Source organism: Plecotus auritus, assembly GCF_963455305.1.
Source record: "Plecotus auritus genome assembly, chromosome: 7".
NCBI classification, from domain to species: domain Eukaryota; kingdom Metazoa; phylum Chordata; class Mammalia; order Chiroptera; family Vespertilionidae; genus Plecotus; species Plecotus auritus.
The window spans coordinates 150,541,467-150,685,645 of record NC_137774.1 but is presented as its reverse complement, the minus strand read 5'-3'; the positions used below and the strand labels follow the sequence as shown (position 1 = coordinate 150,685,645).

Here is a 144,179-nt window from a genome sequence, read left to right as displayed (position 1 = left end):
AATAAGAAGAAGGAGAAGGAGGAGGAAGAAGAGGCTTGTCACAGGACACAGGAGCCACTGGAAGGAGCTCCCTACTAGCCAGATATGGTACAATTTTCATTCCAATATAATTAGGGATGATAATGAATTATTGCAAAAAAAATTCCCAGGTCCATGTCAATAATAAATAGATACATGAAATGAATGGGGTGGGGAGCTCTTGCTTGCAGCAGAATGCCAGGTAGGGTGAGCAAATATAGAGGGTGTGCTGGGGAAATGAGTAACTGTGGAGTGGAAGTTTTGGACCACATCATGATGGGGAAACCAGAATCTGCCTCAGCAATGATGGCAGACCAACACCCTGTGCTCTGTATGATGTTAAATAATGTGTAATGTGTAATATACCTCACACAGTGGATAGACTAAATCTAGCTGAGCAAACACATGCTAAGAACATGTTCCATTGAAACAGGAAGGATGGGATTTCAGGTGAAACAAATGTGATAACTGAATGCAAGAAATGATCCCAGACTGCACCCTTTACTGGAGGGGAAATGCTACAAGGGACATTATTGGGTCAATTGTCAAAATTGGACAATAGATAGTGAACTAGATAAAAGGATTTTATCACTATTAAATTCACTGCAGTGGGTAACTGTACTATGATTATGTAAACGCATATTTGTTTTGGGGAGTAAGGAGGCGTGAAGTATTCAAGCTGTTCTTAAATGGTTCACAGAATTATATATATATATATATATATGTGTATATAATTTGAGAGAAAATAAATGAGAAAGCAGATGGATAAAAAGGTAGCAATAGTTGATTCTGAGTAAAGGGTATACAGGTGTTCTTGTTCTATTTTAAAATTTTTTCTCCATTTTTGAAATTTTATCCAAATAAAATGTTAATAACATTGTAAAAGTGGTGCAATCCATCCCCAAAAGGGAAATCCAGACCCACATGGGTAGCAGGTCCCTCAGACCCACCCGGGTAGGGAGGGCAGGCTCAGTTTCAGGTTTTGTTATTTGAATTCAGTATTGGCACCACAGGCTGGGCTGCTCACTCTTCTGCCTTGCCTTAGGTGACTTTTTCCTTTCCAGGATGTTTGTTTCAATTAACCTCCAGGGAGCAGAGGCTGAAAAATACCCAGCTGTGTACCAACAATAAAGCTTGGCTCTTGAGCTGCAGCCTTAGGAAAAACTGTAAATAAACAAAATGCAGGGAATTACATTTGATCTGGAAAAAGGTTCATTAAATATTCCAGGGTGTTGGAAACAAAAAAATATTTGAAGTTCCACAGGGTCCCAAGAGTGATTTAGAGGATGCAATACTGCCCAATATTAGCTGACATCCATTGGAAGAAAACCACAGGTAAAAACTAAAGCCCCCAATGTAGGAGGGAGACATAAAAAAAAAACACAAAAAAAACAACTCAGTGTCTTAGACCCCAAGACTTCAGTGACCCTCATTTCTAAGTGAACAATAACAGGATCAACATATATCTGAAAGTCCTCAAGCTCCTGAAGACTCATTGGCACTGCTGATGCCTGCATTCCTTTAATCACTGCAACATCTAGAGCTCAGAGGGCTATGCAATTGCCACACGGCCAAGCTAAAGGAACACCATCAATGGTTCTCAGAGTAGGGAGGCCAATCATCAAGCATCAGCGTCACCTGGGAATTGAGCAATGCAGATGATCAGGCCCTGCCCAGACCTGCCAAATCAGAACTCTGAGTGTGTTTTCGCAGGCCCTTGGCTGATCCTGACATCCACTACAGTGTGAGAGCCAGGGTTTCATCTCATTTCTCAGTTTTTATTTTCATTGGAATGTCAATTGTTTGAGGAGGAAGGTTTTAATCCAGCTCTATCACTCCGAATAACTTTGAGTGGATCAAGTCAAATTGTTGGGCCTTATTGTAAATTCAGGAAATTTGATCACAAGACTTATTTTTTTTATTTCTCCTTTTTTGTTAGTTTGTTTATTCAAAATTACATCAAGCTGGATTTATCTAATTTAAAGGGGTTCTCAGCCTTGCTTCCAAATGACATGTCAGAATTTATTTCTTTATTGGTCTCTCAGTGCACAAGGACTCATGGAGCGTGTTGGATTGTTTGTGGAAGGACACGTGGGAAGAGGCTGACACAAAGGGAACCCCTAGGTCCCCTTCCCGCCCAGGGTCTGGTGGGGCCTGTGCTTGGAGAGAGCGGGGGGGGGGGGGGGGTCTCTGGCTAGGAGCAACGCTTGTATTTCATGGCCTGGTGTGCAGTGATACTCAGTAAATACACTCTGATGAGTGAATCAGTGCACTAATGATAAAGGGCCGTTATCCTGCTTCCATGGGAAAAGCAACATTTATGCTAAAACTTAAACTATAAACCGGAAATATCGCCATAGGCATTTTTTAGAGCTCCTCGTCTTTCTATAAATACTCTGCTTTCTCCCCAAGGTCACAGCCAACAGGGAATGACATAAGGACAGTGAAGCATGGTGAAGTGGGACAGGTGGATGCAATCTTCAGAAGCTCACATGCCAGTTGCTCAGTTCCCTGCCATGTCCAACATCAGGCATTCATTTCTACAGAACTTGGATGCAGACATCAAGGAAAAGGCTTTGGAAGATCTAAGTAGCAAGGACCAAAATTAAGTTTGGAAACCCCCAGTATCAACCAGCTCACATTTATTGAGTTTTTTGACAAATCTTATTCTTTGAGTTCAAATTCATATATGGTAAGTGGATCCCCTCTTGAGGGTGGCCTTTTAATTGCCAGGGATCCCAGAATCTGATGTATCCATGACAAGCATGATGAGAACAAAGGGACTGAACAGGAGTTAAGACTCTGCCTTCACTGCTAACATCCTGCACTGACCTGTGTTAACATCTCAGATCCTGGACACCCAGTCCTGCCTCTGCCTTCATTTTCCAGGTGACCATCCCTAACACAGACATTTATCCTAATCCTTCTGGGCAGATGAAAAGAAATTAAGATTTATGGGACTGCACTTTCTGTACCCAGCCAGCTCTGTTTGCTAAATGTGTCTGGTGTCCTGGTGATGCTTTTATCTCCTGCACAGAAGAAAAGTGCTTTTAGCAACAGAGAAACAGATGTCCAAGAGGGGGAGGGGCAACCTGGGCCACTGGTTGCCTCTATTCCCCATAAAATTATCATATGTTCAAAGTTCACTGAGGCCAACATGAGCTGACAACACATCTCACATTACTTCAGCTTAGATTAGAAAACGCATTTCACCACTTCTTAGTTATTGCAGCTATGTTTTCTGAATCTGCTCAAATAGGTACTCCTGTATTTAGCCAAAGCTATGAAGCTATTTACTTAAAGAAGTTGTGTTTTAAACATCTAAACGTAGAGATTATGTTTTGTAGAGACTTCATGCAAAGATTTTGGGTGGGGTGTGCTGGTTGTCAGGAAGTTCTTTATTCCTTGGTCATTTTCCATCACATATGACAGCTGGTCTTAAGCCAAATTCGTAAAAGTCCACAATAGTCACACACATGGGGAACGAGCCCACTGCAAAGCCACTTGTTTCACTTCCCTTTATAGTCTTCAGAAGGCAAGGCAGCCCACTTTCAAGGCAGGATTCAGTGGGTAAAAATATGGGAAACTAAGAGATTTAAAGTTCTTACTGCATTTATATCAGTCAAGTATAAAATACCAAAGCACAGCAAAGCAGTCTTTATTGTTTCTGTTGCCATAGACTGCACATGTGTGATTAAAACTTTCCCACACCACATTGCCTGCCCCTCTGTCGCTCATCTGCAACCATCTCTCTCCTCTAAGGCAGTTCTCAGCCCTCCCATAGCCCCTGGCTGATATACTCCCCAGCCTTCTGTTGATTTGAGGGTGTGATTGCTACCACTACAAACCCCAACCCCTCTCTCTCCCTCAATTAAAGAACCTTGGGGCAGGAGGATCAGGTCATCCCTGGGATGGGGCCCTTCCCTGTCTTTCCTTTGCACCCTCTTCCCTTTGCTTTGCTTTCTCCATCTACCTCTTTATGACTCATATTTCCACTGAACAGGCCCCACATCAAGCCCAGACATGTCTTTAGAGGCATGAACTTCTGCCTTCATCCCCTCCATCCAAACACACTTGTCTCATTTCTTTAGGACCTGCTCTTCCCAACATGTCTACTAACTGAATTTACTGTAAGATTAGAACATAGTGACTGATGGGGGCAGATTCATATTTTGTGGGGTCAAAAGCTTTATAACTTGAGGGACCCTCTGTAAAAAAATAATATAAATAAGGTATGAAAGTGATACCTATTTAGAAAGAAAGAAAGAAAGCCAAACAAACTACTGAGAACCTTGGTGGTTCATGTCACTTTCTTCTAATAACAGGTTAAGGGATTTACCAGAAATGCTTCCTGGAACCGCTCCCCAACTACATCCTGGCTTCCCCAACCCACCCAGAGCAGTCCAGGATTACGGGGATGTGGAGTAAATGGAGAGCAAAGCTTTAGTAACTTCACTAAAAATATTCCTCTGATGGCAAACAGAGGGTTGGCTCAGTTGACCAGATATACCTGGTTTTGAATTCTGGCTCCATCTTCTGCTCAATAACTAGAATGCCTTGAAAAATATTTTTTCATCTGTAAATTGGGGACAATAGGCCCTACTCCTAAGTTTTTGGTGAGATCATGTATGTAATTACTTGGTGACACTTGGTACTAAGCACCTAGTAAATGGTTAACTGTTAGTAACATGTTTGATTTATGAATACTTAGACAGATGTCTCCTGGCAGAAAACTTGGCATTTTCAAAGTTTATCTCTGGAGTATCCCAAAGAATTGATTTTACGTAAAAATGATAGAAACCAAGCAACAATAGAAACAACAGCAATAACATCTTTCAGAGCAGAATCCACCAATTTGTCTCAAAAATATTTTAAGTAAGTATATTTTTAAGTAAGTAATAATATTAAGTAAGTAATATTTTTAAGTATTAAGTAAGCCACAGCATAACAGAGCATCTTTTTCTGCATAAACATTTATGTCACAAATAGTGTGTAACAGTGATGTGTCTGGAGATGGCACTGCACACAAATGATGTGACCCTGTCCTGGGGCAGCTGAAATAAGAGCTCCCCATGCCACTGCCTTGGAAGGTCTGTTTTTCCCCCAACCTCTCTGCCTTCCTCAGTGATTTCCATTACTTAGAATAAGACTAAAATTAAATTCAGGAGAAACAAGTGGTGTGTAAGGTGTGAGAGGAGATGATTGCCTTTGGGTTTTATTTCAGGTTTTGGTTTGGGGGTTTGGTTCTTGAGGATCACAGGGGGACTGCTAGTTACCCCATGCTTGGCTGAGGTCTCAGCCAGGAAGGGCACAAGGGCCTCACAAACACCAGGAGAAATCCATGTTGGAATTTTTGCTGCCTTAGCAAATCCCAGACAATGGAGAACTAGATCCATGCACCTAAACGAGGGAGGTGGGAGAAGAATGGAGGTGAAATGAGAGAATCGGCTCTAACCAGCCCTCCAGAGTGGCCTCATGGCCTTAGCATTCTTTAAATTATAACTTACAACTGAAACTTCACTTTACCCTGTCAAGAACAGAACCATTTCCACCAATGAATTCTGTGTGTAGAAAAGAGTATTGTTAAGAAAATCCTATGATGCTATAGACTGAATGTTTTTGTCTCCCAGTCCCATTCTTGTGCTCAACCCCTAACCCCAATGTGATGATATTAGGAGGTAGTGCCTTTGGAAGCTGTGTAGATCATGAGGGTGGAGCCACAATGCTGAGATAACTGTCCTAAAGAAAGAGTCCTCAAAGAGCTCCCTAGCACCTCTTGAGGACACAGTGAGAGGGAAGGTGTCTGAATAGGAAGCAGGCCCTTACCAGGCACTGAATCTGCTGGCACCTTGATCTTGGACTTCCAGCCCCCAGAATAGTGAGAAATAAATTTCTGTTGTTTATAAGCCACACAGTTTAAGACTTCATGTGAGCAGAATATTTGTCATGTTTATCTTCTGGAAATATAGGTATTCACAGGGAAAAAATGCATTTGTGTGAGGAAAGGGGAGAGTCCATCTGGTAAAGTAATGTGACAAAGTTTCCTCCTACCAATTAATTCCTCTCTCTGGTACAGCAGTGAACACACTGGCTGTTAGTCCAAGGACATTAGCCCAGGCAGTGTCTAATTATAGCAGTGACTTAACTGCTATAACTGACCTAATGAGTCAAATCAAAGTTTTTTCCCCAAAGGCTGCCCAAAACATTAAAAAACCTGAAATATTTATTTCATAGCATGTCCTTCATTCTTTTCACTTTGAAATATCAGAGAATGTGGATGTTTCATCCGGATGTGACTTGAAAGGAATTATTGCATTAGTCAGGATAATAAAAATATGCTTTATTGTCTGGATATCTTGATTCTACAAGCCTGTGTCTGTCTTTTCAGGAACATGGTGCCTCCTTGGATCCTTCAGCTGCAGGGGCTGCCTGGGGCTGCCCAATGCAGATAAGATTGTGTCCACATGTCTATTTCTTTCATGATCTGCAACAGGATAAGCCCTCGGTTAATGCCTTATTGGTGATACTGTGCTTTATGTTTTGTATTTGGGGCTGGCTTATTTTCCTGTTAAGTATGGGAATAGTCCAAGTCCAAAAGTGAGTGTCTCTTTCATGATCATAGGCTGCTTACATTTTAAAGAATTTCAATGAGTAGAGTTCACTCTAGTTTCTTAAAAATGCCATCCTCTTTGTCCTCTATAATATTTATGGCCTCCAGCTAGGGATAAGGCCGAACGCTTTCTTTGGTAGGTATGCCTAAGAGGTGACAAACTTAAGGCAACAGCAATCACATCTTTCTGAAGGTAAATGTCTCCAGTCTGTGGGCTGGACACACAGACAGCTGAAAGAGTTAAATATTAAATATTATAAGTTTTTTCTTGGACTGTTGAAACACACATACATATACAAAAACATACACAAGTATATTCACAACTATGATCTCTACTTCATTGTTGAAAAGTTGAGTTTTTATTTTTACAAATATACATCTAATTTAGGGGCTTTAAAATATTTACAATGTCTAAGTAAGGAATGACATGTTCTCCAGAGTTTGGTAACACTGCACTTTCATTTATCATTACAAGAATGATTGTAGAATTTGGTGAAATGATTTTCACAGAAAAGTAAAATATAATATTCAGCCTCCAATTTCTCATAGTTGAGTAATTTAAACCTCTGTGACCTTAACTTCCAAATATTTTGGCCATATTAAACAAAATTGATTTATTAATAATATCAAGTTTTGTGGATATAGTTACCCATCCACCCATTCACTCACCCATCGTTCAATCATGCATTTATTTTGAAATTTAGTGAGTAGACTTCTCTCTTCACTGTGGAAAATAATGCAGGGAATTATGTAGCATGAACCTTACTCATTCATGTCAACTGCATTCCTTCTGTTAGGTCAAAGTTAATTCACTTTGAAGAGTTTGGAAGAAATATAGAATTAGAAAAATGGTGGGAGTCTTGGGGGTTGCCTGAGTCACCACTGGGCCTGGAGTTGGAGCCTTTAGGAATGGTAAAAAATCACACCACATATTCATATTCCTCCAAATTCATATATTGAAGTTCTGCTCCCAGTGTGATGGTATTTGGAGGTGGGGCTTTGGAGGTGATTAGGGCTAAATGATGTCAAGTGGGTGGGGCCCCATGATATGACCGGTGCCTTATCAGAAAAGAGCAAGCTAGTTCTGTCTGTGCCATGTCTGGACCCAGTGAGAAGAAAGCTATCTGTAAACCAGGAAGTGGGCCCTCACTGGAACCTAACCATGCTGGCACCCTGAACTCAGATTTCCAGCCTCCAGAACTGTGAGAAATTAATGTTTTTCCTTAGTCCCCTGGTCTATGGTAATTTATAGCAGCTTGAGTATCTGAGAAAGTTGTCCAAATAGTGCTTTTTGGCAGTTTGACTCTTGGAGTCAGAACACAATCTGGAAAGAAGGTGCATGGCTGGCCAGAACCACTGGCAGTGTGTCACTCCACCCAGGTTGTTGAGAACTATCTCACAGTCTCTGGGGCCTATGGTGGGGCTGTGGGAACAACTAGTGCAACTGTTGTGGCCTGCATTGGACTTGGGGAAACCAGTTCTTATCGACAGCCAGGGCATCTGAGAAAGTTATATGTACCAAATACTGTTGGTGATGGTAACAGTCAGAATGGAGATCAATAGTATAACAAATGGACTGATTGGCAAAAATAATGCCACTGACATTAAAACCAACCATAGCAATCAGATGAAGCAACTTATTTTCTCAAGTGAAAAGAACAAATCTGTGTTTGGGCTAAGTCTGATGTCAATGCACACTTTAATCCTACAGGGAATAGTAGTGGTTAATGATAGGTTACAGTTCCTTTTAATAATCAAAGATCTAAAATTAAAGGCCTCACATATTTCCGTGCTTCATGACACAAGTATTTCTCTTGGGTAATATAAGATTAAAAGTAATTTTTAAATAGCTGAGTCCATAATTTTTTAAATAAAGAAATATCAGAAACACGCACAATCATAAGACCTTTTAACAATCAGTGGCATTTCACCCTCCTGTGATTGATGAGAAGCATTTGGGGCACTGATGTGTCACCCCATAGGGGGGCAACCATGCCTGACTGTGTTTATTTATTGAACACTTAAAAGAAGCACAAGACCATTGGGATGGTCAGGATTTTACAAAGGATAAGATCAAATGGGAGTGGGGCTTTAGCACACTGTCCAAAACTAATGTTTAGAATAGGATAAAGGAAATCCAAAAGTGCAACAAAATACCGGTCCCTTGGCTTTTTCATTAAGATGTTTATACCAGGTGGGACCATATTAAGATGTTTATCTGGGGTGGGATTGCATTTCTTTTGAAAGTAAAACCTTGTTGGCACTGGAGGAGGCCATCTCTTATTTGGTCTGAAGCAATCAACCCTTTTTCTTTATTTAAGATGTTACTTGGTCTCTAGGGGGAGCCTGTGGGTCTGAACCACTCCTCTCCACCTCCACAGCCTGAGTGGCCTGTAGGAAGGCCACTCTTTCGCCAGTCTTGGAGACTGGGACTGGCAGTGTATAGCTGGAGTCATGTTTAGCCCCACAGTGAGGTGGCTATAAGACGTGCATGCAGCGCTGTGGAAAGCTTGGAATTGTTGCCCAAAGGTGGAAGAGACTGCCTCAGGCTGACGACATTTCTCTCCTCCGCAAAGGGGAGCCAAAGGCTGGGGGTCAGTCAGGCAGCTTTCAGGTGTCAGTTCTGCCTTTAGGGCTTGGGCGATGCAGGGCAAACACTCACACATTCTCTGCTTTGGGTGCCTGTCCATCATAGAGGGAGAGGATTGATAGCTCACCCACTTAGTCACAGGATGGTTTTGAAGATTAAATGGGGATATTCACGTAAACATTTTCCAAGGCTGTATATCTGTAACATGTAATATGAAAAATAAAAGTGATTTTATCAAATGATGTTGGAACCATTAGACATTTATTTGCTAAAAAGGGAACCTCACATCTTATACAAATAAATATCTCAGAGTGAATCACAGGCCTAAAGAGAAAACCTACTTCTATAAAACTTCTAAAAGATAGAAGGGGCCCTAGCCAGTTTGGCTTGGTGGATAGAGCGTCAGCCTGTGGACTGAAGGGTCACAGGTTCAATTCAGGTCAAGGGTACATGCCTAGGTTGCGGGCTTGATCCCCAGTGGGGGGTGTGCAGGAGGCAACCAATCAATGATTCTCTCTCCTCATTGATGTTTCTATCTCCCTCTTTCTTCCTCTCTGAAATATATTTTAAAAAAAGACAGAAGGGAAAGTATCTGTGATCTTTTTTAAAAATTTCTTTATTAATTACGGTATTATATATGTGTCCTTATTCCCCCATTACTCACCCTATTCTCCCCCCTCATGCCTTCACCCCCCTGTTGTCTGTGTCCATTGGTTAGGTTTTTATGCATGCATACAAGTCCTTTGGTTGATTTCCCCCCTTACTCCCACCCTCCCCTACCTTCCCTCTGAGGTTTAATGGTCTGATCGATGTTTCTCTGTCTCTGGATCTATTTTTGTTCATCAGTTTATGTTGTTCATTATATTCCATAAATTAGTGAGATCCTGTGATATTTATCTTTCTCTGCCTGGCTTATTTCACTTAGCATAATGCTCTCCAGTTCCATCCATGCTGTTGCAAATGGTAAGAACTCTTTTTTCACTGCAGCATAGTATTCCATTGTGTAGATGTACCACAGTTTTTTAATCCACTCATCTGCTGATGGGCACTTAGGCTGTTTCCCAATCTTAGCTATGGTGAATTGTGCTGCAATGAACATAGGGGTGCATATGTCCTTTCTAATTGGTGTTTCTAGTTTCTTGGGATATATTCCTAGAAGTGGGATCACTGGGTCAAATGGGAGTTCCATTTTTAATTTTTTGAGGAAACTCCATACTGTTCTCCACAGTGGCTGCACCAGTCTGCATTCCCACCAGCAGTGCACGAGGGTTCCTTTTTCTCTGCATCCTCGCCAGCACTTGTCGTTTGTTGATTTGTTGATGGTAGCCATTCTGACAGGTGTGAGATGGTACCTCATTGTCGTTTTGATTTGCAACTCTTGGATGATTAGTGACTTTGAACATGTTTTCATATGCCTCTTGGCCTTCCTTCTGTCTTCTTTAGAAAAGTATCTATTTAGGTCCGTTGCTCATTTTTTGATTGGGTTGTTTATCTTCCTTTTGTTAAGTTGTATGAGTTCCCTGTAGATGTTGGAGATTAAGCTCTTATCGGTGATAACATTGGCAAATATGTTCTCCCATGCAGTGGGCAGTGGGCTTTCTTGTTGTTTTGTTGATGGATTCTTTTGCTGTACAAAAGCTTTTTATTTTGATGTAGTCCCATTTGTTTATTTTCTCTTTAGTTTCCATTGCCCTAGGAGCAGTATCAGTGAAGAAGTTGCTTCGGCATATCTCAACATAATAAAGCCATATATGACAAACCCACAGCCAACATCATACTCAATGGGCAAAAACTAAAACCATTTCCCCTAAGAACAGGAACAAGACAAGGATGCCCACTCTTACCACTCCTGTTCAACATAGTACTAAGAGTACTAGCCATTGCGATCAGATAAGAAGAAGAAATAAAAGGCATCCAAATTGGAAAAGAAGAAGGTAAAACTGTCCTTATTCACAGATGATATGATAATGTACATAGAAAACCCTAAAGACTCCATCAAAAAATTATTAGACTTAATAAATGAATTTAGCAATGTAGCAGGATACAAAATTAATGCCAAGAAATCTATGGCATTTCTATACACCAATAATTAACTTACAGAAAGAGAGACTAAAAAAGCAATCCCATTTACCATCGCACCAAAAAAATTAAGATACCTAGGAATAAACTTAACTAAGGAGGTAAAAGACCTATATGTGGAAAACTATAGGACTCTGATAAAAGAGATAGAGGAAGACATAAACAGATGGAAGAACATACCGTATTCATGGATTGGTAGAATCAACATCATTAAAATGTCCATACTACCCAAAGAAATCTATAGATTCAATGCACTCCCCATTAAAATACTAACAGCATATTTTGCAGACCTAGAACCAACTTTCCAAAAATTCATTTGGAATAAAAAAAAAAAAGACCCCGAATAGCTGCAGCAATCCTGAGAAAGAAGAACAAAGTAGGTGAGATCTCAATACCAGATATCAAACTGTATTACAAAGCCACTGTTCTCAAAACAGCCTGGTACTGGCACAAGAACAGACATATAGATCAATGGAATAGAATAGAGAACCCAGAAATCAACCCAAGCCACTATGCTCAATTAATATTCGACAAAGGAGGCATGAACATACAATGGAGTCAAGACAGTCTCTTCAATAAATGGTGTTGGGAAAATTGGACAGATACATGCAAAAAAATAAAACTAGACCACCAACTTACACTGTACACAAAAATAAACTCAAAATGGATCAAGGACTTAAACATAAGACGGGAAACCATAAAAATACTAGAGGAATCCATAGGCAGCAAAATCTCAGACATATGCCGAAGCAATTTTTTCACTGTGATCTTGAATTAGATACCTCTCACACCAAGGCACAATTCATAAAATAAAAAATTGATTAATTAGACTTTATCAAAATTAGAAGGTTTTGCTCTGTAAATGACACTGTTGAGAGAATTAATAGAGAGGCCAGAGATAGGGAGAAAATAGTTGCAAAACCCATGTCTGGTAAAGGATTCCTTTACCAAAAAAAAATCAAAACTTAGAAATAAGAAAACAAGCAATGCAGTATAAATGGGCCAAAGATGTGAAAACATGCTTTGCCAAAGAAGATATGCGAAGGGCAAATAAGCTCACAGAAAAGAACACAATATCATCAGTTACCAGGGAACCAACAATCAAAACCATGATTAGATACCAGTACATTTCTATTAGGATGGCTCAGACAAAATATCCTCAGGCCTTGACACTTGGGACTGGCCCAGAGGCAGAATGAGGCAGTGGGAACCAGTGAAGAGGGTGCAGGTGGAGCAAAGTCACGGAAGAAGAGGATGTGGGGTGCCTTTGGAGGTGAGATTATCAATGTCAGAGAGCCTGAACCCTAGCATAACTAAATACATGCCTCAAAAAGATATCCGTAAGAGAACTCTGAGTTACAGTTAACTAGTCAACTCAAGTTTTCTCTGTCATCAGCAGTATGATCGACATTTAAAGGACTTCAGTTCAGCTATGAAGAAATAAACCACATATTTTTATTGAGATATAATTGACATATGACATTATATTAGTTTCAGGTGTACAACATAATGATTTGACATATGTATATATAGTGAAATGATCACCATAATACATTTAGTTGACATCCATCACCACATATAGTTATATTTTTTTTTGTGCTGAGAAATGTTAAAATCTATTGTCTTAGCAAAAAGCCACAACTATTTTTTAAGATCTGAGTTGTATTGCGTAAATTCCACAGCCACTGCATACTCACCCCCATGCTTTATCAGCACATTTGAGATTCTGAAATTCAAAACGAATACACTTTCTGCAAAATTGAGTTACTAGAAAGCTAGGAAGTCTCTTTCTCTCATGCTGTCAAATGCTTGACCTTGAGAATCAGCTCACGAATGAGTGGAAGTGGGTTGGGCTGGACAGTGGTAGGTACACCATGAAGGTATCACCAGAAAGTGAAATTCTATCCTTTACAGAAAAAAGCGTACAGCATTTTTTAATGACTCTGCTGCAGTGAGTTAAAAAAAAAGGTGTTTAAAGCACTGGAATCCTTTTTTCCAGGCATAAGCATACACAGAACCCCAATAGATGGACCAGATAGATGGGTTAGGATGAAGCCAGCAGGTCCTCATCCCTCCTCAGATACTTCTGGGCAAGGGGACACTTCTCTGAAGCCACTGGGAGATCCTATAAGTCCAATAGCAATTCGGTGAATTTATTTTAGAGTGAAGTGGGAGTCTTAACGTCCACAAGATTGCAATCACAAACTTCTTTTTAAAAGGCTGGAAGGAGATACACAAGAAGTTTACTAATAAGATTACTTCTAGCTGGTAAGGCCAGTGACCTTTTTAACCCCAGTTCTTTCCAAATTCACCTATTGTGAGCATGTGGTAATTTCATAAGTAGGAAAATGATGAAGTGGACTGCATTATTTGGCTAGCTGTCCTTGTGGGCACCAGAGGGAGCGGCTCGGCTATACCAGGAAGACGCTCCTGGAGAGAGAGGCCTCCCTGTGTGACTGTGGCTTTTCATGATGGTTTAGTTTTACTCCCAACAAATGGGAATTTTGTCTTAAGGATTCTCCAAGAAGCCATTCTCCTAATTGGTAACCAATGAACATTTCTTCAAGGAAAGAAGACAGAAAGTTAGCCTTTGTTCCTCTATTGGGTAAATTGTGGGTTCTGCAGCCATGCTTATTCATGTTCACATCTCAGTAACACACTTAAGATGTTTTGATAACAATTATTACTTAGGTATATTTTGTTTTTATATTTATTGAAGTAGTTGTGGAGAAATAAGAGCAGGAGCAGAGAAAACAGAGGACTTGGCTCATTGGGCTTTGAGGATTAATTGGTGGGCGGGACATGCTGAAGGTCCAGAGCACAGGAGTATCAGTGTCTAAAAGGGGGTTTACAGACTCAGAAAATCAGGAGAGGTCCAGTGAGGACAAAGGGCAGCTGCCGGGAGAATAAGACAAAGCATAGAGGGAAAGTCTGATACTTTTAGAAGCACCAGGCTCTATTTCTGAGGCCTTTTAGACAATGTTAAAATTTACAGAAAAATTTAAAATATCACTAATGAATTTTGAAGTGATAGTTGCTTTCCACTTAATTCTATAAGATCTCCTTCATCAGGACTCCCATTAGAGCAGTGGTTCTCAACCTTCCTAATGCCTCGACCCTTTAATACAGTTCCTCGTGTTGTGGTGAACCCCAACCATAAAATTATTTTCGTTGCTACTTCATAACTGTAATTTTGCTACTGTTAATGAATCGTAATGTAAATATCTGTGTTTTCCAATGGTCTTAGGTTCTACAGCAGCGACTCTCAGGTTGAGAACTGCTAGCAGGGTCGCCTAAGACCATCGGAAAACACAGATATTTGTTGTCAGTAGGTGCCATCCCCTGGGGAATACTGCAGAGTGAGCCCTCCTGTGTCTATCTGCCCGAGGACATGATAGCCAGGGGAACAGGAGCTCACCCTGCAGGTGAGAGATCTCTGTGGTCAGGTGTGAGATGAGTCATTGAATGTCCTCTGGGCAGTAGAGAAGATTGGTGACCAAAGAATTCCACTGCCCCAGCGGCCCCCACCCCAGTCTCCAGGAAGGTCTCGCCAGCCTGGCATCAGCAGAATGTTGAAGAGGTCAGACAAGCACACTGTTTACATTACTCTCAGCAGGATGAAAGAGACCTAAGACATTTATAGCCCAGACAGAGATATTTAGTGCTGATTTATAAATATCATGTCAGCCTGGCAAATCCATTTATCACTCATCTTGACAATTGCCATAGCTTGTCGCTAGGATCTTAGAACCAAGTGCCTGAGAAAGGTTACAAGATCAGGAAATTGAATCATGAGTGCAAATAGAAAAGAAAAAAAGAAAGAAAGAAGAGGAAAAAAAAATCAACAAACCCGACCATGCAGACAATTGTGGGCTGCTCCAGCACAGTGACTTCTGGAAATTAGAAAGGCCACTTGTGAAATAAAACTTGGGAAAAATGAACCATTCCTCTGAGATGTCAGGAAACCTCAAAGTGTCTCTCTCATGGATGCAATAGAGTCTGGTAGCATTCATTCTCTACATCCTAGCTCCCCTCATTTCTTACCCTCGCTCCCAAACTCTAGAGTCCACCCAATCAATGTAGGTGCCCTATAGCTCCAGGAAAGACCTTGAGTAAAGTATTATCCACTTTCCCTCTTTCAAATAGCTACTTTTAAAGGAACTGTCATATAATTTTTTCCCTTCTAAATGTCTCTCAATACATTTTCTCCAGTTTACCTTTCAGAGGGTTGAAGCTGCCTATAAACCCACTGAGAGCTGACCATGGAGCACAGGTGAGTCTCTGTGGATAAGGACCATCAAGACAGATGCCCTGGAGGTGTCTGAAGGGAAGGCTCCTTGCACTATCAGTCTGTGCTTTAGTTTATCTTATCATATGAGCTCTTCTCTGTGAGGTCAAGAGAGCTCAGGTGTCCATGTGCTACTAACAACAAAGAAATGGGGTCCCTAAAATTTTACATGAGGACAGGCAGAGCAGCTGGTAAGAAAGACATGGGTTGCTTTCTGGAACAAGGGACAGAGATCCAGGACTGTAGGGAGTCCAACCTGCTTTGTCATTGGATCTTGGGGCATCACTTACACTCCTGGGCTTTCAGTTATGTGATCATTAGAATAAATAGTGGAGGAGGGATGGTTTCCATTCACTCCGCTTTGTAGGGTTATTTCACAGAACACTGGCTCTTCCCAGACACAATGTTTCTATTTTAAATTTTAATAAAATACGTTGCTTTTTACAAAGTCAACCAACTTATACCAAGCCATCACAATTCTCATGGCCTCATTTTCTCAATATATTATCTGTCTGTGTGTGGGAGGGAGGCATGTATTCATTTAGTTATCATCGCAGTCCCAAGGGCAGCTACCACACAGCTGGATTTTAATTTACACATGTGGACACCTACGTGTTGCTTGAGTTGTCCCAAAAACGATTGGCTAAGTTGCAGCTGGGAGAAGAAAACGTTGCATGTACCCAGATTATTGCCTGTCAACTGACAGACAATCAATTTAGTCGTAAGGACCGCCAAGCCTCTAGGAATAGATGGAAGAGGCTTAGGGCTTTGAAGAGGGTGGTGGAAGCCAGAGTTTGTATTATCAACCTTTTAGCTGGCATCCAAGAGTTGCTGTTTAAGTTCCAACAGTGCAGGAAGAAATTGTTTGACAATTAAGAAATGTAGATGAAAATTTTGTATTCCAAGTTGTCCCGCTGCCACACTGCTTTGAGCTGGTTGGTTCTGCCTTTTATCTCTGTTCAGTCACTGAAGGGAGCCCAAGCCCATCCTGCCAGCTATGTGGGCCCAAACCTTGGGGTCATCCTTGGCCCCTCTCTCTGCTCAAACCCACATCCCATCCATCAGCAAGTTTTCTGTCTCATCCCCAGAACACATATTATTAGCAATTTATATGCCTCTGATAACTTATGTGCCCAGGCTGAGCCTCTCTCTCATAACCTCTACCACCCCCATCTAGATGGCATAGGTCGCCTCTCAACGATCTCTCCACTTCTGTCTTTTCTGTGTCCTCACCTCTTCCATTCAGAGCAGCAGAATGGCCTTCCCAATGGCAGTCCTCCTTACCCACCACCATGCTCCTGACCTCCACTCCCACTTGCTCAGATACACATCATCAAGTTTTTCATGATTTTGGCCTCCTTTCAAACCTTTTTAATATTATATTTTATATATATCATATTTTATTTATTCACGTATATATTTAAATTGACTCAATTGAAAAAGTTGTTATGTACCACTAGAGGATCTCCAGGATGCATGCTCATCTTTAAGAAGTCCTGAAAAATTAACAGTATTTTGTTTTCTAAAGTAAAAAACTATTTAGGTAGGCTTACTTAGATCAACAAAGACTTTGAAGAACTTAATAAAATTAAATACACGATAACAAAAATGACAGCAGCCAAGGGCATTTGGGAAAAAGAACAATGAGCGTAGGAAAGCAGTGAAACCAGGACGATAAAGTGCATAGTCTGTGGTGGTCTGCTGGACACAGGCCCCAATTTTACTTTAGGATGAAATTAGGATAGAAACAAGAATGGTTATTAGTTATATCACCCACAAAATAAAAAAGTAAATGAGATCGTCAGAAAGAATATGAATGTTCCAGTAATTGAGATGAGAAGAAATTTCTCCCCTGAGTCCCCATTGAGAGGACATGGTATAATGCTGGGTTCCACAGCAGCCTGGGGTAAATGCGTAGGTCCTCACCTGTCTCCTGTAGCACACCTGGGCATGGCCAGAGCACACTCTCTGGAAAGGTGGAGGAAGCCTGCTTACTCCATGCGGGGGCACAGCTTTGCTCTCTTCTCCCCAGAACTGCTGAACCAATGCAAGAACAAGGGCACCAAGAAGACCAAGGATTGCGCTAATGAAGGCAAATCTCCATAAACATGACTTCTGTCATCTTACGTAAACTCTTTACATTTAATCTTACTTTGATATAAATTAAAACACTAATACTATTTTATATATTTCAAATTCCCGTTAACTTTTAAATAAAACATTTTGTCTGTCTCATAGTTAGAGGTCTGTTATGAACACATATTATTAGCAATTTATATGCCTCTGATAACTTATGTGCCCTAAATATGAAGTCAAAATAAAGCCTATTGTCTAAACTAGAGAAGGGTACTTGTATGAAAAATTATGTTAGTTCTCTATTTCCCAAAGGAACTAGGAACATTTTTTCTTCAGACACTTTGGGAACTTTTGTCATTTTGTACTCAAATTCTGAGTAGACCTCACAATTACTACGGACCTTGTACAAAGCTCAACTATACATTTTAACTTTTAAATTATTTGATTGATTTAGGTCACAATTTGGGTCAAATGTGGAGAACCTAAACATACACTAGTGTCCAGGAGGTGGTGGATCATTTGTATTATCTTAAACCTAATAAGCACAGTGTGAGAGTCTAGGCAGGAAGAAACATCTGATAGACAGTGTGCAGCTGCTGGAGGATCAATGATATTAAATAAGCAATTGGAAACATGCAGCGATTGCAAATGAACATTCGTTATAACTATAATTTCTGAGCCTATGGCTGAACCTATTTGAGATGTTGCTACCACTGTGATATGTGTGTTTAAAATCAGTTTCTTCTCTTTCCTATCAAATTTAGTTGGTAAAATGTATAGGGAGGATCAATGGGTGAAATGCAAAGTGTGATTGAATGCCAGGGTTTGGCTTTAACTGCTAACTCTCCCAAGTTTGGCAACAGTGAGCCAAACCAAACACCCTCCAGGAATCACTATTTATTAATAAGAAATTCCAGCCTCCAGGGACAGATATGATAAAAATCTGTGTCAATGTGGGGCTTTAAGAATGTTGCCTTAAATGTTTAAGAACAATGCTTGGGTTTTTCCAGGGCTGGATGTGTGGGTTGAATGGCTTTTTATTTTATTTTTTATTAATTTCCTGAATATGTAGGCAACAGTTGTGAGCCCTGAAGGCCTGGGGTGGGGGGTCGATCTGCAGTCATGTAGCAGCCTACTCAGAGAATTATAGAATGAAGAGGAGGGAAGGATTCAAGAGGGTTACTCTGTGGAACTGAGCTGGATTCCATGCCTGGGAGAGAGGGAAGGATGGGTCACTTTCAGCTGAGGGTCTAGCACAGTAGACATGTTATGGTCAGGTGGCTGGAAAGTGCTGTCTGTCTTCAGCCAGGGCTAGACCTTCACTGGAAGGCCTCTTGTTCTGTAGGAATGACAAAAACAGAGTTTTCAGATTTGTGCAGCCCATACTGGGAAGGAAGGACCTTGAGGGGCAGAAGCATGACATGGGATGATTTAAGGAGGACCTGAAGAAGATTGATTAGTCCTTTTAAGTGATTTTAAGTTTATCATGGAACATGCAGCATAAAATGACCGACCTTCATCTGCTGTGACCTTGAGAAGCATGCACGGATGTCACAGCCCAGGCACACACTGGAAAAGCCAGTCATCAGGGTCATGCTGCAGTGGATGCAGCAGCAGGTGGTGCTTCTGGAGAGGGGAAGGAGGAAGCCCAGCTACAGAGGAATGATTGGAGGAAGACTGGCATCATCAAAAGGCTGGGAGACTCCATCCTCATCAGCTGATAACATTCCTCAACTAAATCACACACATAAATGAAAACCCTAAGGACATGAGTAGTAGGTGAGGAAGGGACACTGGAAGAGAGATCAGGAGTCTACCTAAAATTTACAATGAATCTCTTTCCATCTAGCCCTAAGTATTGATGTTTCTATTATGTCAGGCATTACTCTTTTAGGATTACTTAGAAAATAATAAAATGAACTGACTCATTTTTTTTTCTGGAATACTTCCCTCTTTTTCTTGTCTTGCTTGAAAAGCATAGATCATCACTAGAGTCATCAAAAGCAAAAAAGAATTAAATTCTTGGAAGAAAATATAGACACAAATCCTTATGACCTTAGGTATCAGTTCCTTAGCCATGACACCAAAATCACAAACAACAAAAGAAAAAATAAATAAATTAGACTTTATCAAAATTAACTTTTGTTCTTCCAAGGACACTATCAATAAAAAAACAAGTAGCCCAATTAAAGTACAAATTGGCAGTTATAGAAGCAGTCATGGGAATGTAAAGTGTAGCATAGGGATTACAGTCAATAATATAGTAATAACAATGCATGGTATCAGGCTTATCGGAGGATCATTTTGTAAGTTAAATATTAAACATATAGTTACTACCTTTAGGTATAAATCTAAGATAAATAAAAACACTTGTGTACAATTATTCATTCTGCATAGTAACCAAAAGGTGCAAATGACCCAAATATCAATCAACTGGTGAGTGGATAAACAAAATGTGGTACTTTCGTTATCTATATCTATATCTATATCTATATCTATATCTATATCTATATCTCTCTCTATATATAGATCTCTCTCTCTCTCTCTCCATATATATATATATATATATATATATATATATATATATATATGCCTAAGCAACTGGAATTACAGGAACGACTGGTTGCTATGATGTGCACTGACCACCAGGGGGGCAGATACTCAACACAAGGATTGCCTGATCAGGGACCAGGAACTGGGGGTGGGTGGCGGTGGACACGGCCCCTTTCCCAGGGCTGCCAAGGGCCAACTCCCTCCTTGGGGCCAGCAGCCAACCTCCTGTGCTTTGTCCCTCCCCCTGGCCGGCAGGCCCTGATGAACCTGGTGGCAGCGCAGTTGCAAGGGAAGGAGGGGGGCAGGGCCCTGATTGACCTGGTGGCAGCAAGGGAAGGAGGGGGCGGGGTGGGAAACTACATGGTGGCGGGGCATTGATGATGGCGGTGTCAGCGTCCAGCATCCATTCCTTTTGCACCTGGCCCAGTGACTATTGCCTCCCCTCCGGCCCGGCCCTGATCAGGCTGGCCCTTATTGGCCCTGATTGCTGGCCAGGCCTAGGGACTCCACCCGTGCATGAATTTCGTGCACCGGGACTCTAGTCTGCAATAAAAAGTAATGAGGGAGTGATGCATGCTACAAGGATGAACCTTGAAAACAGTATGTGAAGTGAAAGAAGCCAGTCACATAGCTACATATTGTATGATTTCTTTTACAGGAAATATCCAGAGTTATCAAAGTCATAAAGATAGGAAGTAAATTAGTGGTTGTCAGGGGCTAAAGACCTGACTGTTAACGCTATGAAGTTTTTTGGGGGATGATGAAAATGTTCTGGATTTAAATAATGTTGATAGTTGCACAGCTTTGTGAATATACCCTAAAATAGTGGTCACCAAACTTTTGGACCTCACAGACCACCGTGGTCTGCGGACCACCGGTTGGCGACTGCTGCCCCAAAACACTGAAATTTACACTTTAAAAGGGTGAATTTTATCACATGTGAATTATGTCTTAGTTACAAAAACAAAGAGGAAGACAACATAGTGCATGCATAAGCCATTTGTAAATAAGGTGGTGGGAGTCTTATTTAAAGACCAAAGCTTGGCTCACCAAATATTTCAGTGTGTGTGTGTGTGTGTGAGAGAGAGAGAGAGAGAGAGAGAGAGAGAGAGAGAGAGAGAGAGAGAGAGAGAGAGAATGTGTACAAACATTTTGGAAGGAGTGTTATGGGTGATGGGTTGATGCATTTGGTTCAGCTGAACCATTGCAGCATCCACCAGTGGCTTCCTGGACGAGTCATTCTGTGAGGCAGGGGGCACAGAGTAAGGATGGGCCTGGCCCCGCTGTCCTGGGAGAGCCCAAGCTCCAGGGACTGTTACTCAGCTCCAAGTTTCAGATCCAGCCTGGGGTGGGGTGGGGGTAGGTCTTGGACCTACTGCTCAGTCACAGCCTTTGAGCAATCAAATAGCAAACAGGGGAGCCTCAAGCAGGAGCAGACACTCCCCTCTTCTCCCAGCACCCTCCCCCAGTACTGCTCACATACCTTAGCAGGGCTGTGTTACTGTGGTTGACTCCTCTAGTTTAATGCATATATTGTGGGTGAGTGTCTGAATGATTCTACCATCCTTTCACTGCAAAAACTTAAGAGTCACAGCATGGCTTTGTGGTCCATTAACTCATAATGTTACTCTGACATGTCAAACTCAATTTCCAGTTCTGCAGAATGTCCAACATTCCTTAAAATCAACTCACCAGTCAGTTTGAACGGCTAATGCATTGATAAAGGATGGAGTGCCCTGTGTTTGTGAGTGCCTTGCTGGAACTCTTCTGGGCACTTGTGTCTATAGAAATTCCACACACACTCTAGGAAACCCCACGCAGAGGGAAGAGGTGCAATGCCATACAGGTCCATCTGCTATCAATTTTTTCAGATACTTGAGGATAAGTCCATCAGAATCCATTAAGAGAAAAGGAGAGGCAGGGGTGATCTGCTAGCTGGCTGGGGATGTGTGGGAGTCCCATGCCGTGTGAAAGCTGAGTAATTGTGAGATGAGTCATGCTAAGAGGAAACAAATGTATGGAGGCTTCCTCAATCTCGGGGAGGCCTGGCCAGAGCCCGTGGGACAGAATGTGGTGGGAGGTCTGGGAAAAGTGTGCTAATGTTTAGGATCAGCTTTCATGGTTTTCCCTCCTCACACATTACAACCCCCTCGAAGTGTCGCATCACAGTACATTTTGCCTAAGTAGATTGGTAGATCAATACCTTTCCTCAGTTATTTATCCTGAAGATCCTGCCCCAAATCCCTGACCTCCTAGCCAAGGATTTGACTCCCTGGAGACCCACGCATTTTTCTTCTGGCCTCAAATCCTTCCAGGGGAGAAGGAAGTCCCACGATGAAGCTGCCAAATTTAATCAATTTTACTGCAAATTGTATTAATGGAAATCAAAGAGGCAAAATGAACATTGCTTCATACATTTGGACTGTTTAGAGACTTAATGTGGACAAAGGCAGTAATTAAACAACAATAAAAGGCTGTGCCTTAGAAATGGTTTAATACCTTTGAGAAGAAAAGAATTCTAAACTCAATTCTGGGAAGTGGCTTACCAAAATATCCCAGGACAAATGAAAGGAAAAGTTGGACCAGTTTATTTCAGGTCTTGGGTTTGCCTCATCAAGGAGGAAACATGGGTGCACCACCCCACCCCTCTTTCCCTGGGCTGGGTAAGAGCTTGTCCTGCTACAGAGATCTATGCCAGTGGGAACCATGGCTTTCAGGAACCCAGAGAGGTGGAGGGAGAGTGGCTGTTCAGAACTCAGCTAGGCACCAGCTTATGGGGGCAGCCTCAGACAGTATGATGGCTTTTGTAATTCCAAAGCCATCTCCCAGAACCTAGTATTTTGGCAGCCCTCCAGTCTGGGTATGGCTATTAGGAACAATGATGCAACGACCATTGGTGTATGTGTTTTTGTGTAAACAAGTTTTCAATTCTCTTGGGTTTATACCTAGAAGTGGAGATGCTGGATTGAACTCCCAACTGTTTTTCACAGTGGCTGTAACACTTGAAATTCCCACTGGCAAGGCCTAAGGGTTCTAAGTTCTCCGTATCCTCATTTGTAATTTTGAGGTATTTTTTATCACAGCTATCCTAGTGAGTGTGAAGTACTAGCACATTGTGGTTTTGATTTTCATTTCCCTAATGACTACTGATGATTAACATTTTTTTTGTGTGTGTGCTTATTGGCCACTTGTATACTTTCTTTGGAGTCTATTCAAATCCTTTGCCAATTTTTAAGTTGGGTTATCTGTCTTTTTATTGTTAAGTAGTTGAGATGTTAAGAGTTCTTTAACTCCTTATTAAGAGGTCTTTATCCTTAATATTAGACCTTTACCAATATATAGATTAAAATATTTCTCTCATTCTTTGGGCTATCTTTTCACATTCTTGATAGTATTTTCAATGAACAAATGTTTATAAATTTAATGATGTCTAATTTATCTATTTTTTTCCCTTTGGTTGCTTGTGGTTTTGTGTCATATTTAAGAAACTATTGCTAAATTCAAGATCTTGCTGATTTATATCTTTTAGTAGTTGTATAGTTTTAGCTCTTACATTTAGGTGTTTGATGCATTTTGAGTTAATTGTTGCATATGGTGTGAGGTAGTGGTCCAACTTAATTCTTTCACATGGGGATATCCACTTGTCCCAGAACCATTTGTTAGAAAGATTATTCTTTCTCCATTGAATTGTCTTGGTTGAAGTTTTATAATAAATAGAAAACCTGAAATATTATCTAACTTACTTTTCCCCCTAATTTCAGAGTTCCATTAGAGTTATTTTGGGGTGGTTTTCACTGGAAAATATCTTTTAACCTTTTTGTTAATTTTAACTGTCATGTTCAAAAGGATTTGAAAATTGACACAAATGCTGTGTGTTTAAAAAATTCTCATGTGCCCTCTGTAAGGAAACATATTTTACAACAACCCTGTGTCACCCCTAAAATGCACTGGCCTCTTATTTACCATGTAAGACTTAATTCCAGTCTCTGCTCTGAGGATAGAGCCATCCTACACCTTCTCTGGACATCCTTCGGGCTTCTGAACTCCATATTTTACATGCTTCCACTACTGACGTGTAATTACTTATTTATTTTACAGTCCTCCTTTCCTTTTTTCCTCTGAACAGATGAAAATTAAGCCATTTAAACTGGACATCTGGGCTTGGGCCAGACTTATGTTAGCAACACACACATGTTCCTTTAGCAGAACAAAGCCTCATCCCCCAGGAGCATTGGGAGTGTATGGTGTGTTCTTGTTACTCATGACTGATGGAAGGCATAGTGACATTCTGTTTGGGATAAGCAGCACACAGCACTAACCACCCCACAAGGGCAGAATCATCATTCATGGTGCAGAATTATCTTATTCCCAGTGCAGGCACCAACTTAGACAGACCCTGACTCCCAAAGGAAAACACATTATCAGCTTAAAGAGAAACCTTGGACATTTCATTTAATACTTTGTGAGAAACCATAAGTCGTATAATAAGTTCAGGGGAATTAGGATTCCAGAAGAATGATGGTCAGATTATGGTCAGCCCAGTGCAGCCCTGGGTCCTCTATGATCATGAGTGGTTCCTCAATTTCCCAGGGGCTCAGGAAGTTGGAGGTTCATGTGGCCCCTTTTATGTTCTCCACTTTTGGTAATTTACTCCTTAGTTCTCTTACTGATGACCCATTCCCACCTCAGTCTTTCACCACATCATTGAGCCTGGACTCATTGTTTTACCCTTGCTGTCCTTGCCAAGTCACATGACTCAACTTCTTGACTGGTCTGGCCTTTGCTCAATGACTGACAAGGTCTAGGGTTTTCTTTTGGAGTCAGTTCCAGCCCAGCCTCCATTCACACAGTACCTGTGCCCATCCTATCTAGCCCCTCCCCTGCCCCATGCCTGCTGTGTACAGAGATGGTGTGCATGTGTCACACGGTTATGCACACTTTTGAAATGTTGTTTCTTTTGCCATGTTGTTGCATCAGCCTGGAGACCCTTTACCCTTTCCTCCAGATTCCAGCATGTTCCACTGGACCTTATAAGTGCCTCTTCTTCTTGTCTTTCCTCCAAACCCAATGCCTACACCACAGTTATAACCTCAGCATGTTCATTTCAATGTTTATTTATATCTGCTATTACATTAGATGTTCATTGCTTCAATTTGTCAAACTCATGTCCATGATAAAATTAGCAGCTCAGGACAGGAGTGAATCTTATATTTAACCTATATCTTCAAAGGATAATACCATGTCATCCATACACACAGTAGGTGCTCACATGAGTTACAGATGAACTGGATTGAATAAATTTATCTCAATGCTTATTAAACCTCTGAAATTTTTAGACTTGGTGGTCACATGATGTTATTGGACATTTCAAAACTTGAATGTCTCACATGACATAGGGTGGATAGAATTGGGTGAAAGGGAGTTTGTTAAGAGAAAGAGAAATCAGAGGGAATTCCTGGAATGAACATTCCTTGGGCTTTGTGATCCTATAAACCACAAACTATGTGGTTCTGGTGTGAAGGGTTGACAGCTGAGCCGCTGGGGAATGTGTGCACATCCCCCTGATGGCCATGATCTGAGAACATCCACAAAGAATGCCCCATGCAATCCAAACCAAAGCACAACCTGCAGGCTGAGAGCCTTGGCACAGAGCGACTGAAGCAAACAGGCTTTCCTTTCCCTGGAAATCCTCTTTGTGGTAAGAGAGAATGCTTACTCGGTGTCTTCTGTCAGACCTACTGCCCGGGGAGATGGTTAGTAAGATGCCACGATTGAGGAGGAGAGAAGAAAGGGGTCTTCAATGACTAGCTGTGTTTTCCTTTGTCAGAAGATAGCAACTGGGGCGTGATTTAAGGAGATCTGAGATGTGCGCATTGAGATTACTTTCTAAAGTGGTCATTATTCATGCCTGAGTCATGAGGACACTATCATAACAGTATCTTACATTTTATAGGGTTTCAACTTTTCAAAGCCTTTTTATGACTTTCATGTATTTACTTTTTAGGAGGAAGCCAGCTCCAGCATACCAGCTAGATGTGTGTGTGGTGGGGGTGGCGGGGAGGGGCTATCTCTGGTGTCTCTTCCTTTTCTATTAAGGACACCAGTCCCATGCAGTTAGGGTCCCACTATATGACCCCATTTAATCTTAATTTCCTCCTTACAGGCCTTGTCTACAAATACAGTCACATTGGGGGTAAGGGCTTTAACATATGAATTTGGGAGTACGCAATTCAGTCCATAGCATGTAGTGTTCTGGAGGAGGGGGGTTTAGGGTATCTAAGGTTCTGGGAGTAATCTTGAAGGGTACAGAAGTGTGACAAAGTAAGACAGATTCTAGAACAGTCCACTCACTCAAACATAAGGGGAGAGAGTTAAAGCTGAACAAATATTTGGTCCATTTCCCCTCAGGGGCAGGCCCGTGTCAGGATGGGGTATTTCGGTGTGGCCCAGCTACAGAAGACAAAGGGACCAGCTGGAACTAATCTGCATTTGTAGGAGCCCTCTTCAGGGGGAGGACAGCTTTGTGAGCCCCCATGGGAAGGCATGATTTTCCACTTGAAGGAGATGTGGGAGCTAATGGCTCTCTACAGTGCAGAGTGCTGTCAGAAAAGCGTGGAGACAAATGTAGCACACACATCTATCTTGATGGTTTGGGCCTTATTTCTCCGGGAGGCTGGTCTGCTCTCCTCAGCTCCTGAAAAGATGGCAACTACCAGATGAGCAAGCAAAGCAGGCAGAAATGAGTTTCCCTGCCCCCCACCCCCGCCCAGCTCCGGGCTGTCCATGGGGCCTGGGCTCCAGCCAGGGCACAAAGCTCTCTTGCCTCTTGGTTCCAGGGCACACGGGTGTGGCTGAGTCTCTGTCCAGACTTCAGATTAAAGCTCTTATGACTTGTAATCCCACCACAGACCCTCTGGGGTGCCAGCTGCCTGGGCCAGCCATCAAAACCCCTGAGGTCAGAAGAAGAAATGCCTGTCACTGTGAGTCACGGGCTGGATGCTGACACAGTGGGAGTCCCAGGCGGCTCTGCTGGGGCCCTGACCAGGGAAGGGAGCCAAGGAACTGTGAGGGCGAGTCTGCAGGCACCTGGGCCTGGGCACAGCTCCTGTCAGAGACTCCTGGACAGCCTGGCCTGGAATCTACCCACCTGGCCTCTTGGAAAATTATAGGCGGGTTCTGCTCTGCCACCACCTGGAGTCTGTGAGTATATGAGTGTAGGTGTAAGGATTTCAATAGGCCAAAGTCATCCCTAAAACCTCAGAGCCCTCTTTGTCTGGCTTCTAATGCAGATCAGGAGCACATTCCATTCCCCACCTAGCTAGATCCATTCTCAGGGTTGATTCATGACTTCCAGGAAAGTATTAGTTTAATAGTAGCAAGTCAAGTGAAAAAGTAGCATCTTAGAATTTTGGTGAAGCTTGAAAGACCTAATTACCTCATAGATGATAAATCCAAAAATCAGAGAGGTAAAGTGACTTGCCCAAGGTCACACAGGTAAATGGTATAGACAGTTAGACCACAGGGGAGGGACCTTGTTTAGTTTGAAACAGAAGCAAGCACAGTGCCTGGCACATGGTAGGCATGGTGGATGGTGTTGCTGTTCTGGATGGTTCATTCCCTTCCCGGTTAAGTGCCATATACACCCCACTGCTGCCGTCTGTCATATGGGGCCTCCCTGTGGAAGCAGGGAAACTAAGTGGTAAAGACAACTACACCCTGGCCTTTCTGGTTTCGCTGAACCAGCCATGAGTCTTTCTGTGCCCCCTTCCTTCCCCCCCATATGGAGCCAGATGGAAAGAGATTGCCCACTGGCCAGATATTTCTGGAGCACTGGGAGTGGGCAGAGCAGGGCTCTGGACTTGGGAGCAGGCAACTCCAGGCATTGCCTGGGCCACATGCCTGTGAGCCGCTCCCAGAGCTCCAGGGCAGCGAGCAGCTGGAGAAGGTGACCTCACCCAGCCCATGGTCAGTGCACAGACTGCCACCTGCCTTACAGATATGGGACATGTCAGCCCCCTTGATCATGTGAGTCAATTCCTTAAACTTAATCCCTTGTGAAGAATCATGAGCAGTCAGAATCACACTGTACAATATAAAATTTATTATAAAACTTCAGCAAATATAAATATCCAGATGTCCATTCCGAACAGAGCTGCGTGCAGGAAGGGAGAATGACAGCAGCACCAGTGCTGACGGATGATGCTGGGGCCTGAGGGACAGCTTCCCACTGGGAAATCAGTGCCTTCTCTCTGAATGGGCCTCACAAACACAGCCAACATTCATGGAAAAACAGTTTAAAAACCCACAACACACAAAAATGAAACCCGATTTCTAAGGTTATCGTGTTGGCATATCCATTGGATAAGAACCACCCACACCCCTTCCTAGGACTGTGGGGTTGTGGTGCAGGCGACAATTTGCTAATCATGGTATTACCTGTAATTCTGTCATCTAAAAAAGAAAAGCGCTAAGAAACAGTTTAAATAGAGACACTCACTTGTAAATAACTGTGAAAGATAAAACCTAAGATATAAAATCCTCTCCCTCAGCACACGAGTCTGTAAGAGATAGAGCACCTTAGCAGGAATTTTATTTTTCCTGTTTCCAGAGGCGAACTCTGCAAGCAGGACTGAGTCCCAACCTTCGGAGCAGGCAGGTGCCCCTTAGAGACAATACCAGCTCTTGTCACAGCACCAAGTCCTTGCAAAGAGAAACTCTGTTGCTGGGGCATGAAGTGGGGGCCCTGGGAACACAGCCAGGATCTGTCCAGGCCTCCTGCTTGTCTTGGTCAGAAGCTGGTTACTCCTAACCTCTGGAGGGGACCCCGAGGTGGGAGGAAGGCCAGCACACTTAGCAGCAGATAATTTGTACTTGCTCCTAATTTTGTGTCCTTTCTTCTTTTTACAAAGCACCAAACACTTATTAGCATTTAGCAAGTTCAGCTCCACTGTCTTGCAGACTTGATTTAGCTGAAATACACACGTGGAAAGCACTGCTCTGTTTCTGAAGAGCGAGCCCTGCTGCCTCCTCCTGGTGTCAACCCAGCATGACTCTATATGCTTGTATGTGCACAGGTGACCCCACACACACCCACACATGCATGCTTGTGCACAAAATTGCCTAACAGCTAACGGTTTTTCTTCTTCCAGTTTTCCATCTTCTTTGGACGCATTCCCATGTGAACTGGACAGTTCATTGGTGCTGAAAACAGGCATTTCTCCGGCCCTGGGAGGCGGCCCCATGCTCACAGGTTGGATTTGGAGCAAGTCTCGCAGCACTGCTGGCCATAGAACTGGTGGCCGCACATCCCGTGCTGGGGCACCAGGGAGCACCAGCGCAGGTTGTCTCTGCAGACAGCATCTAGAAACGAGCAAACACCCCTTAGTCTGTGTCCCCACACCATGTCCAGTGCTAAAAGCTAGTAACTCCGCTGGCAAATCAAGGTGAATTTGTCATTGTCTTGAAGTTGCTGAGGGACAGCAGTTCTTCAGGTCAAATGGGGCCATGTGTAACCTGCTGTTTTTATAAGGCCCTTCTTAGAAGGTCCCAGCAAAACTGAACTTTCTTCTTTGTGTGCTAATCCCACCCACTCAACCACTCGTCCACCCGAGACAACAGGTACTCTGTGGATGGAGTTCGACCATTAATTTTCTAATCGAGCTGACTCACTTGCTCACCCTGCTCCATCTCCTCTCTGAAAAGTCTCCAGAGACAGACTGTTGATCTCTGCAAAGGCATTGGAGGCTCTGTGCACAGAGATGGAGTTTAAGATGAATAAGGTGGCCTTTGTGTAGCTTGTCCCTAAAGAATAAGGTCGATAGCACTGACATAGGAAAAGACATCATGCTTTCTTAAAGCTAGACTTCAAATTCACCACCATAGATGTCATGTCTAGGGAGGTGTGAGAAATGAGGACTGTTTCATGGGAAAACTGGAGAGTGGATGAAAAGAGAAAAGGTGTAGCAGAAACAAGAACTGAACTAGGGCTCTCTCACCAGCGGGCTCCCCAACTTCCTCAGGCTCTCTAAGGAATGGCTCCAGAAACTTGACAGCCCCCTCCAACAAGTCAAGGTCAAGCCTAGGGACTCCCAGCACTCACTTTTCTTCTTTGTGATGGGGCAGAAGTGAGTGTTGCAGGCCAGGGAGGCTTCAGGCTTCTGGTGAATGAAGCAGCCCACGGCCGGCCGGCCCCCTGCTAGGCACTGCACGGATCTGGTCTGCACGCCACCTCCACAGCTGGCTGTGCACTGTGAGAAACACATGCATGACAATCATCCAGGACTGCTCAGTTCTCAGGGTGCTCCCCTCTTCTAAGCATCCCCCTCCACACAGACTCCTCAAGGTGTCTCACTCTCTGATGGTGGGTGGCTGACCAGATTCAGGATTAATCCAAGGTATGGACAGAGAGGAGAAGTGCCCAGAAGTTTGTAATGTTCTTAAGTCATCCATGGGCTGATGGACACAGGAACTGGCACACTGGGGATATAGCATCTTCCCCTGGACCTGTCCAGGCGGTGGGTCGGGCATGAAGGAATCAGTGCCCTTCATGGATGCCATCACAAAGCCATCTTTCTGGTACTCTTGACAAGCCAACTCCTACAGAGGCTTGATAACACTAAGCCCCTTCTCCACCCCAAGTTCACAGACTCTGGATGGCTGGAAGTGGCAACACCAGCTTCATGGGTTCATTTTGTGATGGCATTTACATCCTCCCGAGGGCAATGTTCTTTGACACCAAGGCCCTGTTCCCTAAGGTTCACGGGCACAGCTGAGCTAGAGAATGCAATGGCATGGCTAGAGCATCTTCCACTAGCTGGCTGGATGCACACACACACAGAATATATGACTGGGTCATTTGAGATCTACTGCAGGCAAGAAATCTGGAGAAGGATGCTCAGAAAGACAGAGGAACCCCAAACTGTGGCAATCCATCTGTCCAAAAGAAAGCAACTCAAACTCTAAACTGTATCACAACTGAGCTGTTTGCACTGAATAGAGTTTCCTTCTTCTCTGCACTCCAAATTGCAGATTCCTGTGGGTGTTGAATGGATGCCAATAGTCACCAGTTGACACTGCATATCTAACCAAGATGCTGCAGGTGCTCTAGGTCCAGCCACTGCTCTAGATGACAGAATTGCATCAGCAAATATCCACTTCTCTTTTCCGAAATTTAAGAACAGTGGTGCAGAGAGTCCATATTTGTCACGACTACAGATGTTTTATTTGAACAACTCATCCTGTCAAAGGCCTGAAACATTTTGTGTGTGGCCTTGGCAGTCACTGTTGTCCTTCAGTCAGACAGATAGTCCAACAGGTGTTCCCACTGAAGCCATTCCCAGACCCAATTAGAATGTGAACCACTCTAAGCCCAAATGACCATATAATTTAAATCAGTCCTACCAGGTGACAAGCCATTAAATAAATGAAAAGCAAAGCCATTTAAATAAACAGAAATTAACAGAACCACAATCTTTATACTGTTACAAGAATAAACCTGTCTGGGGGCAAACCTGTCTGGCCACACATCACAGCCTGACAATTTCCCACAGTCTGAGTCCCAGAGTCCTGGCTACAAGTGCTTATGGCAAACACAGCCGTAAGAGTTATCACTCCCCAGAAGTTAAAGTCTCAGAAGATAACAGATGAATCACATTGGATAAATATTAGGCAAGATATGATAAAAGTGACTTATTAGACAAACAGGCTGAGTATTTCAGACTGGTAAAAGCTATTACAGACATGTTTTAAGCTTTTTGTTTTGGTTTAAATTAAATACTGATAAATGTTGCTTCCCTCTTTGTAAATTTGCCTATAAGTCTCCAAATTGAGCAGAGTGGCCTGCCAGGTAAAGGGTGGAGAACTGGTTTCAGGATCTAGTTTCCCTACTAACAGAGAGATAACAATCTTGGGGAAACATCTCTATTTGTCTCCCACCCACAATTCTCTAGGGACAGAGTAAGCATACACCTGCCCAAGAAACAATTCAAGACATATGTAAAACTTTAGACAATAAATAAAAAATTAAAAAAAAAGAAACAACTCAACTCCACTCCTTAGCCCATCCACCGCTTCATCTTGTTGGGCAGACTGCACTCAGAAGAAAATTAAAGGGAAATGTTTGTAGCTATTGATACTTTTTTTGTGGTTTTAAAGCAGGGAATGCTTAAAAATAATACAGTTCAAATGTCCCTTGCCCCAATAATTTACATTAAACTATTTCTAAATTGAATGTCTTTTGGAGAGAAGTTCATATATTTCTAAACGAAAAAGCTATCAAGTTTGGAGACAACGAGAACCACAGTGGAGCTAGAACATAAGCCAAGGTCAGTATGAAAGGTCTGTGGAAGGTACACTTCTTCCTCCCCAAGGACTGAGGGAATGGTTGCTTCTGCAGAACTCAGAGCCTGGGACCAGGAGTTATGGCTGAGGAACCAGAGGAGGGGCAGTGGCCAGGATGGGATATTATGATTTTGTAAGAAGCTGACTGATAAATAGCCAAATCTGGGCTCACAGAGACACAACCAGAGCTCTGACACAATGGCTGGGAGGGGGACATCATTTAGAGGGGGTTTTGAACTGATTTTATTCTAGTAAAAATTTAGATAATATTAAAATAGATTCCATGATAGATTAAATTGTTTCTGAAAAATATTTCCTTTGGACTTAAAGACAATAATTACTAGTATGTGTGATTTTTGCTCTGTCACATTTGTTCATTTGAGTTTCCCACTCAGATCAATAGCAGGAATTCTCAATCCTTAACAAAATTTTTACACAAATCAAACTTAGTTACTGGTTTCTAAGGATTTCTGGGGATGGGGACACAGCAGCCTGACCTGGAAGCAAACCATAGATAATTCTTAATGAACTTGTCTGGCCACATTCCTTCCCTACGTACACACACACACACACACATACACACACACACACACGCCTGTCATACACCAGCCACATGAGATGGGTGTTTGTCTTAAGTTTAGTCATAGAAGCAAGGGGAAATGGATGGTTGGCAAGCGAGCATTGTCTTTGGATTTTAAAGATTATACCCCTACACATAGGTCTGTCAATAGAGCACACAATGTCAATGGACAATGTAAACAAAAACCCTGAGAAAAGTGTGTGGTTTGACTGCGCTGGGAGAGAAAGATCTTTAAATAAGGATGAGAAGTGGCTGCCCTGACTCACTCATTGAATTTGTTTTTTCTTTAAAATTCTTACATTCACCAAACATTCCCCCTGAATACTTAGTATGGGCTAGGTGCCTGGTATGTATATATATGTATATATGTGGAGAGAGAGCGCTTCTATACACGCAAACATACATATAATGTAGGAATGTATATACACACATACAATTGTATAAAATGCACATGTAAAACACTTAGTATAACATCTGTCACAAAGCTATCTCTGGGCAAACATCAGTCTTAATGGTTGTTTTGTGACCATATCTGTTTTCTAGCAGCTCATGTTCAAGTGGGCAGCCTTGATCTCTGCTGGTCACTGGGCTGGAGGGTGGATAGAGCATGATTCAGCACAAGAGGGGTCTCCACTCCAAAGTCTACTTTCTCTCCATGCTTCCTTCCAGTACAGGACCCCAGAGCTTTCCCCTCCGTGAACTTGGGGAGTAGGGTACATTACCTGGGGGTTACCCCTACTCATAGTGGGATGGGTGAGTTATGCTGAGAGCTCAGAGCTATCCCCATCCAGTGTCCAGTGCAGGCTCCCAGGGAGAGTTTGGCATGATGAGTGAGTGAGGGGGCAAATGGGCAGATATGACAAGTAGACACTGTTCGGGCAAGAACAAACAAGAACATCTGTGGCGACAGGGAAAGCTGTGATAACGCTGCCAGCTGGGTCGTTTCTATGGCACCAGGCATTGAGTTGATATTCTAAGCAATATTTTTGGAGAAAGACAAAGACCTGTGAAAGTTCCTTTGGAAGTTACAAAAGACAGACATCAGCCTAGTGCTATTTGGGATCAGCTGCTAGAATTATCGAAGGCCCAGCTTGGGTCCTGAGTGCACACATGTGTTGTGACAACTTGGTTATGTAACACTCCTGTGTTTTGGTAAATTTAGGATTTGAACTTGGATGTGTTGGAGGAAATGTTACCTGATAGGGTTCTAACATCCTGGTCAAGGACCAAGGTGATTATAAGGTGGAAAACCAGAAATTTGTGGTCATGCATGACATCATTTTAATTTGCCTTTTAAAAGCCAACATTCCGCCATGTGCCCATGATGACCATGGGCTCTGACCAGGTCTGTGTTCTGCTGCCCAGAGTGGAGGTGAGATAGAGTAGGGTGTTCCCGGGACCAAACTGAGCAGTCAGGACCATGGAGAGGTACCTGGTGACTGTGAGCTGAAATTGACACCAGAATCTCTGTGCCTCAATTTCTTCATCTGTAAAATGGGGGTGATAGTGTTACCTCCCTCATGGTGCCATTGGGAGGGACAAATGAGTTAAGAATCCCACAATGCCTAGCACAGTGCTAGCAGAGGAGGGGCATGGCTCCCAGCAGGTATTAGTCCTTGCTACTGACTTTATTGCTGCCCATGGCAGTGAGGCTCCCAGCAGAGAATCCAAGAATGCCTCCCAGGATGTGAGAGTATGATTTGGAGGGCCCTCTACAAGATGGGTCTGGCAGAGAGGCACACACAGGCTGGTCACCACTGCACACTACATCACTCTTTCGCCACCTTCATCTCTTCGGAAAGGACAAATTCAGAGATGGGGCCTCCACTCTGCAAAGAAGGCTGGCCCACTGGTCAACAGGGTAGAAAGCCAAAAAAATGTTCCCTTCCCCTCCCTGCAGTGACTGAAAAAAAATGAAAAGCGCCCCCTTTGGGGCAGAAGCAAGTAGTGCAGGTGCTCCAGGTTTGGCCAGCTGGGATGGGTTAGGCAGGGTCAGCCTCTGGAACCCCACTGGTGAGGGTCAACTCCACAGAGCTGAGACAGAAATAGCAGCAGGAGCCAGATGAGTAAGGGCGTGGCTCTGGGACATGGAGGAATCCAAAACTAAGGGCAGAGGAGCAGAACTACAGGCAGAAAAGGGACAGAGCTCAAAAGTGTGTGTTGCCAGGAGCCCTAGGCAGAAAACCGGGTGAGGAAGGAGGATGAGTTAACAAGAATAATAGCAGAATTCTCCTTAGAGGTGAAGAAGTGTGGTAGGGTCAGGGAGCTTGGCACACCAAAGGCCCCAAGAGCAATCCTATGGACCTCTCTGGGTCTAGGCTGCCCGAGTCTGAAGTCCCAGGCAAGACACAACATTTCAGGCTTTCTTGACCCCTATTCTCACTTAATTTGTAATAAACCTAGTATAATCTCACAACCACCTACTCATTCCCAATTTCTTCCTCATTCACTCACCTCTGGGAATTCTGCCTAGCGTTCACCCAAAACATTACACTTTCCAGTGCTTCACTGGGTGACTGTTAAGAACAAAGCACACGTGCCCTAAAAGATTCTGCAGCTTTTCTAGAGCACCCTCTTCAGAAAGCCACAGTCACCAAGTAACACAGGCACCTGCACATACCATGGAGAGAAGGTCAGGAACTGCTTAGTGGGCTTTGAATACCCTCCCAGAATCTCCCTGCCTGTGCCAGATGCCAAGGTGGGAAGCAGGGCCCCTACCTGAGACCAGGGCGAGGTAAACCAGCTGGCCCGTGGCGGGCCTGTGACAGCAAACAAGGGGTGCTTGGGGCAGGGGAACTGGGCACAGGCACGTTCCAGCTCCAGGTCAGGCTGTGGCAAATGCAAGCACTTCTTTGAGGTCAGCTCCCGGTACTTCCCAGAAATGTACTTTTCAGCACATTTTAAGAATCGTTTCTGTGTTCCCCTTTCACATGTAACAGAGCACTAAAAACAAAAGTAAACAAAAGATGTGAGTGAAAAATATTTCTTCTCTAGTCTGCAGAGGCAAGATTTTTTAAAGGAAAGAAAAGGGGGAAAAATAGATACAGAAGCAAAGAAGCATTGAACAGACTGTCAAACTACAGTGGGAAGGCAGAGGAGGTTTTGAGCAGGGGGCTGTAAGAGATCAACCGAAGGACTTGTACGCATGCATATAAGCATAACCAATGGATAAAAGACACTGGGGGGGGGGGAGGCAGGTAAAGGCATGTACTGGGGGGAAGGGGAGGGTGGGGGAGGTCAATGGGGGGAAAAAAGAGACATATGTACTACTATTTTTAATACTTCAATTAAAAAAATGTAAAAAATAAAAAATAAAAAATATATATATAAAAAAAAGAAAAATATTTCTTCTGTGGTGGCTGTCTCTTATAAAATAATTGAGTTAAACTATCTCCTGATTATATCAGTTTGAAGTTTTACAGGAGTGTAAACATTCAATGAACTTTATTGGCATTTCAAAGGCATTACAGATTCTATCATTACAAAAGGAGGGCTCTGGCCAGTGTGGCTCAGTTGGTTGGGCATTGACTTGAGCACCGAAAGGTCGTTGGTTCGATTCCCAGTCAGGGCGCATGCCTACGTTGTAGGCTTGATAACCAGTAGGGGGTGAGCAGGAGGAAATCAATTGATATATCTCTCTCACATTGATATTTCTCTCTTCTTTTTTGCTCTCTCTCTAAAAATCAAGAAACTATTATTTTTTTCCTAAGGAATATCTTCAGACTATAGTGGCCTAGAGTTTGGGGGCATAAGTAGGAGGAAGACAATTAAAACTATGGAAGGAGTAAATTGGAAGTAATGATTTCACTGGGAAGTCAAAATGTTGGGCTATAACTGATATTAGAGTGCACTGAAATTTAATATACAGGACATGAGGTGAACTACAGAGATCCATGGGTTAACACTGACTTCAGTGTGACGCTGGACCCTAAAGCAGGGGCAGGCAAAAGAAACCCAGGGCTCAAAAACTTTCCTTACAAATCCCAGTGCTCCCCATGAAGACAGCAAGTGCATAGGAGCAAGTTCACTTGTTCCCCTTGGAGGGGTGCTCCAAGCCTGAGCTGTCACTGCTGTAGGATACCTGGCACATGCAGAATGGGCCCTGGGCGAACCAGTGGGCTAGGCAGAGGTGGCATCTGAGGGTTGGGCAGGTAGGACAAAAAAGCCCAAGGCACACTGTTGTTTGTACCAGAGGGCTGGCCAGGCTCAGAGGATCTCAGGAGAGCGGTCCTAGAGTCTGAAGTTGCTGTGCTGTGCTGGAGGAATGGGTGACACTGAGGCCTTGGGTGATTCCATCTACTCTGCAGGGTCTGCAGGTTGCATATGAGGAGCCTGGTTGGCCATACCTGTCTAGGTTCTGGCTTCACACTCTTTGAGCTCAGGTGTGGCTTACAGATGTGCTTTGTGGGTATCCTGATGCCAATATGGAGGCAGAGCTTAGAGACTATTCAGTTGCCTCCTGTGTCTATGCTGAAGAGAGGCACTGGGCACCTCTCTCTCTCTCTCTCTCTCTCTCTCTCTCTCTCTCTCTCTCTCTCTCTCTCTCTCTTTCTCTGTATGTGTTAAATGTTCAGGGTGAGGACTACCCACCTGGACGCCCACAGATTATACAGCCCCAGTCACATCCTTCCTATGGACTCAGCCTCCTAAGGAGTGTGGTTCAGTCCTAGGATATGCTGACATTCCTGTGTCCCAGGTGAGAGAACCTGGAGTTCTCCCTTAGCCATGGCACTTGCTTCAGTGAACAACAGTGTTTTTACTTTTCAGTAGCAAACTGAAACAGTGTCTGAATGGGATTAAAAGCCCTGGTTGGCACAGCCACCCTTTTATTGATTCATGCCCCACCCTGATGAAGGCATCAGTCCAGGTGTGAGCTGGGATGAGACTGTCCCAGAGGCACTTGGGGTCAGGATCTAGGGGCTTTCCTTTCACAGGTGCTGTGGAAACACAGATAGATAGGTCTGGGATTACGGAGGAGGTCTCTCAATGCCTATTTCCTCGGTGGGGTTCTACTGTCATTCTGCGCCATGTTAGCTTCCTGGTGTCCTTCTGGGGTTTACTGACACCACCCACCACCTCTGAGTTGACACACACCACAGCATAATTAAGGAGTACTGGCATGCCCCTCAGGCAGCCCCCACACCTGTTCTGATGCCCTCTCCCCAGTGTGGGAGGCTGTGCTGGGCAGTGGCGGCAGCTCTGTCTGCACCCTCACAGGCTGTCCCAGCCCTCAATTGGGCCAAAGCTAGTCATAAAGCCTTCAGCACTCCAAACTTCTGTTAGTCCCAGCATAGGAGGGCCAGGGCAGTCTCCAAATAATGCAAATAAGGGGGCTTCTGGACTTCAGCAGCACAAGGCTTTGATTCCAGCAAACCCAGTTGAGCAGTGTCTTCTCTAATATAAGAACTGCCCATGGACACTGGTCTCTGAAAACAGCCCGGTCCTCTGACTTTCCCATGGTAACACACTCTCCTCCAGCTCTGTGTTGTGTAAGCCTTTCCTGGGAAATGGCTGCAGCTGTTCTTGAGTTAGGTGGGTCCCCATGACTCCACTGTGAGCATGATGAATATCCCCTACTCTCTCACTTGTACCCCATTCACCCACTCATCCTCATCTTAGCAACCAACTGTGTGATGACCTTGTGGATGCTCTGCTCAAGGACACTGTTAAATATTCAGGATAAGGACTGCCCACCTGGATACCCACAAATTATACTCAGTTGGTCTGTATGTGTTTCCACAGTATCCACAGAAACTAAAGGACATGTCTAGGTGTGGAGTGCCTTAATGTTGGCTGAAGTCCAGATTGTGGCCTGAATGGGGGTGCAGAGTTGGAGCAAAAAGAGGAGGAGGAGGAGCGGGGCAAGGGTGGGGGGAGGAGAGGGAAGCAGTGAAACCAGGTGAAGAGATGCGGTCCCAAGGGGAGAGCTGGTCAACCTTCTTCTGTCTGGACCAGGTGCATCTCTCTGAGAACCAGGCGCACCTACCTGGGACCAGGCAGACACAAGCCACTGCAGCTTCTTGTACTTGTAGCAGCGCTTAAGTGGACAGGCTTCGTGAGTCCTGGGCTTGGGCTCCGAGCTACAGAGGGCGTCAGGCAGCAGCTGCGCCCTGGCTGAGGGGTTGGTGCTCTTACAGGCCACAGATCTCTTCCTCCATCCCTTCCCGCAGGTTCGCGAGCACTGCATAGGGAGAGTAAGCCTCAGCTCCCAGCAAGGAATGCTCAGACCTTGCTGGGTGTACTTAGGCCACAGGCCCTGCAAGGCCTGGTGAAAACTCAGCTCTGTGTTGCATAAGAGGAGCCCTGCTGCCACCCCCCGCCCAAATCAACCCACCCAAGGTACCTCTGCCCAGGGCCCAGCACTCCAAGTGGGTGGGCAGCTCTGGGGGCAGCAGGCCTGTTGGCTGGCAGGGACAGGCTGTGGGCACAGGCTGGCTGAGACCCGCTCTGCTCTGTAATGGGCTCGCTGTGTGCACTGGACCACTCGGCTCTGTGTCCCTCCACCACACGTCCTGCTGCAGGTACTCCAGTTCCCCACGGACCAACTGGGAGGGGACAGAGAGACCTAGAGTGAGGGACGGTGCCACCTCTCCCGGAGGGGAGGGCATGTCTGTCCAGGAAGCCGCTGACATTATTGCTCACCTACAATCTACATGTGCAGAGTTATTTTTAGAGGTCACCCTGATCGTAGATGCTTCTCACTTTCTGATTAGCTTTCCTGATTGTCATTCTTCTCCCTGCCCTGGCTTTCAGGGTCACCTGTACTGGGAAATAACTTTCTTTAACACAGTTTTTCTGATTTGCCTCTAGGTCCTTTTTTAAAAATGGAAAACTTTACACATATACAAAAGTAAAGGCCCTCTGTGTCCCATCCACCCAACTTCAACAATTATCAACTTATGCTTTACCCCCTATAGCATTTTGAAGCAAATTCCAACCTGTAAATACTTCAATATGCATCTCTAAAAGATACGGATTCTTTGTTTTTTAATATAACCACAAAACTATTATAACATCTAAAAAACTGACAATGATCTTATATCACTATATATTTAGAGTTCCAATCCTGATTGTGTCATAAATGTCACAGTTTAATTTAATCTGCGTGTTTGAATCGGACTCCAAATGAAGCCTCCATTTTGCAGTTCTTCAGCATTTATGAGTAAGAATTAATATAACAGTGATTTTCTCCTGAGTCTTGAGGTAAATGGAGGATTTGTGACGATGTCCCCATTCATCCTTGGGCTTCATGACCTTGCATCCTTTCCCCCCACTTAGAACCCAATAGTTACACTTGGGCTGAGGATCCAAAGCAGCAGCTGGAACACTTGGTAGAGACACTCATACCATTGGGAGACGTTTTGTAAGGACTGAAGTGTGGGAACCCGAGTTAAACAGAGAAAGCCATCAAGAGAAAGACAGAAACCATTGCACTTAGTCCCACACATTCACTTCCAGTGCATTCTCTCTCTCTCTCTCTCTCTCTCTCTCTCTCTCTCTCTCTCTCTGCCTTGTAACATGATTGAGGACAGACAGTATATACAACATTTACATTGAGCGTTTTGACAATTCAATGTCTAGAACAAGCATTTTTCCTATACTACAAAGCTTTTGTAAACATTTTTAGAGTCTCTAATTTCACGTATGGACCGAGGTATATGATATCTAAAAAAGGAATCAGGCAGAAGGATTGGGGTCCATGTTACAGGAGCGCCCTGACCACCAAGGCTGTGCCAGCTCCACGTGTGCTGTCTGCCAAGAGTAGAATGGCGGGGCCATTCCTCAAGTTCTCAGATGAGCCCCATTTTCAGAGCCAGTTTTTTGACTCTTGTGAAAGTTCTCAGACAAGTCAGTGGTGGATGGAGAGGAAAGATGGTGACCCTGCCTGCATGGGAAGCAGAAGTGACCATCCCCCCAGCTATGCGGTAGCCCTGCCGGGTCACTTGCACCTTTAGGCTGAGTTGTGCCATGACATTTTTACTTACTTTCATTTGTAGAAGTCTTGAACTATTTTATACCAAGGTTGCTCCTGAAGAAATTCTATTATGTGTCTAAGACAATTACAAAAAAATCCCTATAATACAAAGTTTTATTCTCATAAAAAACAAACAATGTTGGGCTTATAGGCATTGTTCCATTTCAACTGTGGAAATGCTCCCATTTTTTAGGATCAATCAAATGACTTTTATTTCATGTTAAATCACGTAAATTATGCCTCCTTCCTTGCTATGAAACTTAGGTTTTCAGCCTCTTGGCTGTGATGCTTCTGCCTTTGGAGCTTCTCAGTTGCTTCCTGTTGCTTTTATATTTTCTCCCATTTCTTGTGTTTGCTCTCTCAGCCCTGCAGACCTGTAAATTCTAATGGCTGTGTCCACACAGGGGCTGCAAAGCCGTCTTGGCTGCACTCAGGCTTTTCTCACCACCCCCTCGTTAAGTCCTCTGTCTCCACCACCTTAAGCTGTTCCAACTAGGTCGATCCATTCTCTGCCCTTCTGTTAACTGCCCGTCATTAAGAACTTCTGAACCAAGATCGTTTGCAGAGCACATGGAAATGCCAAGTGTCTGTTTCCTTTCACAGGCAGAGCTCTGGGGAAAGGTCTTAATTTCAGCTCATGGTAGAGTCAACATCCACACAAACTCCCATGCTCTCCGAGGGTTCCGAGAGCAGATGCCAGGTGTGTTCAGTAGCGAACCAGAGGCTGCACTTACCCCACTTTATTCTGTTCTTCCTGTCTGCCTGCCAGCTAGAACAAAGCAGGCAGCTGGAATTACCCAGATCAAGAAGACTCAGCCACCCAGCCACCGTCTGTGCTCCTCCGGCCCAGGATGGCCCTTGTTGGGCATACTTTTAGAGAGGGCTGCTGGGAGGGGTGATGGACTTGACCACTGTCACTCTCAACATTTTGGGCAGGGTTTCCTGGCACCACTAGTTCAAGATTCAATATCACTATTTGTCACAGGCATTAGTCGTTGCTAAATAAAATGACTTTCCCCTCTACATTACAATAATACTAACATTTTGGTTTTGGTTTTGGTTATTTAAAGTTTCCTTTGAAAAATGCAAATTTCCAACCAGAGTGTTTGGCTTTAGTAAGATACCTTGTTATGAAGCACCACCCAGACAGCCACATGCTGTAACTACCCTCCGATTCAGAGGCCACCCCTCTTGGCATGGACCAGTGCCTGCTCTGCCACCAGCTGAGCCAGTCAGGGGTGGCACAGACTCACATCAGTGAGTCACTCAGAGAGCAAGTAACTGCTAATTTCATTGTAGAATTCAGTTTCAGTTGTTTTCTTTTTCTGCTTATTCTCTTTGAATTTTCAAGACAGCATCGATTGTTCTATTTCTACCACACTTTTCTTCTACATGAAATGTTTTAAAGATAACAATGCTTATCCAACAATAAACAGATGCTAGTTTGAAATGTCTGTTTTTTCCATTGGGAAACAGTAAGTTAACTTAAAGAGGGCCTGGCAGAACTGTAAGCTGACAGCACAGCAGTGGAGGTCAGAGAACGTGGGAGGATGAGGAAGGAGAGAAACTGCTTTTATGAGCCCATCTGGCAGATGGCCAGAGGCCCTTCACCTGCCTTCCCTATCTGCTGATTTAGAATGCATTATTGGTCTGTGTCAAAGGACATTTCATCAGTGTCAAATGGTACCAGCTACATTCCAGGCAAGTACAGAGGCAGAAAACTAGCTCTGCCAATGATCTTGGTAACCAAATGTGCAAGTGAATGGTTTCGATATAGCCAGAGTTATTGGACAAACAGGTAGCGCTCTGCTCACATGCTCTACCTTCTGGAGCAATGCACTTTGTCTTCAAATCCACCTAAAGCTCACTAGTAAACACATTAGAATAATGAGGGCCAGACACCCACTCATTCCCTCCACCATGGTCTGTTTGCAGGATGTACTAGGGGCAATGCTTGGAATTGGCCCTGATTTTCACTTCAGAACTGAGAGACCAATACTGACCACTGGGTGGCAAGGACGGGCAGACTTCAGAAAACAGGAGACCTGGATGGGGATTGCAGGCTTTTGCCGTCAGCACTTGGAAGATGTACCTTGACTGTTATTTCATTTGTTCAGCCTCAAAAGGCAAACCACTTTGTGTACTTGAGACTGACGGAGAGATTTATAATGAGACAGACACAGGCACTAAGCTGTTTTCATCTTAACGCAGCATTTCTTCTCTGAAACACACCAAGCCAAACTGAAGGACATCAAAAGCTCCCCACAAAGGAAGCACTGTGGGTGCTAATTTTATGGACTGTGAGAAGCCAGAGGTATGTGAATTTTTATTATTAGGGGGCCAACATGCTATTTTTACTAGATTTTACTGTCTCACTATCCTGTCATCAGATGTTATCTTAGGAAGAATCAGTAAGATCTACAGAGCTTCCATTTACATGGGGAGACAGGGAAAACAAAATTATGAGGGACACAGAGACCAAAGAATTTGACCTCACTGTTCAAAACAGCCTCAACAATTCCCTGTTTCAGCAAAAATCCTTCTTCTGAGGTTTTTCTTTCTGTAGACCACGGAGGGTGTTTGCATCCCATAAACTCAAATGAGAGACTTCAGGTCATAAAAGGGAAAAGGAAATCATTAGATTCAAGTGTGAATGAAATTCTGCTTCTTTGTGTGGTTGCTCCTCTATACAGTTTACACAGAGTATTGGAAAAAAAGGAGGCTGTGTTAGAGTTGGGAAGGAGCTCGGAAATGATGGATTTTACTGACTCTGTCTTATGTTTGGGCAACCGAGCCCCAAGAAGAAAGGACAGTCCCCAAGGTAGTTGGAAGATTAAATAAGAGGAGGGGTCAGGAGTGCCCCTCCCCCCACAATGCTGCTCTCAGTGTCCACCCTACTCTACTCAAAAGAATGAGCATCTTTTCCATCATCAGATTCAAAGTGGGGAGGATAGCTTCCTCTTGCTCCTCTTGCACACCCATTCAACACCCAACCAGGGAATCAACTGTTTATATTACAAACATTTTTGCCTGGAGTATAACATACTGGGGCAGTAACTCCATAGAGTAGACAAATTAGCAATCTAGACTAGATTGCAACTGAAATCAAGTACTGAGTGAATAGGAGGTACCTTCCTCCACTTTACCAGGTTTATCATTCCAAATATTCATGCCCAAGGATAGTACAAAGGGGCTGAGAGGACCCTGGTCTATGCTCCTGTGACCCAGATGGTGCTAAGACAGTGTTCTCTAAACCATAGCTGGCTGGCAGGGCTCTCACATACCCAGATGTTCCTAGTCTCTCCTTCATTCTGCAGGAATCACAAATCTGAGGCTGGGGTCAGGAATCTGAATGTTGACAAAGCCATCCCTTCCCCAGCCTGATGATTAAGATGACCAGCAGGGTTGGGAACATGACTGTTAATAAATGCAACATCCTGCTCTTCAGGACAGTCCAGGACATGGGCCCCTGCAGATGGACACTATCTTCCCTCCATCCCTAGTAATTGAGTTGTAGTGATGTTATTTTTTAACTATGAGAACTAGGATATTTAATAAACTTGCAGTGGGAAGCCTGGTGAATAGGTTCTTCTGGAGGAAGGCAGACACCTTCATTCCTTGTTACTGGTGAATTAGACAAGTCTACTCAGGTGGCCCAGTGCCTTGGTTCAGGGTAGCCTTTTTGGTTTTTAAGACTGTGCTCTGGGCCAGCTCCTGTACCCACACCCAGAGACTGAGCTTCTGGGAGTGTAAAGTCATGCAAGCTTAGCCTCCTTCCCAAAGAAAGACTACCCCAGAACCAAAGTGGCTGAAGAGCTGGTATGGACCAGAGCTGCTTCCTTGTATACTGACCAGTCCAACCTTGATATGAAGAACACTGAGAGGTAAAAGTTAACTTTGCCCAATACTAGCATTTTTCTAAGTCTCCCAAATCACCCAACTCCAGAGCTGGGGAGATATTCTTATCCAAGAGTGGCTTCATGGTGCAAGGTTTTATAAACTTACATTATGCTTGGACACAGAAGGTTGTGATAATGGATGATTTATAACTAGGGACATCATTTAGGTTACAAAGATCCCTCTTATACCACCCTGCTGCCCAAGCAGACAGGAGGTTTTCCACTGGGCAGGGTCAATATAACTTCCTACATAAGACTCCTTGGTTTTGTTTTCAGAAGGACAGAGTAGTGGGACACTCCCTGAATCAACTTGTCCTGTGGGTCCTTTAGATCTGATCTGCTCTTCTGTGGTCACCAGACATGCCTCTCCTCTCTACCTTTAGCCCATATCCCATTGCAGGAGTAGCTCTCTTCTTTACTCATCTGAACTGACCCAACGGACTCATTGGGCCTCTTCATTCTCTTTGTGAAACAACCCAGCCCCTGCCCAGGCCATGCTGAGCACCACATGAGGGCCAGCCTTGCCCATGGTTGTCAACATCCTTCTGCTGCCACCCACTGACAAGCAGGAGCACACGGAACCAGCTGAGCCTACATTCTAATCTGTTTCTCCCAGCTGAATTTGTTATTGGAATTGTGTAATAAAATTAAATTTGGTGTAGCCTGATGAAATATGAGCATGAAAAATGAGAAGCTCATTTCTAAGAAAACAAAGTTGGATCTTTGGAATGACTCAGTGAAGACTAGTCATTAAACAAAATTATTGTCAGCTTAGGCATGGCTGAGACCAAGTAAAATATAGAGAAAAATTAAAAACTAAAAATAATTTTATACTTGAATGAATAAATGAATGAATGTGACCAGTTTCACTCTTCTTTAAAGAAACTCAAACTGGACATCATAGGTATTGGGTATATTTTATGCAAAATAGTCCACTTATATTTTTATTAATCAGATTCCTACTCAAAGTAGGTTTGGGCCATAACTAAAAGAATTAGCAAATGGATGCATACTTATGAACTTAGCATGAAAATAAAAATTCGAAGTGAATGTGTGTATTTTTATTTATTTATTTATTTATTTATTTATTTATTTATTTATTTATTATTTGTGTGTGTGTGTGTGTGTGTAAATAGTTTTTTTTCCTTAATCTATCTTTTTCATCAGTGTGCTGAGTGAGAGCTTCTCTTCTACCTGTGAGAACCCCAAATTTTCCCCATTGAACTCACCTGTGTAACCCCTGTCCACAAAGCATGTCCATCTGACATGTGATGGGAAACTGGAGCCTACAGTCCCCATCTCTGCCCTCCTACCCTTGTGCCCATATTAAGGAGTGAAACCCTCCAGATTTCCTTTCCCCTGACCCTTCTATATTTCACCAACTCACAGATTCTACTCCCTGATTCTCCAACAAAGCTGCATCCTCTTGTACATCTGACTGAATCCAGTGATGGTTTATCTTATGTGTCAACTTGGCTGGGCCATGGTACCCAGATATTTGCTCCAACATTATTCTAGATATTTCTGTAAAGGTATTTTTTAGAAGTGGTTAAAATTTTAAATCAGTAGACTTGAGTAAAGCAGATTGACCTCCATAACACAGGTGGGCCTTGAACAATCAGTTGCAGGCCTCAATAGAAAAAGACTGACGTATCCCAGAAGAGGGAATTCTGCCAGTCAATGGCCTTCGAAATTGAACTACAGAATAAACTCTTCCTTGAGTCTTCAACCTGCTGACTCATCAACAGATTTTGGAGACTGCCCACAATGCCTACACATTCTGATAGCTGGCTAGGAAATGCTACACTTGAAGTAAAAACCATATAAACCGAAGCTGCGTATTACATGGATTTAATTATTACTAAACTAATTTATATTTTTATTTAAAAAAATCTCCTAGATTGAAGACATCATTTTCCTAATAGAGAAAGATACAACAGGTTTCCCAAATTGCTGAGAAGATGAATATATTAATCAATTCCTCATGTAAGTCACGGTACAATATACTTAATATGAATGATAGAAAGACTGTGGACCTAAACCAGGTTCAGGTTTTCTGAACTATTTGGAATATGTTGCTGTAACAATATTAACACTGTTATTTTGCCCTAAAAAGAGTGAAAGATAACAAAAACAACATTTTCCTTAAGACACTCACTTTGCTGGGAAAACATTTTCATCTAGCTCAGGAGTTAGCAAATGTTTTACTAAGTAGCCAGATAGTAAATATTTTAGAAAACATTTTCATCTAGCTCAGGAGTTAGCAAATGTTTTACTAAGTAGCCAGATAGTAAATATTTTAGGTTGGTGGGCCAGATGCTCTCTGCTGCAACCACTCAGCATTGCCATGGCAGAGGGAAAGCAGCCAGAGACAATGCGGGAACCAATGGCATGCCCGTGTTCCAATAAGACCTGATTTTCAGAATCACCATAGGCTACAGTTTGCCAATCCCAGATATAACCAGTTCCATTTAGAAATAATAGGATCAAACACACCTGCAGAAACTGGGAAGCGATGGGCTTGTGGGCAGTAGACAGCACATCTTAACAAGGTGGAGTGTTAGACCTATTTTGAGTGCAGCCAAAGCAGATTATTGGGAAGAAAATGACACACTACCCCATTGTCAGAGACAGATGTTAACAACAACAACAAAACCAGCAACAAAGCCCTACATATCAAATCTTGACTTTTTAACAGAATCAGTTTGAATATTAAAGAGTCAGAATGAAGCTTCACACACTGCAGCACCAGGGAGGGAACCAGCATCTCACAGGTAGAGTGCAAATTCAATTAAGTAAAAGCCAAGCTGGAGCTCTACATCTTTGAGAGCTATAAACTTGTTTAATTCTCCCCACAAACCAATAAGGTGGATCTTATTCTTTATGCCACTTCAGAGAGGACAAGAGTGAGATGCAGAAAGGTCATGGAAAAGGTGTGGGCTGGGATTTGAGCCCAGTGAGTGCAGCTTTGGGACCTGGCCTCTCATTGCTGGGTTTGGGGCGGTGGGCGGGGGGGGGGGGGGAAGAAGGACGACTCATTCTGCTGTGTGCTGTTCAATGAATTAGCGCTTCTACAAGGCTAGCCGTTTAGCTGGGGGAAAACCTAATGTGAGATAGTTACCTAATATTGCTTAGCTCTAAAATGTCTTAGGAAAAATGTATATATTTAGGAATTTTATGGGCATTACATATCTTAATTAGATAGTTACAAATTTTGGTATGTGTCTCTATTTCATATGCACCTAAGTGTAGATTTATTACTATAGGTAAAAGTTGTGCGTTTCTACTTTATGGCTAAATATCCACCCAGAGTAGTGTTTTGAAAAGTCCTTAATGATTCAATATTGAATCAGTGTCAAAATACATAGGTAGGGCCATGCTCTTTCCAAATGATTTTCCCTTAGTCATCATGTCACCCAGAGTTTCTAAACATCTGAAATATCTTTTCCTGCCTCTCAAGAGAGCCTATTAGTGGTGCTCTAGGGAAAGCTTATGTGTCTAACACAAATTTAAACATTTCACAACTGTGGTTCATTTTTCTTTCTTTTAAAATAAATGACCTTCCCACAGGAGATGGTTTAATAAGCATCTCTCAAAGTGCGAAGTGTAATTTAAGTCATGGAAGATTCACTAACCACTGTGTTCCAACTCACTTTCTTTGGATCCTCATTTTTTTTTTCTTTTGGAAGAATGTCAGCTTCCTCTTCTATTATAGGAGTTGAACTTTCCTCACCGGGGCTTCCTTTTAGGAGAAGAATTTTAAAATGATGGCATCACTCCTTCTACAGTTTCAGGCTTTTCTGGCATTTTGCTTTAGGGTTTCTTGGATGTTCATTCTTAGATAAATACTTTGAAATGAGCTTCTCCAGGCTCATGAGTCAGTTTTCTAAGAATGCTTTCCAGGTGGCCTTGTCCAGTGGATCTGGACAGTTTGAGCCCAGACCGCAGCCCGTCAGTTTCTGCGGCTTATGCACTCAGCCAGCCAAGTGGGATTAGTCACTTAGGGCCATCAATGGAAGAAGGTTTATATACCAAGGTTACCAGGAATTGCCATAAATCCAACTGGTTTTAAGAGAGAACTCAAAGAAATATATTGAATCCATATTTTACACAGATCAGACCTACAAGCAAATTGACACCATGGATAGACTAAAGGTCAGTATCCTGCCCAGAGTTTCAGACACATTCTTTGCTATCGAGTAGTAAAGAGAGACAGTAAGAACATCACGGTCATGCAGTTATACTGCCTGAGTCCACAAGCTAGCCACATCAAAAACCAAACAAAACTAGAATCTCATTTTCCTTGATTTTTTCCCCCTAAACTCATGAAAGCACTGATGACAAATGAATGATGGGGAACATGAGACATAACGTGAATATTTACCATAGTTCCTACAAAATGACAGCAGAACTTGATCTTTTACAATGGTTTCTGATAACCTCTACATTTTTTCTTTTAAGCTGACAAACAGTTTCCAAACTGAGGTCCAGGTGTGAAGGCACCACATGCTGTAGATGATTTTTTTCTGGCCAATTGGTTCTATTAGGCCAGGTGGTTGCCAAAAATATACAGTTAACATTTGATGTTGGGGTCATCTTTCTTGGTGAGGCTGGAACATTCCATTCTCTGCAGGAAGGAGTTCTCACTGTGGCACTTGGAGGAGATTAATCAGAACCAGAAAATGAACACACAGAGTAACTAGAATAATATTTCTGTAACCTCTGGCCCCCATACCTATGAAACTACATTTTACAGTCACATTCATTCTTCAACACATCCACAGATTAGTTATTTGTCATTCTCTTGAATTTCTTTCCCATCTGGTGGATCTTATGTGTTAGTAAATACTAAATGGTTGTGATGCTTTTAAAAATAGTTAATTAAATAATGTAGTGAATTATTTAGTTAACTAAATAATTAGTTAAACATTGTCATATTCTTTGGCATCAACTCCCCATTGTAAAGCTTCAGATATTAAATCACAAAAGTGATCAGATGAATCATGTTGTGAATGTCATATTATCTAATGCTCTTAACAACACTGATGCAAGAAGACAAAGGGGGTGTAAGGAGGAATGTACTATACTGGTATCTAATTAATCATGTATGCTGTATTATAATTGGTGTAATTTATTAGCCTATGTTGCAAAAGAACCTAATGATCCAATGTACATTGACATGAGAAAATACTCTTTATATTCAAATAATTTGTACTGTGCTCCATATTCTTACAATGAGTTGGGAGAGAGGAAAAAAACATATTTAAAGATCTCATTCTCTAGATCAGCTGTTTTAAGTGACTCAAATTTGGACATCAGCCAACCAGTGTAGCATTTATAATAATTTATGCCAAAATATCATATGCAGAACATAAAAACGCTGTCTGGTAGTTTAGACAGTACTATGATGTCTTTCTCTAACTGACCCTATGATGTAAGGTCTACATTTGCACAAGTAGCCATGAGAGAATTACATTTGCCTTCACAGACACAGGAAAAAATCTGTGGGAAATCCAATTCTTTGAACAAAATAAAAAGGTCTCCTGAAGAAGAACAAGTGAAGGCATCTGAAAACAGTGAGACCAGTGGAGGGCTGAATGCAGGTGTCTTGTTTATGGCTTATTGTATATTATAATCTAACAGGTATTAAATGACATTGGACAGGCTCTGCAAAATCTCATTGTCCTCGAGAAACCAATATACATATATTCCAAGTCCTGAACAATCTACAGTCAGACAATCGGGCTGATGAATTCAATCCTAAATCCCTCTAGTCTACTGAATTCCAACAATACCAGTAATGATGGATGGCTAGTACTTAATGAGGTGCTTTATCTCTGTTGACTCTTTAATTCACACAAACATTTACATGGTATGTATTATTATTATATCCATTTCAGAGATGAAAACTGAGGTGCAGAAATACTAAGTAATGTGCACAAGGATATGCAGGAGCACATAGAGGAGCCAGGATTCCGGTGCAGGTGGCCTGACCTGACGCCTGTGCTCTGGACCATCTAAGTCTCACCACTCAGAGGCAAACTTGGTACAAACCACAAATATGGGCCACAATGGCAACTAGGACACTGTGACTGACTGCCAATTCTGGAGAAACCCTTCATAAGCATTCTTTGCTGCAAACAGATGGCAGAATCCTCTGCAAAGATAAATAATGCTGTTGATGGTCAGCAGACCATATTCCAAGTTAATGTCTTTGGTAACCACATGTAGGCCATACAAATATTGATGGGTGTGGGCCACTCTTCAATAGTTTCATAAAGAAAGCACTTCTCTCTGAAATTCTTTTTTAAATTTAAAAATCAAGGTAGAAATTTTGGGAAAGATGATACAAGTGAGGGAGTGCAGAGATTCCTTTTCCCAAAAGCAAATAAATGGCTGAGAAGTTGTGAAGTTATCAAAAGAATCAAAACAAAGACTACTCACATAACAAATCATTTGTATTTGCTCCAGAAAGCACTTGAAAAGTGTACACTGCAGGAACAAGGCCAGAAGGAAAGAGACCAGCTCCAGTTAGGTCTATAAAAGGATTATATACAAATGCCCAGGTCAAAACTGAGCTGGGAAAAAGGAACCTTACATGGAACTTATGTGAAGATTATTGAGCAACCTCCCCCACCCGCCCCACCACTAAAAGACACATGTAAAAAAGATATATAGCACTCAAAAGATTAATAAAATAATAAAATATTCTGGAAGAAGACTTACTTTATCAAATACAATTTTACAAAATAGATTACACTGTCAGAAAATTTAAAAGAGAGTAAAAATTCTATGAAGCAAGACATCAAGGAAGAGATAAGATGACAGATTGACATTAAAGGAAGTGAGAAGAGAAGCAACAGAAAGACATTCCCAGATATGCAAGGAGTTAGAAGATCCTTCTTTAAAAATCTCCTCAAGACATACTCCTGTTGACGGAGAAAAGATTTAAACTATTGAACTCAAGAATAAGAATGCTATTGTATGAAGACTGGCAAGGTCCCTGGATCCATTTAAATAGATAATTAAGCTTATACAACTGTGGTCAAGATTATAACATGGGATACCATTCTATCATTATTGAAAGAATAGAGGTATATAACATATAATATAATATATAAATAATAATTATTATTATATTAAAGTAAATTGAAATGAGAAACCTGCAAGCACTTATGACAAAGACTGGTGCCTGAAGTGTGAGAAATCTATAATAATAAAAGCGTATTATGCTAATTAGACCGGACAGCCCAATGACCTTCTGGATGTCCTTCTGGACGACCTTCTGGACAAAGCCAGGGCTGTGAGGGCCGAAGCCCTTGCACAAATTTCATGCATTGGGCCTCTAGTAGAGAATAAAAGGAGTAGAAATGTGCTAGTTACATATTTTAAATCTGTAAGATAATAGAAATGTGCTAATTTGTAAGTTGATAAATCATAAAAGCGTAGCTTAAGCACATTACTTAAAATTGTATAGGTAACTAAAGTAGGATTAGAAATATACTGTATATCTTCTAAATAATCAGAGGAATAAAAAAAGAGGAGAAAAACATAAATCAAAAGTTAGAAACAAATTGAAAGACAAGCGCAACTAGGCTTTGGAAGAAGATCTCAGCATGACAACAGAAAAGCCCACCAACCAACTAGTAGAAAAAGAAAAATGAAGGGAATAGACTCTGCAGGTAAGAGGAGAGAGGAAGAATGGGGGGGGGGAAGAGGGAAGAGAGAGACATAGAGAGAGAAAGAGAAAGAACAACAGAAGTAAAGGAAGAACAATAATTGTATTTTCAAATAAAGAGAGGAGCAAGATGCTTTAAAAGAAAGGTTACAATCAAAGACCACAAAAGTAAGAAAACATTTGTTGTTAGGTATTAAACAATGAGCAACAAAGATCAAGAAATCTGTAATATAATAAAAATCTCCCCAAACAAAAAGATAAAGGGATGGAATTTGAAAAGAAAACATAAGAACATTAAAACATGAATCTAATATATGAGGAATTCAAGAGGCAAGAATATAAAGAATGAAGGAGAATAGTATTAAAACCTTTCTCCCACTACACTGAAAGGGCCCATATGGACTCAGCAAATGAATGAGGATACAATGAGATTAAAGCACATTAGTCACCCAGGAATAAATAAAAGACCCTAAGGCTTCCAAAAAGGAGGAGGTAAATGTAATCAGAATAGCAGCAGACTCCTTGGCAGCCATAGGAGATGGAAGTCAATGATGTCATGCCCATTAAACTCCAAGGGAGAGAGAATTTTCCCCCTGAAATCTGTTCTCAGACTCTCTGTCACCGGTGAAGCTGAGAAAGTTCAGCTCCCGGAAACTTTCTTAGACAGTGGAAAGAGGTTGTTCCCTGAATGTGGTGTAAACAAAGACAGGCCGTGGCCTAGTAACAGGAAACAATATTCCATATCACAGAGAAACAGAGGGAGTCCCAACACAAGAGGTTCAAGGTGGAACAATAGTGGTGGCCCCAGGGATGAAGTTCCCAAAAGAAAAACCAATTGAGAGGTACTCTGAAATGTCTGACTGTGGGGGAGAGCTGTGAGAAGCCTATGAAGTTCTCACCTCCTCCTTGTCCTGTTCTCTATGAGGGGCACCCACACTCTGCACCTCCTGCTCTCCCTGCTCCCACCTCCTCTGTCTTTCCCTATTTTTTCTTTTAACCCACAGCTTTGATCACCTCCAAAATGGGCCATCATTTAAAAATATCTTGTGCTTATTGCTGACTGTATCTCTCCCCCAATAAGCTCCTCAAGGACAGGGACCTTTGTTCACTCACTAATGTATACCAAGTGTCTGACACATAGGAGACATCCAATTGATATTGGTTAAATGAATCCATACACTATAAATATATATAAAGAAACCCAAGCAGACAAAATTCAGACAGTTAACTTTTGGAAACAATGAAATTTTACATACAGAAAGACAGAATCAGGATATCCTACTTAGCCAGCAAGGACTGATAATAAGGATGTGAATAGTGAATAATAATGGAATGTCACCATATTGGAAGAATGGAGGTCAAGGAAGTTGGTGTTAAAAGTGATGTGAGTCATAAAAAGTGATGCAAAAGGGCTATATCCTCCCTATGACAGATAAGAGAATAATCTCTAAAACCAATAAATAGAAAAATGATAATTAGGCATACTATTTAGAAATATTAGAACACATACCAGAGGAGAGAGACAAAGTAACAGAAATTGTTGCCTCGGGTTAGTGGGACTTGGGGTGGGATGATGGTTGCAGCAGGGATGATGATTTCTCATAGTGAACTTTAAAATACAATATGCCTTTTAAGATGATCTGCATGCTGTTACTAAATAAAATAAAAACAAAAAAATAAATGTCAGAAGCAAACACCTAGAATTAAGTATTGAATTTTGAGAATTTGTATGGATTTTTTTCTGTAGTTCTTTTTTAAATTAAGAAAATATGTAATATCGCATCAAAAATAAAAAATCTCATTGCTGGAATTTTGTTTGACATAAAAGTGTAAAAAGACTGCAGTAATGTGGCAGCTGGAGCTGGAAGTGGAATTTTCACGTGGATTCCTGTTTTGCATTGGATCCAGACAAATGTAAATATTGTAGGAGACTGTTGTCTTTCCTTTGTGACCATTGCATTCCTGGTGACCACAGTCAGAAGCATATTAAGAATTTTTTTCTGCTTCAGGTCATTTTGCCCTGAAATTATATGGAACCTATAGGAAAACAAATCAAGTTGCACATAAAAAAGTTTTATACTCTCATGTGTCATATTTTTTTATTTTGCAACACTACTCCTTCATCAAAATGAGGTCTTGTCTTAAAAGTGGTGTTTTAATTGAAATTTAATTCATCTAAACAAGTGAGTTTGAGAATATCTTTGGCTCTTGGAATATTGTTAAAAAATCTATGCATGTCCATAAAAATGCAATGAAAGATATGTAACATTTATTGGAAACTTCACAAAGAAAATAAGGACTACTTAAGCAGAAACTGAAGGGGGACGGGGAGAATGAGAAAATTCTAAGATGTAGTAATCATATTCAGACCTGTCAGAAAAATCTCATACCACCTGATAAAAGCTAAGGTGAATTGCAAAATAAATGATTAAACTCCTGTATCAAGTTCAGAAGTCAATTAGTTTGGTTTCCTTCTTAAGCGAAAGCTCTTTCAAGGTTACACGTGTCACTGTACTAACCTACTCACATTTCCTAGTCCTATAAGGTCAGAGATTTAAAAATTTTTATTTAGTGAAACTCTTATAAAGGCGGTATGGGGAAGTGGGCAAAAAGGAGGAGGACTCTGGTGGGAAACATGACTGAATATGGACATTCAGCACAGGTGGGGCTACATGGGAAAGATGTTTGCAAATCAACACCTTTCAGGGTGGTGTCTAAAGAAGAGTTTTAAATAAACAATTTTAAATGAACAGAATGATTACATATCCTTGTTCAATATTCAATTAATATTCAAACATCCACCCTATACCTGACCCACATCTTTCCTTTCTCTTAAAAATGCAATATGAAAACCAAAAAGAAAACTGGTCTCAAGTGAAACATTGCCGATAGGTTTCAGTCCACAGAATGAAACCATTCTGCTAAGGGGGTGTGTAAGGAGTCACCACATTAATGGCAATGATAATATGACCATCCAAAGATCAGGCGCAGAGGATCACAGAGAGAGGGTACCTTTGTATGGATTCCTAAGGAGAGAAAACAAGGCATTTGATCGTAATATTTTTCATCTAAATTGTTCCTCTGCATTCCTAGAAGAATACTGCAGGGAGGGGAAGAGTATCCTTTTAGCATCTGGAAAGCATTTCCTCTTGAATCTTCAATCCACTGTCCAGGAAAGCACACATCCTATGGGTTTATGCTTTGAAAACGAGCTAGTTAAGATAAATGACACGAGGAGCCACTCCACTTAGATAAACTGAGAAAGAGAAAGGAAATAAATATCTATGTGATTTATAGTTCGTGTTTCAAAAGCAAGAGATAAAAATGCCTGATTCATGCTAAAATGAAGATGGAGGCAGCTGAGCTATGGGTGGAGGGAGGGGGTGTGCTGTGCACTGCTAGTCTGTTCCGAGGCCATTGCCCAGCCAGCCTTGCCTGGTGCCAGGAGGAGAGACCTGAGGTTATGTGTCTACTCAGCTGCCTTCCGGAGGAGCAGCTGGGAATTGCCTAAGCCCTGTCATTTAGCCATGATGCTCCTGCAGGCTGGAGCCAGCCAGACTTTTTAAGATCATCTTCCTCCAGGAAGGAGACCCCTGGATTCCTAGTATTCTGCCCCTTGCAGAGATTCATGTCCTGGGACCCCCATCCTGCTAATGACCCAGGAGCTTGCCAGCGCTCCAGCTGAGTGAGCCTTAGACACTGCCCAGGCATGCCATTTGGATGCTGATGCAGGAGGTCAAAGGTTCAAACCAGAATAGCAGCTTTTCTTTTTTATTTAAAGTACAAATGAGAAGGCTGTAGATTAAGATGTTTTAAAGATCCCACTCCCCAGTCCTTTTGGGACCCTCCTACACATGGGACATGGAACACCAGATTGCACCCCACTGCATCCGGCCATGCTGTCTGCTGGGCGAGATGTGAGAGAATGAGCTATTGCAGTCACTCTGGCTTTGGGAGGCCACTAGAGGGACACCACAGGACACCAGGGCTTGGAGAGGGCCCCACACCTCAGTGGAGACAGGCTCTAATAAGAAAAACACGCTCTCATGTTCCGAAATATAAAACTGGGGCTTTCTGCCCACTTAATCAGGAACAAAATATTGTCGGTATTCTGGGCAAGAGAGAAATGTATCTCGCATCTCAGAGGGAAACAAAGCAACTTTTTAAATTAAGATCTATTTTCCCATTTCAATTGTTAAAACAAAACTCCACGAGGATTAATATATATATAATATAGGTTCATTCTTCTGTGCTTCGTCATTGATAGTTTTGCTTCACAGACTAAATAAGTAACTGATGTGAATTTGTTTCTCCTTTTACAGCAAAATTAAAACAGCCAAGATTTATTGTGTATTTAGCACATGTGCTGTGCGAAGAGCATTTATGTGGATTTCCTCAGCATATCCTTCCCTGTATTTCCCGGATTACGTAGAAGACGTGCAGACAAAGGGAGTTTGTACCTAGGTTGGTGACTACACAGCCCACACCTTTAACCACACACAGTCTACCTAGCACACACAATATTCTGTTTGGCATCACCCAGGCCCACTAAGTCCACTCCAAGCAGAGGTGTGGGATGGGAGCCAGGATGTTTGCCCCACCTGAACCATAGGAACCTCTGGGGCCACTAGTCCTCCAGCCCCTGCTACTGGCTGGGGTGTCCCCTGAGTTCTCTCTCAGCAGAAAAGCATAGCAGTAGGTTTCCAGCTGGGATTTATATCATCTTCCAAAACTTTCTCTTTTAGGAGAAAATGCACATATTCAAAAATGTGAGACATATAAATCAAAGAGTTAAGATGGGGCCTCTGGGTTTTTCTTAGGTGACTCTGGCGAGCTCTCAGTGTGTTTTCTATCTGCTGCTCCCATACACCAGGTTCAATTTCCCCAGATAGACCCTTCCTCCCAGAACAATGCCTTTCTTTTCAGCATGCAGAGCTCTTACCAGAATTTACCTATAACATTGGTCCTGAATGAGATAAGTATAGAATACAGGACATGGAAGAACACAGAAATGTCATCAGCTCTAGATCCCTCAAAATCAGAAAGATAAACTGCATAGAAGGCCCAGTGAGAAGATCAATGGGAAGAACAGGTGACTTAGAGGAAAAATTAGTGCCTCCACATATATACATATTTATAACAGAGCATAGGGAAAGTCTGACATCCATTTAAAAATCTTTCTTTGAATAAATCAACAAGTGTGAAACCAAAGGGGAAGCAGAGACATGCTCTAGGAAAGCTTTCGGGAAGATGTGGGACATTAGCCCACTGGCAAAGGCAGTGTGAGGGCTGGACTCCCAGGTGGGCTGTTCATGGGAGGAAGGGTGGTCGTTTCCTGGTTCCCATCTCTGAGGTCTAAGGCTGTGGCCCAGAGTGCAGAATGGGAGAAGGAAGAATGCTGGAGGAGGCTGGAGGGAATATCAAATCACTGTCCTGGGAGAGAGAAAATGACTGGTCAAGGGTGTTAGGATTGGCTGCCATCCTGGGGTGGCTATGTGAGATGGTGACCTTTTTGAGCGAGAACAGGGGCTTGTACATTTTCTGGCAGTATTTAACAACTGAGCTCCATGTGTGGAATGGGTGATAAGTTGGATGTAGCCAAATTGGGTCTCTGGGGAAGGTTAAGGAGGAAGAATTGGGAGAAAGTGTTAAGCCAGTTCTCCAGAGAAGGATGACAGCACTACTCATGGACTCTGGACTGGGGAGAGGACGTGACATGCTGGACAGAGAGGGTAGAAACACTGGTGTCCCAGGAAAACATAAGGACAATTGGATGCAGGAGCACATGAGCTGCCATGACCAGAGGCGGTGCCCAGAATGGAGTGCTGGGACCCAGGTTTCACAGGTGAGGCACATAGGAATTAGGAGAGTGGCTTCGCTGCACCAACAGAGACCATGTAACCAGGGCTCACCCCCGGAAGGTGGCATGTCCCTTTCAAGAGGAAGCCTGAGCTGGTAGGAAGGTGTGGTATCTCTGCTCATTCCAACACCCTCCACCCACCTTGCAGGTTGCCCTTGCCCACATGACTAGAGCTGGCTCACTACAGCCAAGCCTGTTGCAGCCCATGGAGGGGTGAGAGGAAGAGGAGGAGGAGGCAGAGTTGTTGCAGGACACACATGGAAGGACGTGCTTCACTTCTATTGGCATCCTGCTGGGAGGGAGGACAGGGGATCCTGGCTGAGGCAATGTCAGTGAATCTGAAGTAGTGAGTCCCTGGCCCCCGAGGAGACAGGTGGGCTAGGAGTACAGGATCTTTTCAGGGATGCACATCCAGGCATCCTAGTAGGAAGAAAGGTCTCTGCCCCTTATATGTTGATAACTGGCCTCATCACTATCCTGAGCAAGTGACCAGGGACCACACAAGTCAGAGATGAAAGCAGACAGTGCCTCTCACCCTCCTCTATTTTACCGTCTTCAGGAAAAGCATCAATTTTATGCTAGGCAGCTCAGTTCAGCAAACCTGGGATCCATATCCCAGCTTATGGGTCTTTAAAATCAAGATGTGTAAGACTATTTTGTACATAGTGCTTTGGCTGGCTGAAACTCTAGTTGGAGTTAGAGTTTAATTTCTTAAATTTGTTACTCAGATGATTTTTACATGTGACATGGCCCTGAAAAGATGAAGAAAGTGAGGAGCAGGGAGACTAAGAATGTGCTCAGGGTGCGATGGCTGATGAGAGCAGGGCAGGACCACCGCTGCCTCCTGGGTCCTTCCCAGGCCACCATTTCAGTAAACCTGAACTTTACTTAGAAATATCCATCCCTAGCTGGTTTGGCTCAGTGGATAGAGTGTCGGACTGTGGACTGAAGGGTTCTGGGTTCAATTCTGGTCAAGGGCACATGCCTGGGTTGTAGGCTTGATCCCCAGTAGTGGGCATACAGGAGGCAACTGATCAATGGTTCTCTCTCATCATGGATGTTTCTAGCTCTCTCCTTCTCCCTTCCTCTCTGAAATCAATAAAGATATAATTTAAAAAAGTAAAAAATATCCAAGGGCAGCGGTATTGAGGACAGCATGATGGAAGGACAGAGCCCAGGTGTTCTGCACCTCGGTCTCACATGTGAGCATGCACAGTGCACGGCAGTCACCCACACTCCCTTGACAACCAAGGAAGCCTTGTACATGGGTTCTTCTAACTGGCTTCATTCAGTAAGCCACAGAAAAGATGAAATACTTCCATTTGTGACAACATGGATGAATCTTGAGAATATCATGCTAAGTGAAATATATAAGTCAGATGGAAAAAGTCAAGAACTATATGATTTCACTAATATGTGGAGTATAAAACTGAAAGCAACAAACAAACAAACAAAACTCATAGACACAGACAACAGTGTGGTGATTATCAGAGGGGAAGGGGGCTGGAAGGGAGAAAAAGATAAATGGGGTCAACTATATGGTAACAAAGGGAAACTTGACTTTGGGGAGTGAATACATAATACAATATACAGATGATATAACATAGAATTGTACACCTGAAACCTATATAATTGTATTAACCAATGTCAACACAATACATCTAATAACATTTTTTTTAAAAAAAAATAAAAAGAAATAGTAGGAAGGAGACAGAAAGCTGAGAGCTTAAACTTTATTATCACCACAGTGTACTGTCATCCCTGGCAGCATGAAGCTTAAAGTAAAAATCGAAAAGGATGCTACTCTAAGAACTTCCACTGATATTCACAAGATTTTCCAGAAACATTTTAATGCTCGCTTGTTCAGGCAGTCCTGGTGACTTTGGCCTCTTTGCTAGTAGGGATTATGTGATGGTACTCAGTGCTTCTACCTTTAGACACAGGAGCTCCTAGGACTCCCCAAGTATATTTGCAAAACTATGAAACTAGTTCCGATGGCCTGGTGGTTCTTACCTGGGAGGACAGGCAGATACTTTGCAAGGCACCACCCCTGTGGCAGGCCGGGTGTTGGGATTGCAGAATGACGTATTTACGTGAAACCTCAGGTCTCTGTAGCAGCCTTCTCGGGTGGTCATCTGCCCTGTATGAAAGGGCAAGATGCATGATAAAGACTCAGGGACATGCCCCATGGTAAAAGGCAGGTGAAGAGCTAATGAAGTTCATTGGGAAAAAAACACACTTTACTGTATTTGCATGTCTTTGTGTTACTGACAAATTGGCCAGCTGTTGATATTTTACTTTTCTGACCACTCCTCATGACTTTTATTAGTGAATTTCATCAGTTTTAAGAAACATGCATTTCCCCACTACATTTTAACATCTTTAAAATCAACATGGGTCTTGCATATTGATAAATCAGTAAGTGGTTAAGATCTTGTGTTCATTTATTCAACAAGTATATACTTGATGTCTGGTGAGTTAATTTTTGAGGTCAAATCTGTTTATAGATGGTAAGGATACTTGGGATTTTAATTTAAATTTTATTTCTTCAGCCCACATAAACAATAATGGGCATAAAAATGAAATTAAATGTTCCTTTGACATTTTTCAAATATCTGAATATTCTGAGAAAATGAAAATATACATAGACAGTACATGTCCAATAGAACATAGGGTTTCCAAGTTCTATTTTTACAGGAGGTGGTAGATAACTATGTTTTCAGATGAGTTTCTTTTGATGGAATGGGGTCTGCTCAGCCATATAGCTGAACTTTTACAGGTATTATTTCTCTGACTAAGGGCACATCTGTGAAGCAATTTCTCAACAGCACTCACAATCACTCAACTGTTTGTCAGAAAAAAATATCACCTAGTCTGTGGAAATGCCAGAATCAAGCCAATTTTCTAAAGTGATCCATATTCATAGATAAGAGAGAAGAGTATTCAATTCAAAGGCGAAAGAAAGACAGAGAAAATATCCTTTAACTGGAAAGCCCAGAGCTGAACCCTGGCCCTGGGAGGTGGTGAGTGTCATGATCTATGTGGCCAGACTCTGCCTTTATCTTTTCAGAAACCAGCCCTGGCCAGTTCTTTGAAAAGCATTTTGAAATCTTCACATTTTGCCAAAGTATCTGGAAGAGGAGTATCCAGTCTTTAAAAGACTCTAATTTTATCAAAATCTCCAAGTTTTCAATATTTCTAACTATAGAATTAATTCCAGCTGTTGCCAAAAGCATTAGAAAACAATCATTTAAGCAAAATTACACAGAAAACTAGAAAATATTACACAAATGAATGCACATTGTCCCATGAGAAACATGCGTTGTTACTACAGGGAGTGCTGGATATACTGTGGGCCTGCAATACACAAGCATGAAGACCCTAAAATCAGAAGAGGGAAGATACTCCAGGGAAGATACACGAGAGGGGGGGAATTCCTAATTTCTTGTTCCACTTATTTGTGCATTCATTGATTAATTCTTGTAAGTGCTCTGACAGGGAATCAAACCTGCAAACTTGGTGTATCAGGACGATGCTCTTATGAGATGAGCTACCAGCTAGGGCCCTGATAATGGTTCTTGAATGACAGAAGAGGTAGGGAGCTTTTCAGTTGCCATTAGACCCACTAGCTTGCTATCCAAATGTACAGAGGGAATCACATTTTTTTCCTTAGGATTTCTTAATGTCAGAATTTAAATATAATTTGAATATTTTATTCTTAGCTTAAAAATGAAAAGAATTAACATATGTCAAGTACATAGTGTTAACTTTTTAGACCATGATATTTCTGTGAATCTTTCAGTTTTTCTTCATTTTCTTCATTTCTTTATTAAGAATATGAGTTCATTATTATTTTTCTTCATTCATTCATTAGATTCTTATTTTGTGCAAGTTCTCATTTGTGTACCATTTTTATATTTAAATATAGTACTGTGTGAATTAATTTCTTAATTATTAAAACTGAGAATGCACAAAGCTGAAATACATTGGCTAGAGTGGAAATTTGTTTCTAAAATATCAGACAGTATTTACTATTTTGTTTCTAAATTTGCAAATATTTACTTGCCACTCTTTACCAGATAATCCATACTAGCTCTCACTAAAAATGTCTTTTAGTGAATCAACTTCAACAATCTAAACATGTGCTTAAAATTCTTATAGTATTAACATTAAAAAGCCATCCATTGTCTTGTGAGATTCTTTTGAAGTGTTGTCTTGTCACTTCCACAGCAATTTTTAAAATATATTTTATTGATTTTTTACAGAAAGGAAGGGAGAGGGATAGAGAGCCAGAAACATCGATGAGAGAGAAACATCGATCAGCTGCCTCCTGCACACTTCCCACTGGGGATGTGCCCGCAACCAAGGTACATGCCCTTGACCGGAATCGAACCTGGGACCCTTCAGTCCGCAGGCCGACGCTTTATCCACTGAGCCAAACCAGTTAGGGCTCCACTGCAATTTTAATAAGATTCTTATAATTTCTCTTTGAGTTTCAGTGTACAACTTTATAGCCAATTTCTTTCCACTGAATTTTTTGAACAAGACCATTTGATAAAAAACTCATTCTATATCACTATACTTTTCATGCAAATTTCTATTTCTCATCAGGAACATGATATATATATAATAAGTTGAGTGACTTTCATTTGAATAATCTCATAACAAAACTTTGCAAAAAGACCCTTAAATTAGATGAAAAGCAGAAACCAATTCACTAAAGGATTTCCTCAAAGCTACATGCTAATGCAGATGAACCAGAGAAAGTATTTGAGGCTTTCAAGTGATACTCAGGACCACTGTTCTCTGCTCTGCTTCTGGAAATATTACTGCTTCCCTCAGGCAGACAACTTGGATGACTCATTAGGACATGATGAGGACCAGTATAGTACATGTCACAACTTGACTGTGCTCCGGGCACCTCTGTGCCCACCAGCAGGAGAGACAGAGAATGACCTACCCCCACCACAGGAAACAGAGCACTCAGAGCGGACGATGACCCACGTGTAGCTGGGCTGGGCACTGGGCTTCTGCTCACTCCCCCGCCGAGGCACCGAGTATTCCCAGGCAATGCCTGGATTCCTTCCCTGGAGCAGAAGCTACAACATAAGACAGGGTTGGGAGGAGGGTTGGGGCGGGGGGGAGGGAGAATATAACTAGTTAAAATGGAACCAATAACTACATGATTTGTTTTAAAAACATGAAACAATAACAAGGTCAACAAAACGTTGTTTAAAATGATAAAATAAACAGTGTTCAGTCTCCAAAAATTGTATTAACTTTCTGTACAGGAATAAACTCCCAACTGGACTCAAGTATATCTAGTAACTATATAGACATCTGACTTGCCATATACTCAGTGTTTCTTCCACACAAGACTTCAGATGTCTTTGCGTATTAGGTTATTTCTTGCTTTCTCTCCATGTTCCTTCTGACTTCCCTGCAAATCCTCCCCATGAGAGCGAATCAGAAAGTGATATTTAAAAAGCACTGTCACACTTTCTAGTAACAACCCAGGATGCTGAAGTGATGTCATTCATGCCACTGCCAAAGCTAAGTCAGAGGACTTCCTACGTGACTGGGTGCCTGTTGGTGTGTACCTGGGAGTTCCAAGAGAAACATATCTTACCAGTCAAGATGATCTCTCAGGCCCAGCATATCTATGAGCCATGGTTTAGGGCATAACATTGCATCTGAACTCTTCACCTTCCAGTGTAAAACCTGAACACATGGACCAGTAACCATCTTTTCTCTCATAAATGTATCAGATCCACTGATCCCAGTGAGAATGTTATTTATTTATTTATTTATTTATTTATTTATTTATTTATTTATTTTTAAAGCAACATCACCATTATCCTGTTGATAGACATCTGCATTTCTGAGCCTTAGAGCCAATATGCATCCTTGATGTGATGTTCCAGTGGATAATGACTCTGGTCCTTCCCTGACACCCTGGCACCACAGTCCCCTCCCTGACAACTCAGCTCAAGTCTCCGTTGGTGTAGGGCAGGTTGGCATCCTGGAAAGTGGGCTGTACTGCAAGGCCATTGAGCTGCTCCCCTTTCTGACACCCTGAGGCTCTGTGACTCTTCTTCCATAGGCACAGTTCCTAATAAGCTGAACTCATTTTCAACCCTGACCCATTGCTCTTTCTCTATGATTATTAAAGCTAATAGCCTGAGATGGTGAGAAATAATCAAGGCAAGAATGCAAGGTGAATAAGTTTACCACAGGGTGAAGGAAGCAGCTCAGGGTGAGGAGGCAGACAGAGCCTCTCCCAGCCATAGAGCTTACAGAAGAGAAGCAGACATTTGTAAAGACCGACAAATGTGCATAAATACACATTTAATCAGGCATCAAGAAATGAAGATGATTAAAAAAGTCCATTGACCCATTCAGCCTATGCATTGATTAGGCTTGTTTCTGATGCATTACCTAATTGTAAGCATGGTTCTGTGCACTTAAAATTACACCAACAGCCTTGGTCCTACAGAAATGCTAGAAGACCCCCAAATCCAAGCCCCAAAACAATGAGGCTGGAGTCTACCTCCACGATCAGTGTTTCGTTGGTTGGCCCCGCAGAGGTCAAGGTCTCTGGCTCTCTGTGGGACCGTCGGTAGTCGAAGGCAGTGCCTGAAAATTTGTAGCGGCCGGGCCAGTCCACGGTCCAGTGTCCATTCAGGTAGTATGTTTTGAGGGCATTACGCACAGCAATGTAGGAGGTAGATACATTCATTTCATAGATGCGAATACTCCGGGCTCCAGAAGGAATGGTAACCATCTGATAATACTCTAGATTAAAGCAGACGGGAGCAGGGAGGATGGGGTATTTCATTCAATTATGCCAAGGCCAAATCTCTTAGCACCTTTAGTACTCCATAACTGCAACGTGAGAATCCTATGAATGACTTATTTGTAACTGAAGGAGAGTTATTGTAATATTCACTATTCCTAAGGATGATTCTAATTCAAATAATCTAGCAATCACTTTCTATCAAAACAAATGATTGAGAGTAGGCAGAAAAGGAGGCAGTTGTGGGACCTGTTAATTTTTATTGTTGACACTATTGCAGACTATCCCCAACCCCCGTTTGCTCACCTCCACCCCCTGTCAAGAGTCTTAACACCTGCTGCAGTCACTACACCTCAAATTCTTCCCACAAAAGAGCTCCCATTTCAATCTTGTCTCTCAACCGCCGCAGGCAGCTGTGGCATACTCACGGTTGGTGCGGTGGTACTTGGCATAGAGGCCCTTGTGCACCGTGCAGTCTGAGTTATTCCCCTTGCACACACCGCAAGAGTCTTCCATGGCATTGGATCCAAGGATGTTGTCACATCCAACTCTCTGGGATATTCATGAGGTCACACGTCATTCATGAAAGAAAAGATAACACGAGCAACGTCACAAACCTAAAGCAGAAAACCTCCTCCCCGATATAGTTGAAAATTCCACCAACACAGGGAAATTAACAAATATTTATTGGATACCCAATATGTGCACAGCAAGACTGCAAATCTACTCTTCAGGTCCAAGGTTGGAAAACTTTAAATATCAAACATAACCTGAACTCTTCAGGATTGCTCACAGCTATTGTATCCTGAGCCCTGAATTGCATCTATCCAGTTGTTATGTTGGAAACATGGGTTAAGTGCAGACTGACATAAAGCACTTAATACAAATGACAAGCAATGTGTTCTCACAAGGGTCCACTGGAATGTGCCCTGGTGCTTTTGAATCTCCTTGTTCAATGGCAGAGAAGTAGCACATGCCATGTGGAAGTAATTCCCAGCAGTAAATTATATAAAGGGCATATTTGTTCACCCTCTTACAATCTTAGGAACTCATTATTTGTACAGTTCTTGTTAGTTTTATATTTCCTAATAAAGTCTATAGATGTGAAAAAAAATCTATTCAGAAATGAAATGACTATAGTCCACAATCCCTTGCTTGTAATCCATAGGGATGGATACATTTCAGAGATTTTAGGACAGAAATTGACATGTTGTGTATATAATGTGAAAGTCCCAGATGGACCTAGGATAGCAATGATGTTTCTATAACAAAACACAGACATCTTCATACTACGTGGTTAAAAGAAAACTATCAAATAGTCTTAAATCTGTTCAGGGCAGGTTTTTACCACCAAACAAATTCAGGTCAGCTTATATTTTCCATCCAAACAAACTTTCTATTTCATAGTTTTTTTAGATTTCAAAATTACAAATAAGGGATTGCAACATTATCATTAAAAATACCTGAAAATTCTGAAATATTTAACAAATCAACTACTAATTAGACAAAACAGGTAGAGACTTGAGCATTTTAAAGCTGAAAAAGATATTACTAGAATTATCTAGCCTAATCTTCATGCATTAAAAGGAATTACACCAAGGTCTTAGTGGGTGGTTCTACTTTACCATGGTCGTATAATTTAGAGAAAACTAGAACTTGGACTGAGGTTGTTGGACTCCACTGAATAAGAATATTGAGTAACTTCTGTATGTGATCTGGTCACACCATCACTTTGTTTATAATGAAATTCTTTCCATAACTTACTTCTGCACATGGCAACAAGCTCCAAGGGTGATGTCCACTTAGTTACTGAGTCTTTCCCAGCCTGTCATCTAAGTCCCTCTCTAATAGATGTTGAGGCTACTGGGTCTTCTGGAGAGCCCTGTAATAGCTGCAGAGTGGCTCTCGGCTCTGAGTTGTCCCCTGCCTCCAACACTTCATTACTCTCCACGCTACCGTCCAGCCACTGCATCTGATCCCATGATTTCTTTAGTTCCCAATCCCAGTGACTGAGCTACACAGACACAATGATCAAAACCTTACTCCTCATTCTAGCAGGAATTGTTCTTAGGAGAGCCCATTCCCCACCCCTCAACTCCCCCAGCACCCCAACCCCTGCCTGCCTTCTGGGTACTCTGATGACTGAGTTGGGTCTTACCAATCCATGCTCCTCTGCCTGCCTCCCCAACATTCCCCTTCCAACTCACCCTCTCAGATTTAGCTTGGAAGCTCTCTTCTCCAAGGAGCCCTGCAAATCTCCCAGATCCACATCTAAGAGAGAATCAGCTCTTTCCTTCTCCCTGTGCTCTGCACCTTCAGTGCCACAAACCACTGTGTCTCAGCATGTGTGCATCTGGCTTCTCCCCCACTGGGCTGTGACTTGGAAGGAAAGGGCTTGTTTTTTGTCTGTTTTCTCTAGCTTCTTATAGGATGCCTGGCACAAAGCAGACTGTCTGGAGATGTTTGTTGAATGAATGAACGATCATTATTACCTCACATATCCCATCTATACAAACATTACGGCTATCCTCCGAGCATGGAGTCCCATCTTTGACTTTATTTGACAAAGAAAAGAAGAAATCAAATCCTTCTGCGATACAGTAGAGTTTGCATAAGTCCTGATCTTAAAAAGAAATACACACACAAACACAAATAAGAAAGATACTTAAGCTCTGATCATTTTTGCTCTAAAGTTTAGATAGACTTTTTTTTTCTTTTTTGCCCATAAAATAAACTCTCACACAATAATACATTGCAAAGACATTTTTGTATGGTTGTTTCTTTAGGCTCGTTTTTTCCCCTTTAATTTATTATTATCTAAATGTTTACTGTTACTTTTTACTCAACTCTCTCCTTTACTAGTCTTTGTTCTTTATTTGTTCTTTACACAGTGATTGGCACATAGTAGGCATTCAATAAACATTTGTTGATTTGAACTACAACATTACTATTCACTATTCCACTAGTATAATTAATTACTCTCTTGTAGAAATGCAAAAAAGTCACTACCATTTTATAACAATATGTCAAATTCTCACAAATAAAATGTAACACAAGAATTAAAAGTATTGAATTTCTTAATCGCTAATACAGTTGAAAAATTACATAATATTTTTAAACTGATAGAGGGAATCACTTTTAGATGAAATCTCCAGAAAACGATGTTTCTATAAATATAATTGTAAAAAAATACTGATACATAAAGAACATGGGTATCATCATATCCTTAAGACTGGTAAAGTTCACTTCCTCTCTCAATACTCCATTTCAAGGGTTTATGATTTATATGGTTAAATATAAACTTTTGTAAAAACTATATCCCTTTGTTTTTTCCTTGGTAAGAAGGGAACCGTTTATGATGAACATTTTGTCTGCCTTAGGAGTTTTCATAGGCTCAAGACTCATCTACAAATATTTTCTTTATTTTATAAGAGACTCACTTGAACAATTTTAAGATCAAATTTAGTGCTTCTATGACTAATAAATTTATTTACTGAAGACTAGCAAGGTCAGGAATAGCACGCACATTTTTTGACCCCAATTTCAAAGTTCTTTCTACTTTTTTTCTCTTGCCTACTTGTTTCTCACTGGCTTAATTTTCTCTGAGTGAAAATACCACCAAGAATGCTTTGTGTGAAATTGCTGACAATTTTCTTTCCATATTCTACTAACTTCATAAACCTCTCAGCATGAAAATATTATATATTGTGATGAAGAAAGTAAATGTCACATGAGAAGTTCCAACTTATGTATTTCTTGAGTGTTGCCTGGACAATATTCCAAATTTCAAAGAATAAGATGATTAGATGTTCTTTGGACTTATTTTTAAATTATACCATTTAAGCTACCAAGCTCAAGTTATAATAATCATAAGACTAATGGATATTTTTCTCCAACTGGACAGTAAAATCTTAGATATGTCACAAATAAACATCTCAGTTTATAGTTATATTATAGATCAAGACTTTCTGAATATAGTATACTTTTAAATTGTCTGATTTTCCAAAAGATACTAAAATTGTTCTTTCATTATTTGGCAATTATGTGTTCATTAGGTGACATGATGCTTATAGAAATATCACCATCAACTATAAAGATTTGTAATTAAAATAAGCATTGATCCATTGACAATAAAATATCTACTTTCCACTTTTTACCACTTCTAAAATTTAATGGTATTATATACTTGTTCTCTGTTTGGCTTGTTAATTTCTGACCACACAGCTGGTCAAGCTTAGATTAAGATGGAAGTGGCCATGTGTCAAATTACCCCAGAAAGGGATCTGTGACACTGACCTCATGTAGGGGTGTCTGATCTACCTGAACACCACACCATCTATCATGTATTCTTTCAGGAGGAAAGATAATAAACTAGGAGGCTATCACTACTGAGTATGGTTTGGGATTTACCTTCTACTTGCGTGTAAGGCTTCCACTTGTAGTGCCACCCTCGGAACCGTTTGCTGTTGTATTCCGCACACTGCATGGCGCGGAAGTCAACACTATCGTGGGGACATTTCTGACTGTTGCAAAGCTTCAGAGTGCGAGTGGAGCCCTCACAAAACTTCCCGCCATGGGATGGTCTGGAACACATATTTTGTTGTTAGAAACCTTACATTTTAATAGAGACTTGCCCCTTCCTTCAAATTGGGCTTATTGGAAAGATGTAGCAGATTTCTTAAATTACTTACAGGGGCTAAGTCATTTACTAAGTAGTCGCTGATAGTTTCTTATATATTAGCGACATGGGCAGTGTTTCCTTTTCTATTGAGTGTATAGTTTTCAATGTTGGCAGAAGAGGTACAGTCGTGGTCAAACTACGGCCCGCGGGCCGGATCCGGCCCATTCGGCTGTTCTATCCGGCCCGTGGAGCCGAAAGAGCGGAGGGTTCTCTTGCTCTCCCCTCCGCTCCTTTACTTTGAATTTATATTAGTTCATACAAACACTCCATCCATGCTTTTGTTCCGGCCCTCCGGTCCAGTTTAAGAACCCATTGTGGCCCTCGAGTCAAAAAGTTTGCCAACCCCTGGAATGTGGTAAGCGGGTTTGTGTGTATTTGTTAATGGCCACCTCCCAGCCTCCTTCTGTGGGAATAGGGTCAGCATTGCTCCGAATTCCATAAAGGAGGGGGCAACAAGGGAGGTCAGTGGCTCTCCCAGAATTACACAGTTGACAGAAAGCGGAACTGAGAATGAAATTGAACTATACCACTTCTTTCCACTACTAGCTTCCTGTGATAAGGCCAGAGCACCCAATTGGGTCAGAAGTAACAGTCACCTTCCACTGGTTGGCACTGACAGGAAATGCCCCAGGTTCTCTGCTACCCGCTCAGAATTCATGTGTACCACCAGGACGAGAGCATCCTGTCCATGCAGGAACCTATTGGATTTCACATGTTACAGCCAGGCCTGAGATAATGGCAATATGACATATCTTAAACAAACCTAGGTGCAAAAAGAGGATTTAGAAATCCATTCACTCCACTGTACTGGTGACTGCATTTAACATTCTTGTCATATACAGGAGGCCACCACAATTAAAGCATATATTGGAAAGGTAAATATTTTTGATGAAAACAAAAAATTATTTTTTTCAAATAAAATAATTGTTCTTATTAATTCTTATTCATTTTTACTCTCTATACTTTTCTTATGATTTTTTTCTTTGTTTTAGGCAGGCCCTTGGCATTTCAAGTAAACATGGTTACAATCCAATTTTGGAATATCACTTGTTGGATCTATTACTTTTTGCTATGTTTAGATAGTTATAAGCATCTCATATCAAAGAAATATTGTTTTAGAAATGTTTGAGGGAAAAGGCTTTCCTACTTAATGTTTCTTACAATAAAATTTGAAGTACAGAATGAGTACGATTGAGCTCAGGTACAGGCACTGTTTGAAAGGCTAGTGGCAGAGAGATGCTCACTTGTGAGTTGGGAAATTCAGACTTGCTTACTTGGGATTAGTGCAGAGGCGGTCTCTGTGGGACACCCCTCCTCCACAGGTCCTGGAGCACGGTGACCAGGGAGACCAGTCTGACCAATGACCGTGGGTAGGCTTAGGGCCTTCGTCACCGTATTTCACACACTGCCCTCCACGGCACCACTAAAAGTTAAAAAAAATAGTAGATATGACCTCATGGATAGATACGTGGATCAGCACTCTTGTAATGCTCAATGCTCAGTCATGGGGAGTCTGGTACCATAAGCAGACATTCTTGTCCCTAACCATTAGTAGCACATCATACAAACACACTTAAGGATGCTTCTTTTGTCTTTCCAAACCTATCATTGCTCTATAAATCCATGTAAATGGAACATAAATAGAAAAAAAAAACCCAGATGAGCTGCTGGAACTTGACACATTTAATTAAGTAGTGTTGCATAGATGGTCAGTTCTCAAGTGAGTGGACGCTGACCTCTCCTGAAAACAATGTGCTTTTCACATCTCATTTTCGTCTGGGACCGAGTCTCAGGTAGAGAAATCCAGCTGGAGGTTCCACATGACTCAACACCTTGTCATTTCTATTGGGTGGGCTGTGACTTTGCTCTAAGGCACCTGGACTCAGAGCCTGGAGGTCATAACTGATGCATGTCAGAGGTCACAGGGCTTTCTGAAATGAAATAATCTGCACAGAGCTTGTCTGTCCCTGGAGATGCTATCAGCTCCTCTTTCTCAAGAGAAGGGCCCATCAATGTGGATTCACGCTAACATCTACATGGTTCCTTCACTCCCACCCCACATAAAGGCTACACAAGATCTCACATTGTGTTCAGTGGTGTTGGATTTTCTATCTACAGGTTGGTGTACACCTAGGCCTTCTGTTGAGAGGAGGGAAGTAACTGCCTTGTTTCTTGTGGCTGGCAAAGCTTGTTTTGTGGGCTGGGGGTGAGGGGTAGGGCAATTTAGAGCCACCTGATTTGTTCTTAGAGAAAAAAATGGTGTTTTTATAAGAAGCCAGTAAAAATATTTCAGTTATTAATGATGTATTGTTGCAATTTGATCATTGTTGGCACACGGGAGTGACAATTTCAAATAGTTCGATTCAATATTATTTAAGAAAGGAAAATCAAAATTTTAAAATATAAGTAAGTCTGAGGACTAAAGCCTCATCCATTGAATTCTTTGATTCTTTGCTACAAGCCAAAAAAAAGTCTCTCTTTCATTGCTGCCTTCCCTCACCCCAGCTGAAAAAATGAAGTCCCACAGCCCTGACCCCTCTCAGCTCCATGAGGGGCACATGGTGGGGAAAAGGTCTCCAAATCTATGCTCTGTGGCTTTAACATTACTACTTAGTGCTGGATCTCTAGGTGGTGAAATGGTCACTAAGGGTTTAATGTTTCCCCTTACTAAATAGGGTCAGCCGTCACCTTTGCCTGAACATCCACATCTCTTAATTCCAGCTAGCTCATCAATTATATCATTGAACAAAGTGAAGAAAAAAAGAGTCCTTTTCATAATATCAATATAAACACAATCCAATATAAACACAATCTTTTGACATGTATAGGTCTGCACATATTTATGAAAAAGAAGGGCTTAAAAATACCAAGACAAGATGAGGAGAGACGAATGGGCTGAAAGACTGACATCTAAATATGACAATGTATGTGCCTAAGATCAGCATCTTACCATGTCATGCCCACAAATGGTGCCTTCTGCTGCTGGCATAAATTTAGTCTCACACTTCCTTCCAATCCGATGACACCATAGGGCTTTACAGATATCCTAAAAGGAGAAGAAAGGCCATCAGTATTACAAATGACCCATGATAACTTATCAATGAAAACTTTAGGGGAAACAACTGATACAAATTAAAACTGATATCTACTTAGCAGTAGATGCATAGATAGAGAACCCTGAAGACTCATGTTCTAGATTTGGTTCATGCCTGAAATTTTGTTTTTTCATCATAAATTTACCAAAATTATATTTTCAAAACTAATAAGTTAAATATATCCCTGGCCTGGTAGCTCAGTTGGTTGGAGTCCCATATACCAAAAGGTTGTGTATTTGATCCCATACAGGAGGCAACTGATCAGTTTCTCTTTCTTTTTCTTTCCCTTCTCCTCTCTCTAAAATCAATCCTTGGTTGAGGTTAAAAAAATTAATAAGTAAAATATGCCTAATCCAGACATTACAGACAACTCCAAAAAATTAAAATTAACAAAACAATAAAACCTGACATATTATAATTTATCCTTGACCCCATCTTTCATTAAGTTCTCCAAGTCTGAATCCCCAATTTTCAAATTAAAGAGGATTATGAATCTTGCTGCATTGTCCATTGATCCATCCATACATCCAGAAATAAATCATAGAGTTAGAAGACCCTTGAAATATCATACAATCCCTATTGCTGTTTTCAACATATCAAAAATCATTTGATATTTTGATACCCCATAGATGTAACTGTCTGCCATCAGATAAAACATGACACTCTATTCTGAAAAACAAATAAAATTTTAGTACCTCAAAGAATGAGATAATACAGTAAATATTAAAACATAACCAAAAAACCAAAAACAATTACTTTTAATCACTTTTATCATACTTTGACTTAGATGCTGACCGCTGGACATAATGTACAGTTATTATATTAAATTCAGCATCATTTTTGCACTTCATTATATCCTTAATAAAACTTCAGGGTCCTTTTAGAACAAAGACCCTTTTAAATCATGGTTCTAGGGCCAGGGAGTTGAAATGTAAGATATTCTGGGCATGGGGGGAGCTCCCAATTTCAACAGAAGCCAGGACACGAAGATGATCAAATTTCCAAGTATTCTGGCAGCTTGTATTTCAGACTTCAGGGTCAGGCCAGCAAGCAATGTTGACAATGCATATAGGGACTTGATGAAGACACAACATTTATAATAATCAATATTTAACTCAGGAAGAAAACAAGTTGAAGCCCAAGTAGACAGTTCACCCATGATTTTATTTTTGCAGCTAAGAAATACTATCTTAATGAAGGCTCTCACTTGCTATTCTATCCCCTAATTTAAGGTCTATGCTTGCAAAAACTAAGTTCAGTAATATGACTTGGTGCATTTTAACATCACAACCTAACACCTCCACAAAACCATTTTCAATGACTGTGTTGAAACTTTATTGTTTCTATATTGTGAATAGAGTGTCACCAGATTTATTTTCTCAAACTGTCTGTATTATGCTCTCCAAAAATGTAAACTGAAAATGTAATTAAAAATTACGTAATAATAGGGTATACAATCTATTACATTTATTTGTTTTGGAAGCAGTAGGCTGTTTTTACCACTAATTTTGATTATCACTATATAAGTCATCAGTAAACCATGGCCATTTAAGCATGGGAGTTTACACATGAGTATGTGTAAACATATATACATATACACCAAATGCACATGCATCCAAAGATGCCTTTGCATTTGCACTGTATATTAACTTTTGAAACTTATTAGCATGTGGTACTTAAAGAGGTTCATCCCTTTCTAAAGTATCCATCCATCTATCACCCTGCTCAGCAAATTTAATTAAGTGGCTCTTATGTGATAGGTGTTGGCCTAGGCACTGGGTAATTTGCTTCCCATTTATTCTTTTATGTTCTTCCGTCAGAAGACTTACTAATCTTTATATTTCAACCTAACAAAATAGAACCATTTTCATAAAATTTCAGTAGAAGTTCATTAAAAAAAGGTAAATTTCATAATTGAAAATGTGCTGAGATAATTCAGTCCACATAAAAAATTCTAAAAATCTCTAATTGCCATATAATATGTAATTTTGAATTCAATATATTAGAGATTCTGGTCACAAAAATATAATTTAACTTATAAAGACAAAATACATCAAGTTTATTTGTGTTGAAGAACAATTTTACATGATGATGAGCTGACATTTTGTTGAAAAGTTTTTTTTTATTTCAAAAGGTTTTTCTTCTACTGTTATAATTAAATAACTGATAATAGGCTTATTTTTTTGCATATGAAAACTATAAAACTAGAAAAAATATAGGGGCCAATTGTTTTAGACCTCTGACGACAGGTAACATAGAACATGATCCTGGAGAGAAGGGAAACTCACAGGTGAGTGACAAATTTGCCTCAGCTCCCTGCAATATTTCATTGCATGCAAATATTTCTTCAGTAATGAAAAAATGGAAAAAATATGCACATTAACTTATTTTCTATATTTTCCAAATGGTATGAGGGTTTCATGGATGACATAATCCAGGGTCACAGAGCAAAGTAATGTGGAAACCAGAAGTATGTTTCTAGTTTGAAATAAAACATAAGTTTTAAGTACTTTTTTTTAACATGAAGAAGAGTAACACTCAAAAAATTCTTAGAAAATTCACATTGTGCCCATGGAATATATACTGATGTGAACTGATTTATTATTCTTGGTCCAAGCTGAGATGACTCAGCTGAGGAGATAAAAACCCAGTTCTGGCACATGGCTATAACTGATCTTTGTGCGAGCTCTATTTGAGTTTAGAAATTGGGAATATTCCAGTGCATTCTGAAATGATTGGAGGTTTCTGGAGAACTATATATTTTTTGTCTACCTTCGTCTTAATTCTATTATAAACTAGAATAAAAGAAACCGCAAAAAGGGTTACTTTCATTTAATCTATGGGTAGGTCTCCTTGTGGTTCAGTAGTTCCTAAATCTCCATTTCCCTGTCCAGCCAGAACACTCCTCTCTGTGTTATATGATGAATTTATATTAGGAGAACATACGGGTGATGTCCCTGGGGTTGGTGCACTAGCTAGCATCTCCTTCAAGAAACTTGTCTATATATAGTTTATTTGGAGAATTTAATAATCAGAAGCCCTAGATAAGCTGCTACTTTATAGTAAATCATGCTTATAGAGGTGGAAGGTAATGGTGGACCTTGTTTTTTTAATACCACTTTAAAAAATGCAGAGTATTAGTTTGCCAACTTACACCAACCAAAAATAATTGCTGAGCTCCCACGTGATAAATCAGAAAGAAAGAAGTGACCTAACAGGCCAAGTTGTTCTCAAGTGAAAACTGATACCCACAACAGTATCAGTCATCATTTTCTTTGCCAGTAAAACATGTGTTTCCTGTTATATGGGGCCAGCCCTAACATACAGGATTTGACATTTGGTAGGTACCCAATAAGTGGAGAATACATCAATGTCAGTTACACTGAATAAAATGGTTTTATGAATAATAGTGCACTGAACACTGGCCAGTAATCACTTGCCTTTTTAAAATCCAGCATGCAGAGTTTGGCTTTCTCTCCAAATTGCCACTTGCACTGCGTGTTTGCATCGTATAACTGTCCCGGCAATTTCTCAGGATACTTGTATTCTTTCACAGGCTTTGGCTGATCAGCAAGGCATGTTGCTTGGGCAGTGCTAAATCAAAGAGGATATGCCAAAAGAATTATCAAAGAGGTACATTCAGTTATGCCATTTCTTCTCATACAGTTTACCACATATATTATATAGGGAAGAGGAAATTTTTCCCTAAAGGTCCAATATAACCATTATCTTAATTAAATTTCAATATAGGGGCCACATTTTCAGAAACTGTTCATTTTTCTTTTTCCAGGAAGGCAATTTGTTTTTTCTTAGATTACTCAAAATCTTCATGGGGAAAAGCGAAATGGAATAATACAACCAGATGTTCAATGTGAAAAGCTCCTATTACAGACCACTTTTATGTACACTTCTTGCCAGGAACAATCAAAAGATGAAATGGGTATTGTAAAAGGCAAAACACAATCTGCCAATTTCCAAGATTAAAATGTATTTTCTCTCCCTGCCTGCCTCCCTTTCTTTCCTCCTTCTTCTAGGCTATGGGACACCTGCACAACAGATTATAGCTTCCAAAGGTTCTGTATGAACCATTGCAACACTTTCCACCAGCAATGCTCTATACTCATGTTAATTTCTTACTAGACTTCGAAGTCCAGGAGGAAAATAACTCTGCTTAAGTTTACTAGCAGATGGCTGAAGGCCAACTAATAATTCCTTCCTCCACAAATACAGTATTTCCTTCCCTACCAGGGCTGTACTTAGGTATAATGTTTGCATTTGGAGGGAGGAGGGACAAGTGTTTGCAAATAGCAACTATATCCTACTTATAAATTTCAATAAGCCAAACGGGGGGAAAAAAGCCCTCTGTAATCACAATAAATTAATCAACAGCAGATCTGTTCATGCATCTCCAACCTTTTCTTTGTGTGCTTGTCCACCTTGATTGGAATCTTTCTGGCCCTAGTCTTCAGGGCCCTAGTCCCAGATTCCTGTGCCTTGGAGCCCACTGATGCATGACTTCAATTAATATCCACACATAAAAAACATGAGAGATGGCACAAGCCACTCTGCATGAGACATTAATCCTACATTCAATGAGGTCAGAAGGTTTTCCAGAGCAAACCAAGAAGTAAAGATGATGTTAAATGATAGGAATGGGCTATGAGTAGTGACTGGCTCACTATATGTGCTCAATAAATGATTTGTCTATTACTGTTACTCTGAGCATGATGCAAGGGCATATTTATAAGTAAAGAAAAATGAATAAAAGCATCATTAACACTTCAAGACAGGGGTGATTTGTCAAATTGTGAATTCCACAGCCCCTCTCTCCAATGGATCTCAAATGATTTCTGTATACTAGTAAGATGTCTCAAATTATTTCCCAAAGTTTATATCAGGGTTGGCAATATTATTCCCTGTCCATGGGCAGGAAACTAGGTAAAGTCAGCTATACTAATTGGCTCACATGAGAGACTGAAAAATTATAAAGAGGTTCACAGGTTCAGGAATTTTTATAGTTTGTGTAAATGTAACTTGCTATTTATAATTCAACCTTAAAATTAAAATCAAAGAGAACTTCCCCTTCTAACTATGGTGGACTGGCATGTATCAAATGGATCCTTCTGTAGGCATCAGGAAACTATTAAACTAAAAAGGACACAAGGAATGAAAATGTACAGAGCAAAGGGAGGCACAGAGCTGAGTCAAACACCCAGTTCTATTTTCCTCCTCAAAAAGGGAATTTGTTGAGTCATAAGCATCTGCTAGGAAGACAAGTGGCAGAGTAGAAAGTGAAAGTTGAGGGCCTGAGGAGCTGAGCAAAGTTTTTGGCAATCTGTGCGGCTGGGAGATGAACATTGGAATGGAGGCTCTGCCGGAAAGGAGGGGCCCTGGTACACCACAGGATTTTCATCGACAGTACAATAGGCCTAATTCCAGGAGTGAGAACAACCTCAATAGGCCAGTTTAGAAAGTGAATGAAGATAAACTCCAACCACCCCATCTGCTAAAAATAAAATCATTACTTTGTCTTTAAATGTTTCATAAACAATGTCCTCATTTATCAAAATTAGTACGTTTACTAGGAGATAAGACCAAATGATTGAAATCCAAGAGAATATACACACAATAGAGGCAGACTCATAGGAAATTCAGCTACTAGTATAATCAGAAATAGACTTCAAAATTACTGTAATGAATAGATTCAAGAACATAAAAACTGAAGAATTTCACCAAAGAAATAATACATACAAAAATATGCATATGGTGTATTATAAAAAGTCATAATATTAACAAAATTGGAATCCAAAAAAAGAGAGAATAGGAAGAATGGGACAGAGTAAATATTTGTAAATAAAATGGCCAAGCATATTCAAAAACTGATGGAACACAGCAAACCATAGATTTAAGCAGTTCTAAAATCCCAAACAGAAAGCACACATAGGTACATATAGGAATTCTACAGAAAACCAAAATCACACACACAAAAATCAAAAGCTACCTGAAAAAAAAAGAGACAAGACTGACAGCTGTTCTTATCAATAGAAATGACAAAAGCCAGGAAACAATGAAATGATAGCTTCAAATTATAAGAGAAAGATACCTGCTGAACTAGAATTCTATTCAAAACCAAATTACCCTTTACAAAGAAGAATAAAATAAAGACAAACATGAATATGCCACTAAGAAGCCCACAATAAAACAAACAAACTAACAAACAATACTCTAATGGGACTGGTTCAGACACAGAGGAAATGCTCTCAGATGGAAAATGGAAATGTTAGAAGCAATGAAGAGCAATGTAAGGGTAATTATGTTGGTTACAAAACCACAGAGAAAAGCACATGGTGGTGAGGATAAGGTCCCTGCCTGGTCAAGAAACATATAGTGCAAAGACTGGGAGCCTGGAAGAACCCCATAGATGGGGAAGATGCAGAACACGCATATCAATGCCAGGATGTGAAAGTCAGCTCCGATTAGCACCACATATGAAGAGCTGAAACTCCTTGTGGTGAGCTCATCCCTCTCAAATCTGGTTAGGCTCATGCTTGGACCTGGTTGCTCCTGCCCTATTGGCCAAATCAGGTCACACAGCTAAGCCCAGAGTCAGTGAGGCAAGTATAGGTATCCGCCAGGATGTGGGTGCAAGAAGGAAAAGCATGACATTTTATAAACAACCTACCAAAATATCTACAAGGATAAAATAGGTTTTGACTCTTTTGCATGCCCTGCACCAAAATCAGGTGGCTTGCATGTGACAAGCAAAACAGTAAACATTGTAGGACAGCGGTTGTCAACCCTTTGGACTTCACGGACCACCAGTGGTCCACAAACCACCGGTTGGCGACTGCTGTTGTAGGAGATCATGGGACAGACTATATGCATGACTTTAAGATAAGCAGAGTGTTTTTTTCAGCAATGCACCAAAAAAATGCTTCTACTGAAGGGAAAATATTGATAATTTGGACTCCATTAAACTTGTGTTAAAGAAAATGAGGCAAGGTCAAATGTACCACAACATGTCAACATCCTTTTCCCACTCTTATTCATGAACCATAAAATATTAAACAGCCTGAGAGATCTTTTAGTTGTATTTCTTCCTTTTCCATATAAAAACTCCAGGGCCCCCAGAAAAGGTTATGTCTCTTACCACCCTCAGGACCTTCCCAGATGTAAGTGATAAAGGTCTGATCAGCATGTAAACTCTGTTTCCCTCTGCTGCTCTTTCCATCACATAGTGGTACCTGTTTTCCAGTCTTCACGTCACATGGACTCTGCAGAAACTGCAACATGCTGTGACTTGCCGGTTTGTTTTTCTTAAGATGAACATTATACAGTGGAGCAAAATGTGCACTGAACTGTACTATTTCCATTAAACCCTAAAGCAAACATAATCAACTCTACAGTCAAATCACAATTTCTCATTGACAGGTGACCAGAACTGGAAGTTTGAGGGGTGCATGGGTCCCCTGTCATATCCTATACCCCTCAAACTTCCAGTTCTGGTCACCTTTCTCATGTACTGATGTGAACTGGTGTGGTCAGAGGGGAGGCATGTTCAATGATCAGTAGTACATGACTTACATTAAAAAAATAAATTGAAGATGAGTCCACGTTGTCATTAAGTTTAAAATAATGAGCTAAATTTTCCCTAAATCCTAGACCTCCAGGATGCAGACATGAGTAAATGTGATGAAGCTGGTGTCTGCTCATAGGAAATGACACATTACTTTATTGACTAGGTTGATGAATGTATTCCAAACATGCATCTGTCCTTCTTGACTCTACCAAGTAGGGAGAAAAGTTGTGCTGACAACTTTAGGCCAATTGAGTTCCTTATTATATGTTTTTTCCGTGTACCACATGCTAAATTGCTAATAAAGGAAACTAGATTCATCATTAAGAGTTTGCATTTATCCTTACTCATTGTTGGGATCATATCCAGAGAGCCACCTAAATTGGTGGAGAATGTAGCAGTGTTTTGATTCCTTGGAAATCAGGAAGTCAGAAAACATGTCAAAGAAGACCTTGTCAGATTCATTAAGCTGATTAAAAGTCAGTGTTAACACGCTGTAGACATGTCCAATTTATAACTGGTCATCTCAAGTAAAGTAAACCTTCATAGTGAACTTGATATTGAATGTCTTTTTTTTTTAAATTTAATCTTCCAAGAAAACAAACTTATGAGTATATAAACTCTTGCATATTTACTTATCATCATGGGGTCCAAAGAAATTAGAAAAGTCCCTGAAAATAAAGGCCCATTACTGAATTGCAACAGAAAGGTTTTACTGATTGGCACAAAAACAAATGAAGATACTTCAGATTACATTAAACCGTTCCAATAACACAGGACAAAAATGGCTTTGAATTCCAGAACCTTAATAATCATTCTGAAAATCATATTCTGATTTGAAGATTACAACCCATATTTAGTGTCATCAAAATAAGTATTCTATAAGCATAAAAATATTTTCTTTCCATGAATTTCCCTATACTTATTGGCAGTTAAAACACTTTTTCTGGATACTTTTATGATGCCGGTTTTCACTGCACATCTGAACTTGGCACCCCCTGTTTCCCAAGATGTCAGTGAACATTAATAAAAGCTGAAAATGTTTATGTTATCTTCATCATAACTAAGAGGATGAAAAAGCAATACAATTTTTTAAAAAAGATTCTAAAATTATAGAAAGAATTGGAGATATAGAAAATTCCTAATTTTTCTTATTAATAGAAGAGTACTGAGAGTCTTAAAATGAATGTTCTTTATTACAGTAAGCAGAATTCTTCACATACCTACATACACATACCCATACTGAACAGCTACAAGAAAAAGCTAAACATAATACTAACAATCCCCAACTTGCTTTCATGAAAATACTATGTAGGGAACAACAAATGCTAAAAGGAACCCCTGTGTGTGTCATGCCAATTGTAGAATAATGTTAACATTGCCTTTTTAAATAATAAAAATAGAAAAATGACCAAGTGTATATCCCTAGTATATAGGCTTATATTACCAAGATACAGATATTGGCCACAAAATTCCCACTCTTCCTGGGTGGCATAAACTATGAAAAGAAAGCAGTCACAGTCAATATTTTGCCTGCAGTCTTAGAATAGGACTATGAGGAAGGGATCACAAGCTGAAGGCTGGAGTCCATGCAAGCTGGTGGCAGGATGCTGGCTCAGAAAATGTGTTATGAGGAGAACTGAAGGAAGAGGTAGCAATCAAGGTAAACCAGCCATAGGTTCACTGATACAGGTGGACATGGAGGAGCAGTCCATCCAATAATAGAAAACAAATATTAGTAAAACTGACTAAAAGAGTTCATTACCATGCTGGAATGGTGTTCTAGAAACAAGACAATGTAAATTGCGCAAAAAAAAAAAAAAAAAAAAAAAAAAAAAAAAAAAAAAGAAAGAAGAAGAAGAAGAAAGAAAGAAAGAAAGAAAAAGAAAGGAAGAAAGAAAGAAAGAAAAGAAAAGAAATAAATAAAAGGAATTCGACTGAAAAAATATAAGAAAGAAAGAGAGAAAAAGAGAATGGAAACCTGAAACCCAAAGTAAGGACCTCAGTGAAACTCAGTGAGAGGCCAGTGGAACTGTGAATGGTATCCAGAGAAGCTAATAGGGATGGCATACTTTTGTCTTTAATTTTTAGCTTTGAGTAACTAGTTCTTAGTTTTGATTACAATAATATATGTTACAAAGACTTGGAAGATAGCTAGCTTCCTGCTAGTCTGGCACTTTTTGGGTGCTGCCAACCTGTTTTTTCTTTCATCTACTCTGATCGAGCCAGTGCCAGTCATGAGCTCTGCAGCTGCCTCTCCATGCTGTGTTGCCTGTTCAGTTGCTGGCATCATATTGTAGTAAAACCAATAAAAGTACAAGAAAAGTGGTTTCATTTTTTATTCCAATTTCTTAAGGTAAGGTGGCTGTGTAGACTGACCCAGGATGGAATCACTCCAGAGTTGGGTTTAGAGGAGGGCAGAAGTGGGAGATCACACGTATGTAATCAGGTATGGAAGGGTACAGACAGGTAACTTTATATCAATGGTTTTCTTTTCTGTGTTTGTATTAATATTTATGAATATACACTATATAACATATAAATATAATTTTATTGTAAAAAATTTGTAAAATCTATTTTTTATATAAAATGTATAATATATAAAGTATTATGTAAACATAAAGGATATTCATAAAGTATAAAGAAACATTTTATAAGTGCATGCACATATGTAAATCTTTAGTTATTTTTATATATACATATGCATAGTTCTATTTATTTTTAAAATGATGTGCTGATAAAAGCTTTGCTTTTCTTCAAATATTGGTATTTGCTCTATTTTATGTTAATACATACAGATTATATCTCCTTTTTGTTGCTTTGGTTTCTAGAAAGATCCTAGACCAATTTTAAGCTTCACAATCGCAGCTAAAAATTGTCCTTTAGGATCTATATAATTGTTTTTTTCCTTGGTCTTCATTTGTTTTTCATTTGCTTTTCTCTGCATCTGCTTGTGAATTATACTATTTTTTGTATGCTAATCCATTCCAATTTCTTTTTTTATTTAATAATTTTTATTGTGTTCATATTTATTGTTAGTCTTTACTTCACAGAAAAGATGTAGTTGCCAAGGCATTCTAAAAATATAGAACAGTTTCATTTTTCAATACTTAAGCTCTTAGTGCTGGATGATTGTTTGGAGATTGTGATTGTTTTATATTCACTCAGTCACCCAGAAAAGAACATTCACACAGGTCTATGCTTCCTTATCCAAACCTTTGGTGTTAGCATGTTTTTAGGATTGTTCAGATTTTAGAAAACTAATACAGTGCATATACTATATATTATATAACCACTCCAGCAGGGGCTAGAGCAGGGCCCTGTAATCAAGCACATAATGTTTTTATAGCAAAAATTAGGAATCATCACTTTAAACATATTCTGGAGCAGTGAGAAATTACGTTGAAAAGGATGTGTCTTATACTTCCATCTTTCTTATTGTACAGGTACTTTTCAATTACTAAAGAACTCTTTATTTCCCTAGGCCAGGATATTCTATATTTAAAAGAAATTGTTTTTAAAAATCTGTAACTACTACATTCTTATTTTGTGTATGTAATAAAGAATATAAATTGGAAGAAATAAATCTCTCAAATTAAAAAAAATAAATTTTTTAAATTCAAGGTGTTTATAAGCTAATGTATGTCAGCTAGTAGAGTACACATTGGTTAGCTTTAGGTAACTTTACCAGGAAATGAGTTAACCAACCCCAAATTCCAACAGTCTGTGTAATTTTAATACAGTTTTTACAAAATGTTAACAAATAACGTCTGACTATGTAGGCAAATCAGATTGAGTCAAAATGAGGTAAAATACATCTGTCATTTTTTCCCTTCTTTTTTTTATTCCAATTGCTTAAGGTAAGGTGATTTCATTTGTTATCTTTCTACAAGAATATACAATTGAAATGGAAGTGATAATTCTTATATTTTCTTTTACAAATCTAAAAAATATGAATGTGTTTAGTTGAGAAGTACTAGAACAGTCGTGGGCAAACTACAGCCCGCGGGCCGGATCGGGCCCGTTCGGCTGTTCTATCCGGCCCACGGAGCCGAAAGAGCGGAGGGTTCTCTTGCTCTCCCCTCCGCTCCTTCACCAGCAGCAGTGTTAACATGGCAACGTCGGGAAACACAGCCACAGCTCCTTCTTCTGAGTGGGTGGATTTATATCCGCCCATTCAGTAGAAGGAACAACCTCTCAATCTTCCAGAGGCTGCTTGTAATGCCCGCGGATGCGTCCCCCGACATCACCCTGGGAATGCGTAGACACGTTATCGTGGTGATGTAGGGAGACACGCCCCTGTAGAGCACAGTACCAGAGCATTAGCTAAAAAGGAGACCAACAACACTGTTCCCACTGAAGTTGATGTTTTAAAGACCAAAAACCTTTCAACCCAGTCTACATTGCCATCTACATCTACGTCCCAGGCATAATTTGGAAGTTGCACTAAAGAAAATGTTTAATTTACTGTTTACACATTTTGTTCTTTCCTATTTGTTTTAGTTTTAAATTATTTTATTATATTTAAGTTTAATTTGAAAGGCTTTTGTACCTTTCCTTTGTTAGGCAATTTTATTTTGCCTTTGCCATCTTCAATATAAGGTATGTTATTGTGCTATGATTCCTCCATGTTTTGAAGTTTCAAATTATAATAATTAATGTTTACATTCTTCTTGTTAAAATGTTTGAAATGAATAAAACTATTGAAATAAAAAAAAAAGACCGTACCCTTTTATGTAATGATGTTTACTTTGAATTTATATTAGTTCACACAAACACTCCATCCATGCTTTTGTTCCAGCCCTCCGGTCCAGTTTAAGAACCCATTGTGGCCCTTGAGTCAAAAAGTTTGCCCACCCTTGTACTAGAATCAGTAGATAATTGTGAATCAGTGAGTTGTTAGCAAGCAAACACAATTCTTCTGTGTCTGGTAAAATACATTTCTGATGAATAAATATGTCCTTCATCCTGAATAAGAGCAGTTCTCCTTCCTGGGAGCTAAATAAATAATAATGTTCCCATTTTGGGTGTGTCTTCCAGGAGGAACAAAGATATCAAACCATAGTCTTATCCAGGTATCACCATGGTCCTCAAAGATTGTGTTCAGAAGGGAAGAAAGGGATGGTGAGAAGTTCAGGTGGATCCAGCACCTCAGTTCTTATGCCCATGTAATCAGCTGTCTATGTTTATTATCAGATATAAGTCATCAAGAGTTAAGAGCTACTTTCTAAGCAAATAAAATTCTCCCTCATCTTTATATTTGAGCCAAGTAATTTTTTAAAGTAACTACATATAAAAACAAAAATAAATGTTATGAATTCAACAGAATTGCTTTTCCTTGGCTCTTTAAATATATGGTTCTTGGAGTCAGTGAAGAGAAGTCAGGTCTAAGGTTCAGCATTCCTAGGTTCTATTTTCAATTCTGCCACTAACTAGCTGGTCCCTGCAATCTTAGCTACTTCACTTATAATGTGATTTGGGGCTGGTGATACAGCACATGTTACTTTCTGTATGAATCCTCTTGTTCTTTTCCTCCAGAGCACACAAGTAGACATCTCTTAGCCCCACTTCACTTTGGAGGGCCCTCAGCTGAATTCTCAGTTCCAAAAATACAGCGCCTTTCCTGCACATCCTCCAGTACTGTCTTTTGCCAGCCACTGGCTAGATGCAGTAGAGAACAAGATCCTAGAAGAGGAAAGAGCCACAGGGTGGAAGGAACCTGGGTCCCCAAATGACATGGAGCAGAGATCTCACCAATCTACACTGGCATGTGGTGCAAGTCAGAAATAGTTATGGTTTAAAGCTTAAGTCAAACTATAAATGCAAATTCATTGAGATTTGGGGAATAATCTACCTTATTAACAGATCTAATGATGTTTCTTAAAGTCCCTTCTTTCTCTAAAATTTTAAAATATAATGACTATTGTTCAGGAAGTCAAACCCTACCTTCCAAATATTTTATACCCTAAATGAATTAGTGCTATAATCAAATTTCCTAAAAATAATGATTAAAATAATAGGCTTTTACAGGCAGGTTAAGGTTTATATATTCAAGTTTTTCCCCCTATTAAGAAATGAATTTTGTTAAAAAAATTTAAGTGTGCTTTACCATTGTGTGCACTGATGTATACATGCCAGATCTTCCCATTCAAGGACTGAAATGTCTAGTTATAGACAAGAGAATTAAAAAAAAAAACAAACTAAATGTAGAAAAAATATTTTGGCTTGGTAAGTATCATATGGACTTCCTTTGAGTTTAAAGGTTGAATGATGTTGGATTAAGCCTACAGGCCTCCATGCTCTAAGGAAGTGTTTGGCAAACTCCTTAGTCAAATAAATATCTCAAGACACTTTCAAATGGGATCCATCTTGGGAAGTCACACCCAAGCTTGGGACTGCTTGGACAGGATCAGGCTGACCAGGTATTGACCATCAAAAGCACCAAGAGATATACAACCGGCTTCAAAAGTTCATACCTTAAAAATTTGTGCAGGTACTGGCGGCTGCAGGGTGACCAAGAGAAGACCCCATTGCGTCCTGCTAATGTAGGGGACATTATGTTGCCCTCAGACTTTTTGCACATGTTCCCTTCTCCATCATGGATCATGCCAAAGCTACGAGAGAGAGAAATGGTTCTTTCAAAAACAAAGAATGGTTTAAATTATCTAATACACTCTAACAAGCACAAGTAAAGACACTGTGAAGACTCCCCTACTTTTGTGTGCTAGTCAGGCAGAGAAATTATGGCTTTAACAGCCAAATTGTGGAGACAAGGCAAAGATTCATAGACTTTTCCTGAAGAACTACCATTCACTGAGTTGTTTGAAAGGACTCACAAATATCAAAACAGAGCATTCAGATCAAGGGCCAGCACTGTCCAGATGTTGCTAAGGGCAGATGCTTTCTTTATAAAAAAGCATTTCAAATGGCATGGGTGGGCCATTTGTTTGATCTTGGTAGAGCTAAAACTGTTCTATATTCCTTCATTCCCTCTATGCTCTTTTCTGCTCAGAATTTCCAGTGTTTGTCAGAAATACAGATGCCAGACTCCCCAGGTGTGTTTGATACCTAACACAATTTGAGAATTACTAGCCAATTACTCCAACTCTTGGTCCCTGCACCTACCCAGTACTGCTCCATCTAAGGCTAGGTATACACTGCCAGAGGCTGTGACAGCTGGACATTTATTGACCCAAATACTCCCTACATCCCTTTGGAGGAAGTGTCTCTATGGAACCCCAATGGGTGGCTACAGTTACCTTTATTTCTGGGCCTTGTTTGACAGAATATGAAGCATGCTACCTATTTTTCTAAATGTAAACCTCACTAGAAGCCTATAACATAGGTATAATATAAAGACAGCAAGACTGAGGACTTGAGAGAGGCTTGCCCAGGGTCTCAGAGTCAGGACTGGAACCTGACACTCTAATGTCAGAGCCCAGGCAGGACCCATGCAATATTATAACCCAAGCATGATTGAAGGGTGTATCTAAGAAATTCTAGTGTGCAAACATTGTCCAATTTCTGCAAAATTCCTACTCAGTACCAAGGGTGATGTATATGCAGTCATTTCAGCCTCCACCCATTCTCTGAAGTTCTATTAAAGCAATCAATCAAGGCCAGAGTAACCATACGGTAGAGAAAATGTGTCATGGCTATGGAAAAGATTCAGAATGTAATCACATATGGGTGGCTGCTTTGGGGAGAAAGTGACCAAAATGAAATACCAACATACCCACCCCTGGCTGGCCCTTGATCTGAATGTGGAGAAGACACATTATGGGCCATCAAGTGCCCTAGATAAGTTTGTCACCACTTTTGCCTACATTTCTAAGAAATTCAAAGTCACACTACCCCAGGTCTGAGAACATCTTGGTCTTAAACTTTTCATGTAAGGTATTTTCAATGATTCTTTCTAGCATTAATCTCAAACTCTGCTGTGCATCAGAATATCTGAGAAATACACTGTATAGTGTATCTATGCAAAGCCCACCCTGATAGGTTTCTGATTTAGTAGATTGTGGGTTTGGCTCTGGCACTTGGGTGTATTCTAACACAGTAAGTTGATTCTGATACCCACCCAATCTGAGCACCACTATTTTAAGAGTTGTGTTTCCAAGTAGTACAACTCCCATAAATGGTACTGCGATGGATGCCAGCACATTAGCATGAAAGTGCCACAATGATCACATTTAATATTAACATTAATATAGTCATGGAAGAATGACTAGAACACATTCTAAAGATAAGGTTGGTATTTGGCAACCCAGAAATATGATTAATATTCAAGTTATACATGTTGGATAAATTTTTGCTTCCATGAACCATAGTACTTTATTCAAAGTGACTTCACCCCATATATTAATGCACTAAATATATACATATGTATTTTTTCTTTTTTAACTACTATCTAATAAATTTCTAAAGAACAGAGATTCTTGTTATCCATGCTTATAACCCCAGAGTCAGTGGGCTCACCAGTCCACAACAGGTTCTCTATTCATATTTGTTGAATGAATAAAGAACAACCTTCCAGCTTTAACACCAACTCAATTATCCACATAGAAACATAATTTCAAAATAAATTAGACTGGAGAATTATGTTCAGTGTCAGATGCCTTTAATGTCTTCTATAGTACTTTCTTGAGTGATTCAATTACATTAAGTATTCCTTCATTATTAATGACATACCCAGATGAACAGCCAAGTATATTTAGAGGTTGTATCAATTATGTCAGGCTGTTTAGATAAAAGGGGTTAAGGAAATGAGAAACTCTCTAAAGAAACCATCTTGGATAATAAATCACATCCTTGGCCTGATGATGTTAACCGCTGGTAGAACCCAGATGTCCAGAGCTCTGATGCAGGTTTTTCAAAAAGTCTCTGTCATTCATAAATGGTTTGACTTTGGGCAAATTACTTAAGTCCCTGAGTTTCAGTTTCCTCACATAAAATGGGATAATAAAGTTTCCTCAGAATACTTGGCACCCTGCATGTCACAAACTAAATTTCAACAATTCTATCCATTTCTCTGATTCAAATAGGATCTTGGTCAAATCACTTAACACCTAGACACCATTTGTGTGTGTGTGTGTGTGTGTGTGTGTGTGTGTGTGTGTGTGTGTTTCAAATACTTTTGGACACAGGAACAAACAAAATAATTTTAAGAAGAATGACAATCAATATAATTGGTAAGAAGTGACCCTCTAATTGCTGGGGTTCCCTGGAGTGCAGTCTGAGAATCACCAGACGAATGATCTCTGTGGCACAGGCTTGCTCTGATAGTGTACATATCCTTCAGATCACCCAGTGCCTCCTGACCCAGCAAGAAGAGCTCAGGTTAATGACAGAGCACAGCCACAAACCGGTGGTGTGTACATATCACCATTAAATGCTCAAAAGGTATCTAACGTCACCAGCTGAGTATGCTTAAAGTGAATGATATTAGCAAGCCAATTCTGTTTCTTCCGAGAACACTTGCCTCATCTTCCCTGACTGTATCTCTAGGAATGCCTACAGCCCTCACTTTTCTTCTCTAGTATGCCATGTTTATTTTATCTTTCTGTTAGATATTTGTGGGGTTTGGATCACTAGTCCTTTTATAGAATCCTAAACAATGCTTTGCTGGCAGGATGCAAATTGTGTCCAGAGAATAGGTCCATAAATACTAAACAAACAAACAAACAAAAACAGGAAACAAAATGATAGATTATACATACTTCTGAGCACAGTAAATGTGTTTTAATATTGTCTTAATGGTCTGAAATGATCATGCAAATCAAGTATTTCACCATATATATATATATATATATATATATATATATATATAAAATAGAGATGTTCAGCTCAAATAATATCATTGTAATTGTGCCTGCACATACCTGCTAAGGATTCCACAGGCTCCACTGGTTTTGCAGATATAAAGGTAGGCAAGGGAAGACCAGGCAATGTGCCCTAGTCACTCTCAGGCTGTAGGAGGACTACCATGTATCCGAGTCCCAGGGAGCTAACCATTAAATGACATGACTTCCCTTTTCAAACGGGGATTTTCAAATAAATGACATATTCTTTAAAATGTGTAATTTGTTCCTCAATGTATTTATGCCAATTCTTCTAAACTTGCATGTAGCAAACTGCACATCCTGTGTCATGAGATTTAATATAACCAGGACACTCTTCCTTTCCCACCTGCTTAAAAGCAATCCTGACTCAATCCCACATACATACTAAGAACACACATTCTCGCTTCTGCTTCCAGTCGTTCTTCCTCCATTTTCCAACACAAATCTAAACGCTTGTTCTTAGCAATTTCTATTTTTAGGTCAGATTCCCCAGTATAAACTTCAAGATGTTTTGGAGATGAAAACAACTAAGTTTAATAGAAGAAACTGTCTGGACATTAACTGAAATCTTTCTTCGAGTTAAAGATTAGAAAGCCTATGGCTGAAAGCATGGGGAAGCCCTCCTCCACCCTAAACAATGTCCTCTGAATGTAAGCAAAACTGAAGAGGTAAGCGTCACCTGTGAAATATGATTTTTATACAGACCTAATAGATTTAAAGTTGTCTTTTAATTCTTAAGGTACCAAACTCTAAAATTGACTTTGCTTGGAGCTCACTGCAAAGGATAAGATAAAGGAATGCTGTTTATTTATAATGTTTGATCCATATAGCAAACCGATAGTCCCTTTTTCAAGAACAATAGTTATGAAATAAATGAACTGAATAAATGTGCTTGTCTTCAAATAAAATTCACAGAGTTTAATTATTGAGTCTTCTATGCCATACCCTCTCTCATTTGATATACTTTAAAATACTCCTCATTTGTTCACTTGCTCACTCCCCAACTCACTCCCCCCATGCCATTCATTCGGATTTGCTGAATATTCATTATAGCCTGTCTGCTAAGCTAGTGAAGGAAGATGAGAGATTGTTCTGAGTGGTTTATGTGGTTTGAGATACATGAAAAATTGCTCTGCATATTTATAAAAAGTGTTCCACAAAGAGAAGGTACTACAATTATTATTGCCATTGTTGTTATAACTATTATTATCACTCATTTTGGCACTTAGCACATGCAATTAATTTGCAAATTTCTTATAGATATGTCCTATTTCAATAAGATCAAAAGCTATTTCATGGGCAAATTGTCTCTTTAGAGCTTCCAGTTCCTCTATCTCTTGCACAATGTCCTCTAAACATCAGGTGCTCACTAAGGAGTTGATAATTTTCTGGAGATTAATTCTATAGGGAGTGGGACTCCCCTTCATCCAAATCTAGAGCACTGTTCTTCCTTCCATCTATATTCCCTCTTGCAAGTACAAGCACTTATCTATTGTTTAGAAGAAACTCTTTTTCCATCTAGACAGAGCCCAAGTGATAAGAGGAAATATTAACAATCGACTTCTAAGATAAAATAATAGCAAACACTGATAGTCATTGACATTGAAGACCCCAGTGTTGGATGTATCAAGTTTAGCTTCCGTTAAATTCACCACCTGCAACTGCTTGCACTACCAATGCCCATATCTCAACTACTTATCTAATGCCGATTTGCTCAGCCCTCGGTGACTTAAATATTTCTTACCTTGATTGTTTAATTAAATTCAGGTATGGTTCAGAGGACAGCAAGAGCCCCGTGTCGTTAAAATAATGAGAGTTTTTGAAGTTCTAACTCTAGTAGTCTATTAAAAAAACAATTATGATGTAACTGCTGAAAGCTTTATGAAGTGTAGGTGCAATTTTCTGGGCACTGAAAAAGTCAATCATTACCTATAATGATGAAGGAATCAGTAATGGGATATACAGTTTCACTTTCAGGTCATCAGTTCATACACAGCCCAAGTCTGCATGGCGTCCGTGTGGTGCCATTACACACAAAGGTGCACACACGAACATACATACACAAACATGCACATACAGATGCTTTGAACAGGTCGGGGTAACAAGTGATCTCAGTACGTTTTCTAAATAGGGGATGGAGACCAAATCACAAACTCTGCCTTTTGTAAGTTTTATGGATTTTGCAAGTAAAATTGGGGTTAATGTAAAAAGGAGAAAAATTATATTTCCTGGTTGTGCATTTTCTAGGAAAAATTTCAAGTTCAACTGCAGTATAGTAGGAAAACACCTTCATACAGTCAGTGTTCCTATGAATCATGGCAATTGTAGGAAGTTAGCAAGGGCCCGTTAAAAAAATTAATAGATGGTGCCTCAAGGAAAGGCAAGCTTACAGCATTATAGGTCTAAGAAACCTTATCCTATATAATAAAGTGGTAATATGCAAATGGTCATTATGCCGTGACGTGTAACGACCAATCAGCAGAAGGGCAGGGCAGTGAGCTACAAGCAGCAGAGAGCTACAGGAGGGTGGGGCAGTAAGGTACGTGTGGCAGAGAGCTACAAGCGGCAGTGGGTGGGGCAGCCAGCTGAGACAAGCAGCAGCGAGCTACTCGCACACAGATTCGTGTGCAGGGCCACTAGTCTAATAATAAGTTTCTATTGATAGAAATTCTTCATTCCACAGGAATAAATATAAGCTTTTCACATAAAAATATGCCACCCATTGCTAAGAGCTGCTTGTCCAGGAGCAGAATCTGTCTGTGCCAAGCTGCCAGGTTCACCACTCACCCTGATGCTGCCCCATTTGAAAACTGGCAACACTTGGAGAATGGGAACGTGGGAAGCAAACCATCTACTGGATGAAATCTTAGATTTCATCTCCCAATATCCTGTAATGCTTGCACTCCTCAAACTCTGCTCAGCACACCAATCATAAAACACCTCTCCAAATTCTAAAAGCGATATGAGAACATGAACTCAAGAGTGACAAGTTAACAACAGAAGGGCCTGTTACTGCCCTCTGTTATCTGGAGCCCCCAACAGGAGCTGACCATGGAATAGGATTAACACAGGACAGAGGAGCAGGACTGATACAAGTGTCTGCAATGACAGGTGCATGTATGAGCAGGAATGTAAGGGAAGAACACGGTAAGGAAAGTATAAACACATGCAATGAATGTGCAGGACAAGGTATTAAAATAAAAACAAAAGAAGTACCTAAGTGACAATATTTACAGCCTGTCAATGACATTCTCCTTGGATATATGTGAACCCCCCTTACAGACTTGACCTAATGAATCCATATTTCTATGGCAACCAACCAAGAGGGAAAGGACCCCGGGCTCCATCCTCCCATGCACATGTACTTACTTGTGTCCAGACTCGTGGGCGATGGTGAAAGCCAGTCCAAGACCTGTATCTTCATTAATCGTACAGCTGCGATATTTACTACACATTCCACTTATGGGCGCAAATCCTATGGGCATAAAGGTCAAAAGAATATATAGCAGTTTTCAATAAAATAAAGGAAGAGGGCGTATTATACAGGCTAATTTACCCTCCATCCTTTAGGGAAATTTGGTTCTCATATTCATCTGCTGAAATATGAAATGGGAAACCCTTAGACTCTTAACAAAAAGTGCTCTTAACAATGTGGGAGTAGGGGATCTGTTTTCTGCATGGAAAACTCTTCAGGGCTCTATGAAATGTTCATATCACAGGCTACGACTTGGACACAGTAGAAGAGGGGTTTCACTGCAGATGGAGGAGAATTTCTGTCTTTTTCTATAATCATATGTATTCTCAAAAGACGAAATAAAAAGTGCTGTGGGGAATGGGTGTGTCAGGAAGTCCCAGTCCCAAGACCACACAGGTTCAAGGATTTGCCTGGAGGACACACATAGACCCAGAAGTTGTTATATTCACAGATATGATTTAGCATGGCAAAAGGATAGAGAGAAAAATTAGCAAAGGAAACAAGTACACGAGGAGCTTGGGGGAAGCATGCATGAGCTTCCAGAGCCCTCTTCCAGTAAATCCACACAGGATAGGACTGATTTCCCTAGTAACATGTCATGACAACAAGCGTAGACTGTTGTCCACCACGGAAGCTCATTAGAGACTCAGGACCCAGGGGTTTTATTGGGGCTGATCACAGAGGCAGCCTCTGCCTGGCATGGACCCAAATTCCAGACTCCAGGGAGGAAAGCAGGTGTTCCACATAATTCACATTATTTGTACAAACAATTTTGTCAAAGTGAGCCACACATGTCAGGTAAGATGGTGGGAAACTTCTTGAAATTTAAGTTCTCAGAGGCCAGCTAAGGGCCAACCTCATAAGCAGGTCTTCCTAGGATAAGAAGTCAGGTTAACCCATATTAAACTAAGTCCTCTCTGAATGGTTTTATAATAAAGGATCTTTCCCCCTAAAATCCTAGGGAAAATGGAGAGTTAGGAAAAATGTCCAGGAGAGCTCTGGTCAGGAGCATACTGTTTTACACTAACTATTTGGAAAAAATATCAAAGTGCTGCCTCTAAGATTTACTCAGCCTTATAAATATATAAAATGGTTATGAGACATTAATAAAGAAATTTTTAAAAATCAGGGATATAATATAGTTGTAATATCTCTATAATATTCATAAATGTACCATTTCTGCCACATAATAAGACACTCTTGACTCTATTGATTCCATTCTCTTGGAAGAAGAAATGAAAAAAAAATCATTTCTTAAGTTAGAAGAGACAAAAACTCTTGACTATGTTAGGAACATTCCTTTGCGAAGTAATCACTTTTGATGAATAAATTCAAATTTTTATTTTTGGCCAAAGTTCATACAAGGACGCAATTTTCTTCTTTAAAATTGTACTCAGCAGTGGCTACCACTTACAGATTGGGAATAGGGGCAAAAATTCACTATATACGGCCACAGAAGGCACATAGCACATATGTGGTCCTCAAAACTATGCTGGATGATCTTACCCAAAGTATCACAGGGCTCATTCTTCCAGGAGCATATGTCCAGACCGGTGAGTAAGATGGCGTGGTCATGGCGAGTTCCATCTTTCCCCATCAAACCAGACTGCCACTGGCAGAAGCTACTTAAGGTGTGATCCGCGTGATGGCTTATCACAAGCCCTGGCTAGAGAGAGCAAGACCACCACGAGAACAGAAAGAAAACAGAGTATAATGCAATTGTTACTAGCATTGGTATCACAGCAAACTCTCATTAACTTGGGTTTCAAATACATAGTTGGATCCAAATAGCATATGTGCTAATGCATCCATTTTATGTATTACAACACAAAAAAGTATTTTACAAAAAACCATAGAGATTTAGTGTATATTTCTCTAGTTCTGTGCTAAAACAGTTGGGATGTATTTAGCTGACCCTGAATGCATTTTCAGTGATCCATGAAAGATTATTTTTGTGTATAAAATTTTTGCATTTAAAATCTTTGCAAAATTATATAAGACAATAGAATCATTTGCATGTGACTAAACACATACACAAAGCACACCAGTCACTGAATGTTTACTTCATTAGCAACTTGAGCAAGTGGGATTTCCAACTTATAGCCCTTTTAATATTTATTATTGCAGTGTTACTAAGTCACCACAGAGGTATCATATTCATAAGAAAGGCAGGTCAATTGGGAAAGCTTTATTTCTGGAAAATAGACTGGAACTGGAAGGAAACCACATAGAAAACATGTGACCTTATTCGCATATACCAAGGTCTAGTAAAGTAACTGTGAAATATCAGAAGAACTTGTGAACACTTGGGAAATGAAGAATTTGGGAGCAGCAGGAACATTCAGAAGAACAGGCTGCAATGAGTGGTGTGAATCTTATTCATAGCAATGCTCTATATTCCTATGATGGTCACAGAAAACCAGATCAAATACCTCAATTCTAGGACAACTTGTGTAAGACTTTCATGACTGGAATGTTGTGTTGGAATTTTTGTCCTTCAGTCATGCAATATGTTTTCTCTTTACAAGTTTTTGTCTTTCCCAGAAATTCAAATACACCTGAGCTAGATGTTGTATATCAAAACTGGGGCATGCCTTCCATTCTTCAGCTGGCGATTTCCAGGAACACTGCATTAATCAAAGTTAACACAGGTGTACGATCAAAAGATAACCTCTCCTATTCTTTGTAGCTTGGAGGAATTCCAAGGTGAAAACAATTTAATACAAGGAATAATTAACCTGTCACCTGAGAAACCCTGCTGGCTCAGCACCCCCTCCCTAGACACATACTTACACAAAAGACAATGAGGTTGTATCTTCCTGACTATTCAGGCTAGAAATAGGCATGTCCTAGCTACCCCCACTCTGTCCAGGAAAAGAGCAGAGTTCCAGAATATTAAAGCCCATAGGCATCTTAGATCTTAGATTTCATCTAAAAATCATTTGTTTTATAAATAAACAAATAAACTATGACTAACAGGAGATTCTGCTAAGGCATCAGCAATGGTGGAACTGGATGCAGGGTGCCTGACTCGGGTCTCAGGCTCACTCTCCCATGCCCAGTCAATGATCACCTTGGGCCAGAATAGAAGTGAGAGCCTTTGATGGCTGAGATGCCCCCCTGTTATTTATGCCACGAGATGTTCATATGCATCCTCTTATGAACTGAAATGTATGTCTGGACATTTAGACTGGGACTCTGGAATGGAGGCAAAGGAGATGGTTTTACCAAATGCTACTAAGATCCAGCATAATTTTTTATATGTAATGAGAGAAATGTGCTCAACACTTCAGAATCTTTATGAAAATAAAATCCTAGGATTAAAGGTGGTGAGGGTTAGTGGGATCAGTCTTAGGAGTTGGGAGACAACAGAGCAAAGCAATGCAATGCAACACAGTACAATTTAACTTCTACTCTATGGGACATTCTTAGTCTTCCAGCAAAAGACACAGGGGCTCAGTTCCATGTGGCATCCTGAAAGCTCACGGTGGCTGAAGACACAGTTTGCACTTTGTCTCCCATGTGTGTTTTCCACCCATGTATTAAAGGCATCTTTTTATTCCATTTTTTCATAAGGCAATTACATGAGTACTTCTTACTACCTCTGCACAAAAACACAAAATGTCAAATAACCATTAAAGGAACTGACAAGCAACCCATTGCATAAGACATAAAATATTAAAATTTTTCATCCCCAAGGGAAAGAGAATTAAAGAATCCATATTAAAGAAAACAAACCATTATTTTGCATTTATTTTTCTGGGAGAAAAGTTGCTGTTTTAAAGATAGAATACCTGTTCTTCTTCTAGAAGAATCAGACCTACAATTGCAATATTGATGTTTCCTCCTATTGTTCCATCTTTGAATAAAGCAGACACCTGAAAAAGACAAGTAATCTATGTCAGTCTCCATATGTGACACCATTTTCCCCCAGCCCTCAGTCTGCCTGGAGTTCTGATGCTGAAGGCCAATCCCCATGTTTCCAGTAATGTAATAACATTATGTATCTTATACTGCCCAGCAGACAGGTATAGGAATATCTATCCACCAAAAGACCAATTGTTGAATCCCTGTCATTGGTGCTAGGAGTGAAAAACTGAAGTTTGAGAGGGGATGTTCTACTTCTTCTCAAACCCCAATGTAGGGATTACAAGGTCTCTGAATTGCAAAGTGTCCTCAATTGAATTGAATAGAGGATTTTTTACTCATAGTGATAACTGCATAGGTAAGTACTCCCCAAGCTCTTCTAGCAAGAGATTCCAGAAGCATAAAACAAATGCTTGGAAAAGACCAAGAGAGCATGAGAAATAAAAAAAACATGGAAAGATGATCAAAGAAAGAGACAAACATTTGAGATGATGATCACAAACATTTGAGATGGCATTTGGGGTGATAAGTGATGACAGTTGGCAGTGTGAAATACAATAGGGAGGTGACTTGGCACTGATATACCTCTCCCCACTCTACACTTGAGGTGTAGAAACATTAGAAAAGTTATACAGAATAGAGGTGACACTTGCTCAAATCAGAGCATCACGGGCCCTGCTGTCCTCAGCCCTGTGGCTGTGTAGCTGTAGGTGCCTCAGTGTCACTATCTCCCTCAGTTCCCTATGAGGTCATAAACCACATGGGTCAACCTACCAAAAATGACCCTAGCCATAATAGCCTTGTGGCATAATGGGATATAAAACACACTTAGGGGTACTCTGTTCATTAAGGTAGAACCTAAAGTAAATTTTTAAAATATTGCTATCACAAATCTTTTTAAAATATGTTTCTATTGAATTTTTCCTAGAGACAGAGGAAGGGAGAGGGAGAGAGAGAGTGGGAAATATTGATCTATTATCTCCTGAATGCCCCCTCCTGGAGATTGAGCCCAGAATCCGGGCATGTGCCCTGACTAGGAATCAAACAAGTGACCTCTAGGTGCATGGGAAAATGCTCAGTCAATTGAACCACATGAGCCAGGGCACAACTATTTTTTTTTTAAGTCTTTTTAAAAAAATATATTTTATTGATTTTTTACAGAGAGGAAGGGAGAGAGATAGAGAGCTAGAAACATTGAACAGCTGCCTCCTGCACACCCCCTACTGGGGATGTGCCTGCAACCGAAGTACATACCCTTGACTGGAATCAAACCTGGGACCCTTCAGTCTGCAGGCCTACGCTCTATCCACTGAGCCAAACCCGTTAGGGCTTTTAAGTCTTAAAAGTTCTTACCACATACATACACAAACACAAGTAACAATGTGTTGTGATAGATGTGCTAAGTAACTTTATTTTGGTAATCATTATGCCACATATATGTATGTCAAATTATCACTTTATATAGCCTAAATTTACAGAATGTTACATGTCAATTTTAACTATTTTTTTAAAATACATTTTGGTGACCCAAGATTTTATCTACTGTTATCTAGATGTCACTTAAGTGAAATAACCTTAGATAACTCTTACCACTCTTCCATAATTACTATAGCTGCCAATCTGGGGATAGACACTCCTTATCTGAGATGACGTTCTAAAAAGCTGTATTGTTTTTCTGCTTTTCTAGACAAAATAATGTATACTCAATAGCTGGACATTAATATTCCTAAAATGAGTATTTCTATGTAACCATCTAAAAAATCACACATACAGTGGTGATAAACAGATTTGTTACACCAAAATGTCTCAGCATACACTTTTAGATTTCTGAACTGAGACATTAGTACATCAAAACAGGTTATCGGCTTACAGAGAGGATCAAATTCTCCGTCCACCCTAATTTGTTCTCTGAAGTTCTAAAAATGGTTCTTTTGATCCGAGCATAGTAAAATTGAAGGACTTACCACAGGTAAAATATTTCTATGTATGATACATAAATCCATAAGTAAAAAGCAGAATGTAAGACACATACACACACACACCCCATTAAGTATAACTATACACTCAGCCTCAACACGATGGATATTCTTACCATGTTGAGTATTGTCAGCACATAGGTGGTGATATTTTCATGGCCATGATTTTGCATCATCTTTTTGTCAACCACCACCAATGTCTCCACATTCAGTTCTTTATTCCTATGGGACTTCAGAAGAGAGCGCTTGTGCCGTGAGCAAGACTTGTACTCATCAGGCAAGATGAAAAGGTCTTCCTTGGGAGGCTTAGGCATGTCTATGAGGGATGTACAGAGAGTGAATTAGAGCAAATTAATCACACAAAATGAGTGGTGGAACTTGTTATATAGAAATTGAATTTTCATTATATATGAACCATATAACCCGTAAAACTTTGTGATCCAAAACTTGTGTTAAAGTGGAACACAATTCAGATAAAGTCCGTAGAGTCTAGATGTCATGGAAATCATTGCTTTATTTACCTTTGTATAATTTTGTCCTGATTTAAAACAAGAGAAGGTCATTTTTGCTCTGTAGTGCCAGCATCTAGAAACATAAAGCTCAAAGACTATTAGCATAAGAATTTATGGAATGGGCTGTGCAAATGAATTACTGATAAAGCAATAAAACTAACAATTATAAGAAAGAGTGTTATCTTGCATCATTTCCTTTATTTGAAGGATTTTAATGACCTGACAGTTTTAAAGCTGAGTCCTATGTCTGTACACATGACTGGTTTGTCTGTAGTGTCTCAAACAGGTTCTAAATGACTTGGGACAGATCAACCTCACTGCAGAGCTGGCTTTCCTAGAAAGCACCATAAATATTTACCTAACTTAATTAGAAGACAAAATATACTCTGTCCTCTTGAAGCAAGCCATTTAAAAATAATGATGATGCCCGGCCAGCAGAGCTCAGTGGTTGGGCATCCACCTGTGAATCAGGAGTTCAGGGTTTGATTTCCAGTCAGGGCACATACCCAGGTTGTGGGCTCAATCCCCAGTGGGGGGACGTGCAGGAGGCAGCCGATCAATGATTCTCTCTCATCACTGATGTTTCCATCTCTCTCTCTCCCTTCCTCTCTGAAGTCATTTTTTTTTGAAGTAGAAGAATCTGTCTTTAAAAAAATAGTTTTGGCATTTATAATCATTAAATCTAGGTTAAAAACAATTCAGTTTAGTGGATACCTTAGAAAACTGGTTAGAATTGTATCATGGGAAAGTAGACTTCAAAATATCCACAGGTACTATGGTACTTATTCTTTCATTATAGGTGCCCACTGGTTATGGGTGGTTCACTCCATTCCACAACATATATGGAACTCCTGCTCATGCCCACCTATATTTTAGGGCATTGGGTATAGCAGCACAGGAAGGCTTAGTGAAGTGATGGTGGAGGAAGAAGCTGAAGGAAGTGAGGGAAGTAACAGAGAACACTGAACTCCTATTCTTGAATTTGTGAGAGGTTCCTACATAAAATGTAAATAACACATCACCTCTTAAATGTTCATGACAAAAAAAAAGACTTTGATAAAGCTTGGTGATAAATTGTAGGTAAATTTATGTCTTGCATAGTCTGTCTTTTGATGTGGTGAGTCAAGTACATAAATATGTATAGAGATAAATGACCTCAGCAGGAAAACTATGTGGGCTTTAATAAATCTAGACCTCAAAAATATAGAATTACTGAGTAGACATGCCAGAGTTCTTTTGAAGACGTCTGGTAGATTCGGTATTCCTCAGCAGTGCATCATTTAATCTGTCGAGGCAACAGCTTTTTTTAAAAAATGAAAATATCTACCATTATCTATCCATCTATCATGGAGAGAGCTTTTATACTGAACATGCAGATAATGGAATCTCTTTGGAATTGCCACTTAAGTTTAGTAAGGACAGTTAATACATGTCACTTTGGGAACAGACATACTTTGATGAAAATTAAAAATATTCCATCGGCTTATGTAAATGTTAAAATCATTAAACACATGAAGAGAATCTCCCTTACATACATTTCTTGCGTCTTCCACAGAAATGCTGCTTTTGTAGGTGCCTGAGGTCAAAGCCACCTTGCAGGTGTTGATTTTTGTGGTAGAAGAGGTGATGATTTTCCAGCTCCAGCTGCCTCTGGACCATCATGGCCTGGCGCCCTCTCTGAGCCTGTGGCTCTGTGGATCTCTTGTACAGTATGTGGGAGGGAGGCCCACCCCTGGCAGAGTCATTGAGTCGCCCTGCTAGGTGAGAAGGAAGTGGCTTTAAGAAGTAATCTGCTTCTTGTGTTCTTATCATGCCTGACTGGAAAAATAGGGAAAAGAAAGAAAACATAATTACACTTCCAATTGGAGACATAGCCAGCTCTCCAAGCATTCCTTTATATCTTTGCTTACAAGCATACCATTCCCACCTTCTGAGGTTAAGCTCTGGCGCTAGTGTTCCTGCTGGTGGGGAAAAGGTAAACTTGGTAAATTATCAGTGAAGCTATCAGCACCATGGGGGGTAGACCTCCTGGGGCCTAAGTGCCACCTCACAGTGGAAAGTGAAATACTTGGAATTTATGCTCTGGATCACAGAGGAAGCAGACTCTCACACCATATTCCACATGAGTGACTTGGAAATCTTTCTTGCCTCCTAGAGCTCTACCAACTAAACTAGAATACAATAATACTTTAAAGTTTGCAGTTCTATCAAGAAATAGCCAAGTCTGAAATTAAATAATAGCCAAGCCAGTTGGGTTTCATCCTTTTTGCATTTAAAGTAATCCAAGAGTAACAGAGCCATCTTGGATGTGTTCAACCTTGTGTAATAACACTACCCAAAGAGGTTTTGCACTCCATTGAAGGTAACTAGTTTAAATATTAAACTAAAAAAGAAAAAAAAGGAAAAGTCATTGTTTTTAAAAAATCTTGTCTGCTATACAAATAATTCCTTGCTTTTTAAATCACCGCTTAGAAGACTACCAGCTCCTCTAGGTTCTCTGGAGTAGATGGCATTCGGCATCTCTCATGCAAGCCCAAGTGGACTCAGAGAGATTGGCCAGATAAGGCAAACATCCCAGGTAGAATTATCATCTAATTCTACATATCATCTGTGTGATCTTGGAGGATATTTACTTAGCCTCTCTGTGCCATTTTGTCATCTAGGCAGTGGATATAAGGAGAGCTACTTTCTATGAGCTTGTAAGACTTAACAATAACGTATTTTAAACCTATGACCTGCAATAATTGTGCAAACAAAATTTGCTGAATTAATAAAACAAAGAGTGTAAAATATCATACATCACCCTGACAATTCAGGAGGTGTGGGGGACTTTGCATGGTACACTATGAGATCTCTAAAGCCCGAGTGTTGGTGCACCCCATGACCACAGTTGCCCCAAACACATCTTTGCTTCTGGCCTGATCCGTTATTTTTATACTCTTTCTGGCTTCCTCAACTAAAACACTTGTGTTCTGTAACAGCTGTTCCAGACTCAAAACCATCCCCTGCTTTTCCCTGGGTTCAAGGCTATATTCTGGGTGGCCCAGGCTAAGAGGGACAAGATCTTCAGGCAAGAGTGACCTCTCACAGCTGGTGGATTTTTGAATTTTCATTAACAAAGTGGTCAAGCATTGTACTTGTTCCATTTGTAATTTAGTCTGTTACAACATTCTATGTTTAAACCATCCTCAATTTCATTAAATACATAGAGTATAATAACTGATAAGACATTCCTTGATAATCAATAGATAATAAAAATTACCAAAAAAACCCACAAAACACGTTTACTTCATTATCTTGCTGCATTATTAGTTTGCAAGTTTATTTAAAAGATTAGGCAAATCGTAGAAGATTAATGCTTTCTCCTTATCAAAGTTTTTCCTTGTTGAGTCAAACATATTTATTTGGAAACTCATAAAATGTCTAGTGTATGCCTGCCCACAGTAACCACTGGGATGTCAGCTGGGTGGATTATTAACCAGGCTTCAGAAAAGGCTAATGTCCTCCACGCTCTGCAAAGGAGCTCTCCTGGGGCCTGCATCTCTAGCATGGCCAATTCTGTAAATCATTTCACACTGGGAAGCCTACCAAACACTCATGTTGCATTTATGAGGAAGGAAAAAATGTGTGTCATGTTAGCGCTGAGAAAATGCTGCTTTTGAGCAATGTAAGTAAAGAAAGTGTTGAAGTTTGAAAGTAGGATGTTTATTGTAATCTATGTGTTGTTATCCACAATTAAAAGTTGGTAGATTTCTATTACTGTGTATCTATTTATAGACACTATCTGTAAAAGTTGCATGAATCAAAAAATAAAATGGAAATTAAGAAGAAATAGATAAATGCCCAACCACTGAGTCTGTTTCTCCTGCAGTGTAAGAAGTCCTCACTGAACTGGTTCCAAGATAGTCTCAGATGACACCATAAGCTATTTTCAAGACAACTAGCTGTCAATAAACACAGTGAAAACACGATCGGGCTCATTAAGAGATACATGCGTTTTAATTCCCTAGTAACTGTATTTTTACTCTCCAAGTGTTAATTGTTTTGAGAATATTCTACTTGTTCTAGTCTTCTTAACGATGTCTCAGAAACACAAGACAATTTTAACATTTATAGAACATTTATAAAATCCAAACTCTGCTTTTTATTTCCTTATACCTCAAGGTCAAACATGAACCTGGCCCAAGGCCAGTCCATCACTTGCTAAGTGCCCAAAATCACAGTAAGTTTTGTTCACGATTATTTGTGATACTTTGAAAATAAAAATTCAGCCAAAATCTCCTAAGACGGTTCTCTCTTTCCCAGAAGATTTTGCATCTGATTCCTATTATTTCTGTCCCTACTGTGCACCTGGCTTGGACACTGGGCCTCTTGCCTTCAAGGATAATGGGGCTGTGTGCTGGTCATAGGAATCACACATCACCACAAACCAAAATCAGTTCAGTCTTCAAAATTCAGTCATTTGCTCAATTCAAAACTTGGTCACTGGTCACATTCCTAGTGCTCACCTACAGTTTGAAAAGGCTAACATTTTGACACTTGGATGAGGTTGCAAGCCCAAGTGGACTCAGAGAGATTGGCCAGATAAGGCAAACAACCCAGGTAGAATTATCATCTAATTCTACATATCATCTGTGTGATATTGGAGGATATTTACTTAGCCTCTCTGTGCCATTTTGTCATCTAGGAAGTGGATATAAGGAGAGCTACTTTCTATGAGCTTAGGATATTTACTTAGCCTAAGGTTTGTGGGTTAAGTTTAATGCTGTAAATTTTGTTATTTATGGCATTATTCAAGTCATCATAATCCACCAAAGAGGACTGAGCCTAGGTCTCTCACAAATACCAGTTTCTACCACAGGGCTATGAGGACATATATGTCACACCTGAGCATTTGTTGGCACCTGGGAGGAAGAAAGGAAAATAGAGGTGGGGCTGGAGGCAAGAGAAGCAGAACTGCAGAAGGAATCAGCTGGAGGTTGACTGGAGAGTTGGCACGGAAGGGTTTGTCTTCCAAGGGGAAGAATTTTCCTATGCCTTTCCCCATTTGCATGACTCAAACAAATTCATTTGCTTTGTTGAATTCTACCTGGTCCGTGTGACCTGGACAAATTGGGTCAGTGTGATCACTAGCAGAGGATGGGCAACAAGTGGGACTCGGATGAAGTGTCAACACACATCCTCATAGGATGAATGGCTGCACAGCTGAGCTGAGCATACCTGAGCCTCTAGCCAATCAGGCTTTGAATAAATTTTATGGCAGGAGGAAGCAGAGTTGTAATTTTAGAGTACAATTAATCATTGCACTAGAATGATGCCTGGCTACTCCAAATAATTATTCAAGACTATTCTAGAATCTATGCTTTCATCTGCTGTTTGACACATGATTTTTGTCTTAAAACCTCATAACTGAAGCTTTAAGGGTGCAACACAGTGAATGCTCATCTTTCATCACTTTTCCTTAAAATCTGAAGAGCTCTCATATTTTTGTTTGTCATATTAATTTAATTCACTTGAACATGAAATTATCAGCATTTCTTGCCTTAACCTATGATCTAATCTTAGTACTGACACAACTTATGATTAGAGCTTAGATAAATATGATCATTTGTGACTCCCAGTAGCATGCCTGGCTGAACAACAAACCTAGAGTGAAGGGTGACCCACTGTTGGAGGTAAATACTTCTCCCCGACTTTATCATTTCTTTAGCATGTTGGGATCCAGGAGCACTGCACTCCTTGCCCCTCACTGGTTCCTCTCCAAGGAGGAAATGCCTTATCTGCAAATTTGAACTCAAAACTGGGCATGAGTGGTATAGCCCTTTCCTCTCATGAACAGTGTCCCAGAGAAGCTCAACTACTCAATGGATCTTGATCATAGGATAAGCTTAACTGCCAGATGGGCAGCACAGGTGAGAAGCTATCCCAGGTTGGTCACTTCCATGGACCTAGCACCTCCTGCAACTCAGTGCATAGGTCTAAATTGGAGCCCAGTTTTAGGAAAGCCACTCATCTGTATAAATATTCTACTTTCTCCAAATGTGATTTAAAAATACATAGATCTATCATCTAAGCTACTCTTTTTATTCACATTTTATAATTAACCAAGAATACAGGATGTATGAAAAACAAAAAGGGAAAGAAAAATGTAAGAAAAAAGGAAGCTATATATTGGACCATCTCAAAACCCAACATTCTCTTTTTTTGCTCTCAAGAGGTTTATGAATTAATAGACTAATTATTATATATACTAGCCTATTTAATAAAGAGGGAATATGCTAATTGACTTCCCCACCCTCAAAGATGGTGGTGCCCACAGCCAATAAGGAGGGAATATGCTAATTGACTGCATCACCCTCAAAGATGACGGCACCCACAGAGAGAAGATGGTGGTGCCCCATCCCCTCAGCCCCGCTGGGGCGGCAGGCACATGGCAAGGCTGGGCAGGCCCGGCTGCTCCACATGCCTGCCTCCAGAGTCCCCCAGTCCCCTCAACCCCCCAGCTGTCCAGGGCCAGCCCGAGGTGCAGGCAAGCCTTGGATGGTGGCTGCCCAGCCAATGCCCGAGGTTCAGGCAAGCCTCAGATGGCAGCTGCCCAGCCACCTAGGGCCAGCCTGAGGTGCAGGCAAGCCTCAGATGGCAGCTGCCCTGCTGATGCCCGAGGTGCAGACAAGCCTCATATGGTGGCTGCCCAGCCAACTCACAAGGCGCAGGCAAGCCTCAGATGGCAGCTGCCCAGGTGCCCAGGGCTGGCTTGAGGCACAGGCAAGCCACCAATGGCGGCTTCCCAGCTACCCAGGGCCACCTGAAGCTCAGGTAACCAGGGCCACTCAAGGCTTGTGCTGCTGGCAGTGGCAGCAGCAGAGGTGTGATGGGGTGTCGCCTTCCCCTGATCGCTGGGTCGCCTCCCACCCCTGAGGGCTCCCAGACTGTGAGAGTGGGCAGGCTGGGCTGAGGGACCCCCCACTCCAGTGCATGAATTTTCATGTCCTGGGCCTCTAGTCCTATATAATAAAAGGCTAATATGCAAAGAGACCGAACGGCAGTCACTATGACGCACACTGACCACCACCAAGGAGCAGATGCTCAATGCAGGAGCTACCCCCTGGTGGTCAGTGCGAAGCCCTGAGCTGGGCTCATGACTGGCGAGCACAGTGGCAGTGGCAGTGGCAGTGGCGGGAGCCTCTCCCACCTCTGCTGCAGCGCTAAGGATGTCCGACTGATGGCTCCCAGATTGCAAGAGGGCACAGGCCGGGCTGAAGGAACCCCCCGAGTGCACGAATTTCATGCACCGGGCCTCTAGTTATATATATAAATATGAATAAAAATAACAGTTACTTTGTCTTGGGCACCATCTGTGTGGCAGATAATGTGCTACATGGTTTGCCCTATATATTACTTCTATCCTAATAATGAACGTGTAAACTGAGGATTAATATTCCCATTAAAAAAAAAGAAAACAAACAATTCAATTAAAAAATGGTCCAAAGATCTTAGTAGACACCTCACCAGAAAGATATATAGAGGGGAAATAAGCATATGAAAAGATGCTCCACATCATATGTCATCAGGAAAATGCAAACTAAAACAATGAGATACCACTACATACCTATTAGAATAGCCAAACTGACAACATCAATTTCATTCACTGTTGGTGAGAATCAAAATGGTGCAGCCACTTTGGAAGACAGTTCGGCTGTTTCTTACAAAAACTAAACAAGCTCTTACTATAAGACCCAGCAATCACACTCCTTTGTATTTATGCAAATGAGTTAAAATTTATATTCACACAAAAACCTTTGCACATGGATATTTATAACAGCTTCATAATTGCCAAAACTTGGAAGCAAACTAGATGCCCTTTAGTAAGTGAATAAGTGAATAAGCTATGGCACATTCAGACAGTGAAATATTAGTCCATGGTAAAAAAAAAAAAATTGAGCTATCATACCATAAAAAGGCATGGAGTAAACTTAAATGAGCATTGCTAAATGAAGGAAACTAAATGAAAAGGTTACATCCTCTATGATTTCACTATATGACATTCTGGAAAAGGCAAAACTATAGAGATAGTGAAAAGAAAAGTAGTTACTAGGGGTTAATACGGAGAGAGGAATGACTGGACAGAGCACAGAGGATTTTTCGGGCAGGTCAAATACTTTGTGTGATATTATAATGATGGGTACATGTTATTATATATTTGTCTAAATCCATGCAATGCACAACACCAAAAGTGAGCCCTAATGTAATCTATGGACTTTGGGTGATTATGATGTGTCAATGTAAGTTCATCAGTTGTAACAAATGTACCACTCTGGTGGGGAATGTTGATAATGGAGGATGCTGTACGTGTTGGGTGCAGGGTGTAAAATGGCAAATATCTGTACCTTCTGCTCAATTTTTGTCTTGCTAAAACTGCTCTAAAAAGTAAAGTCTATTTTGAAATAAAGACTACATTCCCTATATTGTATAGGGAATGTACAGCTATATAATCAATAATATTGTAATAACTATATATGGTGCCAGGTGGGTACTTGGGGGATCACTTTGTAAAGTATATGATTATCTAACTACTAAGCTGTATGTCCAGAACCAATACAAAATAATACTGAATGTAAACTATAACAAAAAAAGTAAAATAAAAAAGAAACAATCCAGGATGACAAAGGATACCAGGAGTGCAGGAAAGGGGGTTTCAGCTTTAGATAGGTGGCCAGTGGCCTCATTGAGAAGGTGGCATTTCAGCAAAGCCCTAAATGACATGAGCTGGCTGTGAGGACACCAGAGGGAAGCCCTGTGGCTCCGGATGCTTCTGCTGTGCCAGCCACTGCTCCTGTTCCAGGAGCACACAGACTCCCAGTGGCCTCAAAGCCTTCATCACCCCAACTCATCCTGCTTCCTGTACATACCACCACCAGACCTCCACTGGCCTGGGTCTTCCTCATCACTCAGTTTGGAGTGACAGTGTGAGGTGTGGGGACTTGCTTGCCATCATGTTGTTCTTAATGATGGAACAGATGTTAGTCTCAGCCTTGTGGCACACGCTGTGGTGGTATAATGGCAAGCAGTGGCTCCTGAAGCAAAATATTTGGTTCAAGTCCTGGATCTGCCTCTCTTCAGAGGGTGAACTCGTGTGTGTGTGTGTGTGTGTGTGTGTGTGTGTGTGTGTGTGTCCTGAGACTCAGTTCCTATATTTGCAATCAGATGATACATCTCCAGCTATTTCCTAGCATGGCTGTGAAGATTACATATACATATTTTTTTAAATGAGGGCAGCCTATAGAAAGCTGCAAAAAACAAAAAGGAGATTGTGTGTGTACAAGAGTCTGTGCAGATTGAAAAGAAAAATATCAAAAGGCCAAAGGCAATGAGAGTCACAACAGAGCTAGATAGCCACTACCAGTGTGTCATGGCAGAGAGAGTCACAGCAGAGTGGGACAGCTGTTGCCAGGTCCTCATGAGAGAAAAGTAAGCCACAGTCATGATGTGGGCAGGCACACATGTTTCTCATTAGAGGCCATGGGACCCCAGGGTGTTGTCACCTGGATCTATAAGCCATTGCTGAAATTATCATGTTTTTTCCACACACACTTGATCCATCCCAGTGTGCAAGCCCATGGCTTCCTTCCCTCTGGCAGTGGCAGGTTACCAGCTTGAGGCGAATTCTGCTATGAACTCATCAAGCTGACACTTAGCTCATGAGTCAGCTGTTTTCTCTATTTAGTTATGCCACTGGGTATTTCTCTTCTCCACTGGTCTTGGTGTTGATATCTAGTCTCTTTGGTGTTGTTATCTAGTGCTCTTAAGCTGAAGGTCCCAGGAAGGTCACATCATATTCCTGTTAATCATATTAATATCATGGCATTCATTTATTGATCACCTACTATGTGCTTGCCTCTGTTCTAGGGCTGAATACCCTATTATCAAAGATCCTGAAAACAGATTTGCAAGTTAGGGAGAAACAGCTACATTTTTGTGGGAAAAAGGACAATCCAAATGCCCATCAACTGGTGAATAAATAAACAAAACGTGGTAGTTCCTTATAATTCAACAAGGAAGGCAATGAAGTACTACTGAACATAGCTGAATCAAAAAACATCATGACAAGCAAAATAAGCCAGAGAAAAAGACCCCGTATTGTCTGATTTTGTTTCTACTACATGCCAAGGAAAAAGAGGCAAAACTATAGAGGCAGGAACCAGAACAGTGATTGCAAGCTGGGGCTGGGAGCAGAGAATACTGCAGTTGGGCACGGAGTGGTGGGAGTGGTCTAAAGCTGGACTGTGGAGATGGCTGCACAATATCACTGAACTGTTCACTTAAATTGGTGAGTTTCTGTTGTGTAAATTACACCTCAGTAAAGGATTAAGAAAATAAGATGGAGGCCCCAGGAACAAGGGTGCACAGATAGGATGTGAGGCCAGACCTGCTGAGTTTTTATGGTCATTCCCTCCACACCTGGGTGCTTCCTAGGTGCACAGTGGGATGAAGTTCATTTGAAGATGTGTTCTTGGAAACAACAGCCTAACAAACAGTGCAGCACAGACTGCAAGGCCATTTAAAGGTCAAGTTTCTTGCAAAAGAAAACAGAGGCAAATAATGAAGCCAAGAGGATGCCTAAAGCCCCAGGAGCATGGCAGCTGTCTGAGCTTGCTTCCCCTTGATTGCGTGGAAAATTGCAAGGCTGAGAAAAGTAATCTGTCCAGTCTCATTTTCCCCAAGGCAACTCTAAAAGATGATTAAGATTTGAAGTCAGTTCATCCCCTCCTCCCCACTGCCACCGAACTGGGCAGTACTAAAGAAAAGGACCACACATGTACTTCACCGATGGGTGTCCAGCTGTGGGCACACAGTAGGCAACTTCATGGGTTCTCCCTGAAGAAGGGCCCACAGATCACAGTATTATTCATAGAGTCTGATAACCTTTGCATATCCAGCCGTGATTCTCAAAACTTTCTGTCCATGAGAAGTATTTGAACAGCTCATTTAAATTCATGCTCCTCCTAACCTCAATCCTCGGATGTTCTGACTCAGCAGCTCTAAGGTGGGAAGGGAGTTTGTGAAAACAGGTTTGTTTAATAAGATTCACAAACCCACCACCAAGACACACCAGGGCATGAGTCTTGAGAGCCAAGGCCCGCACATCCTATGCTTAACTGTCATCTTTCACTTCCCAGCCAAGAGCTCAGGAAGAAGGACACACACAACCCCTCCATTTTTTCAATGTCTGTCACATATTGGCTGGGTTGCTAGGACACATTGTGACTTGGTGTGAAGTTTGTTACTACTAAGCTTCTTTCTGTTCAAGCAATAAAGTGTGACTTTAGACATCAATATTTTCTGATGGTATGTTTGTAAATATCAACAGCAGTACCAAGTACAACTCTATCCATTAAGTTCACTGGAATAGACTTAAAAGATGCCTAATAATTGCTGTTGTAACATAGGGCCTGGGGATGGTCATTTATACCAACACTGTCTGTTCTCTATGACCTCTGTTAGGCAAGGAACATTCCAGGCAGCTCCTTTAAACATCTGTTACTCTGGATACCAAATTTGACCATTCACAAATTCCAGCCTCAGTTATATATATATGACTGCATATACTCTCATACACATGTCAGAGTCTCAAGGGGGTTATAAAAGTTATGACCAGTCCTATTCCCAGGCTGCCAGATCAAATCCTATAATCATTATACAATGTGGCAATGCATATTCAAAATGGTGTATTTTTTATTGCCTTCTTAATACGCTGCGCTGAAGAATCTATTAAGCAAATGCCATCTTTTTTTTTGTTTGTTTGTTTGTAGAAATAAATTAGGCCAGGAGGATGTAGAGGTCTTCCAAACAGCACCGGCACAAGGGGAGAGCTCACTATTGGAAAGCTCTCGGGCAGGTCCATCACTTCCAGAGGGAAACAAAGGAAACAAAAGCAAAACAAATAATGAAAAGAACAGGCTAGGTTGGTTCCTTGGTGTGAGTCACAGCTGGTTTGTCTAAAGTCAGGGCTTAATCAAAGGAACAACAACAGCCTGTAATTATTGGAATCGGGAGTCTAGGTCATTAGTCAACAGAGCGGCAAACCGTGGCTCGCGAGCTGCATGTGGCTCGCGAGCTGCCATTTGCCGACCACTAGTCTAAACCATCACATGGCAGTCAGCTGTTACCTTTACCTGCCAGTGAGGAAAGAATTCGATTCTCACTGTGGCTCAGAGAGAGCAACTCCTAATAAGCTTGGGCTCGGCTTCATCCTCCTCTTCTGTGGCCATAAAAATAGTGTGCAGCCCCATGTGGGGTAAACAGCCATCCTGCATCACGCAAATACACTGTTCCATATTAACTGGATGCTACTGCTAATTTAGGCTCCTCAATCCATTCAACCACAAAATATTCCAAAAGATAGATGTGGGATATCTACATGATCTCTTACATATTTTCTCCACACACAAAATAAAAATAGAATATCCTAAAATCAGTTTTTTAGTCATTTCCAAGTGAGACATTCACTTCTTTTGGTCAGCCAATGATGGCTAAAATCACAATGCTCTCTGGAGTTGCCTTTCTGCCAGTTCTCACATTCATTTCTGACTCAGCCATATGAAAGGGAGTAATGCTGTTGTAAACACTGCTGTCTTGTCCATTAGGAAGGCACAGTGCCTGCTAGTGAGAATTAGGGTGATTAGAGGGACCCGCCATTATTTCAATGGGAAATTTCTGTAGCCTTCCTTGATTAGTGTTGGATTAAAAAATGTCTTAAACATATGCTATCTTGTCCTCTCTTTCTGGTCCTTTGTCACCAAATTTTATAATCATGTGAGCTGATAACCATTAGAGCTATAAACACAGGGCTATAAAAGCCCTCACCCACAAATTTTCTGGAGAAATCACAGTTTTCTGAGTGAGGTGGTATTGAATTATTGCACAGTTGTCCCCCTTGCAGGCCTCAAAGTGATTAAAAGCACAGGTTTTGTACATCTAAGTTTTTTGTTTTCTTTTTTACTGACAAGATCCAATGCTGTCCAACCAATCAATTAGACTCCAAGGATACGGATGGCGAGTGACCTTGGGAGGAGACAAGGGTGCTGTGTGGAAAGCTCATCATTTGTTCTGAGACCCAATAGATGTGCCTTGGAATCTGGACTCTGTCCCTTGTTAGATGACAGCTTTCTACATAATCTGTCTGAGCCTCAGATTCCTTTTGTACAAAATGGGAGCAGAACCTCTTCTTGTATTACCAATAGAATAAAATGCAATAGTAATGCATGCAATTAATTTGCTTACAAAAATGCCCGGCCTGGCATACAGTAAGTGCTCATTTTAATATCAATGTTCATCATTATTTACAATGGGTATATTTTCATATTTCTTGAAATCATTCAAATTGCATCATTGACACATACTTTAACATACATCATCCTATGATAAAGAAGCAGAATTCACAGTATATTTGTTTTGTAACAACTAAACATGGACTAGATTGCAACTAAGTCTTCAAAATAATGACACATTGAGTACATGAAGCATTGGAACAGTTGTGACTCCAATTACTTGAGTACATTAAGCATTAGAGCAGTTTTAGGTTAAGAATTTTTCCCCAAAGCTTTGGTTTAGGTGTTGGAGAAAAGCAATGGGTAGGTGAGATAAACAACCTTTGCATGAAACCGTCACAAACTTCCTCATTGTCTGGTTATAATGAACAGAGGAACCACCATTTCCAAAGAACCACCATAACTAAAGCATGTCAAAGCCTTAAGGATGTGTTTACTTTTCTTATGATAGAAAAATATTATTACAGGCTACCTTCCTGGGCAAGAGCTATAAATGTGTGCTGTGAGATTATTGACATAAAAAACAGCAGAAAGAATATGTGAATGGAAAATGAATCAAAGCACTATAGGAATTTGGGAAGTTAACTCATCATAAAAGAAATTCTCCATACAGGATCCAACTAAAATTATGGCAATGACAACTAGACTCCCCTCATGCATCTTTGTCTCTATGTCTAGCCAAATATAAGAATAAATTATCTATTATGCTTACTCTACAACTTTATGCACATGTGCATTGTATGTGCAATAGCCATGTCATGGTCACTGCATCACATGTCAGAGCCTGGAGCTGGTCATACCTTTGACCAAGGGTAGATGAAAGGGCTGAAATCAGAGAAGGAAGTTGATTGGGGTTGACTTTGAAATAAGATCAAACAAAAGAGACATCGTGGAAGTTTCCAAATCGAATCCATTTTAAATTGCATGAGATGAGGGTGAAATCTAAACTGTGAATAATTGCCAAATGGGATGATTAACTTGCAAACTATACAACAGAACATGATACAATGTCAAAATGTAATTAATATGGTTGGCCTTCATAGTTGGGTAAGAATATTGGCTAGAATAGATGTTAATGCCTGATTACAGTGTATATAGTAATACCTTTATTATGGCATACATATACAATAAGATATGTAATTATTGGGTATATATGTAACCAAGGACTGCCATTCAACAATATAATTTTAAGTTGTGGTTCTTAGGACATTTTTACATTTAAATTGCAATCTGTGAGACTGTCAAATTATTCTCACTAATTTTCTTCATATTTTAAGACATAAGTACACAGGTAATTTTAAACAATGTGTGTTCCCTTATACAAATAGGGACACAGGCATCCAGGAGCAGTTAGCCACTCTGGTGAGGCTAAAAGCTGTGTTTGCCTTCTTTCAGCCACTAGTGCACACATGTGACTAAGGCCTGAGGTGAAGCTGGATTTGCTTAGTTCAGGTAAGGTGTGCATCCATTATTCTAAGTAAATGTAAAACTTTGCATGATCCAGTCAGTATTTTGAACCCAATTTCAGAGAAAACACTTGTTTCCCATAAAGTCATTGCACTGACCACAGTCTGGGTTGCAGTCATTCTAAGACTTTAGACTTGTTCCCACCTCAAATACGTGGGTGTCAGTATTTCTTCTAAAAATTTAATAAACCAAGTGGATCTAGTCCTTCCTCCAACTGGAGAAGGGTATGACACATGTATTATTATATATTTTCAGAGGTTTAATAACAAGAAACTTAAAAGTGGTGGGGGTTAGTGAGCTCAACTTTATTTAAATGTATAAACTCATAAACTACTCTTAAAAGACAACATGAATTATTAGAGGCAGAGGTAAGAAATTATGATTGCAATTTGATGCAAAAAAAAATTTCAAGTAGTAAACATATAATTACAGTATGCATCAAAGCAACAGTCAAAATTAATAGTTATGATACTGAATAGTGAATAAAAGGCTGCCTTATGTTATGGACCTTCTTAAGGAACACATACTGACTTATGTTTCTACATATGGCACACTTAAACGGCACAGCCCTTGCATATTGCAACATCTAATATTTAGTCTCCTAAGTCTTCTACACATACTTGTACATCTCAACCAGAAACAGAACTGTGATATAAAACATCCTAGCTTCTCTTTTGGCTTAATTATTCTGCAATCCATCACTTTTTGTTTTATTACCTAATGATGACCTGCAAAGGGAATAGTCAAGACTCCCAATCTGCAGTTAGAGATAATCTATGCACATAAAACAAGGTTTATAGCTCCTTTGGCTGCTGTAGGGGGAATACAAAGTCAAAATGTCAGCTATTCTGGGCACTTCCCTCATTTATGGTACTTCACTAAGCACAAAGTAATCTCCCAGGTGTTGGGAATAGAAAATTTTCTATCAACCACGTGGGCATAAGCAATGGTTCTAAGAATTGCATAAACAATGCTCTTGCATTTTAAATTGCTTGCTCAAATGATATGTCTTTTTATCATTCTAAAGTGCTTTCAATAAATCACCTAAAGGTTTCTATTGTAACCAAAGTATGGTCTAATCCTTTCCCTGCCTCATCTGTGGGGCTTCTCTGAAGGTCAGTGTAACTCCATCTCTTGGTTCTTTAACTTTACTTGAACTTGCTTGTATTACAACATGCAGTTATTCTCTAATTAGATTTTAATCCAAATTACATAGTTTAATAATGGGGGTAGGAGGAAGAAGACAGATACTTGCTCAGCCCTAAGTATGCACCAAGCACTGTGCAAAGGGCTTTTAAAAATATATATCCATAGTCTAATTTAATCCTCATGCAACTATATGAGGCCAGTGTTATTTACAAATTAAGAAAACTGGACTGCACAGTGGTGAGCCACTTGGCTAGTCAGAGAAATTCGATTTGTCTGACTCTAAAGGCCATTTTTCTCCATTATATTTCCCATTTGCTTATTTTGAGGAGTTATTTTATTCTGTTTCTTGTTTGAATGTATAGCTAGGCACCTTTCTTTGCATGAAAAGAGTTCATGTATGCCTGTTCTTTTATTTCTCAGGGTAACTACCACAGCCTTTAAATTATAGGTGCTCCAAAATGCTTGTTGACTAAGTTGGTTCTGGATTTTGATAAAAATAATTGCTTAATATGTTTATCTTAATAAAATAAAATAAATATGTATTATTTTTCTTATTTTATAATAAGTGACACCTTTTTATCTCCGAAAGTTAGTACAGAATAAATTTGCTTCATCACTTTTTGTGAAGAATTTAGGGTGGTAAGAGTGCCATTTCTCAGAATTCTGAATGTGTAATAGACAACCCACCCTTGTCATAAGCTTGAGAATCAAGAAATATGTCCAAGAAATGGAGACAATGTATCTGAGCACACACCAAGGTATAAAAGGCTAAGCAATGAACAAATGCCAGTTAGTTTCTTGAAACATACTTTATATAAATTGCATCATAACCTTTCATTGCAACATTTGCTATTTAGAATTTTGTTTAGAGATTCTAGCTATCCTTTGAAAAAATTGCTTATAGGGTTATGACTGGAAAAGTACTCACTTGCAGATGGCCTTTCCTGAGACCATGTTAATGTGAAGAGCACTTGGGCTGTGTAAATATGCTCCCAAGGCCTCAACAGACTGGCTTGGATCTGTGTGGTGGTTGTCTAGGAAACACATGCTTTCCGAACACAACTTATACAGCACCATTTCTAGACATGGCTATTTACAATCACTGCACCCTCTGTCTGGATACAGGGTTTCTCTCCAGCATTAATTAAACTAGTATTTGAAACTATAAACTTTCATCTCTCCATCCATTCATTTATCCAATCATCCATTCATCCAACCACTCTTCCTTCTACCCTCTATCCAGTTACTTCCATGGGCAAGGAATATTGTTATGTGCCGGTGGTCTGAAGGGATCGTTCATTAAGGTTATAGTGCTGCCCTTAGGATGCTCACTGTATATTATGAGGGAGGGGTAGATACTAATCTAAGAATTAAATTATAATAATTAATTTCAAGGAGAAACCCAAGGAGAGTCATGAATGTATTACAAGGGAACCTACCCTGGCTTAGAAGAGAAGTATGACTTCTGGGAGTAATTTTCCAATTGAGACCTTTAGCCAGTTGAAGAGGGGTGGGAATTGTGCTCCAGGCAGTGAGAACAGCATTTGCTAAGGCCCAGAGAGGGTGAGGAGCTCTAGCCTTATTTGGAAAGAAATAAGTTGGTGCTGCTTCAATCTAGAGAGTTTTCCTTATTAGGCTGGAGTTGCAGGTAAGGGCAAACCTCCAGGGCATAGTCAGCCGTATGAGGATGTAAGGGTTTACTCCGAGTATAATGAGAGCATATGAGTAGGATAATGACAAGATCAGAACTCTGCTTTTCAACCTTCACTGGGGCATCTCTCTGGTAACTTCTCTATATATTGACAGTGAATGCCATATTGGATACATCGATTTACTGTCAATTAACTATACCAATAGACTTCTTGTCTTCTCCCTATAAATTTCCTACCTTCTCCTTGTGAACTTCCTGTCTGCCCACAGTGAACTTGACTGATCCCTATAAACTTTCTGCCTGTTCCCTGTTTCCTGGGGATTTCCTTTTGGTTACCTGTACATTATGTCAGCCCTCTGCACTTTCTGTCTTCTTCCTATAGGCTTTTAATCATCTCCATTTTACTTCCTATCTATAAGGAAAGTGAAACAAAATCATAAGCTTTATAATTAATTTTCTCTAATCACCTAATTTTTGTTTATAACTAATGGTAAGCTACTGGAAAAATATTTGGTCCTTTCAAGTATAAAAGTTTATCTTATAAAATGTTCCTTTGATCTATTTCTAGTGATTAATAAATTCATTTTTGTAAATTTCAAATTTCTAACTATATTTTTCTTAATTAGCAGAAATTTATTAAATTATCAAGTATTTTCATTCAGTTCTCCACACTCACTTTCCATGTTTCCTAATATCCACAAATTTTGGTCATACTTTACCCAAAAACTTTACTTTTTCTATAACTCTCTCACATGTCTTTCAAGGCTGACATATTTTCCACTGGGTTTACTATCACCAGCCTTTTCAGATAGTGACACTTCTCTTTTAAAGTTCATATGATCTCTTCTGAAAATCTTCATGTTGATTCTTTCTTTGTACTCCCATTTTATTTTTCTAACTCATGAACATTTTTCAGCATCAGTTGAAATTTTGGCAAAATTTCAGATAGTTTCCTAGGATTTATTGGGTGCTTTAGAGAAACTCTCAATGACTAAAGTTTCCAGAGAATCCCTGGAGTTTGTGGCTGGAAATAAAACCTTGTATAATTCAAACCAGGGTCCAAAGTAAGTCTCCAACCAAGTGAGGAAATTCTTAAAGAGACCTGAGAAATGTGGCATTTACAAGTATTCCAAAATTGTTAAAAATGTGAATAATTACATATTAGGAGAAGTGATATACCAATAGACTTCTGTATCACTTCAATATAATTCTATGCATTAATACCATAACAAACAATATGTTTTATGTAAGAGGAACTAAAGTTCATTCAGATTTGTGCCAAGAACTTGATGTTATTATGGAGTTGAACAGTATAATATTTAAGTTTAAAATTTACTACAGAAACTTAGCAATATATTTGAACTGCCAGCATAGAATGAGTACACCTGAAGATAAATCTATAAAGATTATGCAAAACAGAGAAAAAATAATATAGTAAATAAATGGAGCTTCAGAGAAATGTTGGAAATATTAGCACACCAACATATGCATAATGGGAGTGCCAAAGAATAAACACAAAGATGCCCATATCAATACATATCGTAGTAAAAAATGCTGAAATACGAAAAGAAAATCTTGAAACAGCAACATAAAAACTACAGTGAGACAAACAGCTGACTTCTAATTAGAAACAATGGGATCCAGAAGGCAGTAAGAAGACATATTCAAAGTACTGAGGAAAAAACATCACAAATACAACAACAATTCTGTCAACCAATACTCTCATCCTATCGAGTAAATCAAAACCACAATGAGATACCACTTCATGCTCACTAAGACAGCTATGATAAAAAAGATGGACTATAAGAATTGGCCAAAATGGGCAGAAATTAGAACCTTTGTACATTGCTGGGGGAGATGCAAAATGGTACAGCCACTGTGAAAAACAGTTTGGAACTTCCTCAAAATGTTCAACATAGAATTCCCATAGGACCCACTATTTACATCCTTATGTATTAACCTAAGAGAAATGAAACATATATCTGCACAAAAACTTATAAACAAATGTTCATAGCAGCGTTACTCAGAATAGCCAAACATATTCCACAGTGTTCCTCAAATCACTTATTAGAGGACTATAGCAATATGTTCCCAAACTCCATATCCGATAACCAGAGGAAAAACTATTTATCAGTTTGGAAATTGCTAATTGTAAACCACTGTTTCAAGTTGAATGATACAACATATTAAACTCTTATTTAAACAATATATTTTCACTTAAAGGTAATAGTTCCATACTACAGTTGAAATTGGAAGAATGGACTATTGGTTATTTCCCATCATCAGGGATCTTGTTTTCAAAGCGCTCCCTACTAGAGACTACAAAGGTGTGTTAAGCTACAACAAAGCAGATAAAAGAGAATTCTACTGACTCCAGACTCCCATAAGATGGCTGGGTCAACTAGAAACCCTGTTAAACAAACAAACAAATAAACAAACACTTAACTGAGATCTACCTGGAACTTAATTAGAATGTGAAAGAACCAAGAACAACAACAATAACAAAAAAGACCCATCATCTAACTTAAAACACATGCTAGTTTTTTTTATATGTTAACAGATTTGGAAGATGAAGCTGGGTAACCATCAATCAGAAAACAGATAACAGACTTGGCAGCCACATGAGGGACATTCCCATTCAGCATTTTTTTTAATCTGGCTAAAGAGAGAGGACTTCTTTATCCTCCCTTTTTCTTCCTTAAATATGCCTTTGATTTGTCTTTTCATATGGCAAAATCCCCTGAACCTCACACTCAAAAGTCTATTTGAGGTCATGTTTGTAATGGCCATCTACAGACAAAGTGTCAGTGAAGTCGGAATTAATGTATTTGGAAGATTAATGGTGAAATCATACAGATTTCTATTCTAGTAACCAAAATATTAAATTCCAGTGTTTATTATCCAGAAAAGGCTTTTTTCCTATTCTTTTTCAATTCTTTATCTTTCATGTAATTGCAATTTACAACTTTCACTGTTAACTCTCAATGAGTTCAAAGAGAGCCAGAAATCTCAACCTGCTGCCAGCTAAGGCAATTCATGGGATAGACTCCAGGCACAGCTCAGAGGTCCTGGGAGAGCCTGGTCTCACAGAGACCCTAGAGCCAATGAGTCCACACCCCTGTTGGGTTATTGGGAATGCCTTGCCCAATCTCTGCAAAGGAATCCAACTATACTGAGCTCTGAAGGGCATGGCACATCCCCCACAGATGGCTTCCATTTCTGGTCTGAACCTTTGTTGAAGAAAGCCAAGGAAGAGTTACAGTGCATTATGTGAAGAGGTTAGCCCAGTAATTAAGATCTATTTTTCTTGGGAAAGCATGGAAGAAATCAGCCACACTCTCTTCATGCTTAACAAGTTTGCCAAATAACCACCACCCTATCCTTGGACACTCCTTACTGTATCCATTCTCAAACCAGAAGCCTTTTATAAATGAAAGGAGACATGAGACCAACCCATACTGAATTCCCCTAAAAAGCAGAAGTTAATATTTTTTAAAAATATTAACAGGATTTAGCATTTGCAAATATTCAGTACTTAAGAAGTTGGTTATGAATGCTCTTACAGCACCTTTTGGTGTCCCTCGTTAGGGCACCATAATGCTGGGGTTCTTGTCCCAGCCTTACAAAGGGTTCAGCATTCTGGAGAAAGGGGCTGCGCTTAGATGATTAAGGAGTCCAAGGACGAAAGATAGTTTTGAAAGGCACTGGGGGTCAGAGGAGCTTCAGCTAAAGGGAACTGAAGACTCTCCCTTGACCAAGGACCCGTGCTTGTTGTATTCAACACGATTTATCCTAAGGCAAGGTGGAAATATACACTTCAAAGGGTACGGTATCAAAGGGTTTATACCAGCCGGGCAAACTACGGCTGCAGGCCGGATCCGGCCATTGTCGGCTGTTCTATCCGGCCCCCGCGGAGCCAAAAGAGTAGAGGGTTCTCTTGCTCTCCCCTCCGCTCCTTTACTTTGAATTTATATTAGTTCACACAAACACTCCATCCATGCTTTTGTTCCTGCCCTCCGTCCAGTTTAAGAACCCATTGTGGCCCTCCAGTCAAAAAGTTTGCCCACCCCTGGTTTATACAGAAGCATTATCAGTTTGGGGAATAGCCTACAGCTGTTCAGGTGTTTGGCCAACAGGAGGCAATAAAATGCCCTGAGCTGTCTGGCAGTTAACAATCCTATTTAGGTTTGGGGGAAGTGCCTTTTAGCCATTTCCAACAGGTAAAGTACATGTGACTCAACCCTGTTGAGCTCCCCAAGCTTCACCAATCTTTTGGTGAAGCTCTTGTAATTATAACATACTGGAATTGGTTCTTGGCAAGCACCCACTATTCACATACGTACACAAAATTCTTCTGATATATAGAGTCTGATTTCCCCTTTTCAAAAAAGGAAAGAAATTCAAGGCAGACTTAAAGCACATTCTAGATATATAATAAATGTTCAAAAACCTGTTTGCCAAACCTTTAATATGGTCAAGACCTTAAGGTATTTGGACCACCCATTTTCACTCTAAGTTATATCTCTGTGTGTGTCACTGATTAACTTATGCTAAAGAATATAATAATATTTTCTTTCCTAATAATATTAAGAAATTTTAAGGAAAGTCAAAGACACACCAGTAATATTTCAGCTTAGGTCAGCCTGAAGGATACTTTCCCAGTATCTTCTCAACTTGCCCAGATGACCCTCACTCTAGGAGTCCCAGCAAAGGGGACCACATGAAGCACCTAAATGATGCTTAATGTTTCAATCTGATATTAAGAAAATGGGGGATGCACCCATAGAATCATCAGTCTGGTAAGATCAGCAATGCCCTGCCATGAATTCATCAACCCATTTGAAATGAACACCCAAGTTTGCAAGCTTGTTATCCTCTTCAGAATGACAGAAGTGCTTTCAAGCAACTGATCAAATAATTGCCATGGCCAATCCACTGAGTAGTGCATTCTATTAAAAATTAGGACACTAATAATGGATCAGCAGTAATCCTCTAAGATGTCAATGCCTTCAGAGGTGGCCATAAATTCATAGGCACAATTTTCAAGGTGCAGTGCTTTCCCACAATTATTCTAGAACAGCAGAGGCAACAAAAGGCTAGACATGTGTGTGCTATTTTCAAATGGGCCAAAGAAGGCAGCATGACGTATTTTAAACTGATTATTTGGCTATTTTCTCCAGCTTTTCAGATCAAAGAAGTCTTCACTGCAATAATAGATCGAGCTCAAATATTTTAAGGGAAATGGGTCATCTTTCCTCTTTCACACATCACTGTCCCCGCCACCTCATTTCAGGCAGCAAGAGCTGTACTCACCAAACCTTGGCAGGTTGAAAGAGCCACTGAGGAATTTTTGTGGGATCGTAAGGAGCCTTGATAAAAACAGAAATCCTCAGGTGGGAAAGCCTGCACTGACTTAATGCCGCCCTTTCCCAGTGTCTGTACGGTGAATCCAGGAGCCACCAGATTGCTGGATGTCTTCAACTCCATGTGGAAGTCATGCCTCGAGCCTTTCAGCCGCAGGTGAAGAGAGTCCACTCCAGGCTGGGCCAGTGCCCTTTTCCTCCTCTGAGGGTGTGCGATTTCGTGGGACACGTAGTTGCCACTGTAGTCAACCTCATAGGGAGACACCAGGTCATATTCTGAAAGTGGAAGAGTAATTTCAGAATTCTCAAAAAGAATGCAAAAGTTTTCAAATATAACCTGTTACCAGATGACACTTTCACTCAGTACAAAATGATGGAGGAATTTTCAATATCAACCCATCCACAAGTCCAAACTATACAATGCACAAAAATCAGAGATGAGGGAATACTTTAAAAGTGGCCTTTCAAAGGGAAGTCACTGCTGTTCCTATAACCAATCCAGCAAATTCTGTAACACTTCAAAGTGAAAACAGATGGTAGGCTGAATAAAACTAAAAAATTGACTTTGATTATTATATTTAATAATTTTACTGTAATTTTTATAGCAGTAAACATTTCTTTAGTCATATATTTCAGTCTTTTACAAACATCTTCATTGTGCTAAGAAATGTTGGCTTAACATACAGTCAAATTTTCAAAAAACAGTTAAAAAGACAAATATGATGGGCATTCTTTGCCACTTATTTTTTTATATTTGGTTACTAAATCAATGAACATCTAGGAGAAAAGGCAGAATGCACACTTGCGGTTTTCCCAGATGTAAACATTTGGAAATGTTTATTTGTGTATTTGCTCCCAATGAAAACCACTGTTGACCCTCCAGTTGGCCTGGGCTCTTAGTGCTTGATCCTATTTCACACTCCAGGGCCTTTAAACACATGTGCCACACTCTTCTTCCCACTGGAATGTACAGTATTTAGCCCCCCAAAAAATTCAAATAAATGATTTTTTTTAAGTCAAGAAAATTCCAAGGAGCTACCAAATTTCTGGGCACTCATACATGTCTGCGGAGCTTCGATCACAGTCTTACAATTGCACTCGTGTATACCTGAGTCACTTCCTCTCTGTGAAAAGTACAGAGAGGCTTCCTAGAAACATTGTAGTTTTCTTCTCCACAGAATGTCTCCCTTATAGAAAATTGCTTATTTTTATTTTATAGCCAGGATTTGTTCTCTCAGTACCATCATTAATGATATCATCTCTGCTCTCTAAAGGTCGGGAAAGGTCGTTGCTATCCCAAGCAGGACAGGTCTTTGTCTAGGAAGGGGTGGCTGCATGCCAGGGGCAGCTCTCCCTGTGGAGCCATTCTCCACACTCGGAGCTGTGCTTTGAGACCACGTGAAGCTGCATTTGTCAAGTCTGGGGTCAAAATTTTCTTAGTTAATGACGTGTTAGCTTGATTTACACCTTTCAGATACTTAAACAATGGTATATGTGCCTCCATCTGCATGCTAGTGATGGGCCTGCACACCTCCCAAGAGGGCCTGCTGCCTACCTACCCCACATTTTTTCTAATGATCAGAAAATAGCAGCTTAGCATGCCAGCTGGCCTGAAACAGATGTTAGGCTGCAGCACTAGAGAGGGATAGGAAGATCTACCCCTGCAAAGTCTTCAAAGACCTCTTGCATGCCTAATGAGACCCTGATATTAATACACACACACACACACACACACACACATATACACACACACACACACACACACACATATATGTGTGTGTGTGTGTGTGTGTGTGTGTGTATTTAGGACATTAGAGTCTGCATGAGAATATTAATTAAATATAATATATATATATATTTACCTATATATGCCATTAGGAGGCTGTTCTGTTAGATGCTTAAAACTGGGGCTCTATACAGCCTTTATGTGAGCTGAACACGGTTCTTGGAGTCATAAGATAAAATAAAACATCTTCCTACAGAAGTGGCATTTGGTCACAACTGAAGAGTACTCGAGTAATTATTTATTTTCTGGAAAAAGAAGGTTTTATTCACAAACAAAACTGTCCACATGTCCCTGTGCTGTCCTGGCAGATAGCTGTGGTTCCATGGAGCAGAGTGGGTGGCAGCCAGGGACAGTCAGAAAAAGCATGCCTCAGGTTTGGGAGAGGCAAAGGAAGCCAAGGATGGGAAGGCAGAGAAGCCAAGGATGGAGTTCCCGTGCTGAAGCCCATGGCAGGTGAAGATCTGAGGCCAGAGGGCCAATCTGAACAAGAGGCAGAATAACTGAGGCCTTAGCGGTGGTCTCTGTTTCCTCTGCTTAAGAGCTTTGGTGTACGACCCCACTAGGCCCATTGCTGGGCCCACAGGCCTGGCCCTATATAAATGAACAGGCACTTTGAGGGTGACTGATGAGATGGGCTATATGCAGATTAGACAGACAGAAGGTTCGGGCAGACAACATGATAACCAACCATTGAAATATATGTCAAAGCAGGGCACTGTGGCATATAGGGCAAAATACATGGAATCATTTCATAATTTTTAGGAGAATGAGGGAGTAAAACAAACCCAGTTAAACTGTATGCAGAAAGGGGAAACATGTCAGGATTGCATGTGTGGCATAAGTATGTGATCACAGCCTGAGCCATTCTGATAGACAAAAGTGAAAAGTGCATGCCCAACCTACTTTTCCCATCTCTGGATTTCTGGACTAAGGGGACAGGCTGGTGTGACCTGGCCCAGTTATCACCTGCCATCCTGCACACCAGGGCTCTCAGGCTGTACTATCCAGTCACCATTAGCTTGTCTCCATTGCAACAGAGGCCCTGGAGTGAGGACAGAAGCACGTGGACTGTTCCAAACACTGGCTAATGCTCAAATTTATTGCACGTAAAAAGATGATTACTATTTTAGAAAATCAAATTGTTTCCAGATGATATAAGCCATATTCTCACGACCTTTATTTTGGATGGCAGATATTATCTATTTTTTTAAACGATGACTGATAAGCCCCTTTTACATGAACACATGCAATGTTGTGCTGATAAATGTGTGACAACCAGATGTCTGGGAGGAAAAACAGGCTGGTTTATAGCATTTTCCAATTTCTCTGGTGTAAATACTCCCACCATGGCTGATTTTGATTACCAGTGTGTGAAATTACTGAACATGGAGTTTAGAAGAGATGCATAGTAGTAGACCGTTACATAGTATTTCCACTTTACTGATGCTATACAAACAAATCCTATATAATAAAAGGCTAATATGCAAATCAACCGAACAGCAGAATAACCAGTCGCTATGATGCACACTGACCACCAGGGGGCAGATGCTCAATGCAGGAGCTGCCCCCTGGTGGTCAGTGCACTCCCACAGGGAGCACCACTCAGCCAGAAGCCGGGCTCACGGCTGGCGAGTGGAGTGGTGGTGGTGGGAGCCTCTCCTGCCTCCGCAGCAGTGCTAAGGATGTCCAACTGATGGCTCCCCATGTGGAGCAGGACTAAGCCATCAGTCGGACATCCCCTGAGGATTCCCGGACTGCTAGAGGGTGCAGACTGGGCTGAGGGGCTCCCCCCGAGTGCACGATTTTCATGCACTGGGCCTCTAGTAACCTTATAAACATAGACAGACTCATAGAGAGCAGGCTGACAGTTATCTGGGAGTGGTGGGGGGTTGGGGAAGGTGGAGGGACTGAACAAAAAAGAGAAATAAGAAAGAAAGAAAAACTCATGGACATGGACAATAGTGTGGTGATTCCTTGGGGGGAGGAGTGGTGATGGGAGGTGGAGGAGGTTACAGGGGGGATAAATGGTGATGGAAGGAGACTTAACTTGGGGTGGTGAATACACAATACTGTGTACATATGATGTATTGTGGAATTGTGCACCTGAAACCTGCATAATTTTGTTAATCAGTGTCACCACTAAATTCAATAAAAAGGAAAAAAAAAGTAAATCAATGTGAAAAAGGTTATAGCTAAAGAATTCAATAAAGGGGGGAAAAGATGGCGGCTGGCAGGACGGAGGTGAGTGAGAGGAAGTGAGTGAGTGAGGGTATGAAAGGAGAATGTGTGGATGTGCATGGTGTGTGTGTGTGAGTGAGGGAAAGTTAAATCTTGCAGGAGCAGCAGGGGCTGGCAGACAGGCTCTCCTTGACAAGGAGAGACTATCACCGCTGAGGGCACTCCCCAGACGGCGGGACTCCAGCACGGAGCCCACGCCAACTTGAAGGGGAGAATGACCTTTTTTAGGAACTCATCAACACCACCAACCAGACAGGCCTTGGAACTGCCCCGCGACCCAGCAGCCACTCCAGACAAAATCCTGCTACCCCAGATGCAGACCCATGGACCTTGGGACCTCCACCTCCAAAGGTATACCGCCGGCAGCAGTAAGTGCAACCTCCTCCTCCCCAGCGGCAGAACTCCGGATTCGCGCCTATCCAGCCCCGCAGGCAGCAGGCAGCCAGGACACTCCACTCCAGATTTGTGTGCGTTTCCAGACCCTCAGGTAGCCAGGGCACTCCACTCTTTAGGCAGCGCTTGGGAGCCTCTGTGAGCCCCCGAGGGTGTGATTCTGCACAGACAAGGGTGCATGGCCCCGCAGCAGAAATCCTGAATTCCCTCTTCCTGGATAACTGCCCACATTCACCCCAGTGACTCAACTGCTGTGCCAGGCCCCCAAAAAGTGCATGAGAACTCTGCGCCCAGCAAGTGCACCTCCACAGATGCGAAGTTCCAACAGGCAGGCACCCTGAGCCCATCTACCCACAGGGTGTTAGTGGGAGCCACTGTGAGCTCTCCCTGGGTGCGATCTTGAACAAGTGGGGGCACACTTCCCCCTAGCAGTAGAAGTTTTGAATTCACTCATCCTGGATACCAGCCCACAGGCGCCTCAATTGCGTGGCTACACTGCCAGGGCCCATCAGAGTCCTTCAGTGTGCCTCGCTGGCAAACGTACCACGGGTGCTCCTGTGAGCCGCTACTGGGAGTAAGCGCCTATCCACCACAAGTGCAACAGCAAAAGCTGGGTCTGCCCACCCCACGACTGCAGAACTCTGGACACCACCGTCACGCCTTTCCAGAGAGCAGGCCCCCTGAGCCCCATCATCCCAACAGACGGTTCCTGGGTGCCACTATGAGTCCCCGCTGGGCATGCGTGATTTCAATTAAGGGTGCAAGACAGCAAAAATTGGGACACTCCCCTCCATGGTGGCTGACTTCTAGACACTGTAGTTGTGTTTCTCAGCTCTACATCAAGAGAACCCAAATAGTTCAAGTAGGGAGCTACACTAGATTAACAAGCCCAGGAGAATTGAGAGATTACGCCAGTAGCACCATCCCCAAAAGAACCTGGGTAGCAAAGCAATTGGATCTACAATTAAAACATTACAGGAAAACATTGGAAGACAAAAAAGCAATCCCCAGAGGAAAGAAAAAGAGGAACCACCAGAAAGGGAGTTAAATGAATTCAAGGCTAGCAGCTTATCAGAGGTAGAATTCAGAGTAATGGTTATAAGGATGTTTAAACGGATGGTTGACAAATACACACAACTCAATGAGAACTATAAGGAGCTGAATGAGAATGTCACCAACATGAAAAGAAACCAAGAGGAGATGAAGAATGACATAGCTGCAATAAAGAACACAATGGAAGGCCTAAACAGTAGACTAGAAGAGGCTGAGGACTGCATCAGCGAATTAGAAGACAAGGTAGGAAAAAACACACAAACACAGCAACAACTGGAAAGAAGACTTAAAAAGCAAGAGGAGAGCCTAAGGGAGCTTTGGGACAACACAAAACGAAACAACATTCACTTAATAGGGATACCAGAAGGAGACAAAGAGAAGCAAGGAATAGAAAACCTGTTTGAAGAAATAATGACAGAAAACTTCCCTGATATTGGCAAGAAAAAAACTATGCAAGTCCAAGAAGCACATAGAGTCCCAAACAAGTTGAACCCCAAAAGACCGACACCAAGACACATCATAATTAGATTGGCAAACACCAACAACAAAGTAAGAATCTTAAAGGCTGCCAGAGAGAGACAGAAAGTTACTTACAAGGGATCTCCTATTAGAATATCAACTGATTTCTCAACAGAAACACACCAGGCCAGAAGGGAATGGAATGAAATATACAAAGTGATGCAAAGCAAGGGACTGAATCCAAGAATACTATACCCAGCAAGGCTATCATTCAAAATTGAAGGTGGAATCAGGAGCTTCACAGACAAAAAAGGGCTAAGAGAGTTTATCACTACCAAGCCAGCAATGCAAGAAATGCTAAAGGGACTGCTGTAAAAAGAAGAAAGAGAAAGGCAAGAAGAAACACAAACACTAAGGAAAAAGTATGACAACAAACATGTACTTGTCAATAATAACATTAAACATAAATGGATTAAATGCACCAATCAAAAGACATAGGGTAGCTGAATGGATAAGAAAACATGACCCATACATTTGCTGTCTACAAGATACCCACCTCAGAGCAAATGATTCACACAGACTGAGAGCAAAGAGATGGAAAAAACATTTTTCAGGCAAATGGAAATGAGAAAAAAGCTGGGGTTGTGATACTTATATCTGATAAAATAGACCTCAAAGTAAAGGCCATAATAAGAGATAAGGAAAGCCACTACATAATACTAAAGGGAGCAATTCAACAAGAAGATATAACTCTGGTAAACTTATATGCACCCAATGCAGGAGCACCCAAATACATAAAAAATCTCCTGGAAGATATCAAGGGAGAGATCGACAACAATACCATCATAGTAGGAGACTTTAATACACCACTGACATCATTAGATAAATGCTCTAGACAAAAAATCAGCAAAGAAACAACAATTCTAAATGACACACTAGATCAGATGGACCTAATTGACATCTTCAGAGCATTTCACCCCAAAGCCATGGAATATACATTCTTCTCCAGTGCACATGGTACATTATCAAAAATAGACCACATATTGGGTCACAAGCAAAGTCTCCCCAAATTCAAAAAGATTGAAATCATATCAAGCATTTTGTCAGACCACAATGGCATAATATTAGAAATAAACTACAATAAAAACATTCCAAAAAATTCAAACACTTGGAAGCTGAATAGCATGCTACTAAACAATGATTGGGTTATCAATGAGATCAAATAAGAAATTAAAAACATCCTGGAGACTAATGACAATAAAAACACAACATTGCAAATCCTATGGGACGCAATGAAAGCAGTCCTGAGAGGGAAGTTTATAGCTCTACAGGCCTACCTCAAAAAACAAGAAAAAATGGTAAATCATCTGACTCAACAACTCAAAGAATTAAAAGAGAGCAACAAGAAAAGCCCACAGTAAGCAGAAGGAAGGAAATAATAAAGATCAGAGCAGAAATGAATGACATAGAGACCAAAAAAAAAAAAAAAATACAAAAGATCAACAAAACCAAGAGCTGGTTCTTCGAAAGGATAAACAAGATTGATGAACCTCTAGCCAGGCTCACCAAGAAGCAAAGAGAGAGAACCCAAATAAACTAAATCAGAAATGAAAGAGGTGAAATAACAACAGACCCCACAGAAATACAAAGGATTGTTAAAAAATACTATTAACAACTCTATTCTAACAAACTAGAGAACCTGGATGAAATGGACACATTCCTAGAAAAATACAACCTTCCAATACTTACTCAGGAAGATTCTAAAAATCTCAATAGGCTGATAACTATGGAAGAAATTGAAGCAGTCATCAAAAAGCTTCCAGCAAACAAAAGCCCGGGACAGACGGCTTCACAGGAGAGTTTTACCAAACATTCAAGGAAGAACTAAAACCTATCCTCCTCAGACTATTCCAAAAAACTCAAGAGGAAGGAACACTTCTAAGCTCCTTCTATGAAGCCAGCATCACCCTAATACCAAAACCAGATAAAGATAACACAATGAAAGAGAATTACAGGCCAATATTCCATATGAACATAGATGCCAAAATCCTCAACAAAATTCTAGCAAATCGAATCCAGCAGTACATCAGAAAGAACATACACCATGGCCAAGTAGGATTTATCCCGGGGATGCAAGGATGGTACAATAGTCGCAAATCAATAAACGTGATACATCACATAAACAAATTGAGAGATAAAAATCATATAGTCATATCAATTGATGCAGAAAAAGCATTTGACAAAATCAAACACCCTTTCTTGATAAAAACTCTCAGCAAGGTGGGAATAGAAGGATCATACCTCAACACAATAAAATCCATATATGACAAACCCACAGCCAACATCATACTCAATGGGCAAAAACTAAAACCATTTTCCCTAAGAACAGGAACAAGACAGGGATGCCCACTCTCACCACTCCTGTTCAACATAGTGCTGGAAGTACTAGCCATTGCAATCAGACAAGAAGAAGAAATAAAAGGCATCCAAATTGGAAAAGAAGAAATAAAACTGTCCTTATTCGCAGATGACATGATACTGTACACAGAAAACCCTAAAGACTCCATCAAAAAATTATTAGACTTATTAAATGAATTTGACATTGTAGCAGTATACAAAATTAACGCCAAGAAATCTATGTCATTTCTATACACCAATAACGAATTTATAGAAAGAGAGACTAAAAAAGCAATCCCATTTACCATCGCACCAAAAAAATTAAGATACCTAGGAATAAACTTAACTAAGGAGGTAAAAAACCTATACGTGGAAAACTACACAACACTGAAAAAAGAGATAGAGGAAGACATAAACAGATGGAAGCACATACCATGTTTATGGATTGGTAGAATCAACATCATCAAAATGTCCATACTACCCAAAGCAATATATAAATTCAATGCACTTCCGATTAAAATACCAATGGCATATCTCACAGACCTAGAACGAACCTTCAAAAAAATTCATCTAGAATAAAAAAAGACCCCGAATAGCTGCAGCAATCCTGAGAAAGAAGAACAAAGTAGGGGGGATCTCAATACCAGATATCAAGCTGTATTACAAAGCCACTGTTCTTAAAACAGCCTGGTACTGGCACAAGAACAGACATATAGATCAATGGAATAGAATAGAGAACCCAGAAATCAACCCAAAACCACTATACCCAATTAATATTTGACAAAGGAGGCATGAACATACAATGGAGTCAAGACAGTCTCTTCAATAAATGGTGTTGGGAAAATTAGACAGATACATGCAAAAAAATGAAACTAGATCACCAACTTTCACCATACACAAAAATAAACTCAAAATAGATCAAGGACTTAAACATAAGACAGGAAACCATAAAAACACTAGAGGAATCCACAGGCAGCAAAATCTCAGACATATGCCGAAGGAACTTCTTCACTGATACTGCTCCTAGGGCAATGGAAACTAAAGAGAAAATAAACAAATGGGACTACATCAAAATAAAAAGCTTTTGCACAGCAAAGGAAATCATCAATAAAACAACAAGAAAGCCCACTGCATGGGAGAACATATTTGCCAATGATATCAATGATAAGGGTTTAATCTCCAACATTTACAGAGAACCCATACAACTTAACAAAAAGAAGATAAACAACCCAATCAAAAAATGGGCAACTGATCTAAATAGACACTTTTCGAAAGAAGACAGAAGGAAGGCCAAGAGACATATGAAAACCTGCTCAAAGTCACTAATCATCAGAGAGATGCAAATCAAAACAACAATGCAGTACCATCTCACACCTGTCAGAATGGCTATCATCAACAAATCAACAAATGACAAGTGCTGGAGAGGATGCGGAGAAAAAGAAACTCTTTTGCACTGCTGGTGGGAATGCAGACTGGTGCAGCCACTGTGGAGAACAGTATGGAGTTTCCTCAAAAAACTAAAAATGGAACTCCCATTTGACCCAGCGATCCCACTTCTAGGAATATATCCCAAGAAACTAGAAACAGGAATCAGAAAGGATATATGCACCCCTATGTTCATAGCAGCACAATTCACCATAGCTAAGATTTGGAAACAGCCTAAATGCCCATCAGCAGATGAGTGGATTAAAAAACTGTGGTACATCTACACAATGGAATACTACACTGCGGTAAAAAAGAAGGAGTTCCTACCATTTGCAACAACATGGATGGAGATGGAGAGCATTATGCTAAGTGAAATAAGCCAGGCAGAGAGAGATAAATATCACATGATCTCACTCATTTGTGGAATATAATGAAAGGCATAGACTGATGAACAAGAACAGATCCAGAGACTGAGAAATGTCGATCAGAACCTCAAACTTCAGGGAAGGAGGGAGTCAGTGAGAGTAAGGGGGAGAGATCAACCAAGGGACTTATGTGCATGCATATAAGCCTAATCAATGGACACAGACAACAGGGGGGTGGGGCATGAGTGGGGGGTGGGGAGTAATGGGGGAATAAGGACACATATGTAAAAATAAATAAATAAATAAATAAATAAATAAATAAATAAATAAGAAATTGTGAGGTAACCAGAACCCCAAGAACACCTGATAACATCTTTCTTGCCTTGCTAGCAGTCATCAGCTGTACGGTAATATTACCTGGGGCAAATGGGTAAGTATGTTGGACTTATGTTCCTGACCCTTCATGGGTAAGAGCCCTTACGTGGGCTGATCCCCCGCCTAATGTAGTCACCAATAATACCAAACACCATGGTCATCCAGGAGGACCATGGGTGGGGCAAGGAAGTATAATTACACAGGGGTCGCCACCCAGCTTCCTTTTTGTATGACACAAAATCAAACCACTGCTCCTTTGTGTGTAAAATTAAAGAGAGGTTTCTGGCTTGCATGGACACCAAAGGAAAGGACTATCAATACTTGCTCCTGGGAGAGGTGCAGAAAATGTAACTAAGACCTTGTCTACACAAAAAGAAATTGACAGCCAGTTTGAAATGGAATTGCCATGGCCTAGAGCAAAGAATATCCTTACATGATATTATTCTACAATGTCATTATAATTTTTCCCAGATTTGTGTTACCCCCATTACCTATAATAGTACCTCGCACCCTTGGGAATCAATAAAAAATCATCTTTATGGTGCTTGGAGACAAAGGTAACACATCTCTTGATATTTTAGAATTACAACAGCATAATGTACAATTATCCCAAACAAACTTACAAACTAATTCTTTGAATGTCTGGCAGCAATTTAAAAAGGACATGAAAGGATTTAATCCCTTCCACTGTGTAGAGGGCCCCCTGGGAAGGCACCTGAGCATTCTATATTGGCCCCTCTTGCCCTTTTGGCCAAGAGGGACCCTCTTCTCACAATCCAATTGCCCACAGCTGTTGCCTGAGCTTTCTGTTCATGCCGAGGTTGAAACCTCATGGTGGCTGGTACCATGGATCTGTCTCTCACCCAGTGGGGTGAGCTGGGCCCTCCCTGGAGAAGAAACCTGGGTTCCCCAAGATATGTGATCAGTGCTGGGGCCCCACCAGCAGGCGAGGGGATCCCAAGGCAGGTGCTGGGCGTGGAGGCCATGGGGGCATAGGCTACCAAGGAGACAGAACTAAACCTCACATCACCCTGCTTGGCCCAGAGGATGGCTGGTTAGCCAGAGAGAGGTAAGATTCCTCGGGGAAGGAACAACCTAAGACAGGCACAATCCCAGAGGGGCCATCAGGAGAGAACTAGGGGGTCAACAGAGGTGGGGCACAGACCCTCACCCCCCCAACTTTGCAGGGGCATGAACCCTCACCCCTTCTGAGGGAGTTCTCCTGCCCGCATGGCTGCTTTGCTTCCCATGCCCAGCTCAAATCAGGACCCAGGCAACAGACAGAGACTTGGCCAACAGCAGCTGCCCTCTCACTGCAACAAGACTTGTTTGAGCCAAAACCGGTTTGGCTCAGTGGATAGAGCGTCGGCCTGTGGACTGAAGGGTCCCAGGTTCGATTCCGGTCAAGGGCATGTACCTTGGTTGCGGGCACATCCCCAGTGGGGGGTGTGCAGGAGGCAGCTGATCGATGTCTCTCTCTCATCGATGTTTCTAGCTCTCTATCCCTCTCCCTTCCTCTCTGTGAAATATCAATAAAATATATATAAAAAAAAAAAAAAGACTTGTTTGAGCTGTCTTGTACCCATGATGTGGGGAAGTGGGTTTTTGATATCTAAATCCAGCCTAGCACCAGGAATGCTCAGGGCCTGCTCAAGAAGGCAAATAATCCTTTCCACTAATATTTACAGGGTAAAATAAGATTGTTGTTAGAGTATTAAATTTGACAGTAAAATAGTAGTTAAGTTCTCAGACTAATTTAAATTGGCTAATTGAAATAAGCGAATATTCTAGAAAAATTAATGGTACTGGACAAAAAGCTGTTCCTAAAGTGTTAACTAAAATTTTTATTGGTATTTCATCTCATGGTAAAATTGCGTAACATGTCATGAACCTAAAGCAGTCATATTTTAGTGCAAAAAATTAAAATTTAAAAGCTATCAAGACTACATTATAAAATTTCCAAAAGCCTCCTAATATTTAAATTTAAAAAGGGGGTATAGTAGAAGAATATCATGTAAGGAAAAATATCCTGTAAGTAAATTACATCTAGAAAATTTTTACTTTAGAAAATTAACTTTCATTTGAAATGCTAACAACAAGACACCCATGAAAAACACACATGGTGTCAAAACAAGCCAAAGGAAAATCGTTTGGCCAAAAAATGAAAAAGGATCCCAAGTCAAATTTATAGAAAGGATTCCTTTATTAACTTTTGGTCGATAATATGTTTGTATATTTTCAGAAAACAACTCCAAGACCACGTGTATTCCTGCAACAGAGAGGAATTGACAGGACTGCTCCAGCCACGAAGACAGAAGAGAAACAGTCCAGAGATGGAAGATGCTGACAACACCTTGCCATACTAGCAGTCAGCAGCTGTGCATTGCTGCAGGTTGCCCAGGATCAAACCAGAGAGGGTCGGACCTGCATTACCACCATTTGTCCACCATCCAGAAATGAAATATCATCCCTGACATGTACACATAAGGAACTGTTTGACATTGAAAGTGGGACTCAAAAGAACTGTTGGCCCAGAAAGAAACTCACTACAGACTGATTCATTTGCCTCTCAGTATAACCATTATTGCTTGTGTCATTTTCGGTTCTTATAAGTGTATTTCTAATATCACATGATCTCACGCATCTAGGGGAAATAATGAACAACATAAACTGATGAACAAAAATAGACCCAGAGACAGGGAAGCATCAATCAGAGTGTCAAACCTCAGAGGGAAGGTAGGGGAGGGTGGGGGTAAGGGGGAGAGATCAACCAAAGGACTTGTATGCATGCATATAAGCCTAACCAATAGTCATGGACAACAGGGGGGTGGGGGCATGCGTGGGGAGGGGTTTGGGATGGGAATGGGGGGATGAGGACAAATATGTGATACCTTAATCAATAAAGAAATTTAAAAAAAGATTTAAAAAAAGAATTCAATAAATGAACAAAATAACTATAGAATCTCATCATACATTTATTATTTGGAGGGCAGTTAATAATAACTGCAGTAAACTGAAAACTCTAAACTAACTTTTCATCTTACGTTTTAAGATTATAATCCCTCAAACGATTGGTTTGTGATTTCAAGAAAAACTCAATGTGATTCCTGACCTTTGAGAAACCTTTAAATAAGACCTTGGTCCTATAGAGATTTTTTTTTAAAAAAGAAGGAAAAATACACGTGGCTGCTTCAGTAAGTACCCTAACTACTTGATGTCAAAAGGTTTTTGACCACAGCAGCCAGCCTAGGAACAGTCTGGTTTCAAGCGCAGGGCATGGGGTGTGGACCATGTGTGCGTGTGCTAGGGCCGAGCTGACCAGCTGCAGAGAGCTGATTTTGCACACAGTCTCCTCATTCTGTGTTTAGTGATGTCACATCGCTAGCCTGAAATCTGCCATGATGGGAGTAATGACCCCATGTTAACCAGCAAATGTTCCAAATCAGAGCTCCAAATAGCCTCTTGTTAAACATTTACACCACTGGGCCAACCTGAAGGACATTGCCCTGCCTCCCGTGATGTGAATGCTTGAATGTAAATCAATATAAACTTCCATAGCACAAGCACAGACCTATTATGCCCAATGAAAAACAAAGTTCTAAGGATCTTGTAAACCTTCCTAGGAGCTTAACTTACTCTAGAATTAAAAAGTTAGCAAATCTGTGATATGTCTCTGCTCAAAAAGGAGCCACAATTTTTATTACAGTGGCAAATTTGTAGGAAAAATCATTCAATAATAGGAGGAAAAGCAACGCTAAATCAGCCAAAATAAAATGGGTGTTCCTAATGTTTGAAAATAGAATTTATCTCAATTTAGTTACCCTTTGTTGCCTCAAAGTGTGTATGGACGCATAATTACTTCATATAGCCAGCAAAACTTGCAGTATAGTTTGAAATATGTTTTAAACAAACATTATGACCAAAAGAGTTATTTCAACTTACATAATTGATGCCTGGATTTCCAACAGTAAACTGACCCCAACATCACCCACAGTGTACTCTAGCTCTGCTGTTCTGGATGGAAACAGGTAACACTGCTTGAGGAGAAAGAGTCTTTCTCTGGTTCTGTGAAAGCCGCCCCTGGACACTCACTCTCTCAGCTGAGTCTGTTATATTTAAGGACCTAAAACAAATGCAGATGGGGACGAGGGTGGTTTGTCCACTGAGCTGAACTTCACTGATGATGGATTGCACCTGCCCCTTCAGGTTCTGACCAAGTCAGGTGAGTGGCTGGCATGGACAATCTGGGCTGTGACACCCAAGGTGCCCCATGATTGGAGCTGCATGCCAGCCAGCCGGGAGTCCAGCTCACAGGGATCTGTTCTCCCAGGGTTTGGAAAAGCACACTTAGGCAGGATGCCTTGGCTGCTCCTCATGGAAATAAATGGTTCTCTGTCTATAAAACTCTTATCTTAAAGGAAACTTAATCAAGTACTCTGAAAATCTCCCGAGACCTTCAGGAATTTTCATAATTTTAGAAAACCAAAGTTTTTACAAAATCTTTAAGTGTGACGGGGGGGGCAATTAACTTCTAATGTGGGTAAGTATATTGCATAATGCATGGTAAGAGAAACAATAAAGACGACTAGGGCAACCCCAAGTAGGTGAGCTTTAAATACACAGTGAAAACTGAGCTTTAAATAGTTTATATCGTTTACATCTAGCGCCCTCTGGTGGTCCCGGAAAAGGTCCTCTGTTCCCGCATTCATCTGTTTTATCACTTTATATACGATTTGTATCTTCGTTCAGAAGGAGGTGTCATTTAAAAAAAATTAATTCTTACCCGAGGATATGTTTTTAATTGATTTTAGACAGAGAGAAGGAGAGAGAGAGAGATACATCGATTGGTTGCTTTCCGTAGTGCCCCAAATGGGGATTGAACCCGGAACCTGGGTGTGTGCCGAGACCAGGAACCAGACCTGTGACCCTTTGGTGCATGGAGAGGAGGCTCCAACCAAGTGAGCCGCACTGTCCAGGGACAGAAGGAGACAATTTCAACAGTAATTGCAGACATTAAATTATTATCTTGATGTAATTTTATCAAGGTGAAGAAATAACATTCAGGTATTTTGAATTATTACCTCTTTAATTTTCTGAAATTGTGCTGTGATAATCAAAGCTTGTTCTCCCTCTAAAAGTCATTTTTTTTTCACATTTAAGATGACTGTCCATTGTTGGAAATGATGTGAAGTACTAACATTGAAAAATGCCCAATGTATTGGGTTCAGATAATAACCATCTAGCTACTGATGTTCCACACCTGCTTTCCCATTCACCCAGGAAATGTGAAATTCCCAAATGCTGTTTGTGAAATGCTGCTTTTGAGCCGCAGAAGGAAAACCACGCATTGCGAAAGGGTCGGATTTGTTTTTATGACAGATGGTGGCACAAGATATGGACATTGCTTATGATGCCACACTACGCTCTTGAAGAGCACCAACTTTGATAGTAAGGTGGTAAGTGCTGAGCAGAAATGACTACCTCTGCCTCGGGTTCTGAGTCTAGGATAGAGCTCAAGTTAAAAAGCAGGAGTGGGGCGGGGAGGAGGCATAGTGGAGAATTGAGTAATAGACTCTATAAAAATTCTTCGATGCTCACATTGATACAACTTCTAGATTCCTCCTTGGCTCTTTCATGTTTTAAAATAAAATATATCCCCTTGCCTTTCCCTCTACTGTTGGTGGTAATAACGCTGGTGAGTTCTTGCTGGTTCACACGGAAATGTAACGTACATCTTGGTGAGAGTGGACACAGGTGCTCCCTCACAGGAAGCAGAGGTATCTTAGGAGAGTTCCTAAGTGATGAACGTTCGCGGCGCCTTCTAAAACAGCGTTAGGGGTCACCAGCAGCTACCCTGCAAGGACTGGAACCCGGCTCGCGGACTTACCGCCCCTTTTCACCCAGGCGGGCCACTCCGCAGGACCTGGAGGACGCCGGCTGCTCGGGCTCCCAGGTGAGGCCGCTGGGGGTCTCCAGGCGCACGCAGGTGCCTGCTGGAAAACAGCGGTGACACCTCGGTCAGACTGGGGGCTGCGTGAGGGGAGCCGCGGGGACCCTGCCCCGCCGTCGGAGACTCACCTGCACACCCACCTGCACCAGCAGCAGCACCCAGAGCGCCGCGCAACCGGGGCCCCACATGGCCTCACCGCCCAGCGCGCCCCACGCCCGTCGCCCAAGCAGCGCCCCCGAGGGGAGAAAGCACGGCTTCACCCGGAGGAGCTCGGAAGGGTCCAGGACCGCGGGATGGTCCCCAGCCGGGCGGCGTGCAAGTGGGCACCCAGGACCCGATCCGACTGGAGTGCAGGAGCCTTCCCCTCCGTGACTCCGCCACCCACGAGGGGCTTTTACTGCGGCTCCGCACCGCGCGGGGGGCGGAGTGGCGACCGCGGCTCGACGGGGGCGGTGCGGATCACCCGCCCGCATCGTGGGAGAATGGGGGAGGGTGTTGGAAGGAAGGCTGGAGAGGACAGGAGGGGGGAGGGAGAAGCGAAGAGGACGGAGGAGGGGAGCAGAGGGGGGAGAAAGGGGAGTTGGAGAGGAGGGAAGAGAAGGAGGAGGGCAGGAGGGCAGGAAAGAGGGAGAGGGAAGAGGCAGGGAAAAGGGGTGGAGAAGGAGAGCACTGAGGGATGGGAGGATGGGATACTCGTCTATCAGACGTAGGATCCTCAAAGGGCGCCGGTGGTCACGAGGGTGGAGAGGGGCCTGGGGACGCTGGGCAGGGAGCAGGTTGAATGGACCAGCCGTTGCCCTCCAGACCTACTGTCTGGCTACTGTCCTGGCCGTGCTTAGCTGCGCTGAGCACCGCTTCTCCGGACCCCCTTCCCGAGGGCTTTGCCTGCGCAGAGGAAGGCACAGACACCTGCTGGTTGGAGTGAGGCTGGACTGGCCGGGCCCTGCTGGATCCGCCCTCCTGCCTGGTGGAAAAGATGGGGTGCGGTCTGGGGCGCCGAACCTTCTGGGGAACGTGTGGATCTGTGTGTATGTGCGTTGCTCTGGGGCTTGTGAGGTGATGGGTGACCTGGCGGTGGAAGAAGCTCCCACTTCCGCGCCATCTGCCCCGGGGATGTAACTGCGCTCCTGGTCCCAGGGGCCTAGGCTGCCTTAGACTGGCCTTGCCTGGGACTGCCTGTGCAGGGGCTTCTGGGTGCAGCCTTTGGATCCCAAGGAGGAGCAGGAGGGCGGCCACAGGCCTGGCAACAATCCCAACCCTGATTTTGCATCTCTCCACAGCTTGTGTGTATACATGCACGTGTGTACGTTTCATTGTGAACGCTGTGTACATGAACTTGTGTGTGCACCTATATATGTCAATGCCCCCTTGTGTATGCACATTTGTACGTTTGTCTGAGCTTGTGCATGAGTACACCTGTTAGTGCTTGTGACCACTTTGCTCCACTGGTTGCTCTTCATCTTTCTGACCAGTTACATCCTGCAGTTCTCTGGTCTTTGTGGCTCATATTCAGTTTAGCCAAGGGTCTCACAAAGGTTCTGAGTTTCACTCAGGGCAGATTTCCCTTTGTCCTGAGTGAGTACGGGCACTGCATGCTCAGGAAGTGGGGATCTCTAATCATCTCTATTGAGGTCAAACATAGCCTGCTGGGAGTCAGATTCTCTAAGTCTGACATGAAGACACCCAGGGGCCTCTTTCTATACATTTAACCAGCTGCAAAAAAAGAAGAATGGCTGGCATAAAAGAATTCAATTTTAGGATTTTTTTAAAGTAATACCAAAATGAGTCTCTTTCCATTGTGAGGAGAGAAACAATATTTTTTACAGTAGTGAGTTTTTTTTCAGTTCCTTTAGCTGTTCACTGAATTCAATGTTCATCCTACACCTGGAATGCCTCTCGATCACACAGACCAAAGGCGTACTCCAGCCTGGGGGTCTGGGTTGGGAGCTCAGATGAGAGAAACTGGTACACTGGGTGTAACCAGAACTGCCAAGAACACAGTGCAATAATGTGATTTGTGACTTATATAATAAGATAAACACACACACACACACACACACACACACACACACACACACACACACAGTCTTCTAGTTGTGGCACAGGGCTCCTAAAACCTTGGAATTTCCTAAGTGCTGAGAGCATTAAAGGTGTCTTTTGTAATGCTAATGAGATGACTTTGCACCCTAGGCTGTGGACTAGTTGCCTGGAGAATCACATAGTGAATTCCTAAATGCCAGTCCTGAAGGGGAGCTGTTTCTACTCTCTCCTTGCGGACCTGGAATCACCTTTGTCTTCATCAATGGATCCAGATGCTTGATCTGGTTCTCTGCAGCTGATCTGGTCTCTCTGGGCCTCAGTTTTCTATCTGCACAACAAGAATGGCAGCGATGGCTTGCAGATGAGTTGGGGTTAGGTGCACTGATCTACACACACAGCAAGAAAGAGCTCAACCCTGCTCTCCTCCTCCTTCCCCACTTATCGTGGAGATCAATTTGGAGCTAAGTGTCCCCAAGGAAAAGGGTGGGAGAGTTTGACTTAAGTCAGACTGTCACTGAGGAGGGACACCAGGGACAATAGAGCACATTTGACAATGTATTTCTGTTCCCTGCATCACAACAAAGTCAACTTGGAATAACATATGTAAACCACAGCATTTTCCTTCCAAACACTGTCGTGATCTGGCATTTACTTTCGCGGAGAAGTCTGGAGGCAGGTTTGATTTTGTTCTCCAGTTCGGATCCTCATAGAACCATCACTTATCCTTGCCTTTGGGTTCTTTTAGGGTGTATTTGTGCATTTTGTCATATTTTTCCTTAAACAACATAAGTATGTAGACTTTTTTCAGTTTTGGGAAGATATACTTATGTGCTTATTATTTGGGAGACATGATATTCAATAAATGGTATTTAGTATTAAAATAGTTTAGATCATTGCTGACATAAAATGACAAAGATGATTGTGAGGTTCGCAGGGCAGGGAACAAAGACAGAGAGTCCAGGACAGTCAAAAGGAGGTTTAATCTTGCACTCCCAGGCGAGGTTCACCAATCCTGAGGTAGGGCCGGAGAAGTCGCACTGGGTGGGAGCTGAGGCACTTTTTTTTTTTTTTTTTTTTTAAATAAGTATTTTATTGATTTTTTTTACAGAGAGGAAGGGAGAGGGATAGAGAGTTAGAAACATCGATGAGAGAGAAACATCGATCAGCTGCCTCCTGCACACCCCCCACTGGGGATGTGCCTGCAACCAAGGTACGTGCCCTTGACCGGAATCGAACCTGGGACCCTTGAGTCCGCAGGCCGACGCTCTATCCACTGAGCCAAACCGGCCAGGCTGAGGCACTTTTTTTATACAGGTGTTCAGTGAGGGCGGAGGACAATGAGCTGAGGGCGGGTGGAATTTCCGCCATGGGCAGAAGTTCCAGGAATGGAGCCAATATCTGCATCACCATCGGTTGCATGCATCAGCTTCTGGAATTCCTCTGACCTAACATCGATTACTGAAAAAGAAAGTATGTACACATGTATACATAACTAAATGAGGTCAATAGAAATAGCATGTTTCACATTTCACAAAATATTTTCAAGGAACAGAAAGGGAAGAAAGCACAGAAAAGCAAATGAAATGCAACTAAAATTCTATTCTACAGATTAGGGAGTCAACATATATGCTTTATTGGTAACTTTGAACATAGAGAATTAAGCTAAGATCCTCTTGAAAAGTTGAAAGTAAATACTGGTGGCTAAAATAAGATTATATGAGAATAGAAAAGTAAATAAGATATTTTAAATATATAGAAAAAAAAACAGAACAACAACAGGGAAAATAAAAAGCAGAAGGTATAGGGTGTGACAACAGAATACAAAAAATTATAACAATACATACAATGGGTTAAATTTACTTACTATAGAACAAAGTCTTAGATTTTGTTATGGTAGTAAACTTCAACCATATACTCTTAAAAGTACACACATACTGCAAAAAAACCTAAAATATTAAATTACTCAACTAATATTAAATTAAAATATTTGCCAGAGAAATAAAATAAAATTGAGACTGCCAGAATATGACCCTGGGTACATTTTCAAACCCCCAGGATGTTGCAGATAAGCTGCCAGGTGGTATGGGTGAATTAATCAGCTGGGCACTCATGAGGATATTCAGAAAAGTTGCCTTTATTGCAGATTGCATTAATGCCGTGACTCAGGGGAATCAGTCTCCAAATCCTGAGTGATGAATATGGATGAAACTTTCCCTTTATACTCTTAGTTCCTTTGTCCCCAAAATATGGATCAGGCTTTGCAGCCCCTCGTGAGTTGGGATGGGGGAAGTGAGATTACACCCAGAGGCTTGCCAACACTATCACCAGCCCCTCTGGGGATTTTATATGGTTTGTGATTTATGGCCTCTGTAAAA

At 41.0% G+C, this 144,179-nt stretch overlaps 1 protein-coding gene across 1 annotated transcript; it reads right to left on the bottom strand.

Annotated features, from left to right (window-relative positions):
* Positions 1–29,378: 29,378 nt before the first annotated feature.
* On the bottom strand, positions 29,379–139,967 carry ADAMTS16 (ADAM metallopeptidase with thrombospondin type 1 motif 16). Its single transcript, XM_080678153.1, has 23 exons — positions 139,893–139,967; positions 139,702–139,807; positions 123,274–123,599; positions 101,901–102,183; positions 99,970–100,169; positions 97,805–97,888; positions 95,517–95,676; positions 93,905–94,010; positions 87,170–87,307; positions 76,558–76,711; positions 72,973–73,068; positions 71,297–71,445; positions 69,752–69,924; positions 67,834–67,964; positions 65,770–65,893; positions 65,096–65,340; positions 63,506–63,644; positions 60,559–60,685; positions 39,477–39,678; positions 39,120–39,314; positions 35,852–36,076; positions 30,314–30,461; positions 29,379–29,574 (listed from the first exon to the last, which is right to left on the bottom strand). Exons 1-23 carry the CDS (start codon positions 139,950–139,952, stop codon positions 29,459–29,461), a joined length of 3,687 nt encoding a protein of 1,228 aa, XP_080534279.1. The 5' UTR covers positions 139,953–139,967; the 3' UTR covers positions 29,379–29,458.
* Between the last annotated feature and the right edge of the window lie 4,212 nt (positions 139,968–144,179).

Coding starts and splice junctions, on each gene's coding strand:
- ADAMTS16 (XM_080678153.1), bottom strand. CDS start 139,952: ATGTGGGGCCCCGGTTGCGCGGCGCTCTGGGTGCTGCTGCTGGTGCAG. Junction 87,308..93,904: donor GCCCACGAGTCTGGACACAA/GTAAGTACATGT, acceptor TCTCTCTCGTAG/CTTTGGCATGATCCATGATG. Junction 36,077..39,119: donor TTGTGTCTGCCTGGTCCCAG/GTAGGTGCGCCT, acceptor TTTTGTTTTTAG/TGCTCTGTTACATGTGAAAG.